The sequence below is a fragment of the Lynx canadensis genome, chromosome E1 (genome assembly GCF_007474595.2).
Source record: "Lynx canadensis isolate LIC74 chromosome E1, mLynCan4.pri.v2, whole genome shotgun sequence".
NCBI classification, from domain to species: Eukaryota; Metazoa; Chordata; class Mammalia; order Carnivora; family Felidae; genus Lynx; species Lynx canadensis.
In genome coordinates, this window is record NC_044316.2 from 402,249 (window position 1) to 538,197 (window position 135,949).

General features: G+C 61.1%; 4 protein-coding genes across 9 annotated transcripts; 2 read left to right on the top strand and 2 right to left on the bottom strand.

Moving 5' to 3' along the window:
• Positions 1 to 22,189: 22,189 nt before the first annotated feature.
• On the top strand, positions 22,190 to 63,056 carry SPNS3 (sphingolipid transporter 3 (putative)). 4 transcript variants are annotated; one of them, XM_030295003.1, is made up of 12 exons: positions 22,190 to 22,622; positions 25,702 to 25,767; positions 30,047 to 30,183; positions 30,689 to 30,840; positions 31,602 to 31,668; positions 32,281 to 32,429; positions 33,201 to 33,353; positions 36,642 to 36,831; positions 50,644 to 50,709; positions 61,680 to 61,778; positions 61,881 to 62,052; positions 62,881 to 63,056. In XM_030295003.1, exons 1-12 carry the CDS (start codon positions 22,412 to 22,414, stop codon positions 62,952 to 62,954), a joined length of 1,536 nt encoding a protein of 511 aa, XP_030150863.1. In that variant the 5' UTR covers positions 22,190 to 22,411; the 3' UTR covers positions 62,955 to 63,056. The 4 variants fall into 4 exon arrangements, with proteins under 4 accessions (XP_030150863.1, XP_030150864.1, XP_032447128.1 ...); XM_030295004.1 differs by lacking the exon at positions 50,644 to 50,709; XM_032591237.1 differs by lacking the exons at positions 31,602 to 31,668; positions 32,281 to 32,429.
• Positions 63,057 to 70,668: 7,612 nt separating this feature from the next.
• Positions 70,669 to 101,595, top strand: SPNS2 (sphingolipid transporter 2). The gene is given in 14 exon segments (XM_030295007.2): positions 70,669 to 70,767; positions 70,769 to 71,054; positions 82,282 to 82,347; positions 90,719 to 90,855; positions 94,548 to 94,699; positions 94,856 to 94,922; positions 95,718 to 95,860; positions 96,061 to 96,213; positions 96,328 to 96,517; positions 98,013 to 98,078; positions 99,527 to 99,625; positions 99,695 to 99,858; positions 100,126 to 100,172; positions 100,599 to 101,595. Coding segments are annotated over 13 exon segments (1,650 nt in total). The 5' UTR covers positions 70,669 to 70,683; the 3' UTR covers positions 100,169 to 100,172; positions 100,599 to 101,595.
• MYBBP1A (MYB binding protein 1a) lies at positions 101,461 to 114,177 on the bottom strand. Its single transcript, XM_030294999.1, has 26 exons — positions 113,946 to 114,177; positions 113,686 to 113,781; positions 112,889 to 112,972; positions 112,729 to 112,803; positions 112,520 to 112,627; positions 111,482 to 111,657; positions 111,209 to 111,376; positions 110,978 to 111,095; positions 109,726 to 110,021; positions 109,436 to 109,546; positions 108,848 to 108,973; positions 108,593 to 108,760; positions 108,400 to 108,505; positions 107,011 to 107,107; positions 106,760 to 106,911; positions 106,374 to 106,454; positions 106,129 to 106,287; positions 105,869 to 106,051; positions 105,625 to 105,782; positions 104,491 to 104,731; positions 104,163 to 104,288; positions 104,014 to 104,082; positions 103,388 to 103,501; positions 103,100 to 103,201; positions 102,437 to 102,573; positions 101,461 to 102,236 (listed from the first exon to the last, which is right to left on the bottom strand). Exons 1-26 carry the CDS (start codon positions 114,150 to 114,152, stop codon positions 101,711 to 101,713), a joined length of 3,984 nt encoding a protein of 1,327 aa, XP_030150859.1. The 5' UTR covers positions 114,153 to 114,177; the 3' UTR covers positions 101,461 to 101,710.
• Positions 114,178 to 115,113: 936 nt separating this feature from the next.
• GGT6 (gamma-glutamyltransferase 6) lies at positions 115,114 to 117,968 on the bottom strand. 3 transcript variants are annotated; one of them, XM_030296530.1, is made up of 4 exons: positions 117,772 to 117,968; positions 117,026 to 117,210; positions 116,822 to 116,935; positions 115,114 to 116,566 (listed from the first exon to the last, which is right to left on the bottom strand). In XM_030296530.1, exons 1-4 carry the CDS (start codon positions 117,915 to 117,917, stop codon positions 115,536 to 115,538), a joined length of 1,476 nt encoding a protein of 491 aa, XP_030152390.1. In that variant the 5' UTR covers positions 117,918 to 117,968; the 3' UTR covers positions 115,114 to 115,535. The 3 variants fall into 3 exon arrangements, with proteins under 3 accessions (XP_030152390.1, XP_030152391.1, XP_030152392.1); XM_030296531.1 differs by having other exon boundaries at positions 116,822 to 116,911; positions 117,020 to 117,210; XM_030296532.1 differs by lacking the exon at positions 116,822 to 116,935.
• Between the last annotated feature and the right edge of the window lie 17,981 nt (positions 117,969 to 135,949).

Here is a 135,949-nt window from a genome sequence, read left to right on the forward strand (position 1 = left end):
TAGCTTCTATTCTGATAAAAAAGCTGTGACATTCCCACTGTCGTGGGACAGACAACGTGACTCACCTTTTGCAACTTCTGTGGCTGACTTTGCCCAGGCAGTGTGGGCTAGCCCGTCCCTGACAGTTACGGGTTTTCCCTCTGGGTCAAAGAGAGAGCAACGTCTTAATGGGACAGGGGCCAGCAAGGGTGGGCACCACTTTCTCCATCCCTCCCACCTACCCTGGCTCAAGCTATGGGCACGGAGGACCTTGGCTGAACCCCGGGTGACGCTCAGCTGGCTAATTTCTCTGAGTCTCAGTCTCCTCAACTGTAAACGGTGATGAATAATAATCTCTCCCAAAGAGGGTTTATGGTGGACTGGCTAATGTTGCAGTCACCCAGCATCTTTTTTAAAAAGTCTGTTTGCTTATATTTATTTATTTATTTATTTATTTATTTAGAGAATCCCAAGCAGGCTCCACACTGTCAGCATGCAGCCCGACTCAGGGCGTGAACCCAGGAACGGTGAGACCATGACCTGAGCCAAATCAAGAGTCAGACAGACGCTCAACTCACTGAGCCGCTCAGGCACCCCGCACAGCACCTTTTGAAAACCCGTGTGCCACACGCCAAGACAGTTTCCCAGCCCCGCTCTCGCCAGGTTGGACCCTTGGCTTCTGAGGGCACCTTCAGGAGAAACGTGAGACGAAACCTCTCTGCCACATCGCAGACACCCACCACCCGCATCAGGAACAGCCAAGCCCCTGTTCGTGGAGGGGACGATGAGGCCCCAGGCAGGAGAGTGACTGTGTCAGGGAGCCAGGGCTGACGTAGGACAGAAACACAGGTCCTCCGATCTGAAGACCGGGGAGCAAAGGGGAGAGAGTGAGGGCAGGAAACCCGTCTGGCTGTGACTCGTCTAACTTTTATTGTCATCTTCCCTTTGGCTCCCATCGTGAGGAGAAAAGAGAAACCCAGTACTGCCCCTGGCAGGACCCTGTGGAGCGAGGTGGCTGCAATGGGCTGCAATGGGAAGAATGGAAGGGGGTGGGTGGGCTGTGAGTTTACTGGGAGGCTCAGGTTGCTTCCTGGTACCTCCCAGGGAGGCTCAGTGCACCGGGCAACTAAGGTCCCCAGCCTCCCGCACAGACACCCTCTGTTCAGGAAGGAGCTGGGTGGGTCATGAGAGCTGCCTCCTTTGAATGGCTGTGGGAGGAGGGCAGGGGAGACAGGACTGGGGGAGGAGGAGGAGAGGGGAGCCAGAGTTGGAGAGGAGGAGGGGAGGGGAGCCAGGGTTGGTGGGGGACAGGGGAGGGAGGGAGCCAGGACAGACCTTAACCCAGGCAGAGCCCAATCCCGTAGGGAGGGACCCAAGGGAGGAAAGGGCGTCAGTCAAAGGGGAAGTGGCACCTTCCCTGCCTGCACAGAACCTGTCAGGTGCCCTCTGCAGCCCTCCCCCTCCCCCTCCCAGCCCAGCCCAGGGCCTCCTGGGCAGAGAGGTCATGGGAGGGAAGACGCTGGGAAGGGGGGGCACCTGAGGGAGATGGCCGGCTTCTCCCTCTGGGAAGGTGATGCAGCTTCGCCCAGGGTCACCTGCTTGGGAGCCAGAGGAGTGACCCTGTCCCTCTGCGTCTGGATCTCATCAGTGCTGGTTTATTCTGTCTCCCAGCACCCACTTGGCTGGTCCTCTGTCACGTTCAGGAATTGTGCAGGAATCATCTCCTGGCCCCAAACTCCCACCTGTGGATGGAACACTGAGGTCTGGGAGGAGACGGGGCTTCCCTCTGGGTCCTGCAGCACTGTGATAACAAGTGACCTCCTCTCCTTTAATGTTTATTTATTATTTTTCACACACACACACACACACACACACACACACACGAGAGCAGGGAAGGGGCAGAGAAAGAGGAGAGGCAGGCAGAGAGAGAGAGAAAGAGAGATTCCCAGGCAGGCTCTGAGCTGTCGGCAAAGAACCCAGCTCAGGGCTTGAAACCACGAACCATGAGATCGTGAGCTGAGCCGAAGTCGGACGCTTAACCGACTGAGCCACCCAGGCGCCCTGAAAAGTGACCTACCTTTTAAGTTATTTCATATACACACGTACATCATACACATATATGAAATAGCTGTTTCATAATATTTTGGTTAATTTAATAGTATTCTGCAAAATTCAAAGGGCACAGAAAAGGAGATCTCTTTCCTGCTGCTATCCTGGGTCTCTCAGCACCCACCTAGGACCCCAGGGTTGACTGCACTTGGCTGTTTCTTATTGATCCTTCCAGGGACACCCGATACTAGCAAACAGCCACTTTGTTTCAAAGCAGAAACTTTGTATGCTGTACTCACTGTTCTCTGCTTGGGTTTTGCACGTGACAAATGTTAATTATGATCCTTTAATTTTCGTGGCTTGCCGCCTTATTCTTTTTAATGATACATAGTATTTAATTGCATGACTGGAGCATCATTTATTTCACTGGCCTCCCATTCAGGTTCCAAACGTCAGTGAGTCCACTGGTGCTTAAGGTGTGTGTCTTTGGGCACGGATCCCTGGGGGTAAATTTCTGAAAGTGGAATTGGACTGAGTTGCTTTCTTTAAGTTTTCAAATTAAAAAAAATTTAATGTTTATTTATTTTTGAGAGAGAGAGAGAGAGAGAGAGACACAGAGTGCGAGTGGGGGAGGGGCAGAGAGAGAATGAGACACAGAATCCGAAGCAGGTTCCAGGCTCCGAGCTGTCAGCCCAGAGCCTGACGCGGAACTCGAACTCCTGGACTGTGAGATCATGACCGGAGCTGAAGTTAGACACCTGACTGTGCCACCCAGATGCCCCGGTTTATTTAATTTTTTTTGATAGATGTCGCCAAATTGCCGTCCACAGGGGTTGTACCAATAGTCTCCCCACTAACACCCTGTGCTGGTGCCTGTGCTGGTGAGCCAGCGAGCTTAGCTTTTGTTGTTTCTTGCTTCGCGAGCAAATCTGAGTGATACGGGCGAAATGGTACCTTGTCTCTACATCTCTTATTTCCTGAATGAGGCTGAGCATCTGAGATAGGAACCCAGGGAGCAGACTGTAACTGACTGGGGGGTCTGGCCCCCACCGCAGGCCGCAGGTCGGACGGCTGTGGCCCCCCCCACCCCACCCCCAGCAGATGGCAGGTGGCTGAGTGGCCCCGCCCTCCACCCTCCCAGAGCCTTCCTCCCGGCCCCCTCACCTGGGATGAGTAACAGTTTCTCCTGGGTGACTGGAAGAGGCAGGCTTTATTCAGGCACCCTGGTCTGTCCTGCTTTTCTGTCCCCGAGGGCTGGGACTTGGCCTCTGATGCAGACCACGGGTCTGCAGCAGGGAGTGGCTTTTATGGGAAGTAGAGCTGAGGCGACGAGGGTGCAGCAGTTCAGGTGCGTGCCTCGGTTGAGCCCCGCGGTGGGGGCTGGGGACACAGACCCTGAGGTACATCAGAGGTGGCCGTGCAGGGCTGAGGGGTGGAGGAGGGGGAGGGAGAGAGGCAGGCAGGTGAGGGTGGTGAGCTGGAGTTTGCCTGTGGATGGACGAAAGAGATGAGGAAAGGTTTGTTGGGTGGAGGTCCTTCCAGTGGCCATGGGACTGGAGTGGTCACGTGTCCAACTGCGGGACGCCTGGCCATAGCAGGTTAGTCATTTCTGGGGTGTGTCTGCTCGTGCCTCTCTGCAATGACATCACCTGGCTTCCTGGAGAACAATTAGCAGAGCTGGCTGTGCCCCTGATTTACCGCCTTGGTCTAGCTTCTTGCGTGGCACCTGCTCCGTCCCTGGGGCCTAGGGCAGTGTGGCCTGGGAAGTGCGCTGTGGGCCTGGGGCCCAGACCAGCTGGAGCTGGAGGAGAAGCAGGCTGGAGGTGGGGGACAGGGAGACTGGGGTCCAATCAGGCTTCGAGGGTGTGTTTCTGGCTGACCTGAGAGCAGGTTAGCCCTGTCCAGGCCTGTGTTCTAGATCCTTCTCTGACTTTGGCCCCTGTTTCTTGCAGCCACTGTTGCCCTGTGTGTCCCACAGCTGCCAATCCCAAATGAAGACTTCCGGTAGGCGGCAGGAGCACCGTCAGAAGCTCCCGGTCTGTGAGGGCCGACACATCAGTTTCTATTTCAGATAATGAACAATTTTTTAGTATAAATGTATCCAAATATTGTATGGGACGTAGTTACATTTTTTAAAAAGTTGCTTATCCGAGATTCAATGTAACTGGGTATCCCCTTCTGAAATTTGCTCCATCCGGCACCCCTGTCAGCGGTCCCACGTAGGGTGGACACAGCCCGGACGCCTGACCACTCCCAGGCCCGCCCTGTAGAGCCACCGCCGCCCCTGGGGAGCCCCTGACCCTCTGGCTCCAGAGTCCGAGCTCCTGGCAGGAACCCAGGCCGACCGGGGCCTCACAGACAGTTTCCAGGGCCACTCGGGCAGGAGGGGAAGGCGAACCCTCCAGGCCCCACGTGGAACAGGCTGGACTCAGACCTGCGACTTCAGGTGGTTCGGAACCCCAAACCTCTGGGTAGTGATCCGGTCACTCGTGCGGCTCCCCACTGTGACCGTGACCCGAGGGTGTCACGTGATCAGCCGGAATAACCAGGGAAGCAGTGGGGGGTGGGGGTGGGGACTGGGGTCGCAGGACCCCTGGGCAGCCTGGACAGCCCCAGAGTAGAGACCTGCGCCCCCTGCCCCCAACTGTGCTCCTGGTGTAGAGCCTTCCACCCCTCCCCCACCCACAGCCCCCCTTCCCACCTCTGGTAGAGACCTGCACCCTTCCCCGCAATCTGTGCTCCAAGGGTGGAGACCCACGCCCTCCTCGCCCCCTGCCCCCATCCCCTCATGCCCCCCCCCCCCCAGCTAGAGACCAGGCCCGCCCCCTCCCTCCCCCTATCCCCTTCCAGCTCCTGGGGTAGAGGCTCCCACCCACCTGCTAAGGAGGGGGTTCCGGCTCCACCTGTGACACCCGATGAGTGATCCCCCAGTGGGCGAGACACTTCACTGCGTGTTAGGGATTCGTGGGGAGGCCTGGGAAATGCGGTCACAATGAGACTTAAGTAAATCAAGCCTTATTTTCCGATCCTTTGCCTCAACATCTCACCTGCGGTTGTTTTTCCGGGCCAGGGCGACTGAGTGTGTGTGTGTGTGTGTGTGTGTGTGTGCTCGCGCTCCAGTTAAGGAGGGGAGGGGCGCACTCCAGGCCCCACAGGAACCCTCACTGAGAAGCTGTGAAGGAACGTGCACGTGCCCAGTGAGGCCGTGGACAGTCCCCACACAAAACTGTCTCTGTTTTGATGACTTTGTTCTTGCCTGTCCAACTGGACCATTCCCTCTGAGTAGAAGTTTTTGGTGTGAAAAAAATTAGTCATTGTCAGACTGGATTTTATGAATCTGGGTAAGCACCGTTAGCCTGTTTGCCAGAAGGAGGGCTGTTTGTACATAGACCTAACTTCTGGACAAAGTCTTCGTGTCAATAAAGTCTGCTTGAAACCTCTCAGGCACTTTGATCACAAATGCTAATTACTGCAGGGTCAAGGACCTTCATCTGGCGAGACAGCTCTGCCCCAGGTGAGGGGTGGGACAATTTGGACAGTGAGACCCGGCCCTCTGGATCGCATCTGTCAAAGGCACCTGGAGGCCACGGAGCCACTGGACCACCGGGCAGTGTGCTGGGCCGTGGATGTCGGCACCACGTTGGGAAGCCTCCGGCGGCTTCTACAAAGCCACACACAGTCCGCTCCATAACCAGCTCCCGTACCAAGGTAACGGGGTGCAGGGGACCATCAGCGTGCATCAGCAGCCCCCCGGGTCCCCCACCCACTCGTGCCCTCAACCACCTCACGCCACTCAGGTGCCAGCCACCAGCCGCTGGCTGCAGGGCTCGCTTACCGGAGTGGAGAAGCAGCAGGCAGGAAGGAGAGAGGTAGGTGGGGGCGGGGGGGGGGAGAGTAGTAGGCAGGGGGGCAGCAGAGAGAGAGGCACCACTTTCGGGATCCGCGAACACCACCCGCATCCAGAAGCCTCGAGCCTGAGAGATGCCACGTGGCCACGCTCAGGACGCTATGCACTTTGTTGCTGCAGCTTTCTGGCTGGTCCGTCGGGCTGCTTCTCTTTGCGGGGGAGCCCCCTGAGTCTTCAAGGACCCCACCAGCCTACCAGCCGTGCCTGCACCTTTGTGAGGCCCGGCACACAGCAGTTGCTGCCTCCAGGCTGGCCCCCTGGCAGCACGGCCCAGGCAAGTGGGGTCAGCACCCGAGTGTCCCCCCAGGGAGGAGGTAGGACTAGTGAGGTGGGGCTTGCCCCCAGATGGTGCTGACCTAGACCAGGCAAGAGGCTTCGGGACGTAGCCGGCCAGCAATCCCTGGGCCTTTAAGAACAGAGGCCTGAACCTCTCCAGAGATTCTGTGGAGAAAACTGAGCCGCTGACAAAGTCTGTGGTGTTCTCACCTGGAGGTCCACGGGTCCACTGCCCCTAGCGGCCGGAGTCAGGCGGCCACAACAGCAGGGGGTGCCACCTACGTTTTGCGCCTGCTGGAGTTTCGGGAGCAAGGACGCTACATTTGGTTACATCAAGAATTGTCCCCGGGGCGCCTGGGTGGCTCAGTCGGTTAGGCGGCCGACTTCGGCTCAGGTCATGATCTCGCAGTCCGTGAGTTTGAGCCCCGTGTCGGGCTCTGGGCCCGGAGCCTGTTTCAGATTCTGTGTCTCCCTCTCTCTGACCCTCCCTGTTCATGCTCTGTCTCTGCCTGTCTCAAAAATAAATAAAAACATTAAAAAAAAAAAAAAGAATTGTCCCCACCCACATACAGGAACAAGCCTCTGAGAGGCACTGGTAGGATTGAAAGAAATGACTTCTGAGGGACTTTTCAGTTGGAAGGGACGGTCATTTTCACAGGCATTGTAGGCGGTAGATGGAAATCAGCAAAGTAGGCTGCAAGGTCGAGGCACAGGTGTGTTCGTGCACATCCAGCCACGCATGAGTGTGCACCACGTGGACAGGCACACGCAGGGCTCGTGCTTGCACTACAGATGCACATTTACACGGTGACCCTAGTTGCAAACCATCCTCCGGGAGAACTCTGACCAGTGGTGGATGGAGTCAGCTGGGCAGGGAGGGGGAGGGAGCCGTGGGGACAAAGTGAGCGGAGCTCCATCTGGGGACACTGAGAGGCACAGCCGTCCCCAGTTCCCTTTCTGGGAAGTCAGTCTGTCCCTGGCCAGCTAGGATCAAGCCTCCCTCTGGGGCTCCGTGCACCGGCCAGCGCAAACGGATTTGGAACCAAGAAAACGCCATCCGTTTTGAGTGATGGAGTCAGCCGGTAGCTGGCGGGCCCTGGTCCCTTGGGTTATTTTAGACATGTGTCTGTCCACTGCCTCCAACAAGCCTCTGTGCGGTGGGGCCAAGGGCGCAGCAGCAGGGCCGGAAGGTGCTTCCACCGGCCTTGAGGGTCCTCCTCCCGAACCACGGATGCTCTGCCATGACCTCGCCCACCTGCTGCCGACAGCCTGCCCCAGGCCCGCTGGCTTCCTCCCACTCGCTGCCCTCCTTGACCGTGACTCCCCCACCCGAGGGTCCAGTCGGAACCCACGCACCACGCTTCAGCCAGCACCGCCCCCCGTGCTGGTTTCTAGGTTTGTCTTGGGCCCTATGTGGGACCCCCATGTCCGTGGGGACAGAGGCGGGAAGGGGTCCAGAAGCGCTGAGGCAGAGAAAAGCTGTTCGTAATGAACAGCATAGGACATAATGGTGGACGTAATGAACACATGGGTATGTTTTTTAAAGCATCACATTTAAAAACTCACCACTTACAGGTCTGTGTTCTACTTTAACCTCGAGATCAACCCCAAAACATGGGTGTGTTCATACACACCTAGGCCCAGAAGAGTGTGCATAGACACGGACAGGAGCACCTGGGGTGTTGTGCATCACAGGTGCACACAGACACTCACAGGTGTGTTGGTTGCACTGCCTGGGCAAGCTCTCTTTAAGGCTCAATTTCTCCAACTCTGATAGATGCATCTATAGACCCCTACCTGAAGGATCTCATTGCACAGGGAAGGGGAGGGGAAGGAGGGGAAGGGAGAGGAGGGGAAGAGGGGGGGGGGGAAGGGGAGGAGGGAGAGGGGAGGAGGGGGGGAGGGGAAAGGGGGGAAGGGGAGGGAGGAAGAGTAGGAGGGGGAGGGGGAAGAGGGGAAAGAGGAGGGGAAGGGGAGGAGAGGGGAAGGGAGAGGGAGGAAGAGATGGGAGCGGAGGGAGGGGAAGGGGAAAGGCAAAGAGGGGGGGAGGGCGGGGACGAAGGTGGGAGAAGGGGAGGGGGGGAGAGGGAGGGGGAGGAGAGGAGAGGGGAGGAGGGGGGGGGGGGGGGGAGGAGGAAGGAGGAAGGGGAAGGGGAGACGGGGCGAGGGAAGTGGGGAGAGGAGGGGAGGAGGAAGAGGAGGGAGAGGGGAAGGGGAAAGGGAGGGGGAAGAGGGGGAGAAGGGGGGGGGAAAGACAGGAGGGGGAGGAAGGGGAGGGGAGGAGGAGGGGAGGCGGCGAGTGAGGGGGAGGGGGAGGAGGGGGAGAAGGGGAAAGGAAAGACGGGAGGAGGAGGGGGGAGGGGAAGAGGGAGGGGAGGAGAGAGGGGGAGGGGAAGGAGGAGGGGGGAAGGAAGAGGGGAGAAGGAGGAGGGGGAGGGGAGGAGGGGAAGAGGGGGAGGAGGAAGAGGAGGGAGAGGGGAAGGGGAAGGGGAGGGGGAGGGAGAGGAGGGGGAGGAGAGAAGGGAAAGATGGGAGGAGGAGGAGGGGGGGGAGGGAAGAGGAAGGGGAGGAGGGAGGAGGAAGAGGGAGAAGGGGGAGGGAGGAGGAAAGGGAGGGGGGAGGGGAGGAGGGGGGGGGAGGAGGGGGAGGGGAGGGGAGGGAAAGAGGGGGGGAGGAGGAGGAGGGGGGAGAGGGGGGATTGAGGGGGTGGGGGGGTGGGTGGGAAGGGGGGAGGAGGGGGAGGGGGGGTTAGGGAGGTGGGGAGGGGTGGGGTTGTGGGTGGGGGGGAGAAGGAGAGGGGTTGGGGGTAGGAGGGGTATGGGCGAGGAAGGGAGAGAATGGGTTGGGTATGGATGGTGTGCGGGGAGGGGGGAGAGGGAGGGGAGGGGATGGGGGGAGGGGGGGGAGGGGAGGGGGAGGGGGAGGGGAGGAGGGGGGGGGGAGGAGGGAGGGAGGGAGGGAGGGAGGGGGGAGGAGGAGGGGGAGGAGGGGAGGAGGGGAGGAGGGGGCGGGGAGGAGGAGCGGCATGAACTATGTCTGCCCCATGGGAGGGCACAGCCTCCAGCAGCATTCCCCACCCCCCCCTTTGGCAGACTTCTCCGGCAGGGAAGCAGGGTGGTGGGCCGGAGTCAGCTGTCCCCAGCTTGTGAGAGTGGATCGTCTGTGCATCTTCCCAGTGTGTGCGCTTAGTGACGTTGATAGTTTGGCATGGTGGGAGTACTCATAGCTCGTGATTGGCAAAAGCTCCAGGACCCCTTCCCACTGAGTGGCTGCTAAACCTCCCCCTGCACATCAGTGGGACAGGAACGAATCATGTTGTTTCCCAGATCTCTCTGGAAGCTCTCAGCCTGACCCTACCGTGCATGTCGTGGGCAGGAGAAATGCAGGGGGGGTGGGGTCGGGTGGGCACAGGTTTTTCCACATCTGTGGGTGGCTCGGTTACGTGGGAAGGGGCCCCACCCTTTGACCTTGACGCACCTTGGCATCAGGTTGTGACTGTTCCCTTTGCCTGGAAACCTGTTTCCTTCTCTGTCACTCTGGGACAGCTGGATTTCTGCCCACTCTGGGAGGGCTCCGGCTGCCCTGCAGATGGTGGGGACGGGGTCTGGAGCCCAGGGACAGCCCCGACTCTGCCACTTACTAGCTGGGTGACTTTGAGTGACTTCGCTGGGCAGAGCCCTGATCTCTCTCCGTGAAACAGGAGACACAGTGTGAGCCTTGAGCAAGGCCACCTGTGGGACACACGTGGATAAACAGCAGTTTCTTTTCCCTCCCCCTGGCCAGCTCCTGGCGGAGTGTGGGCACCGCTGATTAGCCTGAGTCACCGTCATTGTGAGGCCACCAACTGGGCCACATCAGCTGTCAGACTGGGTTTAAAAAGAGTCAGATTCAGGGGCGCTGGTGGCTCAGTCCAGTTACGCGTCCAACTCTTGATTTCTGCTCAGGTCATGATCCCCGGGCTGTGGCTTTGAGCCCCGTGTTGGGCTCTACACTGGGCATGGAACCTGCTTGGAACCCTCTCCTTCTGCCCCTCCCCCTGCTCTTGCTGGCTCTCAAGAAAGAAAGAAAGAAAGAGAAAGAAAGCCCTAAAACAAGGATATCAAAGGTTGAAAGTAAATAGAAAACACTAACCAAAAGAAAGCCGGGTATCTCCATAAATAACAAACAAAAGGGGCGCCTGGGTGGCTCGGTTGGTTAAGCGTCCAACTTCGGCTCAGGTCATGACCTCACGGTTCGTGGGATTGAGCCCTGCATCAGGCTCTGTGCTGACATCACGGAGCCTGCTTGGGACTCTCCCTCTCTCTGCCCCTCCCCTGTTCGTGCTCTTTCTTTCTCTCCCCTCCTCCCCGCCCCCACAACATAAACATTAAAAAAAAATAAATAACAAACAAAATATCATTTAACACAGAAAATAGTTGTGAGGGAAAACAAGAGGGTCCACATCATGGTTACAGGAATGATCTAGCAAGCGGAAACAGTTTTCAAGTTGTATTACCTGATCCCGGATCCTTAAAACGTAAAGCAGACACCCAGAAAGTAGAAGAATCTGGCCACGGGAGACGATGTCTGCAAGTCATGCTCCTGATAAGGGATTTCTGTCTAGAATGTACAAAGGACTCGTTGGACGTAACAATAAAAAGGCAACCCCATTTTAAAATGGGTGAGGATCTGAACAGATGTTTCTCTGAGGAAGGGCTTGAAAAGATGTTCAGCATCATGAGCCGCCAGGGAAGCGCATACATCCACGCTGAGGTCCCACTTCCCACCCACTGGGACGGCTGGAATCCCAAAGACAGGAGACAAGGGACACAGAGGCACTGGAGCTCTCAGCCATGGGGACACAGAGGGCGCAGACGCGCTGGAAAACACCGGGGGGGGGTCCCCAGCTGCTGAGCATGGAGGTCTACCTCCCGGCACAGGCCAAAGTCACTGAAAACATAGGTTCACCCGGCGACTCGGGCATCAGTGTTCATAACGGCATCACTCGTAATGGACCAAAGCAGGAAACAACCCAAAGGTCCATCAACAGGTGGGCAGATACACAAATTGTGGTCCGTCCGGACGGTGCAGCATCCGGAAGGTTCCGCCGTCAGAAGAACGAGGTCCCGGTCCACGCATCGGCACGCACGAGCCTCGGAAACACCGTGCTTGGCGGGAGAAGCCAGGCACCAGGGGCCACTTCCTGTCTGACTCCATCTATATGAATCGTCCAGAACGGGCGACTCTGTAGAGGTGGGAAGCAGACGGGGTGGCTGCCGGGAGAGGGGGGTGAGTGGGTGGGGGGATGGAAGGGAGGGCTGCTGGAGGGGTTATTTTTGCTTTTGCAGTGATGACATATTCTTAATTAAAAATTTTTAAATAGGGGCGCCTGAGTGGCTCAGTTGGTTGAGCGTCTGACTTCAGCTCAGGTCATGATCTCACGGTTTGTGGGTTCGAGCCCCACATCAGGCTCTGTGCTGACAGCTCAGAGCCTGGAGTCTGCTTTGGATTCTGTGTCTCCCTCTCTCTATGACCCTTCCCACTCGCGCTCTGTCTGCGTCTCTCTCTCAAAAATAAATAAACATTAAAAAAAATTAAAAAAAATTTTTTTAAATATATACATTATTTTAGTTTAGAGAAAGACAGCAGGAGCAGGGGAGGGGCAGAGAGAGAATCCCAAGCGGACTCCATTCTCAGCAAGCAGCCGGACACGGGGCTTGAACCCACAAACCGTGAGATCATGACCTGAGCCAAACACAAGAGTCAGCCACTCAACCCACCGAGCCACCCAGGGGCCCCGCAGCGATGCTGTGTTTGCAGTTTGTTGTGGTGAGTTGCAGAACTGAACGTACTCAAAAGCACTGATTGAAACTCCAGCGGGTGAAATTGTGCGGCACGTGGGTTCTATTTCCATAAGGCTGAGACGTATGCGAACGCCTGCTAACTCACCTGTCTCATCCTGCCTGGGCGCCCGCTTGCCCTCCCTGTTTGACAAGGACCGGGGGGCTGTGTTCCCATGTCTTTCCTTGGCCCGGTGTCCGAGTGTGCCGCTGGAAGGGGGCCCCTTTCTCCGGGGCTGGGAGGGATCAGGACGAGGGTGGGGGTCCTCGCAAGAGACGTGATGGATCCTCACGTGCAGTGGAGTTCATTCTCACCGAAGGTTCGGGCTCTTGGGATGTGTCGCCCTGCAGCCCCGGCGTTTCGCCCCTGGCCCTGGCCCCGTCTCCCAGAGCCCGAACCGATCTCCCCTGACCTCGCGCACCCAGTTGTGACATACGTGTGTGTGTTTATCTGAACGGAGACAGTGAAGGCCTCGGGCAGGTCTCTGAGGCTCTTCTGTGAACAGATGCCAGGGACCCCAAGGGGCCCGTCGTGGGGTTTCCTCTCACCCAGGGGGTCGGTCTGCAGACTCTGGCCTGTTGGCAGGTCTGGCCGATGGCCTGTTTTGGTTGAACTCTGAGCTCAGAATGGTTTTAACATTCGCTCCTTTAGAAGAACACATTTCCCCTCCCCCAGGACCTCCCTGGCTCCCCGAGAGGGATTCCTCAGGCTGTGATGTCTTCCACCACGGGCATAATGGCAAAGCTGTGCCCTGTCAGAGACGACTTCTCGTGAATGTGAGCGCACCAGGAACGCCCCCCGGGAAGGACACGTCCCTGCCCATGAGACAGAGGGAACAAAGGCGGACCCCCTTCTCTTTCCAGGGCTCCTTCATCCCGCCCCAATGCCGCCACGGAGAAGGGGTCTGAACCAGAAGAACCTGGATAGCAAGTCTGTGCCCAACAGGCAGATGGGAAGACTGAGGCCCAGAGATAACCTGGGGTCCAGTCCTTTGGTCCTTGCCTGGCTGGCGGAGTCCCTGGAGCCGTGGAGACCCCCACTTCGGGGTCGGCCCCGGGAGGAGCCTGTCTCAGTGGCGAGTTGATGTCCAGACTCCCGGGGAACTGCTGTGGGCGAAGGAGGGGCTCGTCTTGGTGTTTGGCGACACCTGGTGGTCTCTGTTCACCCCAGCTCCAGCGCCCTTAAAGGCTGACTCATCCATCTTCAGAAGCAAAGAGCTTAGCCCGGCACACGGCTTTTTTTGGTTTTTTTTTTAAATTTTTTTTATGTTTACTTTTATTTTTGAGAGAGGGAGAGACAGAGCATGAGCAGGGAAGGGGCAGAGAGAGAAGGAGACACAGAGTCGGAAGCAGGCTCCAGGCTCCGAGCTGTCAGCCCAGAGCCCGACGCGGGGGCTCAAACTCACAGACTGGGAGATCATGACCTGAGCTGATGTCGGAGGCTTAACCTGACCGAGCACCCAGGTGCCCCCAGGCACATGGCTTTATTCCATGGAGAGGGTCAGAGAACAGCACTGACCCGCCTGAAACCACACAGCAATGCATCCCTTTCCCTACGGAATGTGACTGAGCTCGGCCCGAGTGCCACGCACTGTGGCACTGGTGGTACAGCTCGGAGCCTGGAGCCCGCTTCCAATTCTGTGTCTCCCTCTCTCTCTGCCCCTCCCCCATTCATGCTCCCTCTCTCTCTCTCTGTCTCTCAAAAATGAATACATGTTAAAAAAATAAAAGTAAATAAAATGCAGAATTCAAAAATAAATATACAAATGTACAGTTCAGGTGGTTTTCTTTTTGGTCTATTCAGAGATGTGCAGCCATCACCACGGTCAACTTTAGAACATGCCCTATGACCTTAGCTGTCGCCCCCTCCCCCCTCCCCACCCACAGAGAGACGCCCCTGTGTGCAGAGAGAGCCCTGAGTGCAGTATACTGGGGAGACATCCTTGCACAACAGGACTCCCTCTGCACGGTCCCCGGGAAAGTGTGTGGGGTCCTGCTTTCAAAAAGCGACAGACTTCTAGCTATTTTTCTGGTCAAGGCTAGAGTGACAAAAACACCTTTGTGGAACCGGAGACCTACCATTACTCCCAGGCTGTGCGGCTGCCGGCCTGAGAAGCAACGTTCATTCTCTCATTCAGAACGTCCAACCTGCCTTCCTGCTCTGGTCAAGTGTCCCGGGCCAGACCCCCGGGGAGGCGGAAAGGGCTCACACATCGCCTCTCTCCCTTGAAGGGTTTGCTGACCTGTGGGGAGACAGAAAATCCCAAAAATGAGCAGTAACTATGATAAAAAATAAGCACTGAACCAAGCCTGCAGGCTTCCTGGAGGAGGTGACCCATAGGAGGTGTCCCATAGGTGACCCATAGGCAGGTGCAGCACATAGTCAAGCGCGCTTGTTTTGTTCCATTGCATGTTTTTTTTTTTTTTATTTTTATTTTTTTAAAATTTTTTTTTAACGTTATTTATTTTTGAGACAGAGAGAGACAGAGCATGAATGGGGGAAGGGTCAGAGAGAGAGGGAGACACAGAATCTGAAACAGGCTCCAGGCTCTGAGCTGTCAGCACAGAGCCCGACGCGGGGCTCGAACTCACGGCCCGCGAGATTGTGACCTGAGCGAAGTCGGACGCTTAACCAACTGAGCCACCCAGGCGCCCCCTTTTGCATTGTTTTTTTAAAAAAAATTTTAATGTTTATTTTTGAGAGAGAGAGTTGAGCGGTGGAGGGGCAGAGAGAGAGGGAGACACAGAATCGGAAGCAGGCTCCAGGCTCCCAGCTGTGAGCACAGAGCCCGACACGGGGCTCGAAACCCACGAACCCCACGAACCCACAAACTGCGAGATCATAAATGTGCTGAAGTCAGACGCTCAACCGGCTGAGCCACCCAGGCGCCCCACATTATGTTTTTTAGTTTACTTTTAAATTTCAATCCAAGTTAGTTAACATATACCCATTGCGTTATTTTGTGTGGGATTCTAAAACTCTGCATGCCACTACTTTTCCTTTTCTAAATGCTATTACAGAAACATTGGTACATAGAAGACAAGAAGGTAGATTTTCCAGGGACAGGAGCACATTTAGAGCCAGACGGGGCCCTCACTCAGTCTTCGTGCCCGTGTCCTCACCTGAAAGTCCGTACAATCGTCACACCCCAATCCGTGGGGGTTGCAGCGCCCAGCGCATGGTTGGTGCTATGTTAGTATTTGCAAATGTCATTATCGGCTGTAAGGAAAGAAAGTAAAAAAAAAAAGAAAGAAAGAAAGAAAAAGAGAAAAGAAAGAAAGAAAAGGAAAGGAGAAGGGGAAAAAATCACCTGTAATTCTGTGAGCCGGGACGAGTGCGATGAACCCCTTGGGGTGCGCCCTTCCTCGGTGGTCCCCGTGTGCACGCGCCGTGCAGGTGGTCGGTTCCGAGTCCACACGGTCCTGACGCGGGGTTTCCCATCAGGGCCCTGCTCGCTACTGCCCCATTAGCAAGAGCCCCCAGAGTGACCGAGCGACCCCCCCCCCCCCCCCCCCCCCCGAGTCTGGAGGGCCCAGCGCGGCAGGGGCCGTTCGTGCCCGCAGTTACCTCGTTCGGCCACAGGGTGTCGCTATGGAAACCGGGTCCGCGGGCGGCGCACGCTCCTGGGGCTTTTTGAACCGCGTGGAGCTCAGCGAGGCGCCCCCGGGCTTGGGCTCCCGTCCCCACGCCTCCTGCTAGCTGGGGGCTTCGGCTCAGGACAGCTGCTGGCATCTGCCACCTGCTAGACCCAGAGGGGAATCCACACCAGGCACTTGTCAAGCCCTCCGATCATGAAGGGTCCAGTGACGCCCCTTTTCCCCGGGGGAGAGTGCCACCCTCTCAGGCGGCACTGAGCCGGTTGGCCGGCTGTGGCAGGGGCTTGCTCACGCGCAGGCCGCTTCCCTTGCCCGTCTTCCTCACTCACAGTCCCCCACACTGCCCACCCTGGGAGTCTCTGGCAGCTGGGGCGGGGGGCATGTGGGTTCCCTGGCCGGTGGGTCCAGGGGGAAAGGCACGCGTGAACCTTCTTACCAGTCGGATGACAGCCTCCAGGCGAAGGCGTGCTCACCAGCCTGCAAGCGGGTCTCCGGGGAGCGTCCCTCCTGTGGTCATGCATGCCTCTGCGGTCCCCCTCCCACAGCGAGCCGGGCTGGCCCGGGTGGCCCAGAGGAGAGGTCTTGCGAGGCACTGGAGGACACTGGCCACCGTGCTGTGACACTCGAGGACACACACCACAGCCCGAGGACGCTCAGACACTGCCGGGAGAGCAGCCAAGCACCAGATTCAGCCTGCCAGCCCTGTGAGCGAGCCCCCTTGGAAGTGATCCCTCCAGCCCCGGTCGAGCCTGCAGATGACCACGGTCCCGACGGCCGACGCCTCACTGGGCGCAGGAGAGACTCTGAGCTGGGACAGCCAGTAAATTCACACTCCAACGGGAACCCCTCTGGAAGGGCCTGTGCTGAAGATAATCCCAAATAAACTGCATTCATCAGGGTTTATGGGGACAAACAGCCGAGGGGATTGTGACCGGCCAACTCCTAAGGCTTTTTTGTATTCACTTTTATAATTTTTACCCCAGCGGGGTCATACTGCACATGCTTTTTGTAGTCTCTGATGGACACTTCGCTGCCATATCCCGAACACACTTCAGATCAACGCAGACCAACAGGACGGGAAGCACTGTTGGGGCTCCATCACTTATCTGACCAGTCCCCTGAACCTGGAGTCTAGAATGTCACCGCTTTTTCTGAGAGTGTGATACCGCATTTACGCTTTTTAATTGTGGCGAAACATACACAAAATAAAACTTACCATTTTAATCATTTTTAAAGTTCATTTGTTTTTGAGACACAGAGAGAGGGAGATAGAGAGAGCGCAAGTGGGGGAGGGGCAGAGAGAGAGAGACAGAATCCCAAGCAGGCTCTGAGCTGTCAGCACAGAGCCCCACGTGGGGCTCGAACCCATGAGCCGTGAGATCCTGACCTGAGCTGAAGTCGGTATGCTTAACTGACTGAGCTACCCAGGTGCTCCTACCTGAACTTTTAGGTGTTCGGCTCAGGGGCATGGGGCTCGTTCACCAGCGAAACCACCACGGCCGTCCATCCCCAGGACTTCTCCACCTTCCCAAACGGAAGCGCTGTCCCTGTGAAGCACGGGCCCCGCCCAGCGTCCCTTCTGTGTCTCTACGGACTGTGGCTGGGCCGCGTCCCTCCTCTGAGCGGGATCACGCAGTACTTGTCCTCCGTGGCGGCTCACTTCCTCAGCGTCGCGTCCCTCAGGGCACCCGTGCTGTCGCAGCAGGTGTCGGAATGTTCCTCCCTTTATGAGGCCGAATGACCCCCCCCACCGTGTGGAGGGGCCACATTGTTCTCGTAGGTTCCTTCGCTGGTGGCCCTTTGGCTTGTGTCCGCCTCTCGTGCTGCCGTGAACGTGGGGCGTGAAGTACTTGCCGGGGTCCCTTCTCCCAAGTCTTGCAGGCTAATGCCCAGGGGTGCACGTTTACTTCAAGGGAAAGTGATTTCGAACATGTTCAAACCTCTGTTTGCAGACACCCTGGCTCTTGCTGTGCCTGGGAGGGGTCCCCCCCGCCCCCTGGTAAAGGATCCGCAGCCATCGGGGGGTCCCAGCCCCAGCCCGCGTCCTCCTGTGACTGGGGGCTCCAGGTCAGGCACAGAGTTGTCTGCCCCACCCGTCGAAAACAGCATTTTCATGTGGCTGTCGTGGGGAAGTGTTTGTGTTCTGGGGAGCAGGACGCGGGTCCTGGGGCAAAGCATCAGCGTCCGCGGGGTGCGCTTCCAGACTTGCCCTCGAGGGGCCTCAGCCGGCCGAGAGCCAGACGCGCACCCCAACCTGAAAGCTGGGCGGACCTTCCAGGGCCATCCACGAGCACCACCACCAGGAGCACCGGGGTTCACACGGGGGGGGGTACCCCCCAGCGCTTCCCCAAATAGGGAAGACGAAGGAGGGACGCGTCCTGGGTGGCACCCCTCGCGGTGCTGGCAACCCGGGCCTTACCCGAAACATCTGTGACTGTGTCGCCCTGCTGGCCTCCGGGCACAGACCCCCCGGGGACAAATCCCGTGTCCTTGGAGGGTGGCGTCCCGGGCCTTGCCTAGTGAGGGCTGGACTATGGAGCGGGGCGAACCGTGAGCAGCCCCGTCTCGCGCTCACAAGGGGCAAAGGTCTTGTGTGCCTTGCACGAGTGTGTGCACCTCCGTTTGTACTCGCACACTCATACCCGAGGATGCCACTGGTCTCTGAGGGCGGGGCCGGGACCAAAGTCCCCCGTACGCTGTGTGCCAGGGAAACCCCGCAGCGCTTCCTCAATAGGCAAGTTCTGGGCATTTTTCACAGGTGACCTTGTTTACAGCACGGCAATCATAGCAGGTTAGGAGCCTGTGTTCTGTTATTACCCCATTTTACAGGTGAGGAAACTGAGGCACAGAGAGCTGAGTCCGGCCTAAGAACAGATGGCCAGGGCCCGGACAGGCCCTTAGCGCGGGGCTGTGGGAGCTCTTGCTGGAGCACCTGCTTCCCAGCCCTCCTTGTTTCCCCAGGACCACCCCCTGGGGCGGGAGGGTGAGCCTCACCCTGACAGCAATAATAGAGGCCAGCCTCCCCTCCCTGGCCCCATGGGGAAGGCTGCACTTGTCTCGGTTTTTGGGCTCAATTGACCTTCTGTCACCCAGAGAGGTCGAGGACTTGCCTTAGACACACAGCGCCCAGAGAGGTCGAGGACTTGCCTTAGACACACAGCGCCCAGAGAGGTTGAGGACTTGCCTTAGACACAGAGCGCCCAGAGAGGTCGAGGACTTGCTTAGACACACCGCGCCCAGAGAGGTTGAGGACTTGCCTTAGACACAGAGCGCCCAGAGAGGTCGAGGACTTGCCTTAGACACACAGCTCAGCTCGGAAGAGCAAAACTGGAATTTGAAACCCTGGCCTCTCAGGATGCAAAGTCACATTCTCGTCATGTCTCCAGACTGGCTCTTTCTTGGTTTGCTTTAATTTTTTATTTATTTTTATTTTTAATTTTATTTTTGAGAAAGAGAGAGAGAGAGAGAGCATGAGCGGGGGAGAGGGTCACAGGGAGAGACAGAATTCCAAGCAGGCTCCACACCCTCAGCACAGACCCTGGATCAGGGCTTGAGCCCACGGCCCTGGGATCATGAGCTGAAGCTGAAATCAAGAGCTGGACGCTCAACTGCCCGAGACACCCAGGCGCCCCTGCTTGGACTTCTCTTAAAAAGTTGAAGCGAAATTCACATGACATCTTAAGCATTTCGAGGCACACACTTCAGTGGCACGTGGTGCTTTCGGTGTCACCTCTGTCTGGCTCCAAAACGTTTCACCCCCCAGAGGAGACTTTGAACCACGACGCATTTCCTGTCCCTCCCGGCCGCTGGCGGGGACAGGTCTGCTTTCTGCTTCTGGGGACTTAACTACTCAGGATATTCGTATAAATGGAATCCTACAGCGCGTGACCTCCTGCGTCTGGCTTCTTTCCCTTAGCACGGTGTTTTCGAGGGTGGCACGGTAGCTGAGATCAGGACCTCAACCCTTTGCCTTGTTGCGCTCGCACGCCGAATTCGGTTCGCCCGTTTGTAAGCTGATGGGCGTTGGGGTTGTTTCCGCATGTTGCAAATAAGGAATAGCTCTTCTACGGACATTCGTTCGCTTGAGTCCCTGTTTCGGTCCTGCCGAGGTTTATACCTACAAAGAGGACTGCTGGTCCTAGGGTAATTCTAAGTTGACCTTTGGAATACTGTTTTCCACAGAGGCTGAGCCATTTCCCATTCCCACCAGCAATGTATGAGGGTCTTGTTTCCCCCACATCCTCACCAAACTTGTTCTCTTCCTTCTTTTTTTTTAATTAGTTTTTTTTTTTTTAATTCTTGTCATCTCAGTGGATATGAACTGGTTTCTCATTCTGGTTTTTTGTAAGTTTACTTATTTATTTGGAGAGAGAGAGAGGCAGAGAGACAGAGGGGCAGACAGAGAGACAGAGAGAGAGAATCCCAAGCAGGCTCTGAGCTCTCAGTGCAGAGTCCGACATGGGGCTTGATCTCATGAACTGTGAGATCATGGCCGGAGCCGAAATCAAGAGTTGGACACCCTAACCGACTGAGCCCCCGAGGTGCCCCTCATTGTGGTTTTGATCGGCATTTCCTTAATGACTAGTGATAGCGAGCATCTTTTCATGTGCACGTTGGCCATTTCTACGTCTTCTTCAGAGATACCTGTTCAAGTCGGCCGCCTATTTTTTTTTAAGTTTTTAATTTTTTTTGATGTTTATTTTTGAGAGACAGAGAGACAGAGTGCGAGCAGGGGAGGAGCAGAGAGAGAGGGAAGACACAGAATCGGAAGCAGGCTCCAGACTCCGAGCTGTCAGCGCAGAGCCCGACGCGGGGCTCGAACTCACGGACCGCGAGATCATGACCTGAGCCGAAGTCGGACGCTCAACCGACCGAGCCACCCAGGCGCCCCAAAACCCACAAAGTCGTTACCCATTTTGTCCCATTTGCTTTCTTACCATCTCTTAATTTTTTCCTGAACAACTTGATAGTAAGGTGCGTACACGGTGGCCCCTTACCCCTAAACACTTCAGTAGAAGGGCTTCATAAACGTGACCACAGCACGGTTACCAACTTCAGTTCATTGGATGCTGGTGTATTTCTTCCTGGTCTGCCTTCTGAGTTCCAATCTCATCAGCTGATCCAAGAACGTGCCCTTCTCTCCAGGGCAGGACACAGTGTATCCGATCACGAGTGCCCTTCTCTCCAGCGCAGGACACAGTGTATCAAGAACGTGCCCTTCTCTCCAGGGCAGGACACCGTCTCGTGTATGCGCTGATCTTCATCTCCTTTACTCTGAAACAATCCCTCCGCCTTCCTTAGTCTTTTATGACTTTGACACTTTTGAATACTGCAGTTCCTTAAAACAAAACAAAACAAAAAGTGTTCCGTACAGTTAGCATACAATCCAGCAATCACCAGCCTTACCCAAAGGAGTTGAAACTTCAGTGCCCGCAAAAACTCGCACACAGATGATTTGGGCAGCTTTATTTAAATTGCCAAACCTTGCGATCAACCAAGATGTCCTTCAGTAGACGAACGGATAAACGAACCCTGGCCCACCCAGACGGTGGAATATTATTCAGCACAGAAAAGGATGAGCTCTCAAGCCTAAAAAGACATAAAGGCACCTTAAATGCATTTTGCTTCAGAGAAGCCCGTCTGAAAAGCCTCCCTGCAGTGTGATTCTGACTCTACAGCTTTCTGGAAAAGGCACAACTATGGGGACAGTAAACACAGTAGTGGTTGTCAGCGGTGGGCAGGGCGGGGGGCAGAGCACAGAGGATTTTTAGGGCAATGTAACTTCTCTGTGTGATACTATGAGAGTGGGTGCACATCACACATTTGTCTGAACTCCAGGACGTACGACATCGAGTGAACCCTAACGTAAGGGGTGGACTTTGGGTGATGGTGTCACTGTGGGTTCAGCACTTTTGACCGACGTCCCCCTCTGCATGTGTGGGGGCTGGGTATACAGGAAACCTCTGAACCTTCTGCTCAATTTCGCTAAAACTTTCCTAAAACACAGTGTATTAAAAACATAGCGTGCCTCAATTCGGGTGTGACGTTTCCTCATTAGATGTGGTCACCCCTAGGTGACGTTGGCCTGCTCGGGGCCTCACGTGGAGGAGCACGACACCCCTGACCTGGTTGGTGGTGTTAATTCGACCCTTGGTTGAGATGTCGCCTGATTCCCGTGCGGTGTGGTTACTCCCCCTGCACCCCGCTACTCATAAACTGTAAAGAGACGCTTTGAGACCCTGCTGATATCTCGCCCCTCATCACAACGTCCCCCTGGGTTTTGTATCTATGACAGATACAGGCTGCCCTCCTGTACGCGCCCCTCCGCCACCTTCGTTTCTCCAGGTGGGGCACCAGCCCGGAGCAGGTGGTGGCCTCGTGCACAGTCCTGCTGGGGCTTCTCGCCTGGCCGGTACCCAGCCTTCCTGATGTGACCCCGTTCACCTCCCGCACTCGCAGCCCGTGTCTTGTCTGGGCAGCCAGACCCTCTTTGGGAGAGCCCTCTCATTTCCTGTCCCATCTCACTTCCTCACTGTGGCCACCGAAGCTGCAGGCCGGGTCAAGGGACCATAACGTCCCGTCCCCCAGGGTGGGTCCCTCGAGGGCCTCAGAGTCTGGGGTGGTGAAACCTCGCCAGCGAGGCCGCAGTGGGCTCAGGAGGAACCTGTGCAGTTGGGGCTGTGTTCTGAGGTCAGGACGCTGGGAAACCACAGGAAGTGAGTCGGTGCAGAGCTGATGCGCCTTCGTCCCGGGACAGGAGCTACAGGCGGGTGAGGCTGGGGGCATGTCGGCGGAGTGCGGGGAGCCCGGGCCGGAGGGGCCTCAGGGGCCATCCCCGGGGCCAGGCGGTCTCCCCGGGGCCTCGGGCTTGGGACAGTGCCCCCCTCGGACCACATCCGCCCCCTGGAGCCTGCCCCTCCGGAGAGCTCACGCGGCCGCCGCGGTGCTGTGCTATGTCAACCTCCTGAACTACATGCACTGGTTCATCATCCCAGGTGAGGGGGGGAGGGCGTCCCGGGCTGCACCTGCTGTCACTCACGGCTCCCGGCCACCTGCTGGCGCTGTGGACGCACGGCACCCACCGCCGAGCAAACTGTCTTCTCGTGGAGACGTCCCAGCCGCTCTCACCCCTGGAGGGGGGGCGGGCGGTTTCAGCCAGGCCCGAACCGGGGAGGGAGGCATCGAGTTCCCAGTTCAGCCCCAAACAGGGTGTATGCACACAGCTGTGGGTGCAGGAGGCGGTGGGTGGGTGAGGGCAGCAGGGCGAAGGCCCGGAGGCTCTGGGGTGCCCCGTGAGGGTGTGGACGGCAGGCCGGCAGCCTGGCCCAGAATAGCCTGGCGTTTCTGGGCCAGCGGGCTGTGTGCAACCTTGCACTTTCTGATTTCCTTCCTGGAGGCCCCGGGCTACCCTGTTCTGCCTGTTACTGGCACATTCACCGACTCATTCATTCCTTTATTCTTCGAGATTTAACCTTTTCTCTCTGCATCACGGACTCATTCACGACTGGCTGAAGGAACATTGACTACAGGCTTGGAGACCCGGGGAGGGGTCCGCCTGGTGGTTCCTGAGCTCCGGAATGGCCGCCTCGAGGGGCAGAGGGGGGAGCTCGTCACCGGGACTCCTGCAAGGCAGAGGGACTCACAGGCCGGCCTGGGGGGCTCAGGGGGCGGAGCTCGGAGGATCACAGGACACGGCAGCACAGGACAGGGCAGGAGGGACGTCAGCGGGGTGGCCCCAGGACGGTGACTGAGGGCTCCGGCGGGACCCAGAGGAGGGGGCACTCGGGTTGGGTCTCGAAGGACGAGCAGATCGGCAAGACAGGGAGCCGGCGGGTGGGGGGGGGACATTGGGTGAAGGGTCAGCGTGGGCCAAGGCCCACGGGGCGGAAGTGTGTGGTGTGGTCAGAGCTGACGAGGGGAGCGTGGGGAACTGTTCTAAAAGAGTCTTGTTGCCAGATCACAGCTCCTTGGTTGCCAGGCTGGGAGCTGGGGCTTTCTGCTGAGACAATGGGGAGCCACGGATGATTTTTTTGGGTCGGGTGCGGGGGGGGGGGGGACTATGCTCAGATGCTCAGATTGGTGCAAACAAGACAGGGGGCCAGTCCGGGGCTAAGGGGGCTGAGGGTTTGGGTGGAGGGCCCGAGGCCCGGCAGGGGTGCAGGGCCTGGGGGCGGGTCAGTCACCGGTGTGGAGGCCTGCAGGCCTGCAGGCTGGGGAGCCCCTTCCTAGTGGGCACTTCCTCTGGCCTCAGGGACCGGACGGAGGAGGCCTGGAGAAGTGAAACCATGCGGAGAGGTGCCCGGGGCTGCTGGGGGGCAGGAGGTTTTCGAGGCAGCCAGATGCCCTGGGGGAAGACGGCCTAAAGGTGAAAAGCAGGCCGGGAGGATCCCAAACTAGGGCCCAGTCCTCACCCCGGAAGATGGAGACCAGTGTGACCCTACAGAATTTTCGCGTAGTTATTGACTTATTAGTGTTTTTCTCTCCGATGAATACGTCTTATTCACGTAATTAAAAATACTAAGAAGGGGGAAAAAGAGGGGCCGCTTGGGTGGCTCAGTCAGTTGAACGTCAGACTCTTGTTTGGGCTCAGGTCATGATCTCACAGTTCATGAGTTCGAGCCCCGGGTCGGGCTCTACGTTGGCAGCCCGGAGCCCGCTTGGGATCCTCTCTCTCCCTTTCTCTCTGACTGTCCCCAGCTGGCACGCTCTCTCGCTCTCAAAATACCAGTAAATAAACTTAAAAAAAAAAAAAGATATTAAAAGGAAGGAAACACATACAGCGTGGCATGCCCAGACGCTGCGCATCTGGGGCCAAAGCAAATGTCTTCACAAAAATCTCTTCTCTCGTCTGGTTCTTTGGTCTTTCTTTACCTGCTGACGGGCCTCAGCCGTGTGGGTGTGCGGCTTTCCTCCCCACCGCGTGGCCGCTTCTGCAGGCAGCACTTGGTGGGAGGGCGCCTCATCCGTGTCGCGGGGACAGTGACAGTCCCCGCCTCTCAGGGAACAAGCACGGGGCCCCGCTCAGGGGCCTGGGCCTCGGCCACCTCATAATCCAACGAGAACGACGATTGCTTTTCTTTCTAAGGACTTGGCCAGGGCCTCACAGCTCGGATGACCAGGCGCCTCCGCTTGGACGACCTCTTCCTGAAGTTGTGCTTTCGGGGATCGGAGCCTGGTGTCGGGCAGTCTCCTCCCTCTGGGTTGAGCCGAGTGCCCATGGCACCGGCCTTGGCCTAGGGAGACCCTGGAGGGCCTGCCACCCTCAGGGAGGCGGGCCGAGGTCGGACCTAAGTGGGGCCTGTCTCTGAAGCGCTCACATGCACTGTCGTGACTGTCTGCTCGTGCGTCTGGAAGAACACGCGTGTGCACACGTGTCTCTGCACGCCTATGCTCACGCATGGGTGTGCATACCCGAGCAGGGCTGCGGCCTTGCAGTCCCAGGGACTTCCATTAACACCGTGGTCTAGGGGGACCCGGGTGGCTCAGTCACCTGAGTGTCTGACTCTTGATTCTCAGCTCAGGTGGTGAGCCCAGGGTCGTGGGATCGAACCCCGCGTCTGGCTCTGTGCTGAGCCTGGAGCCTGCCCTCGATTCTCTCTCCCTCTGCCCCCTCCCCTGCTTGCGCGCTCTTTTTCTCTCTACAAATTAAAAGGAAACAAAACAGAAACAAAAATACCCACCGGTAGTCTGAGCGAGCAACTGTGCAGCCGCGGGGAGCCTCCCGTCACTCTGACGATGGTGGCAGGTTGGCACGCGTGTGTGGGACACGTGGGCGCCTCTCTGTGCACGTGTCAGTGTGCGCGTGCGTCTGTGTCCCGGGGTGTACGATATGTGTCCGAATGCGTACACACACTTGGGCCTCTGCGATACGTGCTCCCGGGCGTGTGGACGTGCTCCCCTATCTGTGTGCGCGTGTGGTTGTACGTGCGTGTGGGACAGAGAGGAAGAGAACCGTGGGCCCCGAGTCACCCCCTGTGCTGGCCCGCGGGGCCCTGTCCCAGACGCAGGGGCAGCTGCCCTTAGAAGCCCTGTGGGCCACTCCCCATTTCCTGAGCGCTGTCCGTCTGTCCACAGGCGTGCTGCTGGACGTACAGAAGTTTTTTGAGATCAGTGATAGCTGTGCTGGTTTGCTTCAGACAGGTAAGGGCTGAGTCCCTGGTGGAGCTGGGGCCCTGGGCTCATGCTGGGGAGGGGCCTAGTTCCAGCCGCTGGGAAATGGGGGCCAGGCTGAGCCCCGCTGAGTCCCCCCGGCACAGAGGAGGGGACGCTGAGGAAGGGTGGTGCTGGGCGCGAGGGCAGTGTGGGTAGGAGAAGGGAGAAGGTCGGCCCGGTGCCTGAGCAGGGACTTCGGCTTTGAGCGGAGACACTGCAGGAGCGGGGAGGACGGCTGGAGAAGGCCCCTGAGCTTCAGATCATGACTGTGGCGTGCTCTCTTGTGCCTATGTAGCCCGGCCGGGGCCAGAGACGGGCTGGGGTTGAGAAATCCCGACACGTGCTTTCCCCTGTGGGCCTGAAGAATCTGGCCCCCGGAACTCAGACAGACAGACAGACAGACATATGTACTTCCCACATGTGTTCAGATGGGGTTTGGGCCCACGGGGCCTACAGTCCAGCGGTGGGGACCAGCCACACCTTCCATGCACGGTGACACACACGTGCCCCCATGGGCACACTCACTGTCACGACACCGGATACGCACGTGTGCACACACCCAGCATGTAGCCGGCACCCGTGTGCCCCTCTCTGTGGCCCCTCCTTCCCCCAACAGTCTTGCGACAAGTGGGACCCCTGGGGATACACAAAAACCTTTCAGGGGCTACACGGGCAGAGTTGGGAGAGAATCCGCTTACGGAGCCTCAAGCCCGTGTTTTTCTTTCCTAAAATGGACCCGTCTGAGAGAAAGCTCCCGGTTCCTCTTTCCCACCTCACCCCTCCAAGCAGGAAAATGTCCCTCTTCCCTGTTCTGTGCTTCTCCCACGCCCAGCCCTGGGGAGTGGAAGCCTCCAGGGTGCCATGCGGACGGGACCTTCACAGATGCCGGGCTCCCGTGCGAGGTTGTGGGAGCGTAGCAGAGAGGGTGTCAGTACAAACCCACCGGGGGTGTTTCCTCCAGGCCACAGACCCGCGGCCAAGTGCCAAGCCTTGTCTGTCTTCCTGCTGGCGTGACAGTCTACTGTTTATCTCTAATTTAGCATTCAGAAGCAAGATGTTGTCTCAGGGATGGGCGTCAACACATTGATTTCAGAGATCTTTGAGATATTTAGTATCTTTCTCACAGGCGATCCTCCTGGTTGTTGGATCGATTCGGCGAATAAGACTTGGTTTTGCTCATTAAAGCGGTGTCCGTAGATGGCAGACGTTCCCGCGGATGCAATGAACGCCTCTGTGGCCCCAAGGGTTTAGATGAAAATATCGTGTAAAAAAATACAATAACGATGGAGATCACATCCTTAGCAATTATTTAAACTTAGGATGAGAACGTTGTAAATGTTGGCTGAAAACGCATGAAGGGGTACGTAGTTCTACAAACGTCTTTAAAAGGCACCGGAGGAAAAGAGTTAGCAGGCCACCGTGTACGTCCCAGGTCCGTTCTGACTGCTGCTGTCTCAGGGCTGAGGCCGGTGCTGGTCTCCAGTCATTTCTGTAGCCAAAGCGAGACCATCTCAGCTCGATACCCGCAACTTCTAGGTTAAACAGATAATGGGAGGTGAGTCGATATTTGCCCCCCTGGTCCTCTCCCTGGTGAACAGGATTATTACTACAAAGCGGTGATAAATGAGATGTCGTGGAAGGAGTTTGTGCAGGTGAGGGAGAGGGGCAGAGAGAGAGAGAGAGAGAGAGAGAGAGAAAGTACGTGCGTGTATGTGTGTGAGTGTGTAGAGAGGATGTGCGTGTGCCTGGGGGTGTGTGAAGGGAGGCTCAACTCTGCAGAAGCAGCCCAAAGGCTGCTGGGGTTGATGACCAGATGACCAGGCTGTCTCCGGTGACCTGGGGTGAGTCTTCGCCTTTTTCTGGGTTGTCGTGAAATGGCCTGAGACCCACCCTGTGTCTGCAGAAGGGAGGGAGCCCCTGACTCAGCCGTGGCTGAGCTGTAAGAGTGGGGCAGAGGGTGGGGGTTAGCAGTGGTCAGACCCCCTCCCCTTCCAAAGGGACAGACTGGCTGTTGGAGTTAGTTCGTCAATTAATAATATTTAATGATGTGGCCTTTACCATGTGCCCAACACTATCTCAAGTGTTTTGTGATATTAACTCATTTAATCTTTACAACAAACCCACGAGGCAGGTATTGTTATTATGCCCATTTTATGCATGCCGAACCTGAGGCACAGAGAGGCTATGGGGCTTGCTGAAGGTCACACAGCTGGGATCAAATCCAGGCAGCTTCCTGTGGAGTCCTTCTCTTAACCCGCTGCTCTTTTATCGCTCCCATTTGTCACAGAAGTCATTGGATGATATAGGAGCAAAGGAGTGTGTGTGTGTGTGTGTGTGTGTGTGTGTGTGAGTGTGCCTTCCTTTGGGGGCAAGGTTCTCCATTTCAGGGCATCTGTGGATTTAAGGTGTTTAGATCTTATAAAGGATCCCTGCCCCAAATCTCATAAAAGTATTAGAACTTTTGGGGAAGTATTTTTATAACCTTTGGGTAGAGAAGAGATGCATTAAGGAGACAAGAAACACCACGCCGGGAGTATTGACACATTTGAGGACACCAAGGTAAAGAAGGTAAATTCGACATGATTGAAACCATAAATGCAGTTAGTAACAACAATGGATGACATTTATTAGGCATTAACATAAAGCTAGTCACTGCCTTATTTATTTATTTTTGGGACAGAGAGAGACAGAGTATGAGCGGGGGAGGGGCAGAGAGAGAGGGAGACACAGAATCGGAAACAGGCTCCAGGCTCCGAGCCATCAGCCCAGAGCCTGACGCGGGGCTCGAACTCACGGACCGCGAGATCGTGACCTGGCTGAAGTCGGACGCTTAACCGACTGCGCCACCCAGGCGCCCCAGTCACTGCCTTTTTTATATGCTTAACTTCATTGAATCTTCTCGATAACCTTCCACAGGAAGCACAATGCTATCTCATTAGATAGTTGATTCGAGGGGCACAGAAGAGTTAAGGAATTTGCCCAAGGTCACACAGCTAAGCAGTCATTGGGTCAGGATGTGAGCCCATAATTTGCATTTTAAATCCTTAAACGTAAAGACCTGGGAGAAATTATTTGCAATTCCCACAAGGGCCCAAGAGAGAAATGGGCAGAAGGTGTGAGCACAGGAACTGACATAAGGACAATGCAGATTAAAACATCAGCGAGACACCGTCTGTGCCTCAACCATTAAGAGGAACAAAGTGACCGATCATATCAAGGGAGCTGAGATACGCGCTTCTGCACGAGTGTAAACGGATACAGCCTTTTTTGGAGGCCTATTTTGGAGGTAGCTATTAAAATTCTAAATGTCCCTGGCACCAAAGACCATTCTCTGTGGAGTATTAGGTCGAACCATTTTAAATTGCCTTTTTTTTTGTAGGTCAAAACTGGCCTAATTTCTGCAACCGCGCACGGCTCCACCCAATACCAGAGCGGGTGGGGCGGAGTGGGAGGGGCTGGGACGAGTCTGGACGCTCATTAGGCTCAGGCAATGTCGATCATGAGCGCTCAGCGAATGCGGACCCAGGCGTGGGGCGGGGCCTCGGGCGGAGGCGGGTCCGGACGCCGCACTCACCTGCGGCCGCGGACACGCCCCTCCCCGCCCCCCGGAGGGTGGAGACGGTTTCAGGTGAGGGACTCGAGCGGCGAGGGTGCAGAGTCGTGCGAAAACGCGGCAGTTTCTTTGTCTTCACAGAGTAGCAAACGCGTTCGTTAACCCAGTCTCCCAATTCAGAAGGGTTTACTTTAAAAAGATGGAACAAATACAACTGACGGTGTCAGGGGAATGTTCTTCCTGCTTAGGAAAACCAGGCCTTTTTCCAGCCTCCGGGAACGACTGCACTCATTCTAAACCCTGCAGGTCTGCACCGCAGGCCCGGGCAGGCCTCCCTTGCCTCCCGCCCCCAGCAGGGGTGTGACGGCAAAATCGGACCTGGCCCAGCCAGGCAAGGGGACGGACAGCTCCGCAGAGACGCGGGGCCTGGCGTGCACCGAGCGCTGGCGGCTCGGGGGACGCTCAGAGGGGTGGAGTTAGTAAACCCCAGGCTGCACAGCGAGCCTGCAGCAGAGCCGGGATTTGAGCCGGCCCAGCTCCCTCCACCCCCTTCCCAGTTCCCCTGACTCGGGGCCGTGGGTCGTGTGGCCTCCACCCACTGCCAGGGTGTCAGCTTTGCGGCACCTGAGCCAGGCCTCTTCTGCGGGCCCGGAGGCCCGTCTGCGCGCCCACCACCACGGGGGAATGCACGAGGCCCCGGCCTGTCCCCTCCAGTCTTCATAGGTTGCCTGCTGCTGTCTGCACCTGTGTTTGGCTACCTGGGCGACCGACACAGCCGCAAAGCTACGCTGAGCATTGGGATCCTGCTCTGGTCAGGGGCGGGCCTCTCCAGCTCCTTCATTTCCCCCCAGGTGGGTGCCCTCCTCCCTGCAAGGCGCCCTGGATCTGCCCCCTGCTCCCACCACCTGCTCCTTCCCGTTAAAACATGGGTGGGCTCCAGGCTGGCTGCAGGGGCGCCATCCAGGGCCGAGAGAGGACCCCCTTAGACTCTCTCAGCGGGAGACTTCCTCTCCTGCACCTCCCGCTGCTGCCTGTGGGGGGCGGGTGGAGGTGACAGCCACTGTCTGGGGGCCCATGCCTGGCTGGCAAAGGCACGGCCCAGGAAAAGGGCTCCCCTGGGCGGTGGGAGAGTGGGTGGGGAGGCAGTGGCTGCAGGCGCCAGCAGGGGGCACCCGTGTGATGTGGGGACCTGGGCTGGGCGGGTAGCCAGGCGTCTGTGAGCCCAGATCCCCTCCTCCACCCCGGGGGGGGGGGGGGGCTCCTGTCACCAGGACCTGAGGCCTCTGACGCTCGCTCAGGTCCCTCACCCCGAGGGTGATCTTGGGGCTCACTGGGGTCTTGTGCCTGCCTGCCCAGTATTCCTGGCTGTTCTTCCTGTCCCGGGGAGTCGTGGGCACCGGCTCGGCCAGCTACTCCACCATCGCGCCCACCATTCTGGGCGACCTCTTTGTGAGGGACCAGCGGACCCGGGTGCTGGCCATCTTCTACATCTTTATCCCTGTCGGAAGGTTGGTGCCACCCCGGACCCGCTCCCCCAGGCGGTAAACTGAGGCCCAAAGGAGCCTGAATAGTCTGGGCTGGGGTAGGAGGGCATCAGACCAGGAGGGCTCCTTCCTCGCTTTGTCCCTTTACCACCCTGGGCCTCAGTTTCTTCATCTGCAAAGGGGGGGCAAGAACACTGGCTGATGGGCTGTGTTGAGGGTTCGAGGGAATAAAGATGCCTCCTACCCCGTGGGACGCTTGGGAAGGCCTGCCTGGGGGAGCGTGTGGGGCCGGGGCGGGCTCCCCCGGGTGGGGGAGGTCAGAGTGGATTTGCAGTCGGACCCAAGAGCTCTGACCCAGGTTTCCTGGCATTGCCTGACTCAGGCAGGGCTGAGCCTTGGGTCCTTGGATAGGGAGGCAGGGGCAGTGGTGCTGGAGACGGGCCTGAAGCCAGAGGTCACCGGTGACTTGACCAAGGGCAGTGGACATCTGGGCCTCATGTGGCTCACTTTTCCTGTGACAGGGTTGTGAGCAGCAGAGAGCCAGCCCCTTGGGGTGGGGCGCCCCAGCTCAGGCTGGCCTTGGGCTCAGGCTGGGCCTCCCCCACTGCCCATCCCCTTGCCCTTCCCCCCTCACTCCCGTTCCCCTCCCCCCCACTGCCCATCCCCTTGCTCTTCCCCCCTCACTCCCGTTCCCCTCCCCCCCACTGCCCATCCCCTTGCCCCTCCCCCCCACTGCCCCGCCCCCCCCCCTCACTGCCCACCCCCTTGTCCATCCTCTGCCGCAGTGGTCTGGGCTACATGCTGGGCTCGGCCGTGTTGCAGCTGACCGGGAACTGGCGCTGGGCCCTCCGAGTGAGTCCAGCCTCCTGTTCTTCCTCTGATCCCCCTGGGCAGGCAGGGACTTTCCAGCCTCCAGTGGCCTTCGCCACTTGGCACGGTAGCTGGCGCCGTGGGGGGTGGTCAGACGTTGGCAGCTTCAGGCGTTTGACGGAACGCGAACCGTGGAGGTCACGGCCCTGGATTCAGATGCTGGCTGCTGGGTCTGCTCAGGCCGTGAGCTCAAGCAAGTGGCTTGCAAAGCGGGGGCAGTACGTGCTGCCTCCTGGAATCTCAGAGGTGGACAGACAAGGGTGGGGACATCCCAGGGCAGAAGTGGCCTGGCAGGTGGAGGTGGTGAGAACCCCAGTCGGCGCCAGTCCTCAGCCACGTGGGCTCACGGACCCCAAGAGAGCAATCACTGAACAGACCGCATGGAGGGAAGTCCCAGGGGGACCCTACTCCCCAGAGAGGCTGCATTCCTAGGGGTGAGGGGTGAGGGGCAGTCAGGAAATGAGCCCCCTGCCCCACCCCTCCCAGGGCACAGAGCCTCCCGGAGCCCGGGCCACATGGTTCAGCCACGTGCAGGATCTCCTGGGTCGCAGGGGTGTATGTGTGGCCCTGAGATCCTGGGTCCTCCGTGCCCAGGTCATGCCCTGCCTGGAAGCTGTAGCCTTGGTCCTGCTTATCGTGCTGGTTCCAGACCCTCCCCGGGGAGCTGCTGAGAAGCAGGAGGAGGTGGCCACGGGGGGCCCGAGGAGCAGCTGGTGGGAGGACGTCAGATACCTGGGGAGGAAGTGAGTGTCCCTGCTCCTCCCTGCATGTCACCAAAAACCCTGTCTGCCCCGGCATTGCTGACCTGCCTCTCTCCGCCTCCAGGGAGCCCTCCGTGACTGTCCCAATGTTCACAGCCTTCTTCCTCCTCTGAGCTCCCAGTCACCAACTGAGGTGCCCCTCCCTCAGTTGGAGGCCCCCTGCGCCTGCCTGCCTGCCTGTGACAGAATGGGGACCGGAAGGGAGGGAGGGAGGCAGAGTGAGCTCCGCCAGGGCCTTATCCCCGAGTGACCTGAGACTTGGAACCTCACTCCCCTCATTTATTCAGTGGACATAATTCTCCCCGGGTTGCCGGGAGGATGCTGGGAGTTAATCACTCACCTCTGCAAACCTCGTGGGAGTGCGTCCATCCTCTTTCTGTTCCAGGCATGGGCGGGGAGGCGGCCCCAGTCAACTGCACTCCCGGCCTCATGACTTACTGGAATGTGGGGCGCGGACAGGCCCTGGCTCTCTTTGATACAGAGCCATGCGACTGGGGGGGGGGGCGCTGGGAGGAAGGTGGGGGCAGGGGGCGGCTTCCTGGAGAACGTGCTGTTGGGTTTGGGCCTTCCTGGACGGGGAGAGCTGGTCTTGCAGAGAGGAGGGGGGAAGGCCCAGCGAGAATGGGGGTGTGGCGGGGGCTGTGGCGGGAAGGGTCCGGAGCCTGGGTGAGCTGGGAGGGCAGTGACAGGAGCAGAGGGGCCCTGCGGCCACAGCCCTTTCTGGGGGTGTCAGCCAGGGCGCTTCTCTTGCAGCTGGAGCTTTGTGTGGTCCACCCTTGGGGTGACTGCCATCGCCTTTGTGACTGGAGCTCTGGGCTTCTGGGCCCCCAAATTTCTGTTCGAGGCCCGTGTGGTGCATGGACTGCAGCGCCCTTGCCTCCAGGAGCCGTGCGACAGCCAGGACAGGTGAGGGGCCGCTGGGAGCCCTGGGCGGGCACGTGCCCCGGGACTTGGGGCCTTGCTGGCAGACTGCAGGCCAGGTTCCCCTCTGGCTGAGCTCCTGTACCTCCGGTGGCCGTAGGCGGCAGCCTCGTCCCCTCTGGGCCCCAGTCTCCCCGCTCTTGGGCCACTGTGGGGGTCCGGGAGGCACTTGGCAGGCGGGTGAGGCTTCTGCAGGGCCTGTGGGGGCGATGCTCCTGTCTCTGTCTCCTTGGCCTCCTCTCTGGGGACACAGAGAGAGCTTCGTGGGATTTCCGGAATGCCCCATGCCCGAGCTGGGCCCTCTGCCCGTAGGTCCCCTTCCGTCTTCCCATCGTTACTTCTTAACCTTTAACGTTAGCTGAGCGTTTTACGTGAAGAATCCTCAGAGGTGTTGTAATGACAAACCCGATTATTCCTGCTGCAAATGAGGAGACAGAAGTTCAGAAAATTAAGTGACTTGTCCTGGCAGCACGTGGCGGAGGCAGGTTCAAGCCCCTCGGACTCCAAAGCTGGTGGTCTTAGCGCCACGTCCTGTCGCCTCTGGAGACGCCAGTTCCTGCTGGACTTGAACATCTGCGCACCGCCTGGGGGCGCTTCCTGGAGCACCGCGGGGGCCGGGAGGAGGCAGCAGTGCATGAGTGAATGCATGGACCACACGGATTGTGATGCTGGCCTTGCAGCCACAGCCAGACTGTCACCTCCCTGGAGACAAAGACTGGGCCCTGAAAGTCCCGCAGCAGCTTGAAAACATGGGACACGGGACTCACTTGTGTGTCTAGCGTTCAGTGGCTGTGTGTCCCTGGGCAAGCGAGTCCCTTTGTCAGAGAGCCCGAGGCCTCGCGTCCAGATGGTTGCACTGGGCCACGTGCCCTCCCAGGCTCCAGGGGATGGTCCTTCCTGCCTCGTCACCTCCGGGGGCTGCTGGTGTCCCTTGGCTTGTGGCCGCGTCCACAGTCTCCACAGCTGTGGTCACGTTGCCTTCTCCTGTTGTGTCTCACGTCTCCCTCCGCTTCCCTCTTATAGAGATGCTGGCGATTAAATGGAGGGCCTCGGTTAACGGGTGCTAATCTCCCCTTCTCAAGACCCTTAATGCAATCACCTTTGTAAAGGTTCCAGAGATTAGGGCATAGACATCTTGGGGGGCATTACTCAGCCTGCCACAGGGTAGGTAGAAGGTCCTGGTGTTGGGGTTCTGCATGGACCTCAGCTATTAACACACCCTCTGCGGTTAGGGTAGGCCCCACGGTGAGGGTGCATCGAGGGAGGGAAGCTTCAGGACAAGGATGCCGGCTTAGCCCCTGGGAGAACTTCCAACACTCAGAGCTGGCCCCTGTGGAAGGGGATGTGTGGTGGTAGTGAGCTTCCCGCCCCTCAGGGCATGTAAGTGGGAGTTGGACAGCTGCTTGCCAGGGCTGTTGTACAGAGGGTCAGCATGGAACTTGCAGGACGTTAAGGACCCTCTTGGCTCTGAGAGTCCGATTCTGGGAAGGTCTTGTGGGTTGGGGGTAGCTTGGCGGCTGGGCCTGTCCTCTGGCCACACCTCCTGTGTGAGGGCCCTGTCTGAATAATCAATCCTAAGTCTCAGGAAGGTCTCCAGAACCTTCCAGGGCCAGCTCAGACCCGGACTCCAAGGTAGACAGCATTCTTCCAGGATTCGGGGTCACTCGACTGGCCTGAGCCAGAACCTTGTGCAGCTTGTAGCCTGGGAAGGGTCGCTGGGCACCTTTAAGCTGCCTAAGGCCAACACGTGCTTCGTCAGGAGGCCCTGGCTGTGCCAGTGAGGGGCTGTGTGACCTGGGGCAGGTCCCTGCCCTCTCTGGGCCCTACACTCCCGCCTGTTCACCACGGGGGTGGGGCAGGGGGATTAGCCCACCGTCCTCAGCCTGTGGGATGGATATTTCACAGAAGCTGTTTAGAGGAAAGGCGGTTTTGGGGAGACTTGGTTTGTCAGTAAGCACAGTCTCGCACCTGTCGTGTTGCATCTTGGCGAATGGTCATCACCCCGCCATACCGGAGGCCATCTGCGCACTTCTGGAAATGCTTGGGCCAGGAGGGGGTGCTGGCAGCGGGAGGGGGTGGGTGGGGCAGTGGTGCTCCAGGCCAGGGGGGCCGGAAGATGGGTGAGTCCGGAGAACCCACAGTCATTTGTGCAGAGGTGGGGGTGGAGAGAGAAGGGCGAGATGCCACACGGGCAGCAGGGGCCGGTCCGCAGAGCTGGCCCGAGGACAACGGGAGGCCACCGAGCGCTGGAGAGGCCCTGACTACATCCATGGTTCGTCTAGGTCAGCGTCGCTTGAACCCCTTTAAAAGGAGGCTGGGGGGGGGGGGGGGGGGGCAGGTGGGCATTGAGGATCCTGGCTCTGCTGCTGCATTAGCTGAGTGACCTTGCCTTATCCTTCCTCCACCTTGCCCCCTGCGGCTGTCTGCCCGGAAGTTCTGGGACTGTCTCTTGTACTCCAGGTTCTGTGTTGCCAGCGTAGTTGGGAGATTAAGGCGCACCTGGTTTGTGTCCTCCAGGAATCAGCAGGCTAGTGAATGACCTTGATGGTAGAAACGCAGAAGCAGATCTGGGAACTGAAGGGAGTGAAGGAATCAGCAAGGGGACAGAGGAAGGCATCTCCAAAGAGGGGATCTTGTGACGGGCCTTGACAGATGAGTAGGAGTTCAGTAGGTGGGAAACCTAGTGAGGAGTGTCCGGATGTAGGAATAAAAGTATGAAGTGGGGACAAGAGCCCATCTGGGGGCAGAGGTTGGAGCTGGGGGATGGGGTTGAGGTCAGCCAGGGTCAGACCGCGGAGGGCCACACGGGCCGCGATGAGTTGGCACCAAATCCAGTGGTGTCTGAGAGCTGGTGGGAGTTTTAGGCAGGGGTGGGCCCTCTGTATTATTATTTTTTCAAACCTATATTTTAGAAAGCACCCTCTGGGGACCTGCTTGGAATTCGGTCTGAGGAACCCTTCCCCAGGCAGCAGGTGCAGGAGGGGGTCAGGGGTAGGGGAAGCGGGACAGGGAGTGCAGTTAGGAGGGGCTGTTTGAGCAGTGAGGCCTGCTGGGCCAGCCACCCTGGTGGCCAGTGACCTCCCCAGGACGGGGCAGGAAGGAAAATGGAGGGAGGGGCCCTGAGGACCCAGGAGCATTGGTAGGAGGGAGGGGAGGGGACCCACAGTCACACTCCCCACAGGTACCTGATCACGCACTCGGGGCAGGGGCTGAACCCCAGGACAGGGCTACCCCCACCTGGCCAAGTAACCCTGCTCTGCTCTTTCCCATCAGCCTGATTTTTGGGGCGTTGACTGTCGTGACGGGCATCATTGGAGTTGTCCTGGGAGCAGAGGCTTCCAGGAGGTACAAGAAAGTCAATCCTCGGGCCGAGCCCCTCCTCTGCGCTGGCAGCCTTCTGATCGCAGCCCCCTGCCTCTACCTGGCTCTCATCCTGGCCCCGACCACGTTCCTGGCCTCCTATGTAAGTGAGTGCCCGCTGGTGGTGTGGGTGGGTGCTGCTTGTTCGTGTGGGCCGATGCCGGGCCAGGTTTTATGTACATTATGTTTATCACTCCGTCCAGGGACAGCCTGCTACCCCCATTTTACAGATGCGTAAACTGAGGCTTACCCAGAGTGGCACCGCTAGGGAGGAACAGAACTGGGGTTTGAGCCTGAGCCTTTCTGGCTCTGAGCTGCTGGTGAAGGCTTTGATGGGAGACGGTGGGACGCATTTGTTCCTCGGATGTGCTGTGAGAGCCAGGAGAGATGGGGTGACAGGTGAGGGGAGTGAAGCCCAGATTGGCCATGGCCCATGCTGACATGCTCTCTCGTCTTCCGGGCTCTATTCCGTCATACCCCTCCGTGTGCCCCACCTTGTGGCCGTGCCAGTGACGGGCTCGCACCTGCCGGCCTTTGCTGTGCCCGTCCCTCTGCAGGGGCACGGTTCCCCCTTGAGCTCCTTCTGCAAGGCCCAGCTCAAACGCTGCGTCTCCAGAAGCCTTTCCAGACCGTCCCATGCCCCTGTCAGAATTCACCGTTCCTGCTTGGGTTCCATGCATGTTTGGGTCCCTCAGGCACCGTGGTGTATGGGTGGGGCTGTATGCACACCCCCTGCTCCCCAAAGCCCCAGCCCTGATGGTCTCACCAGTGGGAAAGGGCCAGTGATTCTGGGAAGCTGGTGCCAGCCTAGCCCCAGCCAGATGGGCTCCCCTCCCCTCCTCTCCCGTCCCAAGGCCCTGGGGACCCCACCGTGGACACAGGTGCCCCTGCACACACAGGTGGGCTTCACCGAGCAGACTGAGACCAGAACTACCCACGCCCAGAGCCCACTGTCACACCCGCGAACTGGAAAGTCAACACGTTGGTCCTGCTTCCAAATAGTGTCTGTCCAGGCCCAGATAATGCACGGGGGCGAGAGGGAGCTGCGGTCCGTTTGGTTCTTCTCGGTCCACCTCTGCCCTGGTCCCTGGCCCCACTCCGGGCTGGGCAGGCGGGAAGGACGGCCTGAAATGGGGCACGTGTTACCGTGTCCAGAGTGGGTTTTCCCGAGTGTCCGTGTCCTCCTGGTGCCAGATTCCAGATGCTGGCTGACCAGCACGGGTCGCTCTCTTGGGGACACTTTTTGGAGCCCTGGCATTTGCAATATCCAATCATTGGTGCAGGTCGTCTTCCAAGGCGTCCCTCCTCTCGGCTCAGCTGGTCCTGCTGGACCCACCACCGGGGCTCCCCTCTCGTGACCCCCAGGCCTGTCTCCTCTGCCTGGCGTCTGTCGGACCCTGGATGCCCTGGGGAGGGGCTCGGGGCCGGCATCCTCGTGCCCCTGGGTGACACGAAGGGGTGCCCCCACGGTGCCCTGTGTGAGCTCCACTCAGGCGGCCCCAGCACTCCGCTGGCTCGTGTCCTCTGTCTGTGGCTGGGTCGCTCGGAGCCCCTCGCCAGCTCTCCTACTCTTCAGGTTAACCCTCCCCAGCCCACGCCTGCGGCCTTCCCTCTAGAAGCCAGGGGGAGGGGGCCATACGGGGCCGTCATTTCTCTCCCCAGGTCCTGAGGGAGGGGATGGCGTGTCTCTGAAGGTCTGGGTGGGCTTCTGCCGAAATTCCCGGAGGACAGACAGGTCCTGTTAGCGCTGCTAACAGGGGGGGAAGGGCTTTCTCACCCCCACTTACAGATTGGGAGACCGAGGCCCGGAGACAGAACACAGACAGTGGGACAGACAGAGCCGAGAGCCAGCCCGTAGTCTGTGTCCTCCATGCCCTGCTGACCCTTGTCGCTCCCGTGGGGGAGGAACGGAGCCCGGCATACAGTAGGTGCTAATAAGTGCCTAGATGCTTACTGGCATCCGGGCCGAGGGAGCAGCTCCCGGAGCGGGGCCAGATCCCGGCTGCTGGGGCTCAGCGGGCCTGACCTTGCAGGCAGATGGAGGTCTGTCAAAGGCCGTCCCTGCGTCGGCTGGGGCCCAGTCCCCTGCCAGTCCTGCTTCTGCCACCGTCCTGTTTGGCTCTGGGAGGCGGCTCCTTGGCTGTGTTTAGGGGACACAGCTGTCTCCCCCTCTGCAGCCTGGCGCATCTCCAGGGCTGGATGGCTCGTCTAGAAGTGACATTGCGTCCCGGCTGACAGAGGCGGAGAAACTCTTCTCTGGGCCTGCCGCAGGGGTGAGGGGCTGCGGGCCGGATGGTGGGCAGGCCGGGGGCGCGTCCCTCCGATGCTGGGAGGCTGCTCCCTCCGTGACTCGTGTGTGGGCCTGGCGTGGGACCCAGTGGCACCAAGCCAGCAGGCCAGGCTCCCGCCTTCCAGGAGCAGCGCGGAACCTTCCGGGCCTCCTGAGCAGAAGCCCTTCCATGGCTCCGTCTGTGCCTCTAACTGACGTTCCGGCTTGAGATTCGGGCCCTCTGCCTGGCACGGCTCCTGCCGTCTGTCTGTGGGACCGGTGCCAGGAGCCCCTTCCTGGTCTGCTCACCTGCCCACTGCCAGAGACACCGCGGACCTTCCGGGGCCCCTGACGCCTCTGGAACTGAGCCCAGCTCCTCTCATGGCGCTCGAAGCCCCTCATGACTCCCTTGACCAGCCATGTCCCCTGCAGTGCTGACGCCAGGGCCCCTCCTGGTCCCCACGTCTGTCCGGCCGACCCTCCCTTGGCTCCCTCCGCACCCCTCCTCCGTGGAGCCCTCCGGAATTGCTGGGCTCCACCTGCCCCCCACTCCCACCCTCCTGCTCTCTGTGAGGCCTTCCTTAGGCCACAGTTACTTATGCTCTGACCCCTGTCCCAGCCCAGGGGCCCGGGGGGTCCCACCTTCCTCAGCTCTCGGCCTGAAACACAGCGCCAGGTACTTGGTGGGGGGGTCACCGCTTGCTGAGTGGAAGGCTGCATCACCAGCCACCCGAAACATTCATTTGTTTTTCTATTAAATTTTTTTAAATGTTTATTTATTATTTTGACAGAAAGAGAGAGACAGAGTGCAAGCAGGGGAGGGGCAGAGAGAGAAGGAGACACAGAATCTGAAACAGGCTCCAGGCTCTGAGCCGTCAGCCCAGAGCCCGACGCGGGGCTCGAACCCACGAACCGTGAGATCGTGACCTGAGCTGAAGTCGGACGCTCAACCGACTGAGCCCCCCAGGCGCCCCAAATGTTTGTTTATTCCTGAGAGAGTGAGAACGAGTGGGGGAGGGGCAGAGAGTGGGTCCAGCTTTTGCGGAGGGTGGGGGGGTTGCACTGAGGAGGGGGCATCTGGCTCCTGTTTTCTGCGTCTGTGGAGACGACCGTGTGGTTTGTCCTTCATCAAATCTGCTTCAGCGCACTGACTGCTGCGTGTTCACGAGGAATGTGGTCTTTGCGGTTTTGGCATCAGGATAACGGCCCCGAGGAACGTGTTGACAAGTGCTTCTTCCTCTCTGATTTTCTGGAAGAGTTTGGGAAGGACTTGTGTTCATTCATCTTTAGACATTTTTAGAATTCACCAGTGAAGCCATATGGTTCTGGGCTTTTTGTTGTGGGAAGTTTTCTGATCACTGACTCAATATTTACTTGTTATAGATCAGTTAAGGCTTTTGATTTCCTTTTATGTCATTTTTGATAGTTGGCGGCTTTCCGAGAATCTGTGCCTTTGTCTAGGTGTCTGGTTTGTTGGGGTATAGTTGTGCCTGGTATTTCCCTTTTCCCCTCTCGGCTCCCTGAGGTTGGCGGGACGTGCCTCTGCCATTGCTGGTTTTGGGGACCCGAGTGTTCTGTGCTTTCCTCCTGGTCGGTGTCGCGAAAGCCTCATCCATTTTGCCGCCAACTTTGTTGTATTGATTTTCTCTATTCTTCTGTTATCGGCCCATGTTCGGTGGAGTCAGTCCGGCTTCTGCGGTCATAGGCGTGGGTGGGGCTAGACCCCTGCCCCCATCCAGGTGACGCGGGGTGTGGGCTCGTGCCGCTGCCGTGGAGGTGGAAGAAGCGGGTGGATCCCAGGTACATCTCGGAGCAATTTCCCGATGAGTCCACGCGGGGTGTGAGAGAAGGAGGGGGTGCGGAGGCCTCTGAGACACTAGCCTGTGCGGCCACCAGCAGGGAGAGGACCCTGGCCAGGAGCTGTGGATTTGGGTGCAGTGCCTTTTCCATTGCTGGTTTTGGGGACCCAGGGTGCGGTGACGGCAGGCCGGCATCCTGGGGGAGGGGGCTGTGGGGAGTTAGACGTGGAGTCTGGGGCCACGGGACACGACGTCACCCCTAAAACCTTAACGGGTGGGAGATGGCTGCGGCTCACCATGCAGGAGCATCATCAGGTTTGGGGGACGTTACAGGGTCAGCGTCTGAAACGATGTCCAAGGGACGCCTGGGGGCTCAGTGGGTTAAGCGTCCGACTTCGGCTCAGGTCACGATCTCGCGGTCCGTGGGTTCGAGCCCCGCGTCGGGCTCTGTGCCGACAGCTCGGAGCCTGGAGCTGCTTCGGATTCTGTGTCTCGCTCTCTCTCTGCCCCTCCCCTGCTTGTGCTCTCTCTCTCTCTCTCTCTCTCAAAAATGAGTAAACATTAAAACAACAACAAGGAAACGATGTCCAAAGGCGACTGAGGAATTGACTTCTGTTCAAAATCCGGAGTCACTGTGTCTGCTCCGTCCAACTGGCTGTGTGTCCCTTCACTTTCTCAGATCCCAGAAACCACATTGGTTCTTCCTGCACCACCTCTGCCATCCAGGGAGACCGATCTGACTTCCTGGGAAGGGCACGTGGAAATGCGGGCGTGTGTGCCCATGTGAGTGTGCTTTTCGGGGTGGATGTATGCGGGTCTGTGAACACGGGTGTGGACCCTTGTGCTTCCGCGTGTGCATCTCCGGGCACCTTCACGATCGGTCTGTGCATTGGTTGCGCGTACGTGTGTTCGGCCTGGACGTGCACGGACGCGCGTTCATTCTGTACGAGCCCGGATGTGTGTCTGCCCTGGACGCGCACGATGTGTGGGGACGTGTCTGCGTGTGCCGTTTCGCGTACGGGTCTGTGCGTGAATGTGCACGTCCACGTGTCTCAGGGCAGCGGATGACCGTGCGGACGTGTATGCACACGCGTGTCTGCACACGCGCTGAGTGTAGCTCAGCGGAGAGGGATCCGGGGCGGCACTTTGTGCCGCCCTGCATCGCCTGAGGCTGGGACCAGCCTGTGCCGTGTGTTTCATGGCGGTGAGGTTTCCTGACCTTATGGCGTCTGGTCCGGGGCCTTCCCTGGGGAGCCCTGCTGCTGGACACCCACCTGCAGGCACCGAGGGTTCCATCCCTCCCTCCTTCCGGGTCCTTGGCAGGGGAAGTGGGCTTCTCAGCTGTTAATTAGGATCCAGACACGCACAGCAGGGTTTGGCACACACCCCCTTCCTTGGCCTCCTTCCCAGAGTCACTGCCCTTCAGAGGAGAAGGTCTGGTACTCAGCCGACGGACCGGACCGAGCCCAAGGCGGGGGCTCCAGCACTGCCAGCCCCGTGGCCGGAGGACATCCTTGGGGGGAGGGGGGTCCCGATGGAGGGGCGGGGTCAGGGGAGGGGAGCGGGCAGGCATCGAGCCTCGAGGCATCAGGGAGATCTGGATGTTGTTTCTGCTTCTGCACTTGCTGTGTGAGCCGGGGTGAGACCCTGGCCTGGCCGAGCCCCGATTCTCCGTAACGCGGGGGCCTAGTGCTGGCCTCTTGGTTTCACCGAGGAGCCTTCTTTTGTGCCTGTTCTAGTTACTATGGGAATGTGATGACACTCAGCGGTTTCGAGCAACAAAAATACTCATTTTGCTCGTGAATTTGCAGTTTGGGCGGGTTGGGACTGGGGATAACTTGTGTCTTCTGCTTGAGGGTAATTGGTCAGGATGGGGTGCTGGATGCCGGCCGTCGGCTGAGCCTCGGCTGGAGCTGGTGGCCGGACCGGCCGCCCGTGGCCTCTCCACGTGGCCGGGGCTTCCTCACAACGTGGTGGCCGGCCCCCGAGGACTAGCGTCCAGAGAGAGCCAGGTGACGCCGTATTGCTGTGTGTGCCCTGCCCTCGAAAGTTACACAGCATCATCTTTCCTGCTTTGGGTTCTTTGCTCCAGTCCCAACTGCTTGCTCAGAATTCAGGGGGGATTCGGTCTTTTATGGGGCTTTTGAGAAAGCACGTGGGGATACCACAGCGGCTGTTTTGGGCTCCTGCCCCACTGTGCTCTGGGTCCCGTTGACCACCAGCCATGGGGGAGGGGTCCGGGCACGCAGCCACGAAGCCCCGCAGGTGTGGGCCACCCGGGGTCCCCCGGTCTGCCCTGTTCTTCTGGCCGCTCAGGCGAGAAACCCTGGGGTGGGGGTTTCACCCTTAAAGCCCTGCTGGGCTCCGAGGGGCAAGGCTGCTGGGAAGCGGGCAGAGACCTTCAGTCACCTCATGGTGACTCCTCCTGTCACCCGAGCTCCTCCTTCCTGAGCTCCTCCTGTGTGCCGGCACCGTTTCAGACTCTGAGGATCCACCGTTGAACAGATCAGGCAGGATATGCGTGTGATATACGAACCCTGCAGAATAAATGATACGTTAGGTGGGGAGAATAACAGAGCAGGGAAAGCGACATGAGGAGGGGCCGGGGCAGGGCCAGGTGGTCAGCGAGGCCTTGCTGAGATGTGGTGAGGGAAGGAGCCGGGTGGACACGAGGTGCAGTGAGGGGAAGCCTGATGCCGGGGGAGCAGCCAATGCAAACGCCCAGCGGGAGGCACGGCTGGTGTGTTTGGGCAAACATGGTGGAGCCGGGCCAGCCGGGGAGGAGCACGGGACGCGAGATCAGAGGCGGCCCCCGTGGGTACAGGCCGCGTAGAGCCCTATCCGCGTAAGACCTCGGCCTCCAGCCTGAGCCAAGTGGGAAATCCCTCAGGCCCTCTGGCACAGGTGTGAGATGATCCGACTCGTGGCTTTGTATCAGTTACCTGCTGCTGTGTAACAAATCATCCCAAACAACGATGATGTATTGTTTCTTACGATTCAGCGGGTTGGCGGGTCCTGCCTGCGCCCACTCACGTGGCAGCCTGCACCCGGCAGACGGGGTGTCCACACTGGCCTCCTCACATCTGTCTATTCCTGGGTCCTCCCGCCAGCCTCCAGGAAGGCACAAGGGGGAGGCGGCCAAGTCTCCCGAGGCCCAGGTCAGGAGCGGCCCCGCTGCCCTATCTTGCCCGCCAGAGCGAGGTACGGGCCAACCGGGTTCGCCGTGGCCGTGCAGGGTGTGGGTGCCGAGATGCACGAGGATGTGGGGGCCACTTTGCCACCATCTTCCTCGTGGTTGAACGGGGTCTCTCTGGCTGTCGTGTTGTGAAAGGATAAGAAAGGACACAGAAACAGGGAAACCGGTTAGGAGGCTTCCTAAGAAGGGCACGGGCTGGTTTGGCTGGGACCAGGGTGGGGCGGGGCGAGTGGAGAAGTGGTCAGATTCTCGGTATGTTTTGGAAGTGGAACCAACAGGATTTCCTGGTGGGTCGGTATCAGGGCAGGGGCGGGAGGAGCCGGAACGACCCGGGGTTTCTGCCGGCCACCAGAGGCCGAGCTGCCATTCACTGACCCAGGAGACTGAGGGAGGTGCGGCCTTGTTTCGGACGGGTGGGTGAGGAATTCGATTTTAGACATGTTAAACTCAAGATGCCTCCTAGGACGTCAGCTGGAGACGTTGCGATTTGAGTCTGAAGCTCAGGAGAGAAGTGTTGGCGGCTGGGCAGAGCCGCGAGGCAGAGAGGGGTGGGCCAGGGGTGCGTGTGGATGGAGCGGGGGGGGGGGGGACCACGGCTGGACTCTAAGTACTTCCTGCTGCTTTGGTTATCTAATCAGGTGACGATCATTCCATGTGTGTCTCTCTATATATGTACACCCATTTATGTTTCTAGAAATATTCTTATTAAACTGAGGCCATATAGTCATGTAATTTTATTTTGTTTTACTTTTATTTATTTAAAAAAATTTTTTTAATGTTTATTTATTTTTGAGGGAGAGAGACAGAGCATGAGTGGGGGAGGGGCAGAGAGAGAGAGGGAGACACAGAATCCGAAGCAGGTTCCGGGCTCTGAGCTATCAGCACGGAGCCCGACGCAGGGCTTGAACTCATGAACCCGCGAGATCATGACCTGAGTCGAAGTCGGACGCTTAACCCACTGACCAGCCAGGTGCCCCATAGTCATATAATTTTAAAACCAGGTGGATTGAGATGTGCCAGTCGCCCCTTCAAAATGTACACTTCATTGGCCTTTTGTATATTCAGAACTGCACAATCATCGCTATCAATATTGGAACATTTTCATCTCCCCAAAAAGAATTTTTATGTCTGTTCATCAGTCTCTCCCATTTGCCCCCAACCTGCCCCCAGGCCAGCTGTGGGTAACCACTAATCCACTTCCTGTCTTTATACATTTGTTCATTCTGGATATTTCCTATAAATGGAATCCTACAATATGTCTAATGTCTAATACGTTTATATGAATTTACCTGAAGAACTTGAAGTGATTGTTTAAGTTCACATCGATTTTAAGATTTTGGACTTACTGGATCTGACTGTGGAAGGGAGCCCCTACCTTCTCGTACGCCCCCTTCTTCTCTCCCCAGGCTCCTGGCATGTGTGACTTTTCACTTTTGCTGGAGTTACACCCCCCACAGCCTGCTGTCCAAGCGTGACCCTCACCGTCGTCTGGGAGGGGTCCCAGATGGGATGGGCTCAGCACCCACCAACCGTCTGTTCACGGGGACCCTCCGTTCCTGGTCTTTGTTTGGGTTCAGCCCCTACCTGGGTGGTTTCTGGGGTCAAGTAATTTGTGCCTAGAGAGACCGTGTGTCTTCCGTCTGCCCATCTGTGGGGCCATCTTCCCTTTGATTCTTCACCTGAACATCATCTAACTGGGTCTAAGACTCTCGGGTCATGTGTTACTTCCCTGTAGCTTTGCGTTTGCTCTGTTGTCTTTTGGCCACAAATATTGCCGTGGAGAATAAAGTTTGCCTCACGTTCAAAAAAAACCCTGAATGCTGACTCACTGTTTCCACCTGGATGCCTGGAGATTTCATTATTTATTCTTGAAATTCACGGCTCAACCAGTGTATTAGTTATCCTGTGTCGTGAAGCAAATCATCCCCAAACGTAGTAGTTCAAGATAACACACGTGTACGGTCTGGCCCAGCTGGGTCCTCCACAGGCCGCGGTAGGTGTTGGCCGGGTCCGTGGTTTCATCTGAAGGCCCGACTGGGCAGGGACCCACCCCCAGCTCACCGAGTGCTTGTTGGCTTCACTCGGACGCGGGGGCATCGCGGGCTGAGGACCTCAGCCCCTCGCCGCTGTTGCTTGCTGCGTGGGCCCCTTTCATCCAGCAGCTCATGCCTTCAAGCGCGTGGGCTGGGAAGGCGCTAGCCGGGTCTGTCGATGATCCGTCTCGTTCCCTCTCGTTCCTTCTGTGCCGAGCCTGGGCCTGGACCTGGGTGGCTCTGTGCCGATGCTGAACTTGCCCTGACCCCGTGTGGTGGTTCTGCCCTCGCTCTCCAGCCTTCCCTGGGGGACATTCTCCCCTCAAAGGGGCTACAGTCTGAAGTCTGTGCTTTGGGTTTTCTGTCCCCTGAGAGGCTTGCAGGGCTCTGTCAGGTGGCGAGGAGACTCTGTGAGCCCCCCTGGGCTGGCTGTCCTCCGGGCGTGCGGAAAGTCTCCCTCATGTGCGTGGCCCTCCTTCTACTTAACTTATTGGCCTCGAGTGGAATCAGAACTGGGTCATTGTTTGCTTTTCTCCACTTTCCCCCGATTCTCCCAGCATCTTCCCCTCTGGTTCTCAGGAGCGGGAACAAGGGACCCCTACTCAGCTGACTTTCCTCTAGATACGGGGGCTTGTGGGGGGTGGTGAGGGGAGAAGTTCCATACTCTGCTCCAGATTGTCTGTATCTTCCCTTGGCTGCCGGTATGGAACATTGATCTCCTTAGGTTTTGTTCTTTTCTTTGAGGAAGAACAACTTTTTTCTGAGTTATTACTTTTTACTTTTGGGAGGAAGGAAAGTCTGTGACACAGTCTGACCCTCTCTGTCTTTACACAGAAGTTGCCCCAGATGATGTTTAAGGCCCCTTCCAGCCCAAACTAGATCATCTGGCCCCATGAGAGCCAGCTTTCCTGTCACCAAGGCCTTCACATCCGGGAGTGGGCGCCACCCTCCCCAGCCTTGAAGATTCCTGAGCAAGGACCAGGGTTAGACGTGTCTGCCCCACCACCGCCCATGGCGGGGGCTCACAAGGAGGCGGGCAGGGACAGCAAGGACGTGTGTCCACCATAGCTGTGGTCAGGGGCAGCTAAGGATTCTGGGGTGGCCATGCCACCTGCTCTCTGGCCCCTGCGGGGGCCAGATGTGCTGGGCAGACAGCCCGGTTCTGGGGGCTCTCCCCTTTTCCCCTCGCACCTTTTGCTGGAGTAACCAGCGCCCCTGGGGGAGGCCCACCTGCCCTTCCCCTCAGGGCCACGCGTCCCTGGACCCAGCAGGCGTCTCCTGCTGGGTGGGAAGCAGCGTCCACCCGGGGAGGCCACGGTCTGCCGAGTCACCCCGGAGGATGTCGGAGCTCCGAGGCCTCACCTGCCCGCTGGGCTGCAGCGAGCCCTGGGGAGCCGAGTGGTGCCCTCGTGCCCGAAGCCAGTCCCTGCAATTACCAGTTGGCAGGCCCAGGGGCGACGTGTGCCAGCGGCGTGGCAGCTTGCTGGAGGCCCGTCTGTGCCCGGGGCCTGTCCCGACTGGCTCAGGCTCACTGGGCACGGATGGAGTTGATCCGAGAAAGGGCAGCATGGCGTCTGGGCTCTGCCCCGGTCCTCTGAGCCCATGGGGATTCCTCCCTTCCCTTTCTGGCGAGGCCCAGAATCCAGTCTTTGCGTCTCAGAGCCCAGTAACCGGCCCTCCCTGCCACGGGGCTGCTGTCCGTCCTCACCGTCTCCTTCCCCAAGCCCACCTGTGTGTGCACGTCCACGTGCGCGTGTGTGCACGAGCAGGGGGGCGTCGGCGCGCCTGTGTGCACGTGCACGTGTGTGTGCACAACTTGCTGTCCGTGTTGGGAGACCGCAAGGACACAGGTGTGCGTGCTCGTTCACCCCGGCACGCCTGTCCCAGCGCGTAGGCCACTGTTTGGCGGGTGCTTCTACCGCACGTGGGGTCGCCTCCAGAGTCATCCCTGCTCGCGGCACACGCGTGTACTTGTGGTGAGTGTGTGTGTGTCCCAGGTTACGAGCGTCTACGTAAGCGTGCACGTGTGTGGGTCTGTGTATGTGAGTGCGTGTGCACGTGTCACAGCGTGCGCGTGCGTCTCTGACCGGGGGTGACTAAGGCTGGGGATATTCACCACCGCCGCCCCAGCTCGAGGGGGAAATCCTCCTGAGTCTGAAATGGAAGCGGCCAGAGGCCGAGGGGCTCCTGGTTTCTCAGGCTCCGGGCAGCGTTCCCAGGCCCTCTCGCCCGGGGAACTAAGTCAGCGTGCAGGGAAGCCAGCACAGGCGCAAAGGGGACGAGGGCAGGGTCCGATTTCCCTTTTGGAAGTCCCCTCCAGGGCTGGCGTTGGGAGGGATGGTGGGGCCTGGGAAACTGCTGAGGAGGAGAGGACGGGGGGACTGGGCAGGGCTGAGGGGCGTCGAGGATGCAGGAGACCCACGGCCCTGTGTCCTGCTCGAGTGACAGGGTACGGCAGGCTTTCCCAGAGGAGAGGGAGCTGCTGGGGGCCGGTCTGAGCTGGGGCCTGTCCTGCCGGCTCGGCCACGCTGGGTGACAGGGGCCGGAGGAGAGAACCAGCTTGAGCTGGGGGACTCGGCCCGCTGAGAGGCACAGGAGGGTGTCTGGGTGGTGCCTGGGGCTGCAGGGCTGGGGCGCCCACGGAGCGGGGCTCCGAATGGCCGGCGCCTCCTCCTGCTGGCTTGGCCTCGAACCAGGGCCCTTTCGGGCTGGTTGCTGACCTGTGGAGCCGGGCTCTGATGTAGTCACGGGAGCCTCCGAGCTCTGAGTTTGCACTCAGCCTGCTGGGGACACAGAAGCACGGGCCGGGGGTGCCGGGGAGACCCAGGCCCAGAGGGCGGTGACCTTCCGGGGTGGCCGGGCAGGACAGGGCGGGGCAGGGCGGGCCGGCCCTCCTGGAGCCTGGGGAGGCCGGGTAATTACAGGGTGAGGAAGAAGCCAGCCTGTCCCGGCCCGGCCTTCGCCCCTCGAGGATTTCCAGGTGTGTCTCAGGAAACCTGGCATCCCGGGGTGGCCTGTGGCCGCGGCCTCCCTCTGCGGGCTCTATTTTGGGGTCGGGATCCACCCTGCCGCAGCCGGAGGAAGGAGAATGTATTTCCGTGTGTCGTGTGGCTGTGGGGGAGCAGGGGAGAGACACGGCCGGCCGGCCGTGGTGCAGGATGTGAGGAGGGCACCGCCGCCCAGGTGGAGGCCCAGACCGAGAAGCAGAGGGGAGGGCGTGAGAGCGCCCTGGGCTTTCATGTGGCCCACAGGCCGGGTTGGCAGGACTGTCAGGCTGGAATGCGGGTCTGCGGCCGGACCCGCCCCCGGGGACTTCCTGATTCCCACCAGGCCCAGCCCCAGGCCCGGGGAGGGGGGCATCTGCTCTGCCGGCACAGCTCCCCAGGCCGGGGTGGAGGCCAGCTTCTTGCCTCCCTGGGGGGCTCCTCCGCAGATCCTGCCTCCCCCCTGCTCTCAGCGCCACCTCCCGCCAGGCCCTCCCCACCCTGGCCTTTCCTCCGACTTCCTCTGCCAGCCTCGACCTGCACAGGGCCAGCGCAGGGGTGAGGGGTTCACCTGCAGGAGGCTTGATGTGTGAGGCGGGCCTGGGGACGGGCCACACGACGTGGCTGAGGGCGTGGGTGGATGTCGCGAGAGCGGACGCGCCCGGTACGTGGCAGGTGACCGGGCTCCCTCACTTCCTCTGCCCTGAGTGTCACGGGCCTTTGGGGACCAGAGCCTGGGCCGCCCCAGCACAGCCCCGTGACTCCAGGAATGACTAATTCCACTCCAGCATAAGCTCCTGGAAGCTCTGAGAAATGCCTTTTTTCCCCTTCTTGCCGCTTCATTAAACTCTTCCTGAGCAAGGGGAATGAGGATTGTCCCAATCCTCTGCAGAGGCAGGGACTCAGGTTGCTGGGTGGGGCAGGCCCACAGTGGCCCCTGGTCCCCGGCAGACAGTGGGGCAGGGAGGGGGCACACAGAGTTAAACCAGCCCCACAGGTATCGGGGAAGGGGGTGGGCCGCTGGCCAGGGCCCAGGAGTCACGCTCCAGGCTGGCTTTGCCCTGGGCCAGCCGGTGACCTCTGGGAAACCTTGGCCCTGCCCCCGGCTCGGCCTTGCTGGCCTCCCCTGTGCTGCTCGAGGGGCCTGGGAAGGAGGTAGCCTGGAAGGGGCTGTAGATGGGGTGCCCGGGCCAGGCAGGTGGGCTGGCCCACTGTGTGTACCTTATCAGCGTATGCAGGCCTTAGGGGAACACAGGAGGGGTGAGCAAACTATTCAGTCCCTGGGCCTCTCTCCTCTCCAGTCTGTTTTCCCAGCTTTCAAGTGGCCCAGAAGTCCTGGCTGCCTCTTCCTGGGGCCCCACGGGGGACCTCAGCAGCTGGGCCTGGGGGCCGTCCATCAGGGAGCAGGCTGTTCCCAGGCCCGGGGCCTGGCGCTCTCCTCTGGGTCATGGCCGCCAGCCCGCCCAGACGGGAATGTCTGCCCACCCTGGAGGCTGCTGGAACCGAAGACGCAGCTCAGGCCTCGCCTCCCCCAGCAGATCTGATGGCGCCCTTCTCTGTGCGGCCTCGGTCTCTCTCTGCAGGCGGGAAGAGACCAGGCAGGGAGGGTCGGTGACCAGGGTCCTTGTCCACAGGTGCTCCTGGCCCTCGGGGAGCTGCTTCTGTCCTGCAACTGGGCGGTGGTTGCCGACATCCTGCTGGTAGGTGTGGGGCTGGGTCTCTGCTGTCCCGTGGCCTGGAAGCTGGGAGGGGCTTCAGAGGCCATGGGGCGGGGGACTGAAGTCATTGGACAGTTTCCTTGGACGGGGCCTTCCTGACACTCTCAAACATATCCTTCGACCATTGGCTGCATTTTGCAGATGAGCCAACGCAGGCTCAGAGAAGGCAGGTACCCGGGCCAAAGTCGCCCAGCATGCAGAGGCACCGAGCCAGGACAGGGGCCTAGGCTTTTTGACACCTCCCCTCCCTCTTTCTTGACTGTACTTGTCCACAAGCAGGCTCTGGGTGTGTGGACGGGGATGTGGGACTTCAGGGTTACAGCCACAAGCCAGGTGGGTCCAGGCTGCCTCGGCTCCCATGTCACGGTCTGCGAGGCCAGGGGCCGGCTCAGGCTAAAGTGAGGCCCGACCACGTGACTCCACTACGTCCAGAGTCCAGGGTGGCCGTCCCTGAGCCTCACGCTCTCCGCCCAGCCTCCCTGCCTCCCTCCGGGAGCCATCAGGAGAGCACTTGGAACACTGGTGAGCTGTGCCCTTGTGGGACCCAGACCTGGGGACCCCTACGAGCCCTCCTGCCCCCTGAAAGCCTGGCATAGTCCAACACCGTGCACAGGGGAGCCCAGGAGCCTGGCGACAGGCTGACAGCTGTCCTGTGGTGACCAGGTGCCGGGCCTGGTCCTGGACGCAGGAGACGCCTAGCTTTCAGCCCCACTCCTGCCGCTTACCAGCTGTGTGTGTCATGGGCAAGTCATTCCGTGCGTCCGAGCCTCAGTTTCCCCGTGTGCACAGTGGGGTGAAAAACTCTGAAACACTCGTGGTTACTGTGAGGGCGAACGGGGCGACCGAGGGAAGCTCCGGCAGGATGCTGGCCGGGGCTCCACAGAGCCCTCCCCGCCTTCTCGAGTCCTGTGCCCTCCACGCGACTTCGAGGGGGCTGTGGGGAGGCACGATCATTTAACGAGCCCACGAGGCCTGCTCGCACATGGCCTAGATGGTCTGCACCCCCGCCACGGCCCAGGCTCGGCAGGTGTAGCCCGTGCTGCACTTTTTTTTTTTTTTTTTTTAAATTTTTTTTTTTCAACGTTTATTTTTTTCTGGGACAGAGAGAGACAGAGCATGAACGGGGGAGGGGCAGAGAGAGAGGGAGACACAGAATCGGAAGCAGGCTCCAGGCTCTGAGCCATCAGCCCAGAGCCCGACGCGGGGCTCGAACTCACGGACCGCGAGATCGTGACCTGGCTGAAGTCGGACGCTTAACCGACTGCGCCACCCAGGCGCCCCATTTTTTTTTTTAATTTTTTTTAACGTTTTATTTATTTTTGGGACAGAGAGAGACAGAGCATGAACGGGGGAGGGGCAGAGAGAGAGGGAGACACAGAATCGGAAACAGGCTCCAGGCTCCGAGCCATCAGCCCAGAGCCCGACGCGGGGCTCGAACTCCCGGACCGCGAGATCGTGACCTGGCTGAAGTCGGACGCTTAACCGACTGCGCCACCCAGGCGCCCCTCGTTTTGCCTTTTTAAAAATTTTTTTTTTTTTCTTCAGCGTTTATTTTTTATTTTTGGGACAGAGAGAGACAGAGCATGAACGGGGGAGGGGCAGAGAGAGAGGGAGACACAGAATCGGAAACAGGCTCCAGGCTCCGAGCCATCAGCCCAGAGCCCGACGCGGGGCTCGAACTCCCGGACCGCGAGATCGTGACCCGGCTGAAGTCGGACGCTTAACCGGCTGCGCCACCCAGGCGCCCCATTTTTTTTTTTAATTTTTTTTAACGTTTTATTTATTTTTGGGACAGAGAGAGACAGAGCATGAACGGGGGAGGGGCAGAGAGAGAGGGAGACACAGAATCGGAAGCAGGCTCCAGGCTCTGAGCCATCAGCCCAGAGCCCGACGCGGGGCTCGAACTCCTAGACCGCGAGATCGTGACCTGGCTGAAGTCGGACGCTTAACCGACTGAGCCTATTTTTTTTTTAATTTTTTTTAACGTTTTATTTATTTTTGAGACAGAGAGAGACAGAGCATGAACGGGGGAGGGGCAGAGAGAGAGGGAGACACAGAATCGGAAACAGGCTCCAGGCTCCGAGCCATCAGCCCAGAGCCCGACGCGGGGCTCGAACTCCCGGACCGCGAGATCGTGACCCGGCTGAAGTCGGACGCTTAACCGACTGCGCCACCCAGGTGCCCCTCGTTTTGCCTTTTTAAAAATTTTTTTTTTTTTTCTTCAGCGTTTATTTTTTATTTTTGGGACAGAGAGAGACAGAGCATGAACGGGGGAGGGGCAGAGAGAGAGGGAGACACAGAATCGGAAGCAGGCTCCAGGCTCTGAGCCATCAGCCCAGAGCCCGACGCGGGGCTCGAACTCCCGGACCGCGAGATCGTGACCCGGCTGAAGTCGGACGCTTAACCGGCTGCGCCACCCAGGCGCCCCATTTTTTTTTTTAATTTTTTTTAACGTTTTATTTATTTTGGGACAGAGAGAGACAGAGCATGAACGGGGGAGGGGCAGAGAGAGAGGGAGACACAGAATCGGAAACAGGCTCCAGGCTCCGAGCCATCAGCCCAGAGCCCGACGCGGGGCTCGAACTCCCGGACCGCGAGATCGTGACCCGGCTGAAGTCGGACGCTTAACCGGCTGCGCCACCCAGGCGCCCCATTTTTTTTTTAATTTTTTTTAACGTTTTATTTATTTTTGGGACAGAGAGAGACAGAGCATGAACGGGGGAGGGGCAGAGAGAGAGGGAGACACAGAATCGGAAACAGGCTCCAGGCTCCGAGCCATCAGCCCAGAGCCCGACGCGGGGCTCGAACTCCCGGACCGCGAGATCGTGACCCGGCTGAAGTCGGACGCTTAACCGACTGCGCCACCCAGGTGCCCCTCGTTTTGCCTTTTTAAAAATTTTTTTTTTTTTCTTCAGCGTTTATTTTTTATTTTTGGGACAGAGAGAGACAGAGCATGAACGGGGGAGGGGCAGAGAGAGAGGGAGACACAGAATCGGAAGCAGGCTCCAGGCTCTGAGCCATCAGCCCAGAGCCCGACGCGGGGCTCGAACTCCCGGACCGCGAGATCGTGACCCGGCTGAAGTCGGACGCTTAACCGGCTGCGCCACCCAGGCGCCCCATTTTTTTTTTTAATTTTTTTTAACGTTTTATTTATTTTTGGGACAGAGAGAGACAGAGCATGAACGGGGGAGGGGCAGAGAGAGAGGGAGACACAGAATCGGAAACAGGCTCCAGACTCCGAGCCATCAGCCCAGAGCCCGACGCGGGGCTCGAACTCCCGGACCGCGAGATCGTGACCCGGCTGAAGTCGGACGCTTAACCGGCTGCGCCACCCAGGCGCCCCATTTTTTTTTTAATTTTTTTTAACGTTTTATTTATTTTTGGGACAGAGAGAGACAGAGCATGAACGGGGGAGGGGCAGAGAGAGAGGGAGACACAGAATCGGAAGCAGGCTCCAGGCTCTGAGCCATCAGCCCAGAGCCCGACGCGGGGCTCGAACTCCCGGACCGCGAGATCGTGACCTGGCTGAAGTCGGACGCTTAACCGACTGCGCCACCCAGGCGCCCCTCGTTTTGCCTTTTTAAAAATTTTTTTTTTTTTCTTCAGCGTTTATTTTTTATTTTTGGGACAGAGAGAGACAGAGCATGAACGGGGGAGGGGCAGAGAGAGAGGGAGACACAGAATCGGAAACAGGCTCCAGGCTCTGAGCCATCAGCCCAGAGCCCGACGCGGGGCTCGAACTCCCGGACCGCGAGATCGTGACCCGGCTGAAGTCGGACGCTTAACCGGCTGCGCCACCCAGGCGCCCCATTTTTTTTTTAATTTTTTTTAACGTTTTATTTATTTTTGGGACAGAGACAGAGCATGAACGGGGGAGGGGCAGAGAGAGAGGGAGACACAGAATCGGAAACAGGCTCCAGGCTCCGAGCCATCAGCCCAGAGCCCGACGCGGGGCTCGAACTCCCGGACCGCGAGATCGTGACCCGGCTGAAGTCGGACGCTTAACCGGCTGCGCCACCCAGGCGCCCCATTTTTTTTTTAAATTTTTTGTAACGTTTTATTTATTTTTGGGACAGAGAGAGACAGAGCATGAACGGGGGAGGGGCAGAGAGAGAGGGAGACACAGAATCGGAAACAGGCTCCAGGCTCCGAGCCATCAGCCCAGAGCCCGACGCGGGGCTCGAACTCCCGGACCGCGAGATCGTGACCCGGCTGAAGTCGGACGCTTAACCGACTGCGCCACCCAGGTGCCCCTCGTTTTGCCTTTTTAAAAATTTTTTTTTTTTTCTTCAGCGTTTATTTTTTATTTTTGGGACAGAGAGAGACAGAGCATGAACGGGGGAGGGGCAGAGAGAGAGGGAGACACAGAATCGGAAGCAGGCTCCAGGCTCTGAGCCATCAGCCCAGAGCCCGACGCGGGGCTCGAACTCCCGGACCGCGAGATCGTGACCCGGCTGAAGTCGGACGCTTAACCGGCTGCGCCACCCAGGCGCCCCATTTTTTTTTTTAATTTTTTTAACGTTTTGTTTATTTTTGGGACAGAGAGAGACAGAGCATGAACGGGGGAGGGGCAGAGAGAGAGGGAGACACAGAATCGGAAACAGGCTCCAGACTCCGAGCCATCAGCCCAGAGCCCGACGCGGGGCTCGAACTCACGGACCGCGAGATCGTGACCTGGCTGAAGTCGGACGCTTAACCGACTGCGCCACCCAGGTGCCCCATTTTTTTTTTTAATTTTTTTTAACGTTTTATTTATTTTTGGGACAGAGAGAGACAGAGCATGAACGGGGGAGGGGCAGAGAGAGAGGGAGACACAGAATCGGAAACAGGCTCCAGGCTCCGAGCCATCAGCCCAGAGCCCGACGCGGGGCTCGAACTCCCGGACCGCGAGATCGTGACCTGGCTGAAGTCGGACGCTTAACCGACTGCGCCACCCAGGCGCCCCTCGTTTTGCCTTTTTAAAAATTTTTTTTTTTTTCTTCAGCGTTTATTTTTATTTTTGGGACAGAGAGAGACAGAGCATGAACGGGGGAGGGGCAGAGAGAGAGGGAGACACAGAATCGGAAACAGGCTCCAGGCTCCGAGCCATCAGCCCAGAGCCCGACGCGGGGCTCGAACTCCCGGACCGCGAGATCGTGACCCGGCTGAAGTCGGACGCTTAACCGGCTGCGCCACCCAGGCGCCCCATTTTTTTTTTAATTTTTTTTAACGTTTTATTTATTTTGGGACAGAGAGAGACAGAGCATGAACGGGGGAGGGGCAGAGAGAGAGGGAGACACAGAATCGGAAGCAGGCTCCAGGCTCTGAGCCATCAGCCCAGAGCCCGACGCGGGGCTCGAACTCCCGGACCGCGAGATCGTGACCCGGCTGAAGTCGGACGCTTAACCGACTGCGCCACCCAGGCGCCCTCGTTTTGCCTTTTTAAAAATTTTTTTTTTTTTCTTCAGCGTTTATTTTTTATTTTTGGGACAGAGAGAGACAGAGCATGAACGGGGGAGGGGCAGAGAGAGAGGGAGACACAGAATCGGAAACAGGCTCAGGCTCTGAGCCATCAGCCCAGAGCCCGACGCGGGGCTCGAACTCCCAGACCGCGAGATCGTGACCCGGCTGAAGTCGGACGCTTAACCGGCTGCGCCACCCATGCGCCCCATTTTTTTTTTTAATTTTTTTTAACGTTTTATTTATTTTTGGGACAGAGAGAGACAGGCATCAACAGGGGAGGGGCAGAGAGAGAGGGAGACACAGAATCGGAAGCAGGCTCCAGGCTCTGAGCCATCAGCCCAGAGCCCGACGCGGGGCTCGAACTCCCGGACCGCGAGATCGTGACCCGGCTGAAGTCGGACGCTTAACCGGCTGCGCCACCCAGGCGCCCCTAAAAACCTTTTTTTTAACGTTTTATTTATTTTTGGGACAGAGAGAGACAGAGCATGAACGGGGGAGGGGCAGAGAGAGAGGGAGACACAGAATCGGAAGCAGGCTCCAGGCTCTGAGCCATCAGCCCAGAGCCCGACGCGGGGCTCGAACTCCCGGACCGCGAGATCGTGACCCGGCTGAAGTCGGACGCTTAACCGACTGCGCCACCCAGGCGCCCCTCGTTTTGCCTTTTTAAAAATTTTTTTTTTTTTCTTCAGCGTTTATTTTTTATTTTTGGGACAGAGAGAGACAGAGCATGAACGGGGGAGGGGCAGAGAGAGAGGGAGACACAGAATCGGAAACAGGCTCCAGGCTCTGAGCCATCAGCCCAGAGCCCGACGCGGGGCTCGAACTCCCAGACCGCGAGATCGTGACCCGGCTGAAGTCGGACGCTTAACCGGCTGCGCCACCCAGGCGCCCCATTTTTTTTTTTAATTTTTTTTAACGTTTTATTTATTTTTGGGACAGAGAGAGACAGAGCATGAACGGGGGAGGGGCAGAGAGAGAGGGAGACACAGAATCGGAAGCAGGCTCCAGGCTCTGAGCCATCAGCCCAGAGCCCGACGCGGGGCTCGAACTCCCGGACCGCGAGATCGTGACCCGGCTGAAGTCGGACGCTTAACCGGCTGCGCCACCCAGGCGCCCCATTTTTTTTTTTAATTTTTTTTAACGTTTTATTTATTTTTGGGACAGAGAGAGACAGAGCATCAACAGGGGAGGGGCAGAGAGAGAGGGAGACACAGAATCGGAAGCAGGCTCCAGGCTCTGAGCCATCAGCCCAGAGCCCGACGCGGGGCTCGAACTCCCGGACCGCGAGATCGTGACCCGGCTGAAGTCGGACGCTTAACCGGCTGCGCCACCCAGGCGCCCCCCGTGCTGCCCTTTGACTCCCGGGGCGGATCAGCTGCAGGGCTGGTGGTCATTTCTGCCCCTCCCTCCAGCCCAGACTCGGCCACAGAGAGGATGAACGGCCCTGGGCCTCAGTCTCCTTGTCCGGCCTGGCAGGCAGAGCGGGGCAGGGGCGGCCAAGCCCTCGTAAATGTCTTCTTCGGGGGGTGGCCCACTTTCAGGCACCGGGAGCCTGACTACCCCCCACCCCGACATCTGGGCGTTCGTTCGGGTGGAGCTGAAACCCGCCCCCCGGGGCACTGTCCCTTTGCACATGGCAGCCGCAGATGTGTGAGGGCTGTGCCCGGGGCACCCCAGTGTCTGTGTTTGCAGGAATGATTAACCTGGCCGAGCCAGGCTCTTTGTGGCACTGTGTGTGTGTGTGTGTGTGTGTGTGTGTGTGTGTTGGGGGCAGGGGAGGGGCGACAGGGCCAGCCAGCCGTGGTTTGACCCAGCTGGGGCTCTGCTGGGAGCCGGCTGGGGCTGCCCTGGGGGCTGTGCCAGGTGTGACCTGGGGCTCCCTCTGTTCCTCCCCTGGCTTGGAGACCTCCGGCCCCAAAGCTTAGCAAGTCTCTGCACCCCAGGAGACTTTCCTGGCCCCCTTCCCTGCTTCCCACCTTCCTGAAACCCTTAGTGAAGGATTGACGTTAGACAGTCAGTGGCCAAAGCGGGGCCAACTTTGCTGACTTTGGAGCTCAGTCCCCGACAGGGAAAGTAGGGGCTCCGGGAGGGAGTGGTCCTGGGCCACATGCAGGTGGGGGTAGGCTGTGAGTGACAGGGTGCGTGTAGCAAGGCGTGGGCATGGGTGGTGACAGGGGCTGGAGGGGTGGGAGGGAGGTGGGGGGGTGGGAGGGAGGGACAGAGGCAGGGGGAACGGCAGGGGAGAAGGCAGGGAGGGAGGGAGGGAGGGAGGGAGCTGGAAGCTGGTGATGCTTTTCCAGAGGTGAGACAGGAGCACCCCCAGGGGCAGGCAGGGCAGGGTGGTGGAGACGGGTCCAGGCCCAGCGGGGTGAGCTCTGGGCAGGGAGAGCACGGAGGTCCCGTCTGCTGGCAGGTGCTGGCCCCTGAGGCCCAAGGAGGCCCCGGGGACCGGGACCGAGGAGGCCGGTAACCCTGCTGTCATCCCGCACCTGCCTGTTCCTGGGGGTCAGTGTGGGCTCCCCGGCCCCACGTCAGTCCCGCTGAGGGACGGTGCTCTCTCTGACCCTCTTAGCTACACGACAACCCAGAGGCCGGGGAAGACACCTCAGCAGCTGTGTGGTCCGGGGGCTCTCAGACCTCAGTGAGCGTGAGAACCGGGTGTGGGGGACGTTTTGTCCTCAGAGTCTGGTTCAGTGGGTCCATGCTGGGGTCCAGGCTGTGCCTTTCTAACGGACGTCCCCCGTGGTGCCCATAGGCTCCTCAGAGCGCCCTGGGAGAACACTGGTCCAACGCGCCCGACTCCCCAGGCTGTGAACCCCTGCGGGACTCTGACTGGCACAGTCGGTCCCTTGATCCCAAGCCCCTGGACGGGAAGCCCCCCCCTGGCCCCAGACACGCCTCCAGCACCCCCGCCCTGCCCAGAGGGTCCTGCTCCCCTGGATCTGGTCTGCCCAGCCTGTGTCCGCCCCCCGTCCCCAGGCTGAGCTCCCCCTGCTGATGGCACCTCCGGCTCCCTCCCCAGCCTCCTGTCCGTGCGGGCCCCACGGGGGTACCTGCCCCTGGCAGCAGGGAGTCGAGCAGAAATGGAACTCCCCGCCTCTTCCTCCGTGGTCCTGGAACCCAGCCGCCAGGCGCACCCCCCACCTCCTCAGCAGATTTCTCCCACCCCCTCGAGGGTTATCTCCCTCCTGTTCTTCTGGGCCCTTGTCTCAATGCTTCCCTGCTCTGCCCACCCGTCTGTCTCACCCTCCCCAGCGAGTCTGGGGTGAGGGCTGAGGGGGGATGCAGGAGACAGGCTGCCAGGGAGTTTGCACCTGATGGTTGCCGCTCGGACTTTCTGTGGGCCCTTGGCCGATGCTGGTTATGTCCCAGGCTGGAAAGGGAACAGCTCTTCTGAGAAGGGAAAGTCAGAAACAGAGGCGCTTTGTCTCAGAATAGAGTGAGCAGTTTTAGGAAGCCAAAGCCTGTAACGTCTAAAATTACCTGCTGGGCTCTCCAGCTGTGGGCAGGGCCAGCTTTGGCCCCCCCACATGGAGGCAGCAGGACCCAGAACGGGCAGGGGACCGACCTGTCTTGGTCTGGGCCCAGCAGCTCCTGGGGGGTGTGGGAAGGACCAGCTGTCTGGACCTTACTCTGAGGCTCCAAGCAGCCGGCAAGGACTTTTCCAGACATGCGGGGCCCACCCTCTAGGAGTCACCTGCTTGTCCCCCCGAGCCACCCGTGGGTAATCACATAATTACAGGCAAGGGGGAAGCACTCCCTGAAGGTGCAAAGCCACGGTCAGCTCCTTCTCTGGCCCGTCGGCAGGTCCCAGTCAGGGTTAGAGGTTCAGCCTCTCTCGCCACCTGGACAGAGTGTCGGTGTCAGTGACCGGGGGCAGCCAGTTGTCACCCACTCCTGCTGCCTGGCCCTGCCCGCCCGTCCTGTGGCTCCAGGCGCTGGGCCCCTGCCTCACACCTCTGCTCACTCTGTTCCCCGCCTGGGACGCCCTTCCCTGCTCTCTCTGCCAGTTGCCCACGTGCAGGGCTGCGTGAGCTTGCCCTCCTCATCCTTCCGCGTTTCCAAGTGTCCCATAGCAGACACTGCTGGACAGGCTCCTCCCTGCTCCTAACAGCCAAGTGGTCAAAGGTCAGATCCCAGAGGCTCAAATGCCTGTCCTGCTGTTTCCTGGCTGGGTGACCGCGGACAGGTTACTTCCCTTCCTGCAGAGAGTTTCCTCATCTGGGACCCGTGGATGACGATCATACCTTGCTCGTGGGGTGGTTGAGTGGCTCTGTAAAATGTATACATGAGATGCATAAAATGCATGCACGAGGCACTCAATAAATGCTAATTGTTATCCTCCGCTAGGTGTCGGGGATGGGGCTCTGGAGTGGGGAGCTCCCCTTTAGGACTGTGTGACCGCCTGGCCTCTGCTTGGACCCCTCCTCCTGCTCCTCCCCTCCCCTCCCCTGCTGCCACCCTGGCTTCTGGCTGGGTTTGTCCTGGGACTGGTCTTCCAGATGGTTCTACTGGACTCGTTTGCTTGGCAGACTTTCGCGTAGTCTGCTCTGGGCCTGGCACCCTGCTGTAATCCAGGAACCTCCAGAGAACTCCGACAGGGGCTTTGCCGTCCAGACGACGTAGGGGTGTGTGTTGGGGGGACGAAGGGGGAACCTTCCAGCGTGGGGGCTGTGTGTTCAGTTAGGGGCGCGCTCGGGGGCTGTGGGAGCTCAGGGCAGGCCTCTGACCTCTGCGAGCTCAGTCCCGAGGGACCGGTGGAGATGCTCCAGCTGGACCTGAGCGGGGAGGGCCTGGCAGGCAGAGGCCACACCACCTTCAAGTGTCTGGAAACCCTCTGCCTCCTGGGGCCAAAGGGCACTATTTCGGTCTGACGTCCCCACGAAGCCTCCAGGTACCAGAGGAAGAATGGCCACGAGCACATCCCTCCAGCAGCTACAGTTATCATCCCCGTGTGGCGATGGGGAGACTGAGGCACAGAAAGGCACAGTGACTTGCCTGAAGGCACACAGCCAGCGAGTGGGATTGGAACCCAGACATTCCTGACTTTGGAATTCACGCTCTTAACCCCCCACCCCCCTCCATGGGGTCGCGGGGGTCTCTCCAGCCACGCTGTGTGCCACTGTGTGTCCACCCAGCGGGGCTCGAACTTCCCGAGAGAGGGGCCCACGCACACAGACACCCGGCCGTGCGTCCTCTCCCGGCCAGGCCGGCCCGCCTCCTGGGCCCTGAGCTGGGACGCCCCGGCCCCGTCACCACGAGTCAGAGCCAGGCCTGGTCCTTGCCCCGTCCGAGAGCAAACCCTCGAGAGCAGGCCTCATCAGGGGCCTGGCCGCCCCCATCCTTCGGAGGGGCCTGACGTCCTAGTGCTGGGGCTTTGCTGACCCCCTTCCTTCCCACTCGCTCGGCCAGCCCAGCTGCCCTCCAGGCAGGTCCTTGGCAGGGGGGGACCAGAGGCACCCACACTCTGCCCTTGCTTGGGGGCTGCCCCGGTGTCCTGTGTTTTGCAGTCCGTGGTGGTGCCCAGGTGCCGGGGGACAGCAGAGGCTTTGCAGATCACAGTGGGCCACATCCTGGGGGACGCCAGCAGCCCTTACCTTACTGGACTGGTGAGGAGTGGCTTCTCGGTGGGCGTGGTGGAGGGGAGGGGTGGCTCCTCGGTGGGTGTGGCGGGGGGGGGGGGGACCACCAAGGCCGGCCTCTCTCTGCAGGTGTCCAGCACCCTGAGGGCCGGGCGCCCAGACTCCTACCTGCAGGCCTTCCTCAGCCTCCAGCAGAGTTTCCTGTGCTGTGCATTTGTCATTGCCCTGGGCGGGGGCTGCTTCCTGCTGACGGCGCTGCGCCTGGAGTGGGACCAGGCCCGGGCCCGGGCGCCTGGCACAGGTACCCTGTCCTGCACACCGATCACCTACGCCAGGAGCGGGGCTGGGCTCCCGGGGGCAAGCCGCGCTGGCCGCCCCCTGAGCCGGCTGATTTGTTTGTTTTTCAATTTGCTCATTCGTTCATTACGCCCCTGCCATGTGCCAGAAGTAGGGGGGAAACACGGAGTCCAAGCCCTCGTGCAGCTGAGGCTCTGGAAGGTGGAGCCAGACAGGAAGCGCAAGAGAGAGACTGTTCGGGGTGGTCAGCGCCGCAGGGAAGCTCCAAGTAGGCGAGTGGGGGAGAGAGAGAGACACGTGGGGGCACGTTGAAACTGTTGCCGCCAGGGTCCCCACTGCACAGGTGACACTGACACTGAAGCAAAGGGTTGGGGTGGGGCAGCGAGCCCCGCAGCTATCTGGAGGATGGATCGGCCAGTGCAAAGGTCCCGAGGTGGGAATGTAGCTGATGTGTTTGAGGCCTGGCAAGGAGGCCAGTGTGGCTGGGGCAGGAACACAGGGGACGGGGGTGGGGACAAAGGTGGCAGAAAGGAGGCCAGAGCCGGCAATTGAGGGCCTTGTAGGGCCCGTGGCCTCAGCTCTGAGACAGAGCCACTGTGTGGTTGCCACAGATGGACCCCGAGGTGTCTTACTTACCGTGCAGAAGAGAACAGACCGGAGGGTCGGCAGAGAGGTCACGGGAGGCCCTGCCATCACCGGGGAAAGCAGCGGGGCCAGGACCCTGGTGGTGGCACTGAAGTTTGGGGGAAGGGCCGCATCTGGAGTTCATTTTGCCAGCGGAAGCTGGGCCTGGGCCTCCTTGAGGGCTGGCTGAGCGTCCTTCCTCCCGCAGGGACCCCGGACAGCGAGGACACGGAGAGGCGAGCCCTGCTTTCTGGCGCGGGCGCCGCCACAGAGGACCCCTGAGGCCCCCGCCCTCCGGCCCGCCTCCCTGCACCCCTCCCGCCGGCCGCCGCAGCATCAGGGCCCTGTCCCCCTCTGGCTGTGGCTCAGGGCCCCCAGCCGAGCTGCACCTGTCATTTCTTCCCTCCCAGCCAGAGAGCTGGCAGGGCCTGTGGCGGGAATTGAGCTGTCAGCGCCTTCGGCGGGAGGCCTGGGCCTGCGCCCGCCCAGCCCCGGGTCCTCAGCCCGGTTGGTTGCCTGTGGGCCCCGATTAAAAGTGGATTTCAGGCCTTTTACGAGCGAGCGTGTTCTTTACAGCCTCAAGGTGTCTCTGCTGGGAGGGGGTGGAGAGGAAGCCCTGGCCGGGGGTGCAGGGCTGCAGGGCAAGGGTCCCTAGGCATCCCCACCCCGGACGTCTCACTCTGACCCAGGCCCCCCACTCTGCAGGTCAGGAGGGCACAAGACCCCCTTGGCCTGAGTCACCCTCTGAACAAAAGGCCGGGCTTTGCACTCTGGTGCCGATGTGGCTTCAAGCCTCCCCGAGGAGGCGGGCTGGGGTCGCGCACAGACTCCACTGCCCTGCAGCCACAGTGGGGGTGTCCGCACCCTGGCCCCCCACCCCCCACGGCTCATGCTCTGACCCCAGCACAGCCCGCAGGGAAGGCTGGCTCTGTAGGACTTGCACTCACCCTGGGTTCAGAGCAGCTGGGCGCAGGGGGCCCTGCGGGAGGCCGCCAGCTTCCAGGTGGGCAGCAGTGGGGGGGACATGTTCTCTCTGCCCCACCAGCACGAGCTCCTCTCCCCCTCCCCTGGTCCTGCCGGGCCCGCCTCCCATCAGACTCACACTCACCTCCCTCCCTCCCTGCGTCTCTGTGCTATCCTCCCTGTCCTCCTGTTGGATGGACAAGCCCCAGGAGCTGGGCTCTCCAGCTTAGCCCACACCTGTCCCCCTCTTCAGCCCTTCGTCAGGAGTGCCCACCACCAAGCTGGCCAGCCCCTCCACCCACCATTTGACACCTGAAGCTCATAAAACAGACTGCCCCTGAAATTATTTTTAAAAAGCCTACTTGGCAAGGGACCTGTACCCCATTACAGCAAATGCCGGGGTTCCCACACCCCGAGCCATTCTAGACACCAGCCGTTCTCCTGCCCCTCCACTCCTTTCTGACCCCACGTACCCGGAAAGAGTGTCAGAGTCCACGGGCTAAGGGTTCGGTCCTACGAGACTGCCCACCCCCCCCCCCACCCCGCCCCACCGGAGGGGCCAAGTGCAAGGCCAGGCTGTCGGCTGTACTTCCGACTGACCGGCGATGGGTCAGAGGTCCCCTCGGCCCCCTCCTCGGGTCCTGCCGTCCGCTGGGGCGGCCTCCAGAACCCGGGGAAACACCGCACTCCCTGCCTCACCAGCTTCTTGTAAAAGTTCTCTGAGCCCCGTCCTCTGGGGTTTTCCTGGAGGCTTCGCCGAACCGCACGGCTCATCGAGTCATTGGCCACCGGCGACCGACCGGACCTCCCGCCCCTCGTGGGTCCCCAGAGGTCAGGGGGTGGGACTGGAGGTGCCAGCCTCTGGTCACGTGCGGCCTGCTCCTGGCCACGCCCCAACTTGGGTGGGGTCCAGATGCCACCTCATTAACAAACAAAAGGCATCTTGAGGGCTCTCTGGCATTTAGGAAATTCCAGAGGTTTTAGGAGCTCTGAGCGGGAAACAGGATGAAGACCAAACATGTATTTCCTGTTGTAGGTCACAGGATCCCCTTGTTTTCTCCTGAGAAGGAGGCTCCTGGTCTGTGTGGGAGCCAGGATGCCATGGCCCCCCTTGGGGCCCTGCTGTGTTTAAGAGGGGCGTCGAATGTGGCTTTCCCAGCCCACACTTGTGTGATTCTCGCTGGCTGGGTCTGGACCCACAGATGCCCTGCTCTCGGGTCTGAACCTTCCTCCCTGCAGCCCTGAGAAGGCCCCCTGTGAGGCTCCATCCCCAGAACACGGCCAAGGGCTTCCCATGAGTCAGAACAGCCACCTGCCCCCCCACCAGCCCAGAGTCCAGCGGCTGGGGGGAAAGGTCAGAGGTCAGAGACCACGTCCCTGCAAGTTCCAGAAACAGGCGTTGGTATCATGGGTGCCCATCTTGATTGTGGGCAGTGACTCTGACTCCAAACCCGCCCTTGGACCTCACAGCCCATGACAGAGAAGCACCAGGCCGAGTGAGGCCACCTGTGGGCAGAGGAAGCGTTAAGTCCCCCAGGAGACCCTGCGGAGGTGCGGGGAGGGGCCGGAGGGGCAAAGCAGGAGAATTCCCCTGGAGAGAGCGGGATAAAGGTATCTGATACGTCTTGGAGGCGCGCGCGTGTGTGTGTGTGTGTGTGTGTGTGTGTGTGCGCGCGCGCGCGCCTTGGGGGAACGGGGGAGGCCGGAGAAACTGGGGGGACGAGGAGGCGCTGGGGCTCGAACCCTGAATCCAGAGTAGTTCCTTCTGACTCAGTGCATTCTGGTGTTTGGGTTGCTGGGCTGGGCAGGGTGGTGCTCGCCAGGACTCGGGACAGAATGCCCAGCCCGAGTTTGCAGGGTGTTATCATCCGAAGGGTTGGGGGGTGGGGGTGGGCGGGGCGGGGCCTGGGCTGGCGGGAGCCAGGAGTGAGAGACCGGCCCCGCGTCTGCTCAGGCCTCGCTGCCCCGGGGTCACAGGTGTGGGTCCGCGAGAGCCCAGCCGCTGGGGCCGGGGAGGTCAATCCATCACACCTGTCTGGCCTAAAGGTCACTTCTGAGCAATCCCAGGCCCTGATACTCCCGAGAGTCTCGGTGTCGGGAATGCGGGTGAGGATGTGCTTCTGGTCAGCAGGACGAGGCCCTCAAGCCGAGCCGCCCACTCAGCCTGCCGACCGCTCCCCCGAGCAAGCCGCTGCCTTCCAGCTCCCGGTGTGATCCTGGCACACAGGTGCGCTGGTCCGCGGGGGGCTCGCGAGAGCGTGGCCGGGGGTGAGCTTCCTCTTCCACCCTGACCTCAGGCTCGGAGGGTCGGGCACGGGCTTTGGGATGATCACCCCGACGCTGGCTTGCTCCCCTGCATCACCAGACATCGTCCTGTCCGTTTCATGCCCTAAAGTGTCTGTCTTTCCGCCATGTCTGAGCTGGACTGTGAGGGTTTTGGCTTAATGCGGCCTCTAGAGACAGGCGGGAGGAGGCCACTGGTGCCAGGTTTTACCGCACACAGGAAGCTGTGTGACCGCACGTGCTCCTCCTGTGTGACTATATCGGTTAGGGTTGTCTGGTGATGTGCAGAAGAAACTGAGTGACTTAGGCAAGAAAGGGATTTGTTGGAAGCGCGTCAGGGGCTCACAGAATTGATGAGTACATTGCAGATTCCGAAGCCAGGGCTCCTGGGCCGTCTTACTGGGGGCCTTCACCAACGCGCCGAACAATTTTCCCTATTTTCTCGCCACCCTACTCGAGATTTAAAGTCCCGGGGGAGAGAGTCCAGTTGGACCCCACGGTCATTCCTTGCTTTTTAGCTCCATTAAGAGCAGGAGACCAGGTGCTGCGGGGAAGGGGGATGGGCTCTGAACAGCAATGGAAGGAAAACCAAACAAAGATGGCGTCCATCCTGACGCCCTTGGGCGGGCCACTGGCGCTCTCTCAGATCAGCGTCTTGGCAGGACCGGGAAGAAGCTGGGCGCCGTATCCTTCAAGGGATTCTTTGTTTCTGATAGTCTGAGTCCATGATCAAAGGAGACTGAATCTTCTATAATTTAGAAAGCGTTAAAAATGTTCAAATGACAGAACAGGAACTTCTGTGTTAGTGGGGACTCGGAGCCATCTGTTCTGAGCAGGAGAGAGAGGCAGGGACAGAGCATTCTGAGCAAAACTGGCAAGGCAAGCCCAGGCTGGGGGGTGGAGGGGCTCTGACAAGTCCGCTGTTGGCAATGGCGGGAGCAGAGAGGGGGCACCGTCTCCCCCCACGGTGGGTGCCGCCTTGTGGGAAAGGTAATCAAAGGGTGGAGGCAAACGGGACATGGCAGCTAAGGGAGGGTGGAGTCGGTCAGGGAGAAAAATGCCTTTTCCAGAGGAGCCAGGAGAGGAACGCGGCTGGTTTCTGAGTCACTCAGAGCAACAGATACGTGATGCAAATCAACACACACTTCCTGAGCACCTGCTAAATGTCATTTACTCATTCAATCAACAAACATTCTCTGAGCGCCTCTGCACTGGGCTGTGGAGATGAATCAGACAGGGTATGGGCCCCCGAGGCTCACAGTGGGTTGTGGGGCAGGGTGGGGGGTGGACTCACGTACAAACACAATGAGCACGACGGCTTTGGTGAGAGGGAGGCACACACAGGCTACTCAGGTAGCCCAGAGGAGGAAGTGACAGTTTTCAGGTGGGTTGAGGAGGGCTTTCTGGAGGAAGTCATGGTCTGTGCCGAGGTTCTGAGGGCGAGTCGAAAGGGTGAGCTGGGTAGACACCCAGGCAGAGCGGGACTAGGGGCAGGGGGAGGGGGGGGTTCCCACGTGACGCTCTCCGTGGTCCTGAACAGCATTGCGTTGAGGGGACAGCAGGGACTATAGATAGGCTCCCCCCATCCCCATCACCCCTCCAGGCTCCAGGAAGTGTAATAGCCCTGAACGAGTTCAGGGAGCTCTGTTTTCAGTGTGGTGGGCTCCGATTTTGAGAGCCGGGCAGTAGGATCTGAGGCTGGAGATTGGCATGGGTCATGAAGGGTCATGATGGGTCTTGGAACCTAGATATCTTTATCCTGTGGGCAGTGGGGGGCCATGGAAAGGTTACGTGCAAGGTACGGATGGGGTCATATGGGTGATTTAGAAAGTCATTGGCAAGAAATACGGAGAAAAGCCTGGAGGGGGATGTTGGGGCAGGTGTGGTGAGTTTTAAAAAGGTGAGGCAGGAGAGGTTTGAGCTGAGTCCGTGGGTTTTAAAGAAAAGAAAGTGGACGGGCCCTAGATGTAGGAGTTGAGGCAGAAGAAGGAGTCCCAGATGGCCCCCGCTGTCCTGCTCAGTGACAGTGAGGACGATGGTGCTATTTGCCAAGAGAGAAATGATATCAGAATGGAGCAGGCTTAAGGGAACGATGAGTTCAGTTTTGACTGTGCTGGGTTTAAGGAGCTGCAGGATATACGGGGCGGGTGGGTGTGCATATGGACCTTGAGCCTGCAGATGAGGCCACATCTACAGATGGAGATTGGGGTGCCGAGGGCATGTGGATGGTGGCCGAGAGCCTGCTAAGGGCGAGTACGGCCAGTGAGAAGGGAAGAAACTGAGGCCCGAGTCCTGGGGGATGGGCAGAGGGGCTGAGCTCCCGGGTATCAGCCTCGGGGAAGCCCGTGTGTCTCAGAATGTGCTCTGCAAAGCTCTGGACACCTGACAAGTACACACGGGGACACCGCAGCCTCTACCTCTGCCTGGGAGCCCCACAGCGTACACTCTGAGGTTAAAGGCTCTGAAAAGTCCAGTCCCTCAGTCAGGAAACCAAATACACTTGTCTTGGGGATGCTGGCCCACTGTTTTGTGGTCTAGGCCTCACAAAGGAACGGAGGAGTTCGGCCTGGCACCACGTGCTGCCGAGGAACCGAGTCCTGGAGGAACCAAGAGCAGCACTGTGGGGCAGCAGAGGGCACGCTGCGTCAGCGGCAGGTGCACCTGGCTTCAGTGCAAGGCCCAGTGTCCACCAGGTGTGCGACCTTGAGCACATTACTTCTCTTCCCTGAGCCTCGGTTTCTTCATTGGCGGGATGGAGATAAGGGCGCTGTGAGTCTTGTGGCCGACGGTCTCGTGGTCCTGCCAGAGGTTCTCGGCACCACTGTGACTTGCCAGGGCTACACAGCCAGAAAGCGCTATAGTCCTTCCTGTCACCCTGCCCTCGGTGCCCCATAGCTACCCAGAGACTTGCTCTAGAGAGTGGCTTTGAGTTAACATCCCAGAAAAACCCACACTGTACGAATAGCTGCTCAGAGGCCCCCCCCCACTCGAAAGGCTCCAAACTCTGACATCTTCCCCTGCTCTAGGCTAGTGGGGGCTGCAAAGGGAGTGCCCCCCTTTCTGGTCAGGAGCTAAAACTCTCCCTGGGCAGGGCTATGGCCGAAAGGAGGAGGAATTTTGTCCAGTGGGAAGGGGACCTTGAGGTGGGGCTCTGAGCCGTGGTTGTGTCTCCTTCACAGCCAGACACAGAACCACCGCTGGGCACTGTCTCCTAGCTGGCACCACCCCATAGTGGCGAGGGGCATTGCCAGGGCCCGGCCCCAACCCCATGGAGCTCCTGGGTCTGTGCTGGCCTGTTAAGCACCAGGACAGCCAGCAGAACTTTCCTTATCCGGCTTGAAGCTGGAAAGAGGCAGCAAGGAACTTTGAGAATGGAGTCTGTTTCCTGGCCCTCCCGTGACAGTCATCCATACCCAACACACTGAAGCATATTTTTAGTCACCTTGCAGAATTTAAAACACACCTCGAAGGCGCCAAGAAACACCAGCTTGGGGATTAACTCTGCTCTCAGCAGGGAGGGGGTGCCTCGTGCGGCATCACCCGTTGGCTATGCCGTGACTCAAGGTAGCCGACGCTTTCATGGGATGCACTTGCCCCTGCACTTGGGGGAACTGAGCTCCCAACCACGGGGGACCGGTATCAGAGCCCCGGGTCAGCACCAAATCTGCAGGTCCACGGTGAGGTCTTTTCTGGGCCCTGTCTGTGCAACATGGGGGTAATTCTGGTTTCCCAGGCTATGTCCAGTGCTAACATTCGGTCCCCAGCACTTTCTATAGGATTTGAGTTACAGTCAAAGCCTCAGACAGATGAAGAGGGTAGGTTTGGGGCTGGGGCACGGAACCACGGCACCTCTGAGATGGGCGAGGGCAGTGACTGTGGCCGCGAACACAGAAGGTACTCGACCCTGCCACATCCATCGGAGACAGGACTCGCCCTTCCCCAGGTAGGGTAGTAGTGACCGCTCATAGACTTCCGGGCTGAATTCTGTCCTCCGATCTACCCCCGCCCCGGGAGAGACACTGGGACCTAGAGAGAGTTAGGGGTCTGCCCAGGGGGGTGCCACACACGACCCAGCCTCCCGTCTTCCATCCTGGGCTTCGCCCCCTCCCTAGGGCGCAGCTGGCAGTCTGATGCTTGGGGAGGCCCCTTAGGCATGCCCTGCGTCTGGTGGGCCCCATAGGAGCCCGGCTCCCCCGCCAGGGGCCGCCTCTCTGCGGAGGCGAGGGTAGGGTCTCGGCGCGCGCACAGGCATAGGCGCCGGGAGCCGTCAGGAGCTGGATCTGGGTTTCCCTGCGGAGGTGGGCCACACAGCTGGGGCTGTGCGCCTGGCCGAGGCCGGGGGTCCGCGCCAAGCCCCCGCCGGTCACACTCCGCGCTCTCCCCGGACTGATTAAATCCGGGCGGTGAGCAGCCGCGGGCCGGGCCCCGTCTCCGGGACGCCGCGCGCCCCGGGCCCCCGCCCCCGCCCCCGCGCGGCCCACTGCGCCCCCGTCGGCCACCCCGGGCAGCACGTGCGGGGCGGGGCCGCGGCCGAGCCGCGCGCCGATTGGCCGCCGCCGGGTGGGCGGGACCGGGGCGCAGCTGTCAGAGCCGCGGCGGCGGCGGCGCAGCGCGGAACGCGGGCCGGAGCGCAGGAGCCGACGGGCCCGGCCGCGATGGTGCAGCGGCGGCTCCGCGGCGCGCACACGCTCTGAGTGGGCCCGGGCTGGGCCCCGCGCCCCCCGCGCCCCCCGCCGCCCCGGTCCCGGCCCCGGCCCCGGCCGGCATGATGTGCCTGGAGTGCGCCTCGGCGGCGGCGGGCGGCGCGGAGGAGGAGGAGGCGGACGCGGAGCGGCGGCGCCGGCGCCGGGGGGGCGCAGCGAGGGGCTGGAGGCGGCGGCTGCTGCGGGGCGCGGGGAGTGGGCGCCGCGGGAGCCGCGGCCGCGGACGACGAGGTGCAGACGCTGTCGGGCAGCGTGAGGCGGGCGCCGTCCGGACCCCCCGGCACCCCCGGCACCCCCGGCTGCGCGGCCGCTGCCAAGGGCCCCGGAGCTCAGCAGCCCAAGCCGGCCAGCTTGGGCCGCGGACGGGGGGCCGCTGCCGCCATCCTCAGCTTGGGCAACGTGCTCAACTACCTGGACAGGTACACCGTAGCAGGTGAGCGAGCGCCCCACCCAGCCCGAGAGCCAGGAGCCCCCACCCCCCAACCCCCCGGCCTGCAGGTTCCCCGGGGAGCCTTTGGTCCCAGGGCCCCTGTATTCAAGCCTTAAGCGGGGTGTCTAAGGGCCCTCCGCTCAGGCACGCTGGGCAAGTGACGGCCCGTGAATCCCGGGTCCAATCGGGGACCTGCCCCCCGCCCCCGCCCCGCCGGGCCAGGGGTTGGAGGGGTCCCCAGCCGCGGAGCAGCCCGCGCGTCCTCGCCAGCCCTGACGTCCCATCCGTTGTCCTCTTCTCCGAGAGTCTCCTCCGCGTCTCTCCGCGTCCTCGCCTCCGCGCCCCCTCCCGCCCCGGCCCCAGCTTCCCCTTCCCCCAGCCCAGGCCGTCTGTCGGGCCGTAGCGGGTCAGTTCCTTCCTTCCTCCGGCGCCTCCACTCCCCTGCGTGCGGGCGGCGAGCGCGCGCGCCCCTTGCGGGTGTGCGCCAGGGGAGCCCGGGTGTGTGCGCGCGGGCGGCGCGGATCCGTGTGTGAGCGCGTGGCTGACAAAGGCTCGGGGCTGCGGGGAGCGGAGGGAGGGGCGGGGCGGGTCCGCGGCGCCTGGGGACCCGAGATGCGGTTTGCAGCTGGCCCTGGCTGGAGGCCTGAAGCCGCCTCTCCCAGCTCTGTGGCGCTGGGGGCCTGGGGTAGAGCGCAGGCCACCGGGGCTGCAGAGGGGGCTGCCTCATCCCGTGCGAGCGTCTCTGGGAACCAGCCTTGGGGACGGGGTGGGGGTCTGTGGAACAGCCAGGTTCTAGTCCCAGATTTGCCCCTTACTTGCTTGGTGTGTGACCTTGGGCCAGTCCCAGCTCGTGTTTAAGTCTGTTTCCCGTTTGTGCGGTGGATAATCTCTGGGCCCCTGGGGGATGGACTGGGTTCCGGCTGCTCACCCCCCCCTCCCCCAGTTCCCCGGGGGGGGGTGTCTGTGAGTAGGGCCTTCCGTGGACTGAGCTGCCTGTAGGTGAGAACGGGGTAACCTTGAAATGAAAGCTCTGTGGGCAGGCTGGTATGGGGGGCTCCCTGCAGGAGGAGAGCAGTGGCTGTCTACATGGCACGCTGGCCCAGAACCTGCCTAGCCACAGCTCAGTAAAATCTGGAACAACTGAAGAGAGAGAGAGACAGAGAGAGGGAGGGAAGGTGGCGGGAGGAATTTTGGACAGACTCTAAAGAGAACTTTGTGGGGCCATGGAGAGAGGTGGGCCCTACTGTCCACCGTGTGTCACCTGGGTCTCTTTCCCTCCTGCTGGCCTCAGTCTTCCTCTGCCGAATAGGGTATTGTGTCAAGTAGAAGGAAGGAACTCTGATGGGTTCCCCCTCCCCCTCTCCCACTTTCAAAAGCCCTTGGCTCTCTATTCCCTCTGCTGCGGGGGCGGCAAAGGGGGGGGGTGCGGCAGTGGGAACCAGTAGCGCCCATTTCTGACTTGGGCCATCCACAGGAGGCTCTTACTGTGGTCTGGCCCCCACGCTGTGCTGTCTGGGACCTGGGAGCTTCGGTGCCACCACAAAGTGGGGGGAGGTCAGCGAGCACGGGGATCTGTGGTCGGTACAAAAGGGACTCTGTGCACAGGAGGAGACCAAGGCCCCTGGGCACCCCTGGTCCAGGACGGCCTGGGAAGTGCCGAGAAGGCAGGTGGTAGGTCTACCAGCACGCCTTGGCCCGGGAGGGCTCCCACATCTCTACTGGACGGTGATTGGTGCTGTCTCTGGCATTGTGACACTGCACAACTTGTTTTCTCCCGGCCCCAGACCCACCCCTCCCTGGTATCCTCAGGGAGACTGACCCTGCCAGGGACTGAGGGGAGAGGGTGGGATCAGGGAGGTCTGGAACTTATCTGCCTCCCACCCTACTTGGGTCCCAGAGTCAGAGTGGGAGAACAAGATAGGAAATTCGAGGGAATTCGTAAGGGGGGGATGGGGAGCGGTGGCTCAGAGGGGTGTGGGGCCGTCGGGAGGAAGGTCCGGAAAGCCCTGTGCAAACACCCGCCTGGGCTATGCATCCCTCCCTGTCCCGGCACCGCCCCACCCCCAACACACAACGTACACAGATTTCCTCTCCGGATAAGCCTGGCTCCCTCTCCCTCTCGTTATGGCAGGCTTCCCCACACCCCTGCCCCAGGTCCAGTTTTTAGGGAGATTTACTGTCTCTATGACAACTGCTATGGCCTGATGTGTTTGGAGGGGGAGGGCAGGGGAATGGGCATCCCAGGCCAGAGTCCACCTGCTGCTGGCGGGGGGGGGGGTGAGGGGGCAGACATTCTACGGCTCAGTCACCTTTGATGTTCGACCCACCTGACTCCTGAGACCCTCAGCAGTGGATTTCCCACTCTCTTTCTCGAAATCTGTGCTGTGTGTTTCTATCTTTATGGTATAGATCAACCAGCTCTGTCCAAGAGGAATATGATGCCGCATAGATAAGTTAAACACTTCTAGGAGCCACGTTGAAAAAGTAAAAAGAAATAAGTGAAACCGATTCATATATTTTATTCAACCTCACATTTCTAAAGTATTTGCACATGTAATCAACATAAAAGCTATTAATGGGATATTTTGCTCTTTTTTTTTTTTCTCATACTAACTTTTGCAGCCTGGTGTGTGTTCTCCGTTTATAGCGCGGGTCAGTCGGGACTGGCCACGGCTCAGGCAGCCACAGCCACGGTGGCTGGGGTCCCGCTGCAGTGGCCAGTGCAGACCTGGGTTCAGGCTCTTCGGCCCCCCCAGCTGGGTGACCTGGGGGGTGTCACCTGAGCCTTCTGGGCTATCACCGCCTCCTGGGTGCCTCCCAGGTTGCCGGAGCGAATGAGTGTTTTCACGCACCCTTAGGAGAGCCGCACAGATGCCAGCCTCTTTCCCTTTCTCGCCTCTGTGCAAGCTGTGCCCCCGGCCACCTTGTCCTTCCCGTGTCTCTTTGTTTCGGTCGGTCCCTTTCAGGCCCCTTTGAGGACCCCTCCCTCCTCCACCGGGCCGGGTCTCCATCCTGGGAACAAGTAGCATTCCCAGCCAATTTCGGCCTCCCCTCCTCCCCTGAGAACCCCCTGAGGGCACAGGCAGCAGGTGGGGAGGGCCAGGCCCAGCTCTGGCGCTCATGGGGGGGGGGGTGGAAGGGAGGGAGCCCAGGGCTACCCCTGCACACATCTCCTCGTGTGGATGGGGATGCTGGAGGCCAGAGAGCACAGGTGCTCACCCAAGCTCCCGCAGCTGAGAGGAGCGGGACCAGGACCCCCCAGGACACTGCTGTCTCCGTGCAGGCAGGGGTGCCTGGCCCTGTTGCTGGCCAGGGCACGAGGCCTCGGAGCAGAAGCTGCTACAGCTTCCCCCGCTCCCACGGCTGGAGCCCAGTCACGGCTGCCAGCTCAGGGGAAAGGTGAGGGCTCGGGCACCGTCTCCTCCGAGCCGCTTCCTGGTGTTGGAGCTCCGTCGGCCCCCGGGCCCCCACTCTTCCATCTGTGAAATGGGAGCAGGACGGAGGCTGGAGCCAGGCCCAGCAGGAAGAGAATGGAGAATGGCTGTCGGGAGCTGAGACCCCTCCCCAGCTTCTCTGGGGCACCTGTGCCTTCCTGAGCCCTTTCCCTTTGATCCAGCTGGTGGCACTGGGCGGGGCAGAGCCTGGTGAGGAGAGGCAGAGCCCTGCCCTGGGGGAGCCCTTTTCTGCCAAAGAAGCTGAGACCAGTATCCATGGCAACTGCTCGCTAACACAAAGCCGGGGAGAGCAGAGCACAGGGACCGGGTGGGAACACAGGCCCGGCAGGCCTGGGGGTTCCCCGCATACCTGAGCTGGCTGCACGAGGGGGCTGCCTGCCTGGGGCTCTTGGCTCTTCTGGTGTCCGCCTGGTTGAGTCTGTCCGCCCAGGGCCTGTCACAGGGTCACCTGGGTGGGTGGAGGCCACGTCAAGCTCCCAGCTCTGTGGCTACCTTGGTGGATGCGAGGGCCAACAGCAGCCCTGCCCCGCCCCCTCCAGCGGCCTTGTCCCCTTGGGTGGCCCTGCCCTGGCCACTGCAGTGTCAGCACCACTTCGGTCCTGCCGGGTGGGCGGGGCGTCCAGGGCCGCCTTCCAAGGTGGCTGTCTGGCAGGTCAGCGCCCAGGTGAGAGGCCCGACCGGCCTGGAGAGCCAGCGCCCTAATGACAAACCACCGGCTGCCCGTCTCTGCAGGTGCCTTCTCTGGCGTGCTGTTGACCCGTCAGAGGAAGTGCTTTGGTCTGGGACCAAGGGCGTGACCGGCCAGCTCGTGCCTTAGTTTCCCGTTTTGTGAGGGGCAGGAGGGCTGCACGTTACAGCCTGGCCTGAGCTGCTCAGAGAGGTGTCCCGTCCCTTCCCCAGACAGGAAGTGGCTTTTGTTTCCACCTGGGTGTGTGTGTGTGGGGGGGGGGGGGTTGCTGAAGTCCTGAGGTCAGAAGGGGGATGGGACCCAGGGAGACAGAGAACCCTGGCTTGATCCTCAGGCTCCCGGGGCCCAGCTCCCTACTGGGCCCTGAGCGAGGCTGAGTTTCCTGTTCCTGGATGTGCCAGACTTGCTCTGTCACCTAAGACAGATCCTGGCCCTCTCTGAGCCCTGGACACACAACAGGTGATTTTGTGGTCAGGGTGTTGCTCCCAAGGCTAGTGTGGGGCACTTGGTCCCGGGAACTCTTGTCTGCTGTCCCCTCCCCAGCTCTGCCTGCACCCGCCTTCCCCAGGGCCGTTTCCCGCTGGCCACTGGCGCCTCGGCGTGCACGTGGGGCTGGCCCGGGCTGGGCCTTGTGGAGCGACTGGGTGGCCGGGTTGGGTTGACCCTGGCCTGCCTGACCCCAACCCATCCTCCCGGGCGGAAGAGGCGCCGGTAGGCTCAGACGACCCTGAGAAGGACCAGGCCCCGATGCTGAGGCGGGGGCCTGAGTCCTGACCACGGCGCACAGGGAGCCGTGGGCCTCGCATCCCCGGGAGGGACTTGGGAAAGTGGTCAGGACGGGCCCTGCGTGCCCAGCCCTCAGCCCCGATGGAGGGGTCTCCTCACCCCCACGCCGGGCAGAACGGCTTCCGCACATTCAGGAGGGCTCTGAGGTGACTTTGCCGGGTCTGCTGTGAGGGCAGAGGGCACTTGGAGCGCTGGGTGGGGCCCGGGTCACACTGGACAGCGGTGTCCTGCGGATGCTGGCCTGCTCTGGGCCTGGCTCTGTCCCGCTGGCCTGGGGGCGGCGGGTGAAGGGCAGAAGCACGGACGTTAGAGCAAGACGTGAGCAGGGGCGACGCGCCGGCTGGAGCGCGGAGGCGGGGAGGGCTTCCCTGTGGGTCTGCGCCCTGCAGATGGGCACCTCCGTGAGGCCTTCGCGGTCCCTTCACCGGCGAGCGTGGATTTGCCAGACACGGTCCGGGAAGCAAGGAGGACGATTCAGCTTCGTAGACTGTGAAGTGTGGTGCCCCGGGGGTGGTGTTACTGGGTCACTCACCGTTCCTAGGTTGCAGGGTTCAAATCCACGCCAGGGCAGTTGGCGTGGACGTTGAGAGGAGGCTGGTTACAGCCTGTTTTCTGTGGTTTGGTGGGCGAAGGGGGAACACAAGCCAGTCTGGGGGCTTGGAGGCCAGGTCCTGCCTGGCTCTGGGGCCTCTATCCAGTGGCACCCTCTGACTCTCAGTCTGCCATCTGAGGGTCAGGAGCAAGGCCTTGGCCACTGAGGCCTTGCAGGGGGACAGCTGAGCGTCTGTGGGCTTCTCTCCCCCACGCCCCGGCCTCATCCTGGGTCTGCGGATCATGATAAGGGTAGCCCTGGTGGTCTTGGGAGGCCCCGAGCCAGGGCACAGCCGGGGACAGGGGTGGGGCGGGGGCTGCTCCAGGGAAGGAGCGGCTGTGCAGAGCCCCCAAATTACTAAGGCCGAGTCTGGTTCCAGGAAAACTGGCCCCAAATGATAGACTAGAACCACAGGACACAGGCCAGGCTGCCTGTCCCCGCCCACTCTGGGCACGGAGACTTGGTGGGAGGAGGGAGGGCTCTGAGCCCCGGGTGGGGGTGGGGGGCTCCTCTCTAGGACCTGGGAGAGGGAGGGGTGTTTCAGGCCCAGCTGCAATGTTCTTTAGGGGCACAGGCTTGGAATCCGGGCCCTCTAGAAAAGGAGTGGGGTCTCCCTGAGGGGCTGGGGTCCGGCGCTGGGGGCCTCACGGGATCCCTGTGGAGGTGAGCGCCAAGCCCCTCTGACATTAATGACCCAGGTTTGTCGGGTGGCGTCGCGGTGGGAGGATCGGTGTAGGTTCAACAAACGTGATTGGGATTCGGGGTGGGTGTGGGGCGTATGGGGACCCTGTGGCTCTCAAACGGGCAGCCCGGGGCTCAGAGCAGAGCCAGATGCTCCCAGAGGTCACTCTGCTTGTCCCTGGGGGAGGGGGCAGGTAGAGGTGAGTGTGCCTGAGAGCCGGTCCTGGCTCAGGGACCGCCCTGGCTGGTCCCCTTCGGCTGGGGGCGGGGGGGGGGGGGGGCCCCCCGGGCCAGGTCAGCAGAGCCAGGCCCTCAGGCTCCTGTAATTACCGGGGCGGGAGCTGCGGCTGAGTGTCGGAGAAGGGTGATCCTTCCAGAGTGAGCCAGCTCTGAGGCCTCCCCGGGACCCGTGGCCCATCCGTTCAGATCCCTAGGCCCTGTCCTTGCAGGCATCTGCCCCATTTTAGAGAAAAGAACACTGAGGTGGGAGTTCCCATTGCCCTCTGGTCATGGCTGGGGCTCCTACCCCGCGGCTTAGTGATCTGTGGTCACATTTTTAACGTTTATGGACTACCTACTCTGTGCCAGACAACATCCTAAGCACTTTACATCGATTAACCCATCGAAACCTCACAACAACCATATGAAGCAGATCTTAAAATTAAGGTACGTTGCAGAGGAAGACAGAGATACAGACAGGTCAAGTAACTTGCCTGAGGTCACACAGCAGGGTAAGCGCAGTCGAACCCAGATGGTCTGGTATTGGAAGCCACGCTCTTGGGGATTCAGCTAGGTCGTCTGCTCCGAAAAAGGCAGGGCGAATGTGGGGTGATGATGCCTGTGTTTGAGGGCGTGGACTTGAGACCTGGTGCCCTGGCCTGGCTGACAAGGGCAGGAAGAGACCGCAGGGTCTTGTCATCTCCGCTGTGCATCTGAGGCTGGGCTGGGGGCTCCCGAGGTCAGTGTGAGTCTCTTCTTCTGTCGTGGCCTTTGTGAGGCCTGCGTGACCCCAGCAGGTTAGGATCTGGACCTGGCTTCTCTGGGATCTACCAACGGACCAGCCACGATGGGGGGGGGGGGGCGGGGGGGGGCACCGTGAGTATCCATGATCAGCCAGCTCTCGAGGTTACGGGCACCTCTTCAACAAGAGCTGCAGAGAGAGAGTTAGGGGGACACCCTGGTAGACACCCTTGGGTCGGACCCCTGGACGCGGGAGACCTCGACGGTGTAGACAGACTCCCGGGGAAGAGGGCCTGGCTGGAGTCAAGGCTCCGAGGCCTGTAGGCTGTGATGTACACACCACAGGGGCCTAGGACTGGCCAGGCCGGTGGTTCAGGTCACCCAGGCAGCGTGTCAGTGACTCTTGGGTCTCACCTTGAGGCCAGGTGGTTGTGCAGACCTGGGTCACGGAGGCCTCTGGTGCCAGAAGAAGTCTGGGCTCCGTTTGGCCGGCAGCGGGGATCCACAAAGCTCGACTGCAGCCCTACTCGGTGAACTAATCCAGGTAGCACCGTGCGAACCGTGTCGGGCAAGCGCTAAGCCCTGAACGCGTGTCAGTCCCCACATTGTCGTCGTCGGGGGTGTTACTGACCCAGGGGCCTGGCTGACTCTGAGTTCCAGCCAGAGTTGATAGCCTCTGGGCCGCGGCACCTGTTCCTTGAGTCCAGAGACGGGCTGTGCTCTCTGGAGCCGCCGCCCAGGACTTAGGAGAAGATGGTTAAGTGCCCGTCAGGCAGGCTGCAGGAGGGGTGCTGGGGCGCCAGGAGGGGGCCGGGGGGTGAGGGAGACTCTCTGGAGGCCCCCACTCGGGGGCCGAGGAAGGCGAGGGCCGTGCGGCCTGGGGAGTGCCATGCTGCGGCTTGGGGACCGGGGAGGACGCGGCAGAGCCATGGACGGGAGTCTGGGTGGCTGGAAGCCTGAGTGGGGAGAGAATCTGGGGCTGGCAGAGGGGCCGGAGAGGGGCGCGTGTCTGTGAGCTGACGCGCAGGAGACAGGAGTGAGGCCCAAGCCGGCGTGCCCCAGGGCCGGCTCCCGGGGCAGCAGGAGGGACAGCTGGCCTGGGGCAAGAGGCGAGACCCTGGGGGCTTGAGTTAGAGAGAGAGGTGTAACTGGGGGTTGGTGGGACAGAATGTTCGGGCTGCTCCAGGGAGGGGGACCCCCGTGGGCAGAGGGTGGTCCTGGCTGTGGGTGCGGAGAGGCTCGACTCAGCTGTGGCCGTGGGCGGCTGGGGGCTGCGTGTGGAGCCCCACCTTGCGTGCCCGGGGCTGGTGGAGGGGCCTGGCCTCAGCTGGGGGAGGCTGCTCCCGGGCAGGAGGCCCGTCCTGTGACCCACCAAACCTCAGCCTCCAGGAAAGAGGCTAAAAATAAGGTCGTGGTGGGAAGAAGGGAGGGGCTCGTGGGCCCAGGCCAGGCGGGAGCCTAGAGGAACATCCAGGCGGCTGGCGAGCTGCTGTGACACATGCTTCCCGAGCCAGCGGCCAGCGGCTCTCACCCGCCTGCGGCCACAGCCCCTACCAGGCTGCAGTGAGGCCCTGCCCCCAGGCCCCGGGAAGGTTCTGCCTGGAGCTCAGGCGGTGGACCCAAGGCCTGGCTCCAGGGTGCTGGGGTGAGGGCCCCTAAGGCCCTTGGGGTCTGGCCTGCCCAGGAGTTCCCAGGACATCCATCTGGATGTGCAAAAATGTTCTTCCCTCTTACCAGGAGCTCTGTGTGTCGGAGGAGGTCGGCGGGCTTCCTGGAGGCAGAGGCAAACACTGGGGCTTGAAGTGCTGGAGGGGGTGGAGCATGTCCAGTCTGGAGGCTAGGAGATGCCTGGGGCGGGGCGGGGGACGCGAGGGCGTTTTCTCGCGCTGCGGACCCCTGCTGGCCTCACGAGGACCACGCTGATACGGCCTTCCTCCCCGGACGTGCCCTCCTCTTGGCTGTGGACAGGCACCCGCTGCGCAGCGACCCAGGGGCGTCTCGCCCTCCTGCCACCTCCCACCTGCACCTGTCCATCACCTAACATGTGACGGCGTCTGTTCTGGGTTCTGGAGATGCCCCGCCACGACCCTGCCCTGAGGGGGCTCTCGCTGCAGTGGGGATGGGGCGTCTCTGTCCACAAACAGCCGCTGGGGGCTGGCTGCGTGGCGGGGCCTGGGCTGGGGGCCCGCAGGAGCCAAGTGCGTGCAGAGGCGGCATGGCAGAAGAAAACATTTTTGGTTTTTGACAACAGAGCCTGTTTCAAATCTCACTGGGGCCCTTGCCTGCCATAGGACAAGTTACTTCACTTCTCAGGGCCTCCGTTTTCTCATATGTAAAATGGGGTGAAAAATGCGACGAAGCAGCAGGGGTAGAAATCGCATCTGCAGAGCCTCACTGGGAACCTAGAACTTAGCAGGGAGCAGTAACTCGTGGCTCTTAGCCACCGTGGGCCCAGCGAGCTCCTACCCACGTCCCTACGTGTCTTCAGAAGTCACTGATCCTAGTGTGCCAGGGGAATGTGGGGGCACCTGCCTTATTGAGGGTGACAGGAGAGGGGGAGAAGCCAAGGAAGACTTCCCAGAAGAAGAGGCACCTGAACTAGTGTCGAAGGAGCGGCAGGAATCAGGGTAGAGGACCTGTGGGCAGTCGGGGTCCAGAGCATGGGGCGGGGGTGTTCTGAGAAGGGAGGCCAGAGGCGGGGTTGGAGGGGCTGAGCCTGCAGCCCCGTGGCCTGGTGGAGGCCAGCGTGCGTCTGAGGCACTGGGGAGCCACGGGAGGTGCTGACTGTGGGGGAGAGAGAGGGGCAGGGCGGCCCTGGCTCAGAAGTGGGGCGAATGGGCTGCGGGGCTGGGAGGTGAGTGTAAGTGGTGCCCTAAGGTTGGGCCCAACCGTGCCACCCGCGGAGGCCCCACTTGGTGGCCCCTCCGTCCACAGGGACAGGCCCCTGGCTTCCGCGTTCGGGGCACGACCACAGCCCGCCTTAGTTATTAAGTCATTAACTGGGCCTCGCACAGCCTCTTCATTATGGGTAATTAGGGTGAATCCACTCGGCACTCACGAGGAGGAGGCCAGTGTCTCTCGGTGTCAGGCTGCATCCCGGAAGAGGGCTCAGCATCCCGGCCCTGGGGCTCGGGGGGCAGTCTCCAGGCGGGACCCTCCTCCGGGGCCCCGGGGGCCGCTTTGGCCACCTTGCCGCTGTACGACCTGGGGCGCAGGCTTAACCTCTCGTGCTCAGCTCCCTTGTCTGCCCAGTTCCTGCTCAGTGATGTGCGCCATCACCATATCCTGATGAGCTCTGGGAGACCCCCGAGGGCAGGTCCCTTCTTCCGTGCCCTGTGTGGGGGGCTGTCGGGGCAACCTGCCCTGTCTCCTCCTCCTGGCTCCCTAGCCCTTCTCGGTGCAGATGTGTCATGGCCGGGGGTGGGGGGGGCGTGGGGTTCCTGCCTGTGGCCCAGCCCCCTGCTGTCCTTGGAGATAAGCAGAGGTGGGGGCCCCCAGGGCCTGCGGGGCGGGGGGCTGGGCGCCGTGAGAGGTGAGGAGGCTCCAGGAGGTTGCCGGCCCCCACGCAGCCGTGGCTCTGTCTGTCCGTGGTTGTTGGTGGCCTCTGGTTATAGTCCTCTTAACATGCAAAGTCCTAACGGGAGAGCAGAGGTGGTGGGGACTCAGGAGGAGGACAGGCATGACCTCCAGGGATCCCCTTCCCCCCAAGAAGCCCTACCCGCTTCCCTCTGTGTCTCAGCTCTGGCATCGGAAAAGCGGGGTCCTGGTTACAACCCTGAGGACAGCTGAGTGAGCGTGAGCACGCGTTTGCCCGAGTCCCGCCCGTCTGTCCTCAGGTTCCTACAGTGGCCCTGAGTGGTCCCTGAGTGGGGGGTGGGATCCCATGCCCCCAGGGTGAGCATAGCCTGGCCTGCAGATTCCCCAGTGGCCTGGCCAGACTGGGCGAGGTGGCCTTCTGTGGAAGGGGCTGGGTTGGGCGGGCTGGGCTTAGACTGGGGGTCTCCTAGGTCGGGTGGGGGACAGGGGCCCCGGGCATCAGACATAAGCACCCTCTGTCTTCCCTCCCAGGCGTCCTTCTGGACATCCAGCAGCAGTTTGGGGTCAAGGACCGAGGCGCCGGCTTGCTGCAGTCAGGTGAGGCCCACTCCCCTGCCAGGCCCCCGCCACACCTGCTGGGTCTCCCTGCGGGGTCTCCTCCCTGGTCCTGACTCGCTGGAAGGGACGTGTGCTTTGTGTCCAGACCTCACTCTTGACCTCACTCAAGAAGACCGGCTTCCCCAGCCCCTGCTGCTCTCCCTGCAAACAGACCAGCGGCGCCCTGGGAGGCCACAGGCCCGAGTCCTTAGAGGGGACCCTTCTTTTGGTCCTGGGGCCTCATCAGGACCCAGGGGCCCAGGGTCTGCCCTGAGGCTGGTGAAGGGAGTTCCTTAGGTTCCAGGCAGGACAGCGGCAGAGCCTTCGGTGACCCTGTTTCCATGGCACGCGCCCCCATTTCCTCCGTCGCCATCAGCCTGGGAACAGTCTCTGAGATGTCAAAGCAGGAAATCCCCACGGCCAGTCCGGGAACCACTTCCAAACTCGGGGAAAGCGCCTGAATGCCTGGGTCCTGGGCTAGTCCTGGGCCTGAAGCTTTCTCCCTGGTGGGGGTGGGGAGGGGCAGGGGGGCCTGTGTCTCCATTGTCCCTGCCGACCCACTACCTGGCCCCATGCTTGCTGTGTGGCCGAGGGCCCGGCTCCTTGGCTCTGATTCCTTCTGGCCCTGGAGGGTGTGTGGTTGTGAGGCCCGGTCAGATGTGTGGGAGGAAGTCCGTGGTCTGCATTCCAGCCTGTGAACCCCTTCCCCTGCCTGGGCTCTCCTGGGAGGGAGGAGTGGAGCGAGCTGGCTATGTCCCGGAACCTGCCTGACCTGCCTAGGTGGCATTCCAGAATGTGCTGTGCCAGCCTCCATGAGCCACTCAGCCGGGCCCTGCGGCCTGTGATCCTTTCCCAGGGTGGTTTTGGGGCTCAGACAGACGAGGTGATCGCTGCAGGGCGCAGCCCCAACAGACAGCTGAGAGAGCTGGGACAGGGGCAAGGCTGTGTGACCCAGAACCCTGAGGGGGGCCGGCCCCTGCCTCTGCCCACATCCCTCACCCAGCACAGGAGCCCAAACCTGTCCTCTGGCCCTCCCCCACAACCCCCCCCCCCCCAGCCTCCTGGGCTCTGAGCCCACAGTGACCGCCACTCACAGCCTGGAAGAGAGTTTCAGCCAGATGTGGGGAGTGGGGAGAGGGCAGGAGACAGCCCAGCTCTCCAGCCCCGTCCCTCTGTGGCCCCTGGTCCCGTCCCCTCTGGGCCTCAGCCTTGCTGACTGATGGGGTGTTCAGGGTCCGCCCCTGCCACCCCAAGCAGTGCTGTCCCTATTGCAAGGTGTCCCTGGCCGCCTTCCTAGTGGACAGAGAAGTCATGGTGGCCCCTACTGACCCCTGGCAACCTGGCTGGAGGTGGACACCACCCCCCCCCCCCCCCCCCACCCCCCCGCCAGCATGGTCGGTTCTGCCCCCACAACCTCCCTGGGCAGCTGCACTTCCCAGATGAAGGGACAGAGGTCAGCTCTGCTGGTGACTCACAGGGGGTCGCGTGCGGGGAGGCCGGCGGGCCCAGGATTGGGGCTCCACGCGTGCCGCCGTCTCCACCTGGGGAGGGGAGGCCTGGCCGCGTGTCTCAGCGTCTGGCGTCTCTGTGCTCTCAGCGTGGGCGCCCCTGGGCCGTGGTCTCTCAGGGACCCTTACCCCGTGGCCTCCACCCTACCACCTGCCCCTGGCGCTGCCGGGCTGGCTCCCTGAGTGTCCTCACCCCTCGGCCACCTGAGCCAAGGAGCCAGGCCAGCTAGACCAGGATGTGACTCAGTGGGCGACCAGGAAAATCACCTAATTGGCCTGGGCCCCAGGCACCTGTCTCTTCCCCAAGCCCCTGATAAGGTCGGAGCCAGGTGGAGGGCGCCAGCCAGGTGCTGGTGTTTGCCCAGATCAAAGGGCCAGGGCTGAGAGCCGGGCTGTCTGCTCGTTCGTGGGCACCAGGGGCTGCTGGGCCCGGAGACAGGGCAGGGGGTGCGGCTGAGAGTCAGGCCTGGGCCTGCCTCTGCTGTTTCCCCTTGGGACCAGACCGTGAGCCCTGGCTTGGGAAGAGCCTGCCTTCGGCAGCCCCGAGCAGGCCCCCGAGCCCCTGCAGAAGCTTCTGGGAAAGCCCGCAGAAGAGCTCCAGCCCTGGTCCCGGTGTCTCGGGGCCCCGGGTCTCCACAGCCTACACCCAGAGGGGCAGCTCCTGCTGGGCTCCGCCATAGCCTCTGTCCCTGCATTCCAGTAGATTCCCCCCATCACTGGGGACAGAAAACCTATCTAGTCACCACCTAGGCATGACGGGGGCGGGGGGGGGGGAGCAGGGTGCGTGGGAGCCTGGGGGGACAGCAGCGAGGGCGCACCTAGCTCTGCCTGGTGGCAGGTGGATCAGACTCCCCTGAGGAGGGGACATTTGAGTGGGGCTTTGAAGGACGTGTTAGAGTTTGTTCAGGGCATAGGGCTTCCAGTCAGTGTGTCAGATCGAGCAGATGAGAGAAACCCTCCCCCCCACTCCACGCTGCGTAAAATATGCCAAGAAAACACTCAAATTACATAGCTGAGCTTGAAAGCTAAGACTGGCAGGGGGATTCCCAGGTGCCAGCAGCAGGGAATTAAACCAGGGAGCAGGAGAGGAAGCTGGTATTAAAGCCAAGTGGTGCAGGGCGCCTGGGGACCAGTATCTGTCACAGAAGCTTGTTACGGTATTTTTAGCGTAAACACTTTTACGATGAAACATTTTAAATATACATAAAGAGTAAAGAGACTAGCGCGACGAGGCTGCGGGAAGCTGTCACCCAGATTCATCCAGGGATCGACCGCCCACTCCGGCCCAGCGTCCGGGCTCCGGGGGTTTCTTGCAGGGTCGGCCCCGTGCAGGCTTGGGGTCCAGCATCGTGGGGGTGACGCGATTTCCACCCCGAGCCCAGGGCAAGCCCCCTGACTTCTGGCTGTGCCCGCGGGCCCGTGGGCAGTTTTTCTGCCTGTGAGATCTCCGTCCCGGCTCTGGCTGTGTGCCGAGAGCCTGCTCCGTGCGGCCCGGGCTTTGCGGCCCCTTCTGCAGATGCGGCTCCTGACGGGAGCCTTTGTGCCCCAGGGCCCCAGGGTCATCTGTGTGGGGCACAGATGGCAGTGCCCACTGAAGGCAGACTGAGCGTGAGCAGAGCCCACGAGGAGGAAGCCTTTGTGGGAGGGGGCAACGGATCCCAGAAAGCAGGCGACCTGGTTCCCGAGGAATTTCAGGCTGTAGGTTTGCCGTAACAGACTTTAACGTCCTATGTGCTTCATTTCCACGGTTCCAAAGAAAGAGTAGAATTCGTAAGACAGGGATAGCACCTTATTGGAAAAGAACAGGGACTGAAAAGCTGAATTCACAATTCTGGAAGTGAAAACCGTGAGCCCTGGACGTCAGCAGTGTAGACCCAGTCGAAGAGAGAATAAGCAGATCAGAAGCTGGGTCTGCGGAAGGGGAGCAGATTGGAGGCTCTGGGGACTCGTGCTCGCCCCCCTCCCCCCAGAAGGAAGGAGGCTGGGCGGGGGACAGGGGCACATCGTGAAGGGCCTCTGGCTTTGGTCTTGGGGCAGTAGGGAGCTAGAGGAGGCTTTGGGGCAGGCATGGCCCCGTTAGACGTCTGCATGGGGTTGCTCTCTCTGGGGCGGGTGGTGGGGGAGGGCGCTGGAAGGCAGCTCAGGGCTGGGGTTGGGGGGGGTCACGAGGACGTGCCAGGACGTGCCAGGACAGAGGAAGAGCCAGCTCAGACCGAAACCAGACGGCGGCCCTGCTTCGGGTAGAGTGTCCCCCTGGCCTTGCTCTCCTCCCCACTTCTGCAGTGGCCTGCTTCGTAGTCAGGCAGCCCCCGTGGCGGTTCCCCCAGCGCCCCCCTGTCCGAGGGGGGCCTAGGACCGGTCTCCCTGAGGCCCGAGGGGCCGTCCCAGGGCTTGTATCCTGAGCGGTGGGAGGGAGGAGCGGCTCCCTTCTCCCTACAGGAAGTCCGAGCTTGGTGGCCCTGCAGGCAGCGATGGGGCCTCCCCGTGGCCTGGCTGCCTGGGCGTCCCGTCCACACCCTGTGGGCAGAGCCGGCCCGACACCCTCCCCGCCCACGGGAGGTGCAGGATGGCACTTCTCCCCGAATGACAGGTCGGCCGGATCTGGACTCTGTAAAAATAGCCCTGGTTTGGGGCGCCTGGGTGGCGCAGTCGGTTAGGCGTCCGACTTCAGCCAGGTCACGATCTCGCGGTCTGTGAGTTCGAGCCCCGCGTCGGGCTCTGGGCTGATGGCTCAGAGCCTGGAGCCTGTTTCCGGTTCTGTGTCTCCCTCTCTCTCTGCCCCTCCCCCGTTCATGCTCTGTCTCTCTCTGTCCCAAAAATAAATAAACTTTGAAAAAAAAAAAATTAAAAAAAAACAAAAAATAGCCCTGGTTCGGCCCAGGCTGAGGTGGGGGCTGGACGTGAGCTCCGAGGCCGCCGACGGGGCGTCCAGGGCTCCCCCAGCTCAGGCCTCACCTGCCCCTGCCCCAGGACCAGCTTCTGGGATCGGACAGGGCCACGTGCATCCTGGGAGCAGCCCCTGGGTGAGATCAGAGGGTCACAGGGTCCTCAGTGGGGTGGTTCTAGACTTCTGGGGGCTGGACCCTCTGAGGGCCCCAGAGGAGAAGGCCCCCGGGCATCCCTGTGGGGCGGGGACACCACATGAAGTCGTTCTGCAAGGTGGCTCCTCCCACGCTGCCCCCCTCCCCCCGCCTTGCCCGCGGCCCCATTGTCCCCATCCTGTGGGCTGGCTCACCAACCCCCCCGCCCCCACCCGCAGCCCCATTGTCCCCGTCCTGTGGGCTCAGCACACGTGAGCCAAGACAGGGCTTCCCCGTGCCCTGACTGCAGGATGTCCTTGTGCGGGAGCTGCTGGGAAGGCCACCCCCACCCAGGTCTGGGTGGGGCAGCCAGGCCGCCCAGAAAGCTCTCTTCCAGCAAAGGCTACAGGGCTGGGGTGGGGGGCAGTGGAAGTTTCTAGCCCGGCCGGGACAAGGTTCCAGGCCTTTGCCGCTGCTGTTTCTTCTGCCAGGAGCATTTTTCCTCTTGTCCCTGCCCTGATTGCATTGAGGCCCCTCTGCTGGCCTGTGATGCACCTGAGGGCCTGGGAACGTCCTCTTACCTGTCTGTCCGTAGCAGAGGGGAGGGCTGCTCTCTCCCTCGTGACCCTGGACGCCCTTGTCTCCAAGGGGACAGTGCTGAGGGTGCAGGGCGTCTGGGGGCAGGAGGGTCACTGTGTAGTTTGGGGCAGGTTCTTCCAGCTGTCGGTGGCCCAGCTCCAACATGGGACGACATGGTGGGGACGGGTGGGTGCTTGGGACCCAGCGGTGAGGGTGGGGACCTGCTCCCACCGGAGTCCCCCGTGACTCGGTCCACTCAGATGGCTGGCAGGGAGCCAGGGTCACGAAGTCGGGGCCGCCCTCCTGCTCTGCCGCAGGCCGGGCGGTGGGGACGGCGGCCTGGCTCTCCCCCCGGGCCCCGTCCACCCCTGCAGCAGGACAGACATGCCGTGGTCCTAGTGTGGCTTAGACCCTGGCGTTGGACAAACTCCTTTCGGCCTCTGGCACCTTTCTGTGGGATGAAGGTAGTCGTGAGGGGCAAGTGAGAAGCCTGTGCTTACGTCCAGGGCGCGCTCGGGCCTGTCTACAAGTGTTCGTGAGCGACAACCAAGGTTCTCGTTAGCCGTGAGCATCGTGCCTCCCTAACCGTTGCACGGTATTGCTTGTAAGATTTGGGATTTATATTTTAGTATGCATTCTTGGTTTTAAGCATCATCATCGCTGGCAAACTCCCGTGCACCCTTCAATGCCCAGCTCTGACATCGCCGCCTCTGTGAAGCCTCTCTTCACCCTCCTGGCAGGAGTTGGCCCTCTCGGTGGCTTTCCTGGCACCCTAGCCCCTTCGAGCTGGGCAGCCCACGGATAGGCTCTGCCCCCCGGCCGGACAGGGGTCGCTCTTCCTCCGGCTCCTTGTGCCCTCTCCCCGCTTGGCGCAGACAGGCCCAGAGGGAACCGTCCTCCCTCCTCCCCCTAATGTGCGTAAGTCCTGAAGGATCAACATTGCTTTTCTGCCCGCATCCTGGTCTGATCTCAGGCAGGTCCTGTGAGGCAGGCCCAGCAGGAAAAGTTCTTTTTCTAGATATGAGGAAGTAATTTCTGTGTGGATGAATCTAAACAAGGACCCGGTGTTGACCGAGGCCGTGCTCCGGGCGGGGCGTGGCAGAGCACCTTGCGCTTTATCTCACGCTGCGCTCGGCCGGCACCCGGGGCCTTGCTATTTTTATCTTCATTTGGCGGATGAGGAAGCTGGCGGGCGGCGGCCTCGACCAGCCCGCGAGAGGCTGTGTGTTAATTCTCAGGCATCGTGCGAGCCGGTAGCTGAACACGACCCTTAGCGACAACTGAATTATGTACGCTTGTGGTTAAACATCTTGTGTTAAAAACAAAGGTAGTAAATACTCAGACCGCATCCTTCCCTAGTCAGGTCCCTGCATTCTACCATTATCTGTGTCCCTGAGGCTATTTACGCAATCGATCTGCCTTCGCGGCGCTCCCGAGACCCACCTCCTGTGACATCACACCGCAGCCACGGGCAGCCACGGCGGGCGTGTTCACCCCTCGACAGTTGGCAACGGTTGGCAAACACCACATCCCTCCCCCCGCCCCCATCCCCCCTTTATTGGAGTCCATCGTTGGACGTTTATCAGGACACCAGTGAACTGAGAACAGAGAGGCGGTGACCTGCCCAACGTCACCCAGCTGGGAAGGATCAGAGCTCACTTTGGGCCCAGGGGGCGCCCCTCTGTGCTGATGCTGCCCGTGGCCCCAGTTTCCCCTGCGGCCACACCCCATTCTGCTCACTAGGACAAGAGGGAGACAGTCACTCTCCTCCGGCCCGGCCCTCTCCCCTCCTTCACCGAGTCCATCCTTCCTCCCCTCCCCTCCCCGCCTCTGTCTGAGGGAGAAGCCCAGCCCGTGTGCACACTCAGCCTGGCGGTCAGAGCCCGGCCAACTGGCCACCTCGTCTGCCCACCCTCGGCCTTTGTCTGGCCATCTGTCCGTCAGCTGTGGGACCGCCTTGCAGGGGGAGGCCTGGGGGAGCTCCTTGTTCCCTGACCCCTAGGGCCTGCCCTGCCTTGCTGGGCCTCTAGGTCCCACCTGGGGCCCCAAGGCCCCTCCCATCGCTCCCCATGGAGTCTTCTGTCTCGTTCTAGAACAAAACCAGGTCAGATCACTCCCTGCTCTGTGCCCTTTCTCAGCCGTAGAAGCCACAGTGCCCACGGTGGGCCACAGGCCCTGGCTCGTCCGGCCTTCCTCCCTCCTTCCTTCTGCTCCAGCCATTCTGGCCTCTATGCTATTCTTCACATGTGCTAAGCATACTCCTGCCTCAGGGCCTTTGCACTTGCCCCAGTATTTGCACGATTTTTTTTCCTTACCTCCTCCAGGTCTTCACTTGAAATGTCACCTCTCTGGCCCTCCTTTCTCTGTGTCACACACGTTTCCTGTCTCCCGTCTCTGCCCTTTTCCCCTCCTTAGCATTTGCCACCATCTGATATACTCTATTTTTCTTTTTTTTTTTTTTTTTTTAACGTTTATTTATTTTTGGGACAGAGAGAGACAGAGCATGAACGGGGGAGGGGCAGAGAGAGAGGGAGACACAGAATCGGAAACAGGCTCCAGGCTCCGAGCCATCAGCCCAGAGCCCGACGCGGGGCTCGAACTCACGGACCGCGAGATGGTGACCTGGCTGAAGTCGGACGCTTAACCGACTGCGCCACCCAGGCGCCCCACTCTATTTTTCATTTTATGGTTTCTTTCTCCTGCCCAGGAAGGCAGGAATTTTTGCCTGTTTTGTTGAATGAGTGAAAGAGTGAGCGAGTGAACGACAGTGTTTCCAGACGCCAGTAAAGCCTCTCCATCCTGTGGGGGGTGAGGAGTGAGTGTGACTGCGTGACCTGGCAGGTGGAAGACTGGGGTTCCAGGCCCTGTTCCGTCCCGGTTTGCTGTGTGACCTTGGGTGGGTCCCTTCCCCTCTCTGAACCTCTCTCCCAAGTATAAGAAGGACAGCAGCGTGACGAGGTATGAGGACACTGGCTCCGGGGTCGGACACGCAGGGGATCGGGTCCCCGCGGGGCTTTCGCTGCCGGTGGGGCCTCGGGCGAGTCTTGCCTCCCCTCTTTTGCGAGGAGGTGGCCTTGCACGGACCCACAAGGCCCCAGGTGGTGAGCTCCTGACGTGGCTTCTGCCACGTCAACCGCTCAGTGAATCTGTCCTCTGTCGCTCAAGTCCCCCGAGGGTCGCCCGCTGGACAAGCTGGGCCCGCGGGGAGGCGGGCGGGTCGTGGGGTCGCCTCTGGCCCCGTGTCACGGCCTCCTCTCCCCGCAGTGTTCATCTGCAGTTTCATGGTGGCCGCCCCCATCTTCGGCTATCTGGGTGACCGCTTCAACAGGAAAGTGATCCTCAGCTGCGGCGTCTTCTTCTGGTCGGCGGTCACCTTCTCCAGCTCCTTCATCCCCCGGCAGGTGCGTCGGCTCCTCTGCCCCCGGCCCCCACCCCCCCTCGCCCGGCTTCGTTCCCGCCTCTCTGCTGGAGCCTCGGGCGCTGTCTTCCCAGAGCAGGGGTGGGGGGGCGGGGGCCGTCGTGGCTGCTTTGGCAAGCTGGCCTGGCTACGGAAAGGGCCTCCCCGCTGCGAGCCTAGCCGAGCCCCGCGTGGCACCCTCTTTCCGACCTGCCTTGACTTGGGGACGATGCAAGGAACGGCAGAACCAGTCTGGTCCAGGAGGCAGGGCCCTTTATTGTAGTCCCAGCTCTGCCAGCACCTTGCCGTGTGACCCCAGGTGAGTCACGGCCCCTCTCTGTGCCTTGCACGGTTTCCTCCTTTTCGTTTTTTTTTTAAGAGAGCTTGAGTGTGAATGGGGGAGGGGCAAAGAGAGAAAGAGGGGCAGAGAGAGAGAGAGAGAGAGAGAGAGAGAGAGAGAGAGAGAGAATCCCAAGCAGGCTCCGAGCTCAGCGCAGAGCCCGATGTGGGGCTTGATTCCGTGACCCTGGGATCATGACCTGAGCCAAGGTCAGGAGTCGGGCACTCAGCTGACCGTGAGCCACCCAGCGCCCTTTTACTTTATTTTTTTTAAGTAAACTCTACGCCCAAAATGGGGCTTGAACTCGTGTCCCCAAGGTCAAGAGTCACACGCGTACTGACTGAGCCGGCCGGGCGCCCCGCTCGGTTTGCTCTTTGCCCGACAACCAGCTGACTCCTTGGGTCAGAGTCCTAGGGCGGCAAACATCATTTCAACATGAGGAAGGTGTTTCTTACTCAGCTCCCACAGTCCGGGTGCGAATGTCCCAACTCTGTTGTCTGTTCAGCCTTGTGATCTGGAGAGATCTCCCTGAGCCTTGGTTCCTTCATCTGTAAAATGGGGCTGGTGTTTCCCCGCCGGAAGGTTTATTGTGGGAAATCGCCGAGCCGATGAGTGGCCAGACGGCGGACCGTGGCGGCGTTCAACCAACTGTCACTTCTGTTCTTCTGATCCACAAGGGAGATATGTTGCTTTGATAGGTAGTGAGTCTCCCATCGGCAGGAGCGTTCGAGCGGAGGAAGGACAATCACATGGTGGCTGCCGTAGAGGGAAATAGAGGAAGAAGGAGCAAAGACCAAGATCTGTCTTCAAGGAGCTTTTGGCCTCCGGCATAAAGGAGCAGACCCTCTCCCCGTCCTTGGGGGCTCCCGGGCTGGGTGTGGGAAGATGTGACAGGCGCCCCACGTTCACAGCCTTTGAGATGTGCAAAGTGCCGAGCGCCCTGACCGAAGAGAGAGCAGTCTCTTGAGATCCATGGGGCCAGGGAGAACTTCCTGGAGGAGGCGGCATTTGAGCTAGGCAGGTGGAATAGGGTGATGAGGCCTTTGGTGGACGGGACGGTAGGGGGAGCAAGCCCACAGAGGCACTAACGGTGGGCGTGCCGGTGGGTCCACAACGGAGGAGAGTGTTTTGGCTGGAAAGGAAGGCAGGGGCCAGGTGGCGGAGCACTTCAGGGTCTGGGCTTCCTCCGGAGGTTGACGCTGGCCCAGAAGAGGCCGGAGGCAGGGGCGGAAGGAACAGGCAGGTTTGCGGGCACAACGTGGCTTCACGGAGGAGGGTCGGGCCAGAGTGTCAGTAGAGTCTGACGGCCACGGTCGAAAATGGGGCCTGGACCAGAAGCTTCCGGGGACCGCGACGCCGGTGCCGGGGTGTGGGAGGGGGGGCGGGCCGGCGGAGGCGGAGAGAGGGATCGCCCCAGTTAGTCTGTAGACTCACGGCCGCCCGGGTCCGGGCCCCGCGGGGCGGGGCGGGGGGAGGGGCGTTGGCGAGCCTCGGCAGTGGGATCCTGAAGTTCATTTGGCAGAGAAAACGTCCGGGAACGTTGTGAAAAGTGGCCGTGGAGGTGGCCTGCCCCGTTGGTCATCGCGGGGTGGCCGCTTAACCAAAGCAGCAGGCCGACGGTGAAACGGTCCCTTCCGTGGGGGTGACAGGTGTGCCTCGGGGGGCTTGTGGAGGATTGACCGTGCACCTGGATGAAAGCTAAACCCTGCTTCAAAATAAGTTCCAGACAGGCGAAAATAAGGGAAAAAGCAAAGTCTAAAAACCGGGAGGTAGAAATCGGCCAGAAGAAGCCGGACGAGCCCGTAGGAAAGTGGGCGGAGGACGAGGACCGGCCGTCCCAGGAGGAGCCGGTGGTGCCCGGTGTTGGTCTGAAGTCAGCAGGGAAATGCAAATTGAAACGACAACGAGATAACACTTCACACCCATCAGATGGGCAATAATTAGGGAGGTGAGGACACCAAGTGTTACTGAAGCTGCTGCTGGCGGTGCAAATTGGCGGGGCCTCTGCGGAGAGCAGAGCGGCAGGATCCTGCAGAGGGCCACGGGCGCGCGGCCCGCGGCCCGGCCTCTGACTTCGAGGTGTGTACCCGAGAGAAACCCCGGCTCGTGCACGCGGAGCGGCACACGCGCACACGGGCGTTTGTGACGGTCTCGGAGGACTGCGGGACCGTGTGGTGCACGCCCGGAAAGACGGGGTGTCTTCGTGGCAGGAGGAGCGCGAACGGGTCTTTATTAGCCGGCGTCGATGGGCCCGCTTCCACAACGCGTGACCGAGGGCAGAGGCGAGGTGCGGGGCAGGAGGCACGGAACCGTCCCCTTTACGTCCCTGTTTGGAAAGCATGCGGGGGCACGTGCGTGTGCGGGAACAGGGAGGGAGGAAGCATGACACACGCACAAGGACGGGGTTCCCGGGGAGGCCCGGGGACCCACAGGACGTCCTATCCACCCGCTCTCCTGCCGAGGAGGAAATCTCGCCTCCAGCGTCTCGCCAACAGCGTGTTAGAGGGTATTTTTGTCATTTGGGGATGGGGCCTGAGCGAGATGTGCAGTCCAGAGGCCATCGGTGGCTGGAGGCATCACATTAGACACAGGATCGGTACACGTGATGTGTAAAAGGCTAATGGAAACCGATGCAGGACGACCCAACAGCAACGCGGGCAGGTGACCCCCAGAGAGAGGGACCGAGGCGAGCAGGCGGGGGACACAGAGGCGGAGGAGAGGCGCGGGGCTGGACGGGCAGTCGACGATGCAGAGGGCCGGCCCGGACGGAGACGGGCAGATGGAGGGAGGGAAGCGGGAGACTGGGCAGGGTAGCCTGTGGGCGGCGTTGGCCGGCCGGATGGGTGGTCAGGGTGGGGCCGGGGAAAGATGGCCAGGCTGGGTTCTCAGGCCCTGGGCGGCTGGGGGGCCGGAGGGCCCGGGTCCACATCAAAGGGGGAGGACCCTGGCAGCTGGCACGGCCCCACCCTTCCTGGCTCAACTGGGCTTCCCGCTTTGATGTGTGGCGGGGGCAGGGGGGGCACTGCCCGCTCCTCGTGCACGCAGGGTCCTCAGTGCTGCCAGGGCCAGCCCAGCTGCCCTGCCCGGGGTGGGACGTGAGTGGGGTGACTTGAAGCTCCCAAGGTGGGGCCGGGGCCCCCGGAGGAGGTGTCCGCGTGGGCCGCACTTACAGCCGTCAACCTGCAGAAGACCAGTGCCGACCCCGTGCCGGGCTTGTGTGGAGGGGCCCGGGGGCCCGGGTGTCCTCGCTGCTGGGACGGCGTTGGGCTCCATCCCGTGGGCCGGCTCCCGGGCCAGCGTGGGGACCCGGGAGGGTCGGGCCGAGGAGCCAGCGGCCTCCATTCTTCTGGCCGTAGCACTTCTGGTTGCTGGTTCTGTCGCGGGGGCTGGTGGGCATCGGCGAGGCCAGCTACTCCACCATCGCGCCCACCATCATCGGCGACCTCTTCACCAAGAACACGCGCACGCTCATGCTGTCCGTCTTCTACTTTGCCATCCCGCTGGGCAGGTGAGGGTCCCCGCGCGCGTCCCGGTACCCCCGGCCCCGAAGTTGGCGCTCTGCGACCCGGACGCGCGGTGGCGGCCAGCAGGTGGGGTGGGGTGGGCGGCCGGCCGCCCCCCCCGGCTGGTGAGCACACCGTCCCCCGCGCTGTCTCGTCTGCAGCGGCCTGGGCTACATCACGGGCTCCAGCGTGAAGCAGGCGGCTGGAGACTGGCGCTGGGCCTTGCGGGTAAGGACACCCCGGCCTGGGGTCCGTGGATCCGTGCGCACGGGGAGCTGGGGGGCCAGACCCAGTGGCCCTGCGGCCTCAGGGCCCCAGGACGGGACAAGGGACTCTCCCACGTGTCAGGAAGTTCCAGGTCCGCGAAGGCGCATCCTGCTCGAGCCTGGCGCTGTGTGAGGGCAGGGCTGAGAGGAGACCTCTGTGTGGGGCCCCCCGGGGGTCTGGAGCCCCTTTCTGTCCCGAGGGAGGATTCGGGCAAGTCTGCCAAGGCCCCAGGACAGTGCAATCGGAGGAAACAGAGATCCCCAGTCTCGCAGAGCAACGGAAGCTTAAGACAAAGTGTTTTTTCCTCAAAAGCAGGAAGGAAGCAGCCTCCGTGGAATTTCTTGACGGGGCGCATGGAGAGGAACTCCCTCCGCCCTGGGCTCGCGGGGGTGGGGACGGGCCGCCCTGGGCTCCAGCTGCCGGAGGGGCTGGTGTCTTGGAATGCGGGCCGCCGGGGCGTCCTCCTCCACCCGGAAGGGCTCGGGGCCGTGGCGGCTCTGTTCCCCACGGGGCAGACCCACCCGATCCCTTAGCTGGGGCTTCATGGCAGCCAGAGCCCCGGCCCCCAGGCCCCAGCCTCGATTCCAGAGTCTGTCAGGCTGTCTGTCTTTCCACGCGTTCGTCCGCCCGGTGGTCAGTTCGCTCTCCTTCCGCCCCCTCCCACCCCGGCCCTCCTGGGGGCTTGCTCCTGGTGAAACAGTGACAGCCCCCTGGGCCCTGGGGCCCCACCTGCCTGACCTACTCCTGCCCTACCAGGTGTCCCCCATCGTGGGCATGATCACAGGAACACTCATCCTGATCCTGGTCCCGGCCACCAAGAGAGGCCACGCTGACCAGTTCGGCGGGCAGCTCAAGGTGCGGACCTCGTGGCTCCGAGACATGAAGGCCCTGATCCGCAAGTGAGCGCTGCCCGGGGGGCTCTGGCAGGGTGGGGGGGAGGGGCGGGGACCCTCCCTGCAGCACGGCCCCCCTGCTCCCTGCTGCTCACTGGGGCCCCTGATGCTTATCCCTGCAGCCCGAGCCTGAGGGCGAGCGGGGAGGGCTGCTGGGGGTGGGGGTGGGGGGGCCGGCTCCGCGTGACGTCCTGGCCTCTCCCCAGCCGCAGCTACGTCTTCTCCTCCCTGGCCACGTCGGCCGTGTCCTTCGCCACAGGGGCCCTGGGCATGTGGATCCCGCTGTACTTGCACCGAGCTCAGGTCGTGCAGAAGACGGCAGACACGTGCAGCAGCCCGCCGTGCGGGGCCAAGGACAGGTAGGGCCGGGGGGGGGGGGGGGGGGGGGGTAGCCGTGCCCGGCGCCGCCCCCTCTGCCCCCCCCAGCCTTGCCCCCCCGACCAACCCACGGCCCCTGCCCTCTGTCCCCATAGCCTCATCTTCGGGGCCATCACCTGCTTCACTGGCTTCCTGGGTGTCGTCACGGGGGCGGGAGCCACACGATGGTGCCGCCTGCGGACCCAGCGGGCCGACCCCCTGGTGTGTGCCGTGGGCATGCTGGGCTCGGCCATCTTCGTCTGCCTCATCTTCGTGGCTGCCAAGAGCAGCATCGTGGGTGCCTACGTGAGTGTGACGGGGGTGCGCAGGTGGTGGGGCGAGCGGGCCCCCTCCCCTCGGGGGGGGGCGGGCTCAAGTCCGCTGCCTGCCCTGCTCCCTCCAGGGCCCGTCCAGGCCACCGGCACGCCTTGGGGTCCTCCTGGACCCTGTCAACTGCTCTGAGCCTGAGGAATTTCTCCTGCTGAGAGATGCGGGGCCCCAAGGGGGGTGTGGGGGCTTGGGGGGGCTCCCTGCTGTCAGGGTGCCGGGAGCAGCATGAGGCTGCTGGGGGTGGGGGGCCCTGACGGCTGCCCGGTCTCTCCTGGGCAGGTCTGGGGACAGCGTGGGGCTGCTGGGGGTCGGGGGGGGCCCTGACGGCTGCCCCGGTCTCTCCTGGGCAGGTCTGGGGGCAGCGTGGGGCTGCTGGGGGTCGGGGGGGGCCCTGACGGCTGCCTGGTCTCTCCTGGGCAGGTCTGGGGACAGCATGGGGCTGCTGGGGGTCGGGGGGGGGGGGCCCTGACGGCTGCCCCGGTCTCTCCTGGGCAGGTCTGGGGGCAGCGTGGGGCTGCTGGGGGTCGGGGGGGGCCCTGACGGCTGCCTGGTCTCTCCTGGGCAGGTCTGGGGACAGCGTGGGGCTGCTGGGGGTTGGGGTGGGGGGGCCCTGACGGCTGCCCCGGTCTCTCCTGGGCAGGTCTGGGGACAGCGTGGGGCTGCTGGGGGTTGGGGGGGGGGGCCCTGATGGCTGCCCGGTCTCTCCTGGACAGGTCTGGGGGCAGCGTGGGGCTGCTGGGGGTTGGGGTGGGGCCCTGACGGCTGCCCGGTCTCTCCTGGGCAGGTCTGGGGACAGCGTGGGGCTGCTGGGGGTGGGGGGTGGGGGGTGGGCCCTGACGGCTGCCCCGGTCTCTCCTGGGCAGGTCTGGGGGCAGCGTGGGGCTGCTGGGGGTCGGGGGGGGCCCTGACGGCTGCCCCGGTCTCTCCTGGGCAGGTCTGGGGACAGCGTGGGGCTGCTGGGGGTCGGGGGGGGGGGCCCTGACGGCTGCCCCGGTCTCTCCTGGGCAGGTCTGGGGGCAGCGTGGGGCTGCTGGGGGTCGGGGGGGGGCCCTGACGGCTGCCCGGTCTCTCCTGGGCAGGTCTGGGGGCAGCTGGGGGTTGGGGGGGGCCCTGACGGCTGCCCGGTCTCTCCTGGGCAGGTCTGGGGGCAGCTGGGGGTTGGGGGGGTGCCCTGACGACTGCCCCGGTCTCTCCTGGGCAGGTCTGGGGGCAGCGTGGGGCTGCTGGGGGTTGGGGGGGGGGCCCTGACGGCTGCCCGGTCTCTCCTGGGCAGGTCTGGGGGCAGCTGGGGGTTGGGGGGGGGGCCCTGACGGCTGCCCGGTCTCTCCTGGGCAGGTCTGGGGGCAGCTGGGGGTTGGGGGGGGGGGCCCTGACGACTGCCCCGGTCTCTCCTGGGCAGGTCTGGGGGCAGCGTGGGGCTGCTGGGGGTTGGGGGGGGGGCCCTGACGGCTGCCCGCTCTCTCCTGGGCAGGTCTGCATCTTTGTTGGGGAGACGCTGCTGTTCTCTAACTGGGCCATCACCGCGGACATCCTCATGGTGAGGCAGGCAGAGTTCCCTCGTGACAACCCGGGCCTCTTGTCTCCGGGGGCAGCTGGAGAGGGCGGTGAAGGGACGGGAGGCCAGAGGGGCTGGTGGGGGGGTGGGCAGGAAGCCAGGCCGGCGGGGAAGGTGGGCCTGGAGGCAGGGAAGGGATCAGGCTTCGGGGCTGAAACCGGGGGCTGGGCCAGTGGGAGGGACGGGCGTGGGACTGGCGGGGAGGGGGACGTGTGCAGGCTCGGCGTGGCCGGGAGGCCGGCAGTGCCAGGCTAGCCCCCTCCCCCGGCCTGAGCTCCACAGGCCCTGCCCTCCCAGCCCAGCTCGGGTCCCAGGCGCGCCTGCCCGAGGGCCGGCGGCTGGGCCGGGTGGACAGAGGCCGTCTTCACGGGGCCAACAATGGGTTCCAGACCAGCCAGCCGGGCACAAAGGGCCGTCTGAGCAGTGGCGGGGGCTGTGTCCCTGGAGAAACCGGGAGGGGGTGCGGCCCCGCTAACTTGCTGTCTCTGAGGGGTGGCGGTTTGGGGGTAGGGTGACCGCTGCTCCTGTTCCCAGGGATCCTCCCAGCCAGGGCCGGGAGGGGTGGGAGAAGGGCACGCGGGGTCTACAGTGGGGAGAGTCCAGGAGCCGCCAGGGCAGACCTCCTGGGGGTCACGTGGGGGGTTGGGGCCACTATATGGGACAGCCGGAGAGATCAGAGTCTGCCTGGTGCCGGGGGCCCTGCCAGGTCTCCAGGAAGCCTGCCCTGTTCCACCTCCATCGGTGGGCCGGGGGAGGGGGGGTCTGACTCAGCCCCGTGGCCCAGCGTGGAGCCAGGCAGGTGGCAGGGGGGAGGTGAAGCCGTTGGTGCTGGGCAGGACCCCTGTGCTTGCCTCCGCCCCCCAGGGGCGGCCCCAGCTGCAGGCAGGGTTTGGGTCCCAGGGAAATCACGTCCCATTTTATTAAGTGTCACAGCCACATGACTAATCAGTGCTGGAAACGGGGCCACGCGATCCCATCGGATGCAGCTGCCCTTCCCCCAGCCCTGTTACAAGGGTCCCCGAGGGCGTGGCCGCTGCGGGGACAGGGGGGCTCTGCATACTTGGAGCTGGGCTCTGGCCTGGGGAGCTGGGGGCACCAGTGGGTGGGAGTGGAGGCCGGTCCAGGCAGACCAGCTTCACCCCCTCCCCTGCCAGCCTGGGCCTTGCTGGGTCTTCCTGGGGAGAAACCCGTGTGGCCTTCAGCTCACGGGCACGTGAAGCCAAGGCCAGGGTTCTGGTCCCGGCGCTGCCGCGGCCTGTGTGTCACCCGTGTGCCCTGGGCCTCAGTTTCCCAGGACCACGGCACCCAGCACAAGCCCCGTGCAGAACCTCCAGCGGCCTGTCCTCCGGCGTGGGGCGGGGGCGGGGGTGGGGGCAGGGGGATGCGGTGGCCCCGGGGACGTGGCCTCTGACCTGCTGCCTCCCGCACAGTACGTGGTCATCCCCACGAGACGGGCCACGGCTGTGGCCCTGCAGAGCTTCACGTCGCACCTGCTGGGGGACGCCGGGAGCCCCTACCTCATCGGCTTTGTGAGTAGGGGCGAGGCCGGGTGGGGGCGGCTTCGGGAGGCGCCCCCTGACGCGTCCCCGCCCTCACAGATCTCCGACCTGATCCGCCAGAGCACCAAGGACTCCCCGCTCTGGGAGTTCCTGAGCCTGGGCTACGCCCTCATGCTCTGCCCCTTCGTGGTGGTCCTGGGCGGCATGTTCTTCCTGGCCACGGCCCTCTTCTTCCTGGGCGACCGCGCCAAGGCCGAGCAGCAGTGAGTGGGCCGGGTGGGCTGCCGGGGGGAGCGGGGAGGGGGGGTGCCCGCAGGTCCGCCTCCAGTTTTCTGACTTCTCTCTCTTTTCCTCTTCACTCCTGCCTCTTCTCTCCCCACCCCTGGGCTCTCCCACCTTCCCCTGGGGCTGACGAGGTCCCTGCCCGGCACGTCCGGCCAGCCGGCCCCCGAGATGCGATGCGCCAGAGCAGTGCCCGGGCCCGGCCGCAGCTGATCCGCCACCTTGACCCCCGCCCGTCTCTCCCCCAGGGTGAACCAGCTGGTGATGCCACCCGCACCCGTCAAAGTCTGAGGCCGTGAGTGCAGCCGGGTTGGAGGGGCCCCTGGGGGGTGGGGCGGGGTCAGGGAGCACCTTGCAGGGCCCTGGGGAATGTTCTGGAAGAAGGAACAGCTTCTCCAAAGGCACCTCCTTCCCTGGGCACGTTCCACTGGCCCTGGGCTTGGCCGGCTTCTCTAGAACTGTTGCCCGAATTGACCAGTGGGTCCGGGGGGCGGGGGTCCAGGCCAGGACTGGCAGAAAGCCCCTGCTCTACCCTCCCAGCGCCGGGCGACTCCGAATTTGACCTCACCCTGGGCTTGGCCTCCAGGGGCCACGCTTCCCAGCAGTGCAGGATCCAGGGTCACCACCCCCATGTCCCCTGCTGCCCCCAGAGCCCTTTTGAGAAAGGCCCCTTTCCTCAAACGGCAGGGAGCCCCGCCCGTGACCTGGCTTCTCTCTCTAGGTGCCCCCAGGATGGCGAAGAGACCGTGCCGTCGCCCTACCTGGGAGGCGTCCCAGGGCATCCCGGCCCTGCCGGGCTGACGCGAAGCTTTCTATGTGACCCGAGGCTGGGCACCCACCCTCTCTGGTGCGGGCCTGCCGAGTGGCCGTGGCACCAAGAGGCCGCGTCCTCAACTGACGTGGAAGGCTGCGTGTGGGGGAGCCGCACGGACGGACAGACTCCCAGCCGCTGGGGCCCAGGGAGGATGCAGCCCCCAGCGCGTGTGTGGGGAGAGCCTGGGGCGTCACCACCTTACATGGTCCTGGGCGGCTGGACTTTCCCACGTGGCAGCTTTGGAGACCCTGGACTGCACAGAGAAGGGGCGGCCCAGGCCTCAGGGCGGAGCTTCAGGCTCTGACCTCGGGGGTGCTGCTGGGCACTGGGCACGACCCTCCGGTGGACACTGGTCCCTGCTGCCGGGGCTGGCGCTCGGCCTGGCGGTCTCCTAGGTGAGGGTCACCCAGGCGGGGACCCGACCGCACACCCTGTGCCCACGGTGCCCAGGGCACCTCCACTCCCACCGCCCCCCCCCACCACGTGCACTTGCACACCCCTGCCCCCGCTCCACACACGCTCCCCGCACACTGGCTGGAATCAAGGTGGCGGGTAGGAGACCCCAAGAGCCAGCCTAGGCGACGCTTTGCCCCGTAGTTCCCGCCGGCGTGGCTTCAGTGTGTGCAAGCTAGCAGGCACCTGCTCCTCACCCAGCTCTGGGGTACCTGCGAGGGGGTGGGACCCCCAAAGACCAGCCTGGCCGCCTCCCACCCCAGCCTCAACCGGGGCCCCAGCGACGTTTTCTTGTTGTACAAGAACCAGGTCCAAGTTCGCCTCCTCTTCCTTCCGGAAGCCAAACTCCTCCTTTATTTTTTAGAGCTGCTGATTGTGAATCTCAGAGTCTTAAGAGAAAAACCAAATATATTCCTCTTGTAAATGAAGGAATAAACCTATTTAAATCATGGCCCGCTGGCTCCCCCAGCAGAGCAGCCCGGGGGCGGGGGACACGGGGCACCACACGCTCCCTGCGGCTTAAGATCACGGTGAAAACACTGGGGTCTCTGGGGCGGGGCCCGCGCTCAGGGCTTTCGGGCCTTCCTGAGCTGCGCTTTCTTCCTCTTGGCCCCGCTCTGGAGGAGGCTGGGGCTCCTGCTGGCCAAAGACAGCCTGGCCTTTTTCCGCGGCAGCGCGGACTGTGGGGACTTGCCGGAGACCCCCTTTTCGGGCAGATCCTTCTGAGGCTGCTTCTTGCCAGCAGGCTCCACGGGCGACACGGGAGCGGCCCCGTTCACCTGGGACAGCTTCCGCTTTTTCTTCAGCTTCGGGGTCTTGGCGGGGGTGCCGGGGCCCGTGATGGCGGCGGCGGGGGCCGGGGCGGGCACCGTGGCCTTCCTCCTGTTCCTCCTCTTCTTGCCTGTGCTGGGGGGCTGCTGCTCACCAGCGGCTGCAGGCCTGGCACCCTCCTCTTGCGCGGGACCCTCTGACTTCGGCTTCTTGCGCTTCTTTGTTTCTGGCAAGAATCCTTTTTTCTTCCTCTTCGTGCTAACGGGGTTCTGCGTGACGCTGGGGACTTCCTTGGCCTCCTTCTTCGCCGACTTGGGGCGCCTGCAAGGGAGCAAAATGAGAGAAGGGAACCCACCCCTGTGGAACGGAGGGACAGAAGCTGCCCAAGAGCTCCCCCCGGGATAACGCACACTACAGGGTCCCGCGGGCCCCCACTGCACTGTGAGGGCCCTCGTGGCCTGCCAGGACCACCCTGAGGCACACGCCCCAGGAGGGGCCCCCCCCCCCACCCCGGCACGTACTGGACTCCCAGCGCCTTCATGGCCTGCCAGTAGAGGTCGTAGAGGCGGCTGGACCCGGCCGCACACTCCCTCTGCTGCAGACTCGGCTGCTTGCTCTGCAGCACGCCCAGGACGGCGGTCAAGTCCACGGTCAGCTTCTGCGGGGACAGGGAAAAGGGTGGCCGCAAAGGTGACGGGAGGCAGGGCCTCTGCCTGGCTCTGGGTCCCCAGTCCTGCCACCCCTCCTGCCTGTGCATCAGGCCTCCGTCACCCGGGAGGGAAGGAGAGCCCCCTCCCGCAGCCAGAAGGCCCCACCCCTTCCTCGACCCCCCTCAGGCCTCTCTCTGCCCAGAGCCCCCCTGTGCCCTCCCTGCCACGCAGCGAATGGATTAATCTCGTAACCCGCTGCTCCCCGGGTGCACCTGTGGTCTGCGCAGCCTTGGCCCAGGAGTCTGCTCCCCGAGACGCCCTGCCAGCTCGCCCTGCCTGTGGGCTCTGACCAGCATCCTCGCTAAGGACTCCTGGACCCTCCCCCACCCAGGGCTGGACTTGGGGAACCACTCACCCCCAGCTCCTGGTGGCCCATAAGCGGCCGCAGGCCCAGAAATGTGCTGGCCAGGACCCTCCTCACGTCCTCCCGTGAGCTCGGCTCACCCCGACCCTGCCCATGCTCCCCGCCCCCACCTCCTGGTGAATGGTCCTGAAGAGGGTGTTGAGCAGCCCCAAAGACGACAGTTCCTTCTGATGCTCCGACTTGGTCTGCGCCTCACCCAGCGTCCGCAGGTTCTAGGGGAAGAGACGGCCAGCTGAGCCGCTCTGCAGGACTGCCCACTGGACGCTGGACCCCGAGGGAGGGGAGGTCTCAGGCTTGGGGGCAGGGCGGCCCGACCCCTCCCCCCGAGGCTCAGGGCCCCAGAAAATCACCCTGGACGGGAATATGGGCGGCAACCCCGCCCCCACCGTGGCCCTCACCTCCGTGACCTTCGCCAGGATCTGGCTGACCAGCTGCTCCCACTCAGGGTCATCAAAGCACACCCGCAGCTCCCGTGTGGGCAGGGCCTTCTGAAGCAGCAGGCAGGCCTGGGCCTAGGGGGGTGCGGTCACGGGGGCTTCAGCGTGCAGGCCCCGAGCTTGAGAAGCCACTGCTGCGGGTGCCACCCGCCGGCCCTGCAGCCCTGGCCTCAGCAGCCACCCGGGCCCGGCCGCACCAGGAGCAGAGACGGCCCCCGTGGCACAGAGGGGGCAGCTGGGACAGCACCCGGCCCTCTCACTCGCTCAGGGCCATCTTCCTCCGGGCTCACAAACCCCCGTCCCACCCATCCAGGCCCGGGGACAGCTAGGGGCCTCGGCCAAGAAGGTCAGTGTGTGTGTGCGGAGGAGCTCGCGGGTTCAGGCCACGGGATGTGGCCGTGGTGGGAGCAAAGCCTCCCTTTTCCCCGTGACCCCGTGCACACGGCGGGGCAGGGGCTGACCAGGTCAAAGGGGCAGGGGTGGGCCTGCCCTGGCCCGGGCACTTCCTGGGCCTCACAAACACCCAGCCAATGGTGAGTCATGGGGGGGTAAATCAGGCCTGGGGCCGGGACCTGGGAAGTCCCTACCTGATGGCGGGGCCGCGCTGGGCCCGTCACGTGCTGGATCACGACGGGCAGCAGGCTCTTACACAGCACCTACGGAGGAAGTGACAGGCCGGTGAGGTGGGGCCTGGGCTGAGCAGGGGCCCCGGGGGCGGGCCGGCCCCTACACTCACCGGGTGCCGGGAAAAGAGACTGAGGAACATAGTGACGGTGAGCGGACTGTTGCGCCTGGTCAGGAAGGAGGTCAGCGCCGATGAGTAGATCGGGGTCACGAGGCTCAAATCCAAGCCGCCGGCAGCCTGGGCCACCCGAGAGAGAGCCCGTGTGACGCGGGGCAGAGGGTCCCCGGTACGGGGCAGAGCCCGGACCGCCTTCGGAAGGCTGAGAGCTGGGTCCCCGGAAGTCGTGGCCTCCACTCCCCACCTGTGAAACAGGCAGGCGGCCCCGGCCGGCTGCCTGGGTGCGCCGTGGGCTGTGACTTCCGGGGCGGGGCCCACTCACCTCGGGGCCCTTGGGCTGGGAGCCGGCCTTCTCCTTCTTGGGGGCCTTGCACACAGGCTTGCCGGCAGCGTTGCCTTTCAGGACGCGGAGCAGGTACAGGGCTGCGTTGAAATAGTAGAGGGACACGGCGGCGTCGGCCTGGCGGCCGGCCTGCTGCACCAGCCGCTCCACCTGGGCGTACAGGGTCCCCACGAGGCGTCCCACGTCGTGGCAGTAGTGCCGGGAGCGGCACAGGTGGTGTCTGTGGGGCCGTGGGGGGAGAGCCGGTCACCACACCTCCGCCACCCTCCCTGCCGAGAACAGGGACGCGACCAAAGCTGCAGGGGGCGGCCCAGGGCCACCTGCATTTGCCGAGCACGAGCCAGAGAAACCAGCCCCAGGGACAAGGCTGCACCACGGGAAACTCGGTCCACGTCTCCCGTCTGCCCCCATCCCCCGTGGGACAGTGGCCCCTGAGCCCTAACGTGAGGGTCGGTGTCCTCGGGGGAAGAGAAGTAGGTCACTCAACCAGCTCAGCGCTGCCCAGACAGGTGGCAGGGACAGCAAGAAAGCATCACCTGGGGCACTGTCTGTCCCGCTCTCCCCCATTCTTCTGTGACCTAAGCTCGGCATCTCGCGTCTAAGCTAGGCCGCGTCTCTGCTCCGGAAGGCAGGTCTGCAACCCCCACCTGTGTCGTCTCTCTTGCTGGGCCCCCTGCTCCGGGACGACCCACCCACTCATCGTCCCTTCCTAAACGCAAACTATCCCCCCGGGAGCTCCTGCTGACGAGAACACCTCCGTGGACCCCCAACACTGATGGGCTCCGGGCCACCAGGCCTTCCTCCACCTGTGTGTGACCAGCTCCTGTCGAGAGACCACCTTCCCTGCCCTGCCTGGGGCCTCCAGGCCTGAGGACCCCTTTCCCAGCAAGCGTTCCCTGGTACCTCAAGAGGGGCCCCTGGGCCCCACCACTCCGTGCTCCGGTCTCCCACCCGCCCCCTGCCACAGCCCCGGGGTGTCACTGCTGGACCATCGGTCTGATTCCTCGATGTGGGGACCCCGAGAGCAGGGAGCGGTCCCCAGGACCACGGTTCTGGTAAAGAGCGGGCGCCAGGAGGGACGCGGGACAGCCGAGCGGGAGGGCCGGCGCTCACGTGAAGATGCGGGCTGTCTTGTGCAGGAGATCCTGCTCCTGCTTGGTGCTGCTGGTGCGCATGCTACGCCGAATGACGTCCAGCAGGGGCTCGAGCAGCTCCAGCACCAGCGGGCTCTCCGGCTGCTTGGTCACCAGCACCTCGATCAGGTCCAGGACCTGCGGCCAGGACGGGGCGGGCTCAGCGGGCGCGGGGACGGCGCGGGGAGGGCGGGCCACGCGACGCCGGGGGCTCTGGGGCTCACCCGGATCTGGAAGTCTCGCCGGAGAACCTTCTCCTTCCGCAGCTTATCCTTCTCGTCCTTCCGGGCCTGGATGCGCAGCTTCTGCTCGGCGAAGAGGCTGGCCAGGTTCTGGTCCAGGGCCATCATGGCCTCGTCCCCCAGCTCGTCACCGTCGTCGTCGTCGTCCTCACCGTCCACCGCGCCCTGATGCACGACGCCCGTGAGCGGCTGGCCTCTGGGTACGGACACGGGGCCCCCCCCCTCCCCGCCCTGCCGCTCACCAGCGCCTTTCCCGCCCGCAGCACCGCCATCAGCTGCTCCCGGAAGCCCTGGTCCACGTCCGCATCGCGGTCCTCCTCCTCACTGTCGTCGTCACTGTCCTCGCCACTGTCCTCTTCGCCGGCCGAGGCCCTGTCGTCCTCGCCGTCGGAGCTCCTGTCCTGCGGGGGCCACTGTGCCGTACCTCCGGTCTCCCACGCGCGTCTACACATCCGCCCGCCCCACCCGGCCCCACGCTGGCACGCACCTCTGCACCCTCCAGCTGCTCCTCCGAGCCGTCCGTGACCACCACGCTGTCCTCGTCCGCATTCTTCTCGGGGTTCAGCACCTGCAGGGATTCCCAGACGGCCGCCCCATCGCAGAGCCTTTACCCTCCCCAGACCTCCAACCACACCCTGTGCGGTCTGGGCCAAAAGATCCCTATTTCAGGGAGAAAAATGGGGCCCGAGACAGAAGGCCACGCGCCCAGCACCCACACCCAGGGGCCCTCGGTGCACCCTAGGGAACGGCCTCGTGCAGCGGCTGTCTCAACACATTACAGTGACACCGACGGGACAGAAGGGCAGCCGTGATGCAGCCTGGTGCTTGCAAGGCCCCATCCCGGGACCCATTTCCCCAGAGGCCCCAACTTACATCCAAGATTAGCTGCAGGGCACGTGGGGTCAGGTGGGAACAGATGTGGCTGAACACACTGCGGGCCACCTGGCGCATCAGGTGGCTGGGCTGGGCCAGGAGGGCCAGCAGGATCTCCACCAGCACCTCCACCCACGGCGGCTCCTGGGGGTCTGCAGACAGGACAGGCTGAGCCTGGGCCGGCCCGGTCCCTCCCCCCCCCCCCCCCCCCGGTCCATGCCCCGCCCCCTGCCCCGAGGACAGTGACCCACTGGTGGCCTTGGAGCGGGTCCTGCGGGTCTTCTCCCCCAGGCTCTTCTTGATGCACGTCTGGATGTCACCCAGGAGGTCACAGCTCTCTGTGGGGGACTGTGGCAGGGCGAGGACAGAATCAGAAACCGGGCCCGTCCCAGGCCTTGTTGAGCCAGGGGAGGGGCTGGTCAAGCGGGAGCAGTTGGTGTCGGATGGGCCCCCCAGCCTGCCTCAGCCAGTCCCTCACCGGGACCCCGGGAGCCACATGTAGCCATGGAGTCTGACGAGGTCAGGCAGCTCAGGGTCGCCACAAATCTGTCCCAGCTGGATCCCCAAAGCTAGATTTTCCTCCCGCGCCTACCTCCACACTGTTACAAAGTACCCAAATTCGTTAACCTGAGCGAATTCAAATCCAGTTTAACCCCACCTGCCCGGCTAAGCCCGGACTGCAGCCACTGCTCAGTGAGTTGGGGCGGCCCGAGATGGTCAGTGTGACTGTGGTACCAGAAAGGCAGACGAGAGCCGAACACCCGGCCCTTTATGCACCTCACTCCTCGTCCAGCTAAGAGGCCCTGGGGTCGGGCAGGCGTCTAGCGTGTCCCGTAACCAGCGGGGGAGGGGGGGCCCCTGCTGCCACGCATTCGAGGGGCACCGTGGCCACCACGCACACACACAACTCGCCTACGGGCCACGCTCAGAGCGTCTGCAGCCTGGAAGCAGAAACCACCACCACAGCCCAGCAGCCAGAGGCAGGAACCCCGACCCCACCCCGCGGCCTGGGAAGAAAAAGCTCCTGAGAAACCAGAGGAAGCAGGAGGGTCACGAGTTGCCGGCACAGAAAGGGAGACAACACCGGATCTAGAGACACCTCGGTCTGGTGTAGGAGAACCAACGTGGGGACACAGCGACGCGGCACACGACCGCGGGCTGGGTGGCGACAGGAACACACACTAACCCCACCGGCCGCCCTGGATTCCCGCGGGAGAGGCTGCAGGAGCACAGGCGGGACCTTGTCCTCGGGCATCAGAGAGGACAGCAGCGCCCCTGGGGACAGGCCTGCCCAGAGTCGGGCCCTCCCGGGAAGGAGGCACTTTCCCCTCCACGCCCACCACCTCTGCTCAGTGAGGCAATGCTGGGGGGCCTGGGGGGGCCGTGCGGTCAGATCTGGTATCTGAACCCCCGCCAACAGCTGTGTGTGTGGCCTGAGCGCTACTCGCCCCACCAGTCAGCGGGGCGGTGGGGGGGGGGGGGGGGTCACAGATCAGAGACGCCGCACGGAGAGCTCAGGACACAACTGGCCACGAGGTGCACGGAGCGACTCTTCTCGGGCTGTGGTCCACCCAGAGCACCCCCCACCCCCCGCCCCGTCGGGAGGAAAGCTGTGGTGCCCCAGACCCCAAGTGCCATACCTTGAAGAGGTAGATGCCCACCAGGAGAAGCAGGTGCTGGAAGGCGGCGGCCTTGGCCCCGGCCCCCGAGGAGGTGGCCTCCAGTTCCCGCACACTCTGCAGCATCCTGGGGGGAGCCGGGCACGCTCTCAGGCCGCTGCCCTCCGGACCCCAGGGCATCCCACCGGCCCCCCGGGAAACCCCACCCCCTCACCGGTCCCAGGCCTGGCGCTGCTGCGCCGTGAAGGGCGTCAGGGCGGCCACGTTCCGGCTGTGGTTCAGCAGCGAGTCTGCAAACCGGACCAGGCGGTAGGTCCAGGGCTGGCTGTCCTGGGTCTGCTCGGGCGCCTGCCTGCACTGGGTGCTGAGGGTCTGCAGCAGGCTGGGGGAGTGCAGGGGCCGGGGTCACCAGCCGGGCCGAGGGCTCTCGGGGCCACCCACCCGCCCTGCCCTCTCCACAGCCGCCCACCTGAAGAAGGCGCTGCCGACCACCTCCCGCGTCCGACTCTCCAGAGGAAAGGAGAACCGCTGCTCGGTCTCTGGGATCTGGGACGTGGGCTTCTTCGCTTCGAAGAACGAGTGGAAGAAGCAAAACCTGTGGGGGTGGGGGGAGCACAGGTCTCAGCGGCCCCCTTCCACGAGGACACCACCCAGGGCCTGGTGGCAGAGAGAACGTCTCCCAAGTCTGGACCTCCCGCTGAACATAACCGGGCCCGAACTGGGAACAGAAGCAGGATCTGGCCCTTGGAACGGAGGCGGACCCGCGGCTGCGTCCCACCAAGTCACAGCACGGGCTTGCAAACAAGGGCTGCGTGAGGCGGCAGACGAGACCAGTGCGGGGGGCTTCCCTGACATCGCCGACGCCTGTGGCCCCACAGCTCCACACTCCAGAGGTCCCCTCCCTACGGGGCCTCTCAAGGATGTTCCCCAAACCCCCTCTGCCTAAGGGGCGAGAATGGCCGGCCTCCACCCGACAACCTGACCCGAGCCTTCTGGCTCCGGGAAGACCCAATTCTTGGTCCCCCTCCAGGGAGCTGGGGACAGAGCCTGCTCACACCTGGCCACCTCCTCAATCACATCCTCCTCCTTCTCCACGTGCAAGGTGTCCACGATGCTGACCAGGCGCAGAATGAGCCACTTCCGCAGCCGGGACACAGCGCGCTCGGGCCTGGTGGGGGAGAGCCAGGTAGGGAGCCACTCTTAGCACAACAGTCCTCCTCTGCCCCTCCCCGCAGACAGGAGGAAACAGAGGCCTTCCTCGGGAGCCATGGCTTGGCTGCGGCCCTTTCTTCCCCGCCCCCACCTGGGGCCCCGGGCCCGAGCTCTGGGCTCAGCGGGCCCACTCACACGTGTAGCGAAGCATCCTGGGCTTTCTTCTGGTTGCTGGTGCTAAAGTCCACCAAGGAGTCCAGATCGGGCTGGAGAAACATGGTCCGTAGCCAGGCCACGTAGCCCTTGAGGGCGGGGGGACTCAGGAACCGCACAGCCCTCCAGAAGGTAGGCAGGACAGGAAGGCCCTGGTTGGTGACAGAGGTGAAGGCCACCACCACTGCCAACTGCCGCTCGGGGTCAGCACGGCAGCCTTCCAGGAAGGCACCCGCGTATTCGTTCATCTCCGGAGCAAACTTGAACTGGTTTGGGAGCTGCAAGAGTCAGGCGCAACACTGGGGTCACCGGCCAGGAGGGTCCCACAGCTCTTGTCCAACAGGCGCGCCTAAGGCCCGGCACGCCTCCTCCCGGCACACAGCTAGGCCCCATCCGAGGGCCCCGGCCCCAGGAGGCCCCTCCTTCCCCCTTCTCACTGCACCAGGACGGGCTGTTGTCCAGGCTGGACCAAGGGTGTAGCAGAGTCCAGGCTGGGCCACCAACCTGACCTGGGTCCACACCCAGCTCTCCAGCTCCTAGCTGTCACCGTGGGGCTCAAAACTGAGCACTTCCCTCGTGGGTGCACAACACATCCGCGTCACATTCACGACAACCGTCTGCACTGGGACGTGGGCCGCCCTCCGCTCTGGAGCTGGGCCCGCCCCCACAGAAGCATGAAGCTGGCGGTCCGGAGGGGAGGACTGCATCACAGCAGCACCTCCTGGGCACCTGGCGCGGTAACCTCAATGGGCTTTCCCCCTACTGTCCTCACAGCGGCCGAGGGGGACACGGCTCCTCTGCTCTCGGCCAGCAGACAAGCCCTGGCTCCTGACCCCGAACTCCTAATCGGCACCTGTTTCTCCCGTCCGCTGCTTGGGCCTAGTGTGGGGCACACCAGTGGGGGACAAGGGCTCTCCCCAGCCGGGGTGGGGGAGGGCTGGGGGGTTGAGGGCTGCACGTGCCTCTGCCGAGGGGCCTGAGGCCCGAACAACTGACGCTGCCCAAACTCCATTCAGAGGGGGAGGCCTGGGGGAACTCAGGTAGCTCCCATCACCCAGAGGGAAGAGAACCCCAGTGCCCAGGCGAGACCACTGAGGCAGGAAGACCCCTGGATGTTGCAGCAGACCAGAAGCCGGCTGATCCCAGAGGCGGCCTGCCCCTCTTCCCCACCGGGAACCCCGGTGCCCCGCCCCTGCTGACAGTGCTGGGCTGCCGGGGGGGGGGGGATACCCACCTTAGCAGTGACCATGTGCTCCCCAAAATGCCGGATCAGGTCCCCCCGCATCACCAGGGGCAGCTGCTCTGCGGACAGCAGGGGCAGGGCTGCGCCCAGCAGGCGGAAACACAGGTAGCTGCGGGGCGCACGGCGGGGCCCGTCAGAGTCCGGCCGCCCTGGCGGACGTGGGGCCCCGAGCCCGCCCCGCCAACAAGCAGGGGAGGGGGCACGGACGGGCACCACGCGCACCTGGCTGGCCAGGACTGCTTCTTCAGCAGCCCCTGCTCCACCACGTCCTTCCAGAACCGCGGGAACTTGCCCTCCTGCAGCGCCAGGCGGAGCAGGTCCAGAGCAACAGCCGGCAGCTTCCGCTCCTTCTTCACGGAGGCGGCGGCCATCTTCAGTACGCTCACCAGTCTGGGGACAGGGTGCGGGGACTCAGACGGCAGGAGCACCCCATCCACACCACCAACCTGTGCGGGGCCCGGGGCAGTGCCCTGCCCGCCCTGCCCCCCCCCATACCTGGGGACGTTCTCATCCGAGAACAGGCTGACTGGTCCCACCAGCTCCTCCAGCTTGCGGGGCACCTTCTGCCGGGCCAGGAGGAAGAGCTCCAGGTGCTCGGGGGAGCCGAGCACTGAATTCAGGTCGGCCCTGAGGACTTTCGGCAGGATCTCCTGCAGCGTGGCCTCTGGGACCTGGGCACGGGAGGTGCGGATTGGGGGAGGGGCCCCCTCCCAGCATCCTTTGCCCTCCCCCTTCCACCTGCCAGGCTCCCGTGAGGCCCCGACACAGTGCCGGTCCGAGGTGGCGCAGCCACGACCCACCACGACGCATCAGCACCAGTACCAGGTGTTTAAAAGCTCAAACCCCCGATCCCAGGACACTGGGTTTGTAACAACTACCCAGCTGACGCTAATTGAGAGTCCTCTTAATCGTCCCTGGTTTTTTTCTGGATTAGCTCATTTGTTATACAAGGTGCCCTGAGTACACAGCTGAGATTTGAAGCCTGGTCCTCCTAGCTCTGGGGCCAGGGCTATGCCAGTCTTTGTCTTGTCCTCGGGAGCAAAGAGTTCCAGGGACTAGCCCGCCTCCATGTCCCAAGCAGGGCAGCAGAGACCTGGGGGGCAGCTCTATCCAAAACAAATATGGCAAGCACATTTAATGTACTTGCCACGTGCCAGGGACTGTTCTAGAACCGCACCGTCCAACACGGCAGCCCCCGAGCTCTTAGAACGGGCTGACCTAAGTCGAGACGCGTATTAAGTATAACCTACATGCCGGATTCCGGAAACTCGATGGAGAACGTAAGATAACTCTGCAACCTTCTGCCCTGATGGCGTGCTCAAACAACACGTTAAACACGTTAGGTTCACTAACACACGTCACTAAACTACGCTCGCTCCCGTTTCGCTCTTTAATTCGGGTCCCAACCAACGTCAAGTTGCACGCTCTCACGACTCTGCAGGCCGATGCTGTTCGAGGGCGTTCTGATGCTTCCTCTCTGTGCTCGGGTACCAGGGAGCGCTACCCCAGGCCCCGCAGCTGTGAAGCCCGTACCTCCGACAGGATGTCCACCAGGGCCTTCTGGGGCTGCTCGTGCAGGTGGTTGTGGTGCTGGGCCAGGGTCTGCAGCAGCTTCACGGACTTCATCAGCGCCTCTGAGTCCTGGCGCCCACAGAGGGGACAGGGCATGAGGAGGGCGTGCCGCTGTCGTCCCAACCCCCCGTCACTCCCCAGCCAGTGCAGTCCCCCGCCAAATCTCCTACCTTCACCAGCCTGCCTGACTGAAAGAGGGCGAGCACCCCAAACAGGTTTGCAAACAGAGCAGGTCTCATCGTTGCCTGGAAAAGAATTTCAGGTGCGAGTGAGAAGGGCCCAGTGTCCCCACCCAGGGGCTGAGATCCCCCTAAAGCCGCTAACTCTCACCTTCTTGACCTTCTGCAGGTCGTGCTTCTCTTGTATCTGCTGCAAAATGCTGCACAAGGGGATGTCTTCAAAAGACTGTAACAGCTGGCGGGAGAGGGGGGTCGCGACAGGGGTCAGGGGGATGTCCAGCCCCACCCAACAGACCTCAGCCTTCTCCGACTCCCTTCAACTTCTGCCCAGAGGACCTGGGCCCCTGCCCCCACCCCAAGGCTGCCTCTGAGACTGCTTGCCGCACCCCCCTCCCCCAAAAGAGTGCTCGTGTGGAGCACCGCTGCTCAGATGAACCAGAATCTTGTCTCTCTGCCTCATGACCACCCCGGGTTCAGGAAGTACCTCCTCTGGCGCCTAGAAAGCCTGAGACTCCCAGTCTGTCTCCACAGCCTGCTCTGAGCTCCCCCACGACCCTCCTAAAAGACTGGAACTTTATCCCTCGCACCTGCCCCCCACCCGCTCATTGCCCACGTTCCTCAAGGGGTGGCCTACAAGCAGCTGAAAAGAGCCCTGAGCCTTGCCCAGGTCAGAACCCAGCCCAGAGCTGACTATGCCCAGCAAACGCACCCGGGGTGGGGGAGTGGGGGGGCTGGCCAACCCACTTACCATCCTCCTCCTCCACCTGACCCGGCTTCTCTGTACGCGGGCCTTGCTGAGGCACTTTCCACCTCCACGTGAGGACATCAGCCCGGTCCCCCCCCCCCCCCCGCCCCGGCCCGCCCCCAGCTTCCGCTCAGACCACTGCCCTCCTCACCCCTCAGCCTCCGACCAGCACGGCTGGGCCCTTCCAGGAGCCACCGCCTCACCTGTGCCAGGGCCAGACTGTAGCAGGGCCGGGCGGTCTCTCGCCCGACCCCGAGCCCAGTGATGAGGCGCTTCAGGGCGTACTTCATCTCGGCTCCCTGCGGACCCAAGCGCATCCGCCAGTGTGGAGCCGTCCCGCGCGGGCCCACCCCCGCCCCTCGGGGCGCGCTCACCAGGGCACCCGGGCCCAGCTCCCGCCGCCGCCGCCGCCGCTTCTCCGCCGCAGGCACGCAGCCCCCTGCCCCGGGCCCCGCCACCGTACCTGGGGCCTCGCGCGCAGGTACTCCAGCAGCTTCTCCGTGGCCTCCAGCCGCGTCTCCTGCTGAGGCTTCGCAATGTCCCAGAAGAAGTCCAGGAACTCGCGGCTGTGCTTCAGCAGGCCCTCACGGTCGGCGGGCCGGGCGCCGCTCTTGCTCGCCTCCCCGGGGGCCATGGGCTCGGCGACGTCCTGACTCTCCATCTCCGCCATGCTCCTCGAACACGTGGGCTCTGAAGACGACCTCTTCCGGGTCAGGTCGCCGCGCGTGCGCACTGGACCGGCCGCGGGGGGCGGGGTCTCGTCGGGAGGGGCGGGGCCTATGGCGGCTGGGGGCGGGGCCAGCCCGGCCCGGGGGGGTGGGGGGGTGGGGGGGGCGGGGGGAACTTTCGCTACTGGGTTTAATCGGAGCGTGGATGGGAAGTTGTTGGAGGGTCTTATGCAAGGGCTAGCCTTGATCCTATTTACATTTTTAAAAGATTGTTCTGTGGCTATGTGGGGAATGGATGGTCGGATTGCCGAGGGAGAAGCAGGAAGAACCGTTAGAGACAGACCGCAGTGTAATATGAAATGAGGTCAGATTCCAGCTAATTTGGAGCTGGTAAGGAGGGATGGATGTGGGGGAGCAGAAAAGAGAGCGATGCCAGGTTTGGGGCTAAAATAGCTGGGTAGATGGTGGTACCATCCACTGAGCTGGGGGAGGATTCTCTTTGCTGATCAAGGGTTCTACAAAATCAGACATAACTTTTCCAAGGGCAGGCGGGAGTACAGAGGGCCTCCCCAGCTTCTGGCCTGGAGAAGCTGTCTCTAGAGGGTTATAGTCCCGAGGGACCCCAGCCCTGGGGGGATGTGGGAGGCAGGCAATGTCAGGGCGAGGCCCCGCCCCGCTCCGTCCCCCAGCCAAATCCCACACCCCAGCTGCGGCCACTTTTGGACCCAGGCCCCTAGGGTATCTCCTGTTCCTCCTCTCAACCCCTGCTGCCTGTCTTGGAAAATGAGATGAAAACATGGTGCCCCAGGGGGCCCGAGGTGAGCAGAGCAGGGGAAAGCTGAAAGGCAGGGCCCAGCCTCGGCCTGTCTGGGTGCAGGTCAGCTGTGCTGCCCAAGGGGGAAGCCGCCACACCGAACACTTCACAGGCTGATGGGAAACTAAGAACAGGAATGGCACAAGGCATCCAGGAGACTTGATCTTTATTTTGTTTCCAGCCCCGTTGGCACAGATCAGCAGAGGGTGGCCTGAAGGGAAGGACAGAGAGGCCAGTAGTACCCCGGGCTCTGCCAGCCTTGCCCGTGGGGCCTGGAGCCAAGGCAGGGGCTTGGCGTCTTTCTACCTGTCCTTCTCAGGGCTGGATCTGAACTCAGGGTTGGCCCCGGGGCCTGGGGCTCTTTCCTCATTGTCCTTGGGTTCCTTAACTGAAAAAAAAGGGCCAGAACTCCAGTCCAGGTAACTGACTAACTCCAGTCCAGGCCAGAGATTGTGGGCCTGAGCTGGCAGTGTGCTCTGTGTGCACTTCATCACTGCTGGGCCTGCTCTGTCCCTGCCTCCAGGCTGGAGACCCCCACCCGGTCCACGCCCTGCTGGCCACTGCCCCACACTTAGAAGCCCTGGAAGGTGCAGCAGCCACTGGGGACACTGGAGACGTGAGCATGCTCTGCGTGAGCAGCTACCTGGAGCAGGGTCCCTTGACCACAAATGCTAGGGCTCTGTGTTGGTCCCTGCTGCTGCTGCTGGGCCTGGGCTTGGGGCCCCGCCAGGCGACTGAGCAGGGCACGAGTCGTGACTCTGGCCACTACGGGGTTTCCTGAAGCCACCAGCCCCAACACATCAGCTTCTGTGTCATCAGAGCCACCATGGAGGACGAGGGGGCAAGCCCAGCCCCCACTTGTAGACTCGGCCACCAGGTCGCTCAGCAGAATCCCGGTGCTTGGGGACAGATGTCCAGAGCCAAAGGAGCTGTTGAGTGAGGAGGTGAGGAGGAGCACAGAGCCGCTGCTGTCTATGGTGGCCAGGACGCCGCTCCCGGGGGTCACGGGAGCTCGTGGGACTAACAGGCAGGGATCAGGGCTGGGCCCTCCAGAGCGCAAGGCCGCCTCCACCCTCGCCAGCAGTTCTGGGCCAGCTGAGGGGCTGGGGGTGGTGGACAGGATGCCCTGGGGCATAGGTAGCTGCAGGGCTGGCTCCAGGGTGGGCCTGGGCCCAGGCGAGGGTCCCCGCAGCCCCAGGTCTCTGGCCAGCAGACTCAGCAGGGCGTCCCCGGCAAGGTCTGGGGTGGGGGCCACTGCCGCCCCGCGTAGCACGGCGGCCAGTTTGGGGTTGGTGGCGCGGGCCCCGGGGCCCAGCGGGGTCCCGTCGGCGTGGCAGAGCAGTGGACAGAGGCCCTCCGTGCTCCGGGCGGCCAGGGCCCCGGCCAGGGCTGTATCCACCAGGAAGCCGTCTTGAGCCAGCGAGGCCGGGCCCACCAGCAGGCGTGGCCAGGGCAGGCGGCCGAAGTGTGCGTGCAGCAGGCGCAGGGCCGGCAGAGCGGACGGCAGCCCCAGGCCGGGGGCCAGCGTCCGGGCCGGACCTGGCGTCAGGGCAGTGGAACTGCCCGAGGTGCTATTGTGGAAGAGGCCCCAGAACGTGGCACCTGAAGGAGAAGAAGGGGTCACACGGGAGTCAGGGCACGGGGGTCAGGGGGACTCGGTAGCCCGGCTGAAGGGTCACCGACTCGGCCTGAGGTCAGGAGTTGCTCACTAGGCCTGGAGACGGGGGTCAAGACCACACGGACGTGGGAGCAGGGGCCACAATCCAGGGTTGGGGCTACCGCCCGAGTCCTAGGTCCTGCCACTAAGCAGCCCCGAGGTCAGGGCCCAAGAGCAGACCTGGGCTGTGGGTCACTGACCTAGCCCCGTGGCGTGAGGGTGTACCACCGCCAGGCACAAAGCAGCTCCCACTCCGGCGTCCACAACGTTGCCCCCGGCGACGAGCAGCTCTCGGCCCAGGTGGGAGCACGTGGCTGCAGCAAGAGGAGACCGTCGGGGGGGCGGCCGTCCCGGGACCGTGACCCCGGCCCGTCCCCCCTCCCCCAGCGGCTCCCCGCTCTGACCTGCAGGGCTGACGACGCCCCCGTGGTGGTACACGCCGGGGTGGTGGGAGTGCCCGCTGGGAGGAGGGGCCGCAGAGCCGCTGCTGGCGTGGAGCTGCCTGACCGCCAGGGAGAAGCCAACGGCCAGGAGTAGCAGGGCCGCGACCAGGCGGGCCCAGGCCCCGGGCAGCCCGCCGGCCTCGTCCCTGCAGAGAGGGGTGTCCTGAGCCAGGACCGGGGCGGGAGGGCCACCAAGAGCCCCGAGAGGACCCAGGGGGCGTTTCCCCAAAACTTGGTCTTACTCGTGTGAGGACTACGGTTTTGCCAAGGAGAAGGGCCTCCTGGTAGAGGGCGTGGACGAGACACGGCGATTGGAAGGAGCTAGGGGACACCGAGGACAGCTAGGGAGGGAGCCCCTGGGGAGGAGGTTGGAGAGGCAGGAGGGAGGCCGCAGGTGGGCTTGGCTGGGTGGGGAGCGGGGCCTAGTTGGGTGCGGCCCGGATCCAACCTGCCTGGCAGGTGCACCAGGAGTGGGGGCTGGGAGCCCTTGGCAGAGCAGCTGGCCGGGCCGGCCTCGTACAGATGTCCCTTCGGAGGCCAGGTCTGGGGCCGCAGCTCCGCTCCTCCCCTGTTCACCCAGAAAGTTCCTGGAGCCGAGCCAGGCGTGGGGCGGTCCGACACCTGCCCCCACCTTAGGGGCTCCAGAGGGAGGGACTTACCAGCCTCAGGCCCGAGTTGCCGGGTGCCCAGACCCCTCCCTGACTCACCTGGAGGAGTCCTGGGGCCTCCGGGGATCAGGAACGACCAGCTCCGAGGTCTCCTCCTCCTCCTCCTCCTCCTCCTGCCCGGACTCCAAGCTTGGATCCCAGAGCTGCAGCTGTCGGTACAGCACGGGCCCTGCTGTGGGTTCCATGGCCCCGCGGAGGCCACCCCAGCCCTCCTGCCTGCCGGCCTTCCCAGCCGAGTCCCGGCCTCGCCTGCGCTTGGCTGGTGGGAGGTGGAGGCAGCCGTGGGGAAGGGTGGTGTGTTTCTAGAACAGGTCTGGGCAGGGCACGGAGCCAGGGAGGCTGCGTGTGAGCCTGCTCCACTAGGGCAGGGGGCCTGGGGGCTCTCGCGGCCGGGGAGCCTGTCAGGGGGAGGAGCAGCTCTGGGAGGGGGGGGCCACAGCCGCAGCCCGGAGACCCAGGACCCCCGCCGACCCCTGCCTTCCTGGGGACGCAACCACGGGATCCCCTGGCCTGTTCAGCACTCGGTGTGGCTTGGGTCAGGGCTCAGCCTGTGACCGGGTCCCGGTGTGGACATGTCTGGCCTCTGCTGGGGTCTGCATTTCTCCGTCTGGGGAGGAGCCCCTGGGGCGGGGAAGGGGACTCCCTGGGCGTCATGTGGCTCTTGCCCAGCAGGTGGCACCGCAGACCTCTTGGGGCGGCGGCCTGGCCCCCGAGTTCCCCAGCACCTGTTCCAGGGCAACTTGGCACGGCCCGGAAGGTGCTGCGGGAGCGCGGTGGACCCCAGCCTCGGCTCTCAAGTCACCTGGGCTGGCCAGTCTCCCGTGACCACTTCAGACCTCCATCTCCCCTGCCCCACATCCCGACCCTCCCACACGCCCAAGCCGGTGACCCTGCCTCCCACCTCACGGACCCAAATCCAGGCCCACGGCAGGAGCCCCTCATAGCCACCCCAGCTGCGAACCCACCTGCGCTGGGCTCTCTCCTCCCCTCTGCAATGGCAAAGCCAGGCCCTGCCTCTGGTTCTGGCCCCCGACTCTTGCCTCCGGCTTCCCCAGAGCCCCTCCTCACTGGTTCTTTCTGTCTTGCAGCTCCAGGACCTTCCCCACTGGTTCCTTCTCGATGTTTCAACAGGGTCAAGACCACAGAGACTCCAACAGACAGGCACGAGAACTGTAGACACTGCAGCAGTCCCACGCTGGGACGTGTCACACCCGCCCTCTGGGTAGAGCGAGCCGTGTGTCCACAGGACTGAACGCTCTTCGGGTGGATGCGATAGGTCAAATGGATCTTACAAACACGGTGACGGGCCAGAGTCGGGCATGAAGGAGCACGTTCTATCTGCTTCCATGACATAAAGGGCAGGAACACATAAAAGGAGCTGTGACCACCACAGGGCAGGCGGTGACTGGGGGAGGCAGGACAGGGGCCGCCGGGATCTGGGACGTTGGTGACGATCCGTCTCTTAATCTCAATTGCTTACCCAACGGTGCCGATGGGGGAGATGCATCCCGTTCTCCATGCAGGACACACGCATTTTTCTGGAAGCATATTTTATTTCTTTTTTTTTTTTTAATGTTTATTTATTTTTGAAAGAGAAAGGCAGAGTGCAAGCAGGGGAGGGGCAGAGAAAGAGGGAGACACAGAATCCGAAGCAGGCTCCAGGCTCTGAGCTGTCAGCACAGAGCCCGAGGCAGGGTTTGAACCCACACACTGCGAGATCATGACCCGAGTGGAAATCAGGAGTCGTACGTTTAACTGACTGAGTCACCAGGGCGCCCCAAGCTCCTGAAGGTTTTATTTCAACACAAAAGTTTTTTTTTTTAAAGCTCAAGTGTTTTTTACATTAAAACAACCGCCATAGAAATCATCCTTCAATCCCACACGGTTCTCCGCCACTCCCCCCCTTCTCTGGGCCTTTTCACCAGCAGGCGGAGTGCTCTCTCCCTTTGGCGAGCTGCAGAGTCACCCGAGGGGTTTGTGAAATCAGACTGCCGGTCCCTCCCAGGGATTCTGACTTTGTAGGTCTGGGGTAGGGCCCAGGAATCTGCCTTCCGAACGCCCAGGTGATCCCTTGACGATGCTCCGAGAAGCATCGGTCTACAAAGAACCACGCACAGCGGCTGCCTCCACTCCCTCACCTCAGTTCACTCGAAGCCAGTTTCCTGGGTGTCTGATTTCTCCGGCCAATAAAAAGCCAACCAACCAAAGGGAGATACCGGCAGAGGGAGGCCACCTTTCAGTTTTGCCAAGGCTGTGGGGCGCTCACAAAGACCATCGGCTCTCCTTTCTCAGGGAAGGTTATAATCTCAGAATGAAGATGGGTCCCGCCCAAGAAGGGGCAGTGGGGAACCGTCCGAGCCTGTGCGGCCCCCATGTCCTGCTCCGCCTCAGCCTGGGCCCCTGTGAACTGACATTTCTGCTCCTACAACTAGGCCCCGACGAGCTCTTTGGGACCCCCACTTCCCCCGATTGGGTCCCGGGACCCTTCCTGATGTGGTCTTTCTCACTCCAGAAGCTCTGGGCTTGGACAGCACTGCCCCGGCTCCCCCACCCCACCCCACCCCCCCCCCGAGACACCTGTCAGCCAAGCTCCAGTTAGATGCTAGGCAGGCTCTGGCGATGGGTGGCGGTCAGGCCAGGTGGCTCCCTGGGCTGACAGGCTGTTTCCGTGGGGGCTGGGGGCGGGGTCGGCTTCAGGATCCAGTCCAGTCTCTGCCACTGACTTGCCACGTGACCGCAGGCAAGTGGTTTGACCGCTGGGAGTCTTGACTCCACTTGAAAATAGGAGTCACGGCATCTCTCCTCCCAGAGCTGAGGTGTGAATTGAACGAGGAAATACACTGAAAGCATTTAGGCCAGTGCCTGGTATGAAGTAGCCCCTTCAGAAACATGGGTTCCTTCCCGGGATAGTGTGATTTACAGTAAGAAATACACGTTTGGTCATCCTGTTCTCGCCCAGAGCTCCTAAAACCACTGGAATCTCCTAGATGCCAGAGAGCCCTCAAGATGCCTTTTGTTTGTTAATGAGGTGGCATCTGGACCCCACCCAAGGGGGGGCCGTGGCCAGGAGCAGGCCGCACGTGACCGGAGGCTGGCACCTCCAGTCCCACCCCCTGACCTCTGGGGACCCACGAGGGGCGGGAGGTCCGGTCGGTCGCCGGTGGCCAATGACTCGATGAGCCGTGCGGTTCGGCGAAGCCTCCAGGAAAACCCCAGAGGACGGGGCTCAGAGAACTTTTACAAGAAGCTGGTGAGGCAGGGAGTGCGGTGTTTCCCCGGGTTCTGGAGGCCGCCCCAGCGGACGGCAGGACCCGAGGAGGGGGCCGAGGGGACCTCTGACCCATCGCCGGTCAGTCGGAAGTACAGCCAACAGCCTGGCCTTGCACTTGGCCCCTCCGGTGGGGCGGGGTGGGGGGGTGGGCAGTCTCGTAGGACCGAACCCTTAGCCCGTGGACTCTGACACTCTTTCCGGGTACGTGGGGTCAGAAAGGAGTGGAGGGGCAGGAGAACGGCTTGGGTGTGGGAACCCGCCCCTGCCCTATGGGAATTGGGTCCAGGAAGCAATGTACTTCCTCTCTGCTTTAGGGCCTCAATCTCACAATGCAGAAATGGTCTGGAGGATTCACACCCAGCAATGCCCCCCAGCGCCCCCCTCCCCCTCCACGGACGGCTTTAGGGCTGAAGTACAGGACTGGAGAGTCATCAACTCGAGCTCTTAGCGTTAGCTGCACATTAGAATCTGCTGGTGAGCTTTAACAATGCCTAATACCCGGGCAGACCAATTAACTAATTAAACCAGAATCTTTAGGTTGGTGATTAATCAGTATTTTTTTGTAGTCGCCAGGGTGTTTTGGTGTGTAGTAACAGTTGCGAACAGCTGCCTTTCCTAGCCATCTGCTAGCGACTTTTGCAAGGGGCAACCCTCTCCGTCTCTTAAAAGCTTTAATTTAAATTCCAGTCAGTTAATATACAATGTAAGATTAGTTTCAGGTGTAGAGTTTGGTGGTTCAACACTTCCTTACGATACCCGATACCCGCTGCTTATCACACCCCGGCAATTTGTGAAGGTGCCGATGTCCTGGTGTTCCTCCCCCACCCCCCCCCCAGTCAAACGCCAACCAAGTCAGGCCCCCCAGAGACCTGCCACCCGGGATTATGTCCTCACAGACACGTGTATCAGGCGCCTCACAAGCTGGCGGCCGGGAGGGGCCGAGATGGCCAGGGGCTGTTGTCCTTTGGTTTGCCCACACCCCCCAGCGGCGCTGGCTCCTCAGGGTTAATTTCTTAACTGCAATTGAGAAAACCACACAAGGGGCTCCCGAGGGGCTTGGTTGGTTAAGCGTCAGCTTCGGCTCAGGTCATGATCTCACACTTCACAAGTTTGAGCCCCACATCGGGCTGTGTGCCGACAGCTCAGAGCCTGGAGCCTGCTTCACATTCTGCGTCTCCTTCTCTCTCTGCCCCTCCCTCACTCGCACTCTGTCTCTCTCTCTTTCAAAATAAACAAATACATTAAAAAAATTGTTTTAATAAAACAACAACAAAAAGAAAACTATGCAATGGTCAAATTCATGGAGACAGAGGGTAGAATAGTGGTTACCAGGGCGGGGGAGGGGTACTGGGGAGTCACTGTCCGTGGCTGGGGGGGTTGCAGGTAGAGATGATGCAAAGTCCGTGGGGTTGGGTGTCCAGCAATGTTAAGTCTGCTTGGTGCTGCTGATTTGTACATTTAAAAATGGCTAAAACGGGACATTTTATGTTAGCTATGTTTTAACCACAATGAAAAATGCAAAAAAAAAAAAAAAAAAAAGGGTACGCCCTCCCAAAACAAAACGTAAAAGTTCACTCAGAGTTAAAATCCCCTCCCTTGCACCTTCTCCGTCTGTTTTGGGTAGACAGTGCAACAGGGAAACAAGCGTGTGTGCACGTGTGCATGAGACAGACGGAGGGTGTGTGTGTGTGTGTGTGTGTGTGTGTGTGTGTCTGATTTCACTCCTCTCAGACTTGCTCGCCGGCTCACCCCCTAGACTGTATCTCCAGGGTGGGAAGGGATGGGGGGAGGGGAAGGAGGGGGGGGGAGAGGGGCAAGAAAGGTCCTCTGATGGACACCGGACTCCGCCTCGGCCGGCACAGAGCCTCTCAGGGCTTGGTGTGTGTATGAAGCTGACTCCTCTGTTTAAGTCGGGCTCTTTCGAAGCCCTTCCCAAACCCGGCAGCCCGCACCACGACCCCCTTGGCAGGTGGCAGGTGGCTGAACCACGTGCGTTCCCCCGGCCGCTGCCGCCTGGCTGCTGGGCTGTCAGGGTCTCACCTCCCGCCAGGGGGCGCGCGTGGACAGTCTCCGCGCACCTGGTCCACGGGAGGCAGGCGCCCGGCCCTTCCCCCCAGAGATTTAGGGGTGCCAGCTTCCCATGCGGCGAGGTGTCTTCTCTTTGCTCTCAAAACTACCGTTGGCCGGCAAGTCCGCCATGCGTTCCATTTTTAAAACCAGATTTGTTGAGGCGTCGTGTCCATAAAGTAAAATTTACCGATTTTGACATATACGGCCGTTTTCCAACACCACCACGATCAAGGTGGACATCTGTGTCACCAGGAAGTTTCCTTGTGGCCCTCAGCCTCACCTTTTGCCTCTGGCCCTCGGCAATCACCGATCTAATCTCTATCCCCACGGGTTTGCCTTTACCAAAGGAATCCTGTTTTGGGGATTCGTGCACTCCCAATGGAATCATACAACATATAATCATTCCTATCTGACTCTTTTCACTTAGCAGAAGCCTTTGAGAAGCACCCGTGTTGTCGCATGTATTAGCATTTTTATTTTTTATTGGTGAGCAGTGTTCATTGCATCTACACACTACAATGTATTCGTTCATTGGTAGAGATGGCATCGTTTCCAAAATTTTATTATTGTGAATATAGCTTCTATAAACAATTGTGTGCAAGCCTTTGTGGGGACACATGTTTTCATTCCTCGTAGGTGGATCTAAGAGTGGGATTTCTGGGCCGTAGGGCAAGCATATGGCTGACTCAAGAAACTACCACCCTATCTTCCAAGGTCACTGCTCCGTTTTGCATTCCCATCAGCAAGGAATGGGAATTCCAGTTGGTAACACTTGGTATCGTCAGTTTTAATTTTTAAAAAAATTTTTAAATGTTCATTTACTTTTGAAAGAGAGACAGAGTGAGAGTGGGAGAGGGGCAGAGAGAGAGGGAGACACAGAACCGGAAGCAGGCTCCGGGCTCTGAGCTGTCAGCCCAGAGCCTGCCGCGGGGCTCGAACTCACAAGCTGTGAGATCATGACCTGAGCCGAAGTTGGACGCTCAGCTGACTGAGCCACCCAGGTGCCCCGGTATCACCTTTAAAAACTTTTAGCTACTCTAGTGTGTGTGTAGGCATAGTGGTATCTCATTGCGGTTTTAACTTGCATTTTCCTAAAGTTTAACATTGTTGCCATCATTTTATTTGGTCATTGTCCCTTCAAATGTCTTCTTTGGTGAAGTAAGTGTCTGTTCAAATCTTTCGCCTGTTAAAAAAATAAGGTATGATTGAATTTTAAGAATTCCTCGTACATTCTAGACACAAGTCTAAATAAGTGAACTAATGTGTTTTGCAAATGTTTTCTGTGGCTTGCCTTTCCATATTTTATTTATTTAAAGTTTATTTATTTTTGAGAGTGAGAGAGAGAGAGAGAGAGAGAGAGAGAAAGCACAGGCCAAGGAGGGGCAAAGAGAGAGAGGGAGACACAGAATCTGAAGCAGCTCCAGGCTCCGAGCTGTTAGCACAGAGCCTGACACAGGACTTGAACCCATGAACCACGAGATCATGACCTGATCCGAAGTCCACCATTCAACTGACTGAGCCACCCGGGGGGGGGGGGGGGACCCTAACCTCGAGCATTTTTTCTGCTATTTTTCTGCAAGTTTTCTGCTATTGCAATGGTATTTTAAATGGTATTTTAAAAAATCCCAGTGTCCTACTCAGGTCTTGCTGTTGTAAAGAAATTCAATTGATTTTTTTATATTGACCTTTCCTTGCATCCTAAGACCTTGCTAAGCTCGTCTATTAGTTAACACCGGTTTCTTTGCAGACTGCTTAACGTTTTCGACTTGGACACTCATGTTTTGTGAACAGAATTTTACTTCATATCCAATATGCCTTTTCTTCCTTGTCTATTGAACTGGCTAAGACTCTTGGCACAATTGTCAACGGAGGGGATGAGACAAGACACCCTGGTCTGTTCTCCCCTAATCTTTGGAGAGACACATCCAGCCTTTTATGGTCAAGTCTGGTGCTAGTTCCAGGTTTGTCTTGGCTGAGCTTTGTAAGGTTGAGGAAGTTCCTAGTTTACCAAGAGGCTTTTAAAAACTCGTTAATCATTCGTGGGTGTTGCGCTTTATCAAATGGTTTTTCTGTATCTGTTGACATCAGCCTGTAGTTGGCGCTGTTAATTTGGATTATATTGATTAATTTTCAAAAGCTAAACCAAGCTTGCATTCCGGCATAAACCCCTGATGACCGCGATGCATTGTCGTCTTGTGTATTTCTGGATTTGATTGGCTCAAATTCTGTAAAGGATTTTGCATCTATGTGCATAGAGAATATTATTCTGTGTTTGTTTTTTGTTTTTTTTTTTTTTTTGTAATGTTCATATCTGTTTTTATTTTTATTTTTTTTATTTTTATTTTTTTTTCCAACGTTTATTTATTTTTGGGACAGAGAGAGACAGAGCATGAACGGGGGAGGGGCAGAGAGAGAGGGAGACACAGAACCGGAAACAGGCTCCAGGCTCCGAGCCATCAGCCCAGAGCCCGACGCGGGGCTCGAACTCACGGACCGCGAGATCGCGAGATCCCGCAAGATCGCGAGATCGTGACCCGGCTGAAGTCGGACGCTTAACCGACTGCGCCACCCAGGCGCCCCCATATCTGTTTTTAGTATTAGGAAAAAACAGGCCAGAAGCTGGTGCTTTCTTTTAAAATTTTCCTTAATTTCGGGGCACCTGAGTGGCTCATTGGTTGAGTGCCCAACTCCTGATTCTGGCTCAGGTCATGATCTCAGGGTCGTGGGATGGAGCCCTGCACGGGGCTATGTGATGATGGTGGAGACTGCTTGAGATTTTCTCTCTCTCTGTGACCCTCTCCCCTGTTTATAGCATCCTCTCTCTCCAAAGTAAGTAAGTAAATGAATGATTCCATAATTTCTTAAATGTTTCTTTCAACCTTTCCTGCTGAAATGTTTGGTAGAAATCATCAGTAATTTATGCCTGGAGCTTTCTTAGTAAGAAGGGTTAGCTATCCTTTTTGAGTGAGTTTTGATGCTTTATGTTTTTGAGGGATTTATGCACTTCACTTAGTCAAGTTTATTGGCCTGAAGCAGTTCGCAGTATCCCCTCATCATCCTCGTGTCTGTAGGGTCTGTAAGATGTCCTCTGTTTCACTCCTGACAATTCATGTGTTTTTTCCCCCCGATCAGTCTGCCTAGAGTTTCCCTCTCTCCCCCCATTTTATAGGTCATTTCAAGGAATCGGCTTTTGGATTAATTTCTGGCATAATTGACCTTACTGTGTTTCTGTCTTCCGCTTAATTAAATTCTGCTGTTCTATTGATGATTTTCTTTTCTTATTTCAGGCTTGACTTCCTCCCCTTACTTCCTCTTCTGACTTCTCCCGGGTCGAACTAATATCATTCATGATTCCACTTTTGTCTCTTGTTAGATTATTGACTCTGGCTTTTTGTTTGCTGTTTCCCTGATTGTTTAGGGCTTGTGCTACTGCATTGTGACTGCCGCAGCCCATTGTCACCACTATAGGGGTGACTCTGTGCCATTTCACGTCTTGTGGGAACCCAAAGCATGAGCTGGGGCAGCGGAAGACCCCGCCTTTCCGAGATCACTGTCCTTTGTCACCTGACACCAGGTGCCTTGATGTCTTGTCTGTGTTTAGATCATTTTGGTAAGAGGGACAGTTCAGTCTGTCATTCCATCTTGGCTACAGGTGGCATCTCCTTGACTTCTTTTGAGATTTTCCTTTTTTTTTTTTTTTTTTTAATTTTTTTTTTTCAACGTTTATTTATTTTTGGGACAGAGAGAGACAGAGCATGAATGGGGGAGGGGCAGAGAGAGAGGGAGACACAGAATCGGAAACAGGCTCCAGGCTCCGAGCCATCAGCCCAGAGCCTGACGCGGGGCTCGAACTCACGGACCACGAGATCGTGACCTGGCTGAAGTCGGACGCTTAACCGACTGCGCCACCCAGGCGCCCCGAGATTTTCCTTGTTTTTAAAGCAATTTGTGATGTGGGTTGGTGTGACTTTCTTTGTTTCTCTGCTTGGATTTTGTTGAAATTCTTGGATCTATGGGTTGGTCGTCATCGTCTCATTTGGAAAATTTTAAGCCGTGATGTATTGACATATTTTCCATTGCCGTCCCCTGACTTTCTCCCCTCCCGGGACTGCAGCTACGCCTATGCTGGGCCCCTTGGTGCTGCCCCACGGCCCGCGGTGGCTCTCTTGACATCTTCCTCCACGGCCTTTCTCTCCGGGTTGATTTCCGGTAGCTACACTGCATTTCCTTCAGACCCACAGACCCGTTCTCCAGGAAAATCTCATCTGGTCCCCGCCCCACCTAGTGTGTTTTCATTTCGGGGGTGGTGTTCTCCAGCTCCAGAAATTTCACTTCAGTCCCTTTGGTACGTCTTCCATTTCTCTCCTCGTCACGTCCAACTCCTCCTCCGTCATGTCTGTTAGATTTAAAACAGCCGTTGCAAAGTCTTTATCTGCGGATTCCATCATCCCAGCGTTTCCAGGTCTGTTTCTAGGAATTGGTTTTTCTCCTACGTATGGGTCAGTCTGGTGATTTTTTTTTGTCTTTTTTTTTTTAAGTTTATTTATTTTGAGAGAGAGAGTAAGTGGGTGAGGGGCAGAGAGAGGGAGAGAGAGAGAATCCCAAGCTGGCTCCATACTGTCAGCTTGAAGCCTGACGTGGGGCTCGAAATGATCTGCACCGAAGTCAGACACTCAACCGAGCAAGCCACCCAGGGGCCCCAGGTCTGGTGATTTTCTAGTAGAGCTGAGTATTCTGAATTTTATGCTGTTGAGTGCTGCATTCTATTTTTAAAAAGAATGATGGGGGGTGCCTGGGTGGCTCAGTCGGTTAAGCGTCCGACTCGGCTCGGGTCATGATCTCGCAGTCCGTGAGCTCGAGCCCCACGTCGGGCTCTGTGCTGACAGCTCAGAGCTTGGAGCCTGTTTCAGATTCTGTGTCTCCCTCTCTCTCTGACCCTCCCCGTTCATGCTCTGTCTCTCTCTGTCTCAAAAATAAATAAACGTTAAAAAAATTTTTTTAAAAGAATGATGGGTTTTGTTTGGGCTCAGAGCCTGACGTGGGGCTCGATCCCACGAACCATGAGATCACGACCTGGGCTGAAATCAACAGTCAGACACTCAACCGACCGAGCCACCCAGATGCCCCTACCTCACGTCCCCTTGATAGTAGACACCCGAAGACGTGTAAGGTGGGAGCTCGTTGTGGTTTTGATTTGCATTTCTCGGCTCATCAGCGATGTCGAGCACCTTTCAATGTACCCATTGGCCATTTGCACGTCTGCTTCGGGAAAACGTCTATTCAGGTCCTCTGTCCACTTTTATGGGTTATTTCCTTCTTTGATACTGAGCTGTGAGTTCCTTATATATTCTGGGCACTAGCCCCTTGTTAGGCACGTGGCTTGCAAGTATTTTCTGCCATTCTCAACTCTGTCTTTTCATGCTGAAGGGCATGCCCCTTCTGAAGACTCTCCCCGTGCTCGACGTATCGTGAGGTCTCTCCATTCCAACGGAGGAAGCGGGGACGGCCCCGCTCCTGCGTGAGCCCCACGCGTTGCTCGGCCCGGCTGCCTCGTGGTGCTTCTCTCCCTAGCCGTGGGTGGTTTCCTCTCACCTGTGAGCCGTCAGTTCTCGGCCCAAACCTCCTGGAGCCCCCCTGCAGACAGCTGTGTCTGTCTCCGGAGGCCCCTTCCTCCTGGGCACATGGCCTCTGTTGCCTTGGCTCAGTGAGACTGTGGGCTGCTTTTGGGCCCCGCTGCCACAGGGCCGAGGGCATTCACACTGCGTGTCCTCCCGTCCCGGGGGTCACAGTCCACGTGTCCTCCCGTCCCAGGGTCACAGGGGTCACAGTCTGTGCTGCCTGTAGAAAGTACGTTTTCTGTCTTTTCTCCTGGCTTCTACTTGCTCACGGCAGGAGGGCGCCATTCCTGGGGCAGAAGGGGAAGTCCTCCCTCCTAGACTTTTGAGGATCAGGTCAGAGAACAGTGTACCGTGTTTTCTAAGTTACCCCCGTTCCCGGATCAGCGGATGGTTTACTGACTGACTCAGAGATCCCGGTGAACCTACTTTCCATCGGCCGGGGTGGGGGGTGGGGGACAGGACGCCCCACCTCTTTCCCTCTGCTGGGGGGGGGACAGGACGCCCCCACCTCTTTCCCTCTGCTTGGGGGGAATAGGACGCCCCCACCTCTTTCCCTCTGCTTGGGGGGAATAGGACGCCCCCACCTCTTTCCCTCTGCTGGGGGGGGGGGGACAGGACGCCCCCACCTCTTTCCCTCTGCTTGGGGGGAATAGGACGCCCCCACCTCTTTCCCTCTGCTTGGGGGGAATAGGACGCCCCACCTCTTTCCCTCTGCTGTGGGGGAGACAGGACGCCCCCACCTCTTTCCCTCTGCTTGGGGGGAATAGGACGCCCCCACCTCTTTCCCTCTACTGGGGGGGGGACAGGACGCCCCCACCTCTTTCCCTCTGCTTGGGGGGAATAGGACGCCCCCACCTCTTTCCCTCTGCTGGGGGGGGGACAGGATGCCCCCACCTCTTTCCCTCTGCTTGGGGGGAATAGGACGCCCCCACCTCTTTCCCTCTGCTGGTGGGGGGCAGGACGCCCCCACCTCTTGAGAGGGGTTGGAACCGCTTCTCTCCTGAGAAGTGATATCTCTGATTATTTCTAATTGCTCTCAGCTTCTCCAACCTCTTTTGTGACTCGAGGTGGGGTGGTCGGCTCAGGTCCCAAAACTGCTTCTCAAGCACCTCCGGCTTTGGTGGGTGTCCCCACTCTGGAATGCGGGAGTCCTCGGCACCTACCGTCCCGGAGTCTCAGTCAGCACGGAGACAAGACCAGTCCTTCTCCCGCATCCTGTTGTACCTGTTTAAACCACTGCAGGCAGGTTTCCTGTCTCCCAACTCATACAAGCCCCAAGAGGAAAATTAGCTCCTGGGATGCACAGAAAATTTTGCCCGGATCAGGGGCCTGGAGCAGGGGCGGCAGAGAGATTCTGCGGGGTGGGGTAGATGTGACGGGCAAGTGTGGGGTGCGCTGGGAGGGAGGGGCCAGGAGAAGAGGATGGGACCCAGGGGGAGTGATTTGAGTGGGTGGGGGGCCCGGAGGGGCTGGGAGGGTTGGGGGAAATCAGAGGGACGGGAGAGCTGGCTGGGCTGCTGGGATCGAAGCGGGGGCAGGGAACGGTGCCTGCAGAGAAAATCTTTAAACGTGTCTAAATTGTGGCAAAATATACATAGCGTTTACCATTGTGAGCATTTTAAAGTGTGCTGCTGGGTGGCATTAAACAGGTTCACAACGTTGTGCAACCAACCCCACCGCCCCTGGGCCTCGCTCATCTCCCCAAACAGAAACCGTCACACGGTAACCAGCCCTAGTCGTGGCCGTTTGTCCTGTCTGCTGGTGGAGGTGTGGGCGGCTGGGGGTCCTGGGGGGTCTGGGGGCTGAGAGGAGTTTGGGGGAGTTGGTGGCTGGGGCTGGCCATGTTGATAAATCGCAGGCCTCCTGCAAACAGGGCCCTCTGGTCCTGACCGTGAGCATCTGTGCAGCAGCCCCTGGGACTGGGACCCTCGCCCGGCTGGACCTAGAGCTCCCTGGCTGCAGGATGGTCCCTGCCCCCACCCACCCTGTCAGCCTGCTGTCATCCTGCTTGGGGTGGAAAGAGAGAGGGGGCCTGGGGGACCCCACCTTTCCTCCTCACTGGGGCTCGGGGAGGCTGGAGGTGGCATCACGTTTTGTTTGTGTTTTACTCGTATCCGGCCACTTGGGAAGCGGTCTGCTCGTGGTCCCGGTGGGGTGCTGGACACAGTGGGAAAGGGGGGGACGTGGGTGGGACGGGTGCTGAGGATACGGAAGGCTGTCCCGAAGGGTCTGGGGTCTGGAGAGGGGCCGAGGGATAGAAGGGTGCTGGGCTGGGGCTGCAGGGAAGGGGTGAGGTCCTGGTGGGGGGCCAAGGAAGAAGGGGAGGGATGGAAAGGTGGGAGGGGCAGACCGACCCTCCTTCGTCCAGGCTAAGACTCGGCACCGTGATTAATACGGTTTCTGCGGATTTGGCCGCCCCACTTCCAGACTGAGTCAGGTGCAGGGCTGACTGGAGTCCTGCACTGGGGACCAGGGAAACCCCCCTTCCATCAGGTGTTGTCACAAACCGCGTCCCCCCTTGCTTGACGCCCGCCCCCTGAATTCGTGCACCAGCACCATGGCCGTCAAGGCCGCTGGGAAAGGGAGGGTGGCCGGAAGGCCACTGTGAGTGTATTCCTGAGGCCTCTTGTGGGCAGTCTGGGCTCAGTTCCTGGGGGACCTTGTGAGGCCCTGAGGGGTGGGCAGGACAGGCACCTGCGGCCAGTTCCCATCCCTGCAGGCGGTGACTGCGGACGCCCCGGAGCAGAACATGAAACACTTGGGAGTGAGGGCCTGTCAGCTGAGCCCTGGGGACTGGGGGGGGGGGGGGGTTGGGGGGGGTTGGGGACGTGGTGGGCAAGGGAGGGACAGACGGACGGGGACAGGGATGGGTCGCCGGCTGCAGCATTGGCTGACACGTGGGACGGTGGGAGTCAGGCCTCCTGACTGCCGGGGAAGCTGTCCCCCCCAGTTCCTTTCGCGTGATGCCCGGAAATGTAGTTGTTACCATTTCTCTCTCTCAAGGTGCTGTGCCCACAGCTCTGCGAAAGCTCGCCGTGCTGCCTTCGTTCCTTCGAAAATGTTATTTTATTCTGATTTTTAGTGTCGCCCGTGAGGACTCTGCGTCGTAATCTTGTTTTCCGGGTCCGGGATTTTTTTTTTTTTTCCCCTTGGTCCTTGATGTTCTGAAGTTTCACTAAAACATGAAATGACCACGGATTTGTTTGTCCGTTATGCTTAGCATGTGATGAAAATTTTTCCGGTCTAAGGACTTTTTTTTTTCCCTCGTTTTTGGAAAACCCTCTGCCGTCAATTCTTCTGTAGTTTCTCTCCATCTGTCCTTCTATGTCTCTGTTCTGGAAACATCTATTTCTGTCTCCTTGTGCCTAGTGTTTTCTGTCACAGCCTCCTCTCTCGGTCTCTTGGGGCTGCGTCCTTGGTGTTTTCTCAGGTCAGTCTTCGCATCCACGGTGACTCTGTCCCGCTCTGCTCCGGGAAGATAGCCCACCTTTTGAATTTTTCAGCTCTAACTCTAACTTCCCATATTCTGATGGACTTTGTTACCTGACCTGCTCGTACTTCGTCCTCCCGTTGTGGTTTCATGGTTGCCAACCCCTCGGTTTCTTTGAGGGCCTTGCCGATGTCGCCTTTAAAGTGCTTTTCGAATTGCTCTAAAACTCGGTTTTCTCAGCTAGCGGTCCTTCCGTTTGGCAGATTTGTTTGCCTCGTCAGGGCTCTGTGATTCCTGGTCATGTGGTCACTCGGAGATGCTATAAAACCCAAGGCCACCTGCTGGCCGCCTTCGTCGGGCTCCCAATCAGGGTTTCCCCAGAAGTGACTGCTGTGGGCCTGCACGTCATGTGACTGATGCATCTGTGGGACAGTCCCTCAGACCCTGGTGGCTCTGCTGAGCCTTTGGTGTTTGCCATGGCCCTGAAGGGTGAACGTGCCTGTCTGGTTTATCTTCATTCACAGGTGGTGCTGGTCCCCACGCTGGCCGGGCCGCGGCCCCGTCCAGCTCAGCGCTTATGCCGTGGCCCATACCCCGTCCCCCATGGACTGCCAGCCTCCGCCTCCTGTCTCCTTTCTCTGAAGAACTGGTCTCCGTTTCCTATCTACAAACACGTCCTCTCACGTTATTAACTTCCGAAAATCTCACGTCTCGGGTTTGTAGCAGAAGGTTCTAGACATCTTTTAGGAGAAGGCGACCTTGCCACATGTGGCACAGCCACTGGTGACTGAATGTGGTTCCACAGAGGATCTGCAGAATCACACCTGTGGGCTATGTGTCATTCCTTGGCTCGAGTCACAACGGCTCACATCAGGCCGTTTGGACCTGCTGGTGACGGGTCTGGCTCAGCCTGGAGCAAAGACATAAAGGTGGACAGGAGCTGTCCTGTTCACTGACAGCCAAGTTTGAAGCATGGATACATATTTGCTGAGCTTATTTAACTCATACGCAATGCTCTGTGCCTGACACAAGGGCCTTACAAACAGAGACAATCCTAGAATGCAGAAAGTCTTCCCATAATCCCCATTTACAGGTAAGAAAACAGGTACAACAGGTAGTGAGCCATGACTAAGATCCAGAGTCCAGGGCTCTTAGCCAGTCCTGTCTACGTGTGTGTGTGCGTGTATGCACGTGTGTGCACGAGTGTGCGTGTATGTGTGTGTGCAGGCATACGTGCGTGTGCGTACATGGGTGCTTGTGTGCGCACGTACTTGTGTGTGTGCATGTGTGCGCATGTGTGTGTGCAGGCATACGCGTGTGCGCGCGCTTGTATGTGTGTGTGTGCAGGTGTGCATGTATGTGCATGTGTGTGCGGGCACACGTGAGTGTGCATGCATGGGTGCTTGTGTGCACGTGTGTGCATCCGTGTGCATGTGTGCGCGCGTGCACGCATGTGCACGTATGTGTGTATGTGCATGTGTGCGCGTGCACGCTTGTTTGTGCGTGTGTGCTTGTGTGCAGGCATGCATGTGTGTGTGCATGTGCATGATTGTATTTGGGTGTGTGCAGGTGTGCATGTGCACACATGGGTGTGTGTATGTGCAGGCGTGCATGTGTGTGTGCACTCGTATTTGCGTGTGTGAAGGCATGTGTGTGCATGCATGGGTGCTTGTGTGTGTGCAGGCGTGCATGTGTGTGTGCTTGTGTGTGCGCTCGTATTTGCGTGTGTGCAGGCGTGCGTGTGTGTGTGCTTGTATTTGCGTGTGTGCAGGCATGCGTGTGCGTGCATGGGTGCTTGTGTGTGTGCAGGCGTGCATGTGTGTGTGCTTGTGTGTGCGCTCGTATTTGCGTGTGTGCAGGCGTGCGTGTGCGTGCATGGGTGCTTGTATGTGTGCAGGAGTGCATGTGTGTGTGCTTGTGTGTGTGCTCTATTTGCGTTGTGCAGGCGTGCGTGTGCATGCATGGGTGCTTGGATGTGTGTGCAGGCGTGCATGTGTGTGTGCTTGTATTTGTGTGTGTGCAGGCGTGCGTGTGCATGCATGGGTGCTTGTGTGGGCATGTGCTCTTATGTGCATGCATGTCCGTGTGTGTGTGCATGTGTTTGCACGTGCTTGCTTGCACACAGGGGCGTGAAGTCACACCCTGAGATGGCAGGACTTTCCACAGTGAAGCAGAACGGAGGACAGAGGAGCCTCGACCAGCTCTGCCCACCTCCTCCCCGCCGGTTCAGACTAGCAGCCGGAGGCCATCAAAGAGGCCCGGCTGCAGCAGGGGCGGTGGGTTCTGCCCTCTTCCCCTCTCCCCCTCTTCCTGTATCAGGGAAAATCTGGACAATGGAGAGGAACATGACAACCGCTCATCCTTGGAAGCAAGGGCCGACACACCACCCCATGGCTACCCCCCTCCCAGAGACAGAGGATGGAAAGAGACGTGGGGTTATGAGGGGAGAGCAGAAAATGCAGAGAAATACAGCCGCACAGGGCGCAGAGACAGAGAAATGTACCCAGAGGGCGTCTGAGATGGAAGTCTCTCTGGGGGAGGGGAGAGGTCACCGGCAGGGGTGGCATCTCAAGGCGCTGAGCCCCTGGGGGCCTGGAATCCTTGGGGGTCTGGGACAGAGGGCTGGGCCCTCGTGAGGGGGTGGGGCTGGGGCCGGAGCAGGTGCGCGTGCGTGTGTCTGGTCCCCTCCCTGGCTGCTGGCCTGACGTCCCTGGAGCTGGAGACAGGTGTCCCGCTCCCCCACGTCCTCCTCCTGGACAGGGCCAGCTGGCCCAGCCCCCCAGTGCCAGTGTCAGGTTCCAGGCTGTTCCCTGGGGGAACTTTGATCTGGAAAGAATGAGGGTGACCAATCTGGCTGCTGCCCAGGGCCGCGCCGTGCCACTGAGACCTGGCCTGGGCTGCCCCTGCCGCCTTCCCGCCCCAGGGACACCAGGCAGTTAATCGGGGCTCAGGGGACACGGCGGGGGGTGGGGGTCTTTCTTGCTTCCTTCCCCTCCCTTGTTGTGTCCACCTCGGTTCAGCCACTGGTCCGTGCACCCCCTCTTTCACCCCTGCAGTAGCTTTGGCTGATGGAGCTGGGCACGGGGGCAGAAGGATGAGCGAGTCAGGGTCCTGCCCTTTCAGGAACCCCCAGCCCACACCCCAAACAGAGATCATTCCTTAAGACAGAAGCTGCACTTGGGAGGAGGGAGGCAGGGCAGGAGAGAGGGGACGTATTCCAACGGGCACAGTGGGACAGGGAGGGGAGGTGAGTGGGGACCTCAGGGGGGCTTCCCAGAGGAGGTGGCATTTAAGATGCGCTCTGAAGATGTGAAGAATGGAGAGTGAAGGGGGGTCTGCCGGACAGGACCGCCAGCAGAAGGGGTGGTTCAGGCAGAGGTACCAGGACAGGCGTCAGTGCACGAGTGAGTTTTGCGCATTTTACCGGAGGGGTCTTGAATGGCACTGTAAGGAGTTCCCTGTTGGTGGAGGGGGTCCGTGGGTCAGAGGGATGGTTTTGTCAGAGCAAGGGGCCTCTGGGGGCTGGCAGGGGAGGGGGCGAGGAGGTGCCGGCGGGCCCTGAGATCTCCCGTGGACGCCCCGGCCCTAGTGAGTCTCCAGAACGCTCCTGAGGGAGCCGGCTGGTGTACAAACGGCTTCGGCTTGGGCAGGCCCCGCACCTCGGCCTGGCCTCCCCACCCCCACTGCTCACTCTGAGCTAGCGGCCTTTGGCTGGGCTGAAAGCGGACACTGGCCAGCCTGCGGGGCCCCTGGGGAAGGCCGAGGAGCCGGGAGCCGTCGCCCTGGACCTCTGGCTCCTCTTGTCCTGGAGGCCGCTGAGCCGGGCTC

Excerpts from the sequence above, each read along its gene's own strand:
- SPNS3 (XM_030295003.1), top strand. The coding sequence starts at position 22,412 with ATGTCGGCGGAGTGCGGGGAGCCCGGGCCGGAGGGGCCTCAGGGGCCA. Across the intron at positions 31,669-32,280 it reads ACTGGCGCTGGGCCCTCCGA|GTCATGCCCTGCCTGGAAGC; the intron begins GTGAGTCCAGCC and ends CTCCGTGCCCAG. Across the intron at positions 50,710-61,679 it reads TGGTTGCCGACATCCTGCTG|TCCGTGGTGGTGCCCAGGTG; the intron begins GTAGGTGTGGGG and ends TGTGTTTTGCAG.
- MYBBP1A (XM_030294999.1), bottom strand. The coding sequence starts at position 114,152 with ATGGCGGAGATGGAGAGTCAGGACGTCGCCGAGCCCATGGCCCCCGGG. Across the intron at positions 108,761-108,847 it reads GTCGGCAGCGCCTTCTTCAG|CCTGCTGCAGACCCTCAGCA; the intron begins GTGGGCGGCTGT and ends GCACTCCCCCAG. Across the intron at positions 103,502-104,013 it reads CAGCGCGGCCCCGCCATCAG|GCCCAGGCCTGCCTGCTGCT; the intron begins GTAGGGACTTCC and ends GCACCCCCCTAG.
- GGT6 (XM_030296530.1), bottom strand. The coding sequence starts at position 117,917 with ATGGAACCCACAGCAGGGCCCGTGCTGTACCGACAGCTGCAGCTCTGG. Across the intron at positions 117,211-117,771 it reads AGGCCCCAGGACTCCTCCAG|GGACGAGGCCGGCGGGCTGC; the intron begins GTGAGTCAGGGA and ends CCCTCTCTGCAG. Across the intron at positions 116,936-117,025 it reads GGGCGTCGTCAGCCCTGCAG|CCACGTGCTCCCACCTGGGC; the intron begins GTCAGAGCGGGG and ends CTCTTGCTGCAG.